Genomic DNA, 144,179 nt, shown 5'->3' on the forward strand with positions numbered 1-144,179 from the left:
GATCTCTGGAAATGATACCATAGCGTTAGATTACAAGGACTTTGAAACCAGCCGTGTTGGATTCAAAATTCAACTTCACCATCTACTGGCTACACAAGCATTGTGAAGCTAACCCTTGCTTTCCTTTATTTTCTTTCAGTTTTCTTTTATAAAATAGGAATAATATGAACCTACCTTATAAGATTGTTACCATAATCAACAAAGATTTAACCATCTTTGCATTTATATAACAAAAACTACTTAGTTATGATGAATTATCTTTTTAATCAAATGATAAATTCTGCTGTTAATATTTCATTCAGAAAACCAATGTCAATATTCATAACAACCTACCACAAATTCAATGACTTTACAGAACTCTATTCTTTCACAGTTCAGGAGGGTAAAAATCTGAAGTAAAGATTTTGGCTTTGTCATACTCCCTCCAAAAATTCTAGAAGAGATTCTATTCCTTGCCTCTTCCAGCTTCTGGTGGTGGGAGGTATTCCTTGGCTTGTGGTTGCATCACTGTAATCTCTATATCTGTCTTCCCGTGGTGCCTCAACTCTAGGTCTCAAATATTTCTCTTCCTTTCTCTCATAAGGATTTAGGGACCACTAAAGTAATCCAAGATGATCTCACATCAAGATCCTTAACTGAATTACACCTGCAAAGGTCTTTTTTCCAAATGAGGTCACATGGACAGTTTCTGGGTAGAAGTATCTTTTGAGAGGTCACTACAATATTCATAATCAAGATTGTAACTCTGTTTATTTGAATAATATTTCTCAGGTTTTGATTTCAAAAATGTGCTTACTTTAAAAACATGAGTTATTTTTTCTTTCACTCTTTGGAACAGTTTAAATAACATTTACATGAACTGTTATTAAAGAGAATCCTTTTATGAAATGACTTATGCATTTTATTATTTTTTAAAGAATCTTTTGCACAATCTTTTCTATTCTTTTTTTTTTTTTTGCATAAATCTTACACAGGCCATTTCGTCTGCTAAATTTTTGTTAAATTACATTTTCTAGGAAATTTTCCAGTTTGGTCAAATTATTTGAATGTATATATACTGATTAAGCAAAATAGTTTATTTTAATATTTTATTTTTTTATTCTTTTCTGGTTGTCTATGTCTCTCTTATCCTTTCATATTTTATCTGGAAATAATTCTTATAAAATTTATTGGATAAACTATTTTATATGTTTTTTTTTTTCCCTCCAAAAGTTCTACCCATACTACCCTTTACAGCATGAAGGGCATATATATAGATCTTGATGACAATCACTATTCCAATAAAAGTCAGAATCTGAAGTGAGGGCACTAAAGGGTCTTCAAGCATAGCATTTACTGATTTTAGTCTTTTTTTTTTCAAAACAGTGGATATTGGGGTCCAAATGATTAGTATCACTTCGGAGACAGTATCAGTAATTCCTGAAAATTCTGGTTATTTCCCTTTCCACAACATTCATTCATCATGACAATGAACTGGAAGTCCTGTTGGAAGTGAGAGAAGAAAAACCTAAAATACATATTTCTTAGCTATGGTTTAGAGCAGCTTAGTTCTGAAAAATGAGAAACAAGTAACATTCTATTGTAGATAAAGAAAACGAGATGATCAACAGATCGACAGTGTTTTTTATGTTTTATTTGTTCACTTTTAATTATAAAAATCTAGTAAGACCTTAGTAAGTTACCAATATAATTCCGTACTTGAGACATCATGATGATCCCTACCAGTTAAGTCATTTTTTTATCACTTAGTCTCTGTAGACCTTTTGAGTATCATGCTCACCATGGCTCAGGTGTTTAAGAAAAGACGTTTGACTTCTGCTACTTGGAATCTAATTCTCTTAAATATGTGAATTTATAAAGGTGTGCCTAAATAATTTTTTAAATAAGGTGAACCAGTGATTTTATGTCCCTCATTTAAGGAAAATACTTCATGGTCTTTATACAGGATATTAAAATTAATATAATGAAGATATGATGTAAAATGGTATGTCCAACTTGCTTATTGCAACCACTTAATGGAAAAAGAAAATGGATTGTGTTTAAAATGAATTATTTACTAATGAACCACAGAATGCCAGTTATTTAGCCATTATAAATGAGACAGTGCTCCCTTATAAAATATATATCATCAGCAAACTAAATCCTAAATACACCCATTAAAGAGCAGTTATACAAGAAGTCAGATGTTCAAATAATCTATGTGAACCTTAATATTGCACTTCATTTAGATCAATAATCAGAAATATGGATTCAAATTTTAAGTACTGACACTGATATTAATATTTCTACCGAAATTGCCTTAAAATGTATACATGTTGCATAGCAGTAACCCAAAAGAGCAAATGTTATCCATAGAAATACTGCTACAATTAATTCAGGCAGCCACTAAAGCTAAAAAGGCTAAAGCTTTAATAATGGCATTTACTCATTGGAGGATAAAACTAGCCATAATTTTTCTTTACAAACTGAATTTTAGAAAACAAGAGTCTGAGTTCAAACCTGAATACTGTCACTTACTGTGTAACTTTGGGCATATTGGTTACGCTTCAGACACCTCACTTTTTTCATGTATAAAACAGGTATGTGTATGTTATTTATTTCATATTGTGTATGTGAGAATTAAATGAGTTAATACATGAAAGTAGTTACAACATTGCTTAGTGTATAATAAGCTCGCAATACATGTTACTTATTTTATTAGGCGGTAGTACCAATAAGAATAGTAGTAAGCTGCATCTATTGTTTTCACACCTTAGAATTTCTCTATGAACGGAAACATCTGTAATACCCGCAGTGAGAAAAATCCCACTAACAAATTCATGCCCTGAAGCTGAGTTTCTGCTAAACAGGTAGGCTACTCCGGTGAATCTGAGGAACTTATGAATCATTTCTTTTAAATTTAAAATATAATAGACCTGTCAAGCTGGACTGAAAAAGTTTACATTTCCTTTTCAAAATTTCAACTTCTCTCCAAGCAATAAACTCACTGGAAACAAACAAATTCTTCACAAATCTATTCAAGCTAAAAAGTGTGTTTGCGTATATAAGCGACACAGAAAGAAGAAGAGATAAAGATAGAGTGAGACGATAACCTAGAAAAAAACCAACAAAGAAAAAGAGACAAATAATATTCCCAAAATTAAATTCTTTGGAATATTTTAGCACGAGATGTATAACGTCTATGCTTATCTTCTTTAGGTTAGCATTAGCCCTCCTTCACTGTATTTACATAGTAGAAAAGATTTTATATAAATAAAATAAACATAAAACCATAAAACATCTTATGATTTTACTATCAAAACCTCATATGCTGAAAATATTATTCATTATTAGAAATTTTCATGTAATTACAAGCATGATACTCAAACTGATTTGCAGCAAATATTAAAAGAGATTAATGTGAGTTAAATTGTCCAGAAATAAAGGGAAAATTATGATCAAAGTTCATCAACCTGCCTGACACACAGCAGTTCAGTGATCCTTTGTTTGATCTACTTCATCATCATTTTTAAATACTTTTTAGGTTTGAGCATGTATACTCTACTCCCTGGGAAGTTCACTAAGAAGATATAAAGACACAAAATTCACCGTTTGTCTCTAACTATAATAGCACAATAACATCAAACAATTGCAAAAGCAAAAATCTTCATTGTCATTATATTCACTTTTTCTAACTTACTTTCCATTGACCACAGCTCTCTACACCCACTGAAATTCCCTTAGGTCAGACACTATTAATTTACCCCAAATTACTCTAACAGCAACCTGACTCTTCCCGTCCTAGTTATGAGTGTCAGAGAACTAGGAGTTTTTATTTGAATTCCTCCTGTTCACTCATCTTCCAAACATTACATCTTATAACAAGTTCCAGAAGAGGGAGGAGCATAAAATACTTGAAGAAATAATGGACAAAGTCTTACCCAAAAAAAGGTAATACAAAAAACAAACAAACAAACAAACAAACGAAGAAAAGGTCATAGAAAATGAAATAGCAGATTAACAATGGGGAAAATCAATGGCATCAAATCTTTAGAAAGATCTAAAATTGCTAAACATTTGGAGCACCTGGATGGCTTGGTCAGTTAAGCATCAGACTCTCCATTTTGGGTCAGGTCATGATCTCACGGTTTCATGAGTTCGAGCCCCACGTTGGGCTCTGCACCGACAGTGCAGAACCTGCTGGGGATTCTCCCTCTCTGCCTCTACCCTGTTCATGCTGTCTCTCTCTCTCTCTCTCTCAAAAATAAATAAACTTAAAATTGCTAAATATCTGGATAAATTAATGAAGATAAAAGGGAGACAACAAATATTATCAAAATTAGAAATGAAAGAGGGGACATAACTGCTGATTCTGTATATGTTATGAAATTAATATGGGAATATGCAGAACAATGTTATACTAATAAATAGAACAACCTGATGACAAATATAAATTACTCAGTAGATGGAAATTATAAAAATTGACAAAAAAGAATAAAAATCTGTATTACTTCATTTATTAGAAAAATGATACTTGTAATTGAAATTTTTCTCACAAAGGAAATTCTAGCCCCACATGTGTTTACTGGTTAGCTCTATCAACATTTAAGAAAGAAGATTGTATTAATCCTATAAAACTCTTTCAAAATTCAGAATAGAAACGAATACTTGTCAACTCATTCTGTGAAACCATTATTACTTTGATTCCAAAACCAGATTCAGACATCTGAAGCAAAAAATTTACATACCAATATACTTCCTGAACACAGACACAAGTAGAGATAAAATTTGTATCTAGCTATCTCCCCATTCTGTTAAAGATCATGAAATTCAAATTTGTAATGAACGTTTGTGTTTATACCAAATGACTTCTTGTTGATTCCAGAGACTGGGGGAGTTTTCAGGCCCTGAGACCTCAACCACCAGCAGGTGCCAGGTGCCACAAGAAAGAATTTAAGGCCAACTCAGGGTAAAGAGTAGTAGAAGAAGCTTTGTTGGAAAGCAAAAATGCAAAAGTACACACTCGGGAGAAGGGAGGGGTGCAGACACTCTGGGAATCTGAGTTGCCCAGGGTAGATATGGGATTCTGATTCTTCTAGTCAGTTATAATCAAGCGGTAAAATGTTTATGTAGGGATTTGGAAATAAGCGGGGACTTCCAAGAACTCTGTATATTACTACATATGCTCTATGACAGTCACTATGCGCCAGCGCATCTCTTTTTCTCTTGAGGGTAGATCTACTGGGAGTGCTGTAGCGCCCCCTACCAAGTGGAGAGATAGTATTGCGCATGCTTGTAGCAGTTGGGCAACCTTGTAAGTTCTGGCAATAAGCATTCTGTTATTCAACAGATGTCAGGTTAGTTCTTTGCTCCTTGGCCTTCATCCTCCAGTTACCCAACATTTCCCTATTCTAACACTCATTCTGAAGTTTTATATGTATATTCCTTTTTTAGTGATTATATTTAGAGATTATATTTTATTTATTTTTTTTTGCCTCATAATTATTTATTTAAAATTCTCTAAATTGTATTGACTTTATCATGAATTGAACTATGTCTTTTATGTTATCAGTTACATATCCCCAAAAGAGTCTCTCATTTCTAAATATGAATGAGTAATTGATGATTTTTAGTTACGGGTTGCTTTTTGAGCCTGATGTTACTAGAACTGAATGGTGGTATTAAACTATTTTCTAAGAAAAGAATTCCTAATATTATTTTGCAATTCATATCAAAATATTTCAATATTTAAATGAATAATAAAACATTTAAAAACCAGTTTATGGATAAAAGTCACTTGATATTAGTAACAATAATATCAAGTTATCTAATTACAAATATTGAATAGATGTCAGACTTACCCAGAAGAAAAACCCAATACAGATAGCATGCATTTGGTATATTTATTTCCTCTGAGAAGTAGGAAAAAAAATCCCAATAAAATCATTTTTTGTTATATCTGTGTGCTGATAAACCATGTGTAAGAATGAAGCTATAGGGACAAATATATAGGGACCGATGCAATTTTAATTTTCTGAACTTTGAACGTTTGGACTGTCCTATTAAGGACTTAGTTCGAATGTATTTTCTAGAATAATAAATATAAGCATAATGAGCAAAACTTTCTACCTTGAACAACTCTTAACAACACCTTGGCAACATTGTAAACTTCCAACATATGGTTCATTTACATGAAAAGCATCTTGGCAGAAAGTTTTTAAATATCTAAGCCTCAAAGATGATGAAAAGACAAACATCCTAGCCCACGAGGTGATTAATACCATTGTAGACAACCATGATTGATTGCCCAGAACACGTTCTTCTGTCAAATTTCTCCTGGTAAAAACTCAGCGTAAATGAAACTCTTTTTTAGCTGTTTTGAATATTTTAACAGCTTCATTTCCTTAGGTAAAATGATTAGTGCATTATAATTAGCATATATCCTTGGGTTGACTATCATGAAAATAAAGTTAGTGCACACTTGCAGAATGTAAATTACTATAATTTAATCCTATTTTGTTTCTTTTATTTAGTACTTTACAGATGTATTCTTATGTTGAAAAGTAGAAGACAATGTAAACGCTAGCAAATGCACAGATTCACCCATTTTTTTAATATAATTTTTTTTGTGAAATTGGCTTACATACAACACCCAGTGCTCATCCCAACAAGTGCCCTACTCAATGCCCATCACCACTTTCCCCTCTCACCCAATCCCCATCAACCCACAGTTTGTTCTCTGTATTTAAGAGTCTCTTACGGTTTTTCTCCCTCTCTGTTTGAAACTATTTTTTTTCCTTCCCTTCCCTTCTCTTCCCCCATGGTCTTCTGTTAAGTTTCTCAAGATCCACACATGAGTGAAAACATATGATATCTGTTTTTCTCTGACTGACTCATTTCACTTAGCATAATACCTTCCAGTTCCATCCAGGTTGCTGCAAATGACCAGATTTCATTCTTTCTCATTGCCAAATAGTATTCCCTTGTATATATAAACCACATCTTTTTTATCCATTCATCAGTTGATGGACATTTGGGTGCTTTCCATAATTTGGCTATTGTTGAAAGTGCTGCTATAAACATAGGGGTACATGTGCCCCTGTGCATCAGCACTCCTGTATCCCTTGGGTAAATTCTTAGCAGTGCTATTGCTGGGTCATAGGGTAGTTCTGTTTTTAGTATTTTGAGGAACCTCCACACCATTATCCAGAGCGGTTGCACCAGTTTGCATTCCCACCAACAGTGCAAGAGGGTTCCTGTTTCTCCACATCCTCGCCAACATCTATAGTCTCCTGATTTGTTCATTTTAGCCACTCTGACCAGTGTGAGGTGGAATCTCACTGTGGCTTTGATTTATATTTCCCTAATGATGAGTAACGTTGAGCATTGTTTCATGTGTCTATTGGCCATCTGGATGTGTTCTTTGGAAAAGTGTCTATTCATGTCTTATACCCATTTCTTCACTGGATTACTTGTTTTTTGGGTGTGGAGTTTGGTAAATTCTTTATAGATTTTGGATACTAGCCCTTTATCCGATATGTCGTTTGCAAGTATCTTTTCCAATTCCGGCAGTTACCTTTTAGTTTTGTTGATTGTTTCCTTTGCAGGGCAGAAGATTTATCTTGATGAGGTCCCAACAGTTCGTTTTTGCTTTTAATTCCCTTGCCTTTAGAGATGTGTCAAGAAAGAAATTGTTGCGACTGAGGTCAAAGTGTATTTTTCTTGCTTTCTCCTCTAGGGTTTTGATGGTTTCCCTTCTCACATTTATGTCTTTCATCCATGTTGAGTTTATTTTTTGTGTATGGTGTAAGACAGTGGTCTAGTTTCATTTTTCTACATGTTGCTGTCCAGTTCTTCCAGCACCCTTTGCTAAACAGACTATCTTTTTTCCAATGGATACTCTTTCCTGCTTTGTCAAAAATTAGTTGGCCATACATTTGTGGGTCCAATTCTGGGTTCTCTATTCTATTCCATTGATCTTGGTGTCTGTTTTTGTGCCAATACCATACTGTCTTGAAGATTAAAGCTTTGTAGTAGAGGCTAAAGTCTGGGATTGTGATGACTCCCACTTTGATTTTCTTCTTCAGTCATACTTTGGCTATTCAGGGTCTTTTGTGGTTCCATACAAATTTTAGGATTATTTGTTCTAGCTTTGAGAAGAAGGCCAGTGCAATTTTTATTGGGATTGCATTGAATGTGTAGATTTCTTTGGGTAGTATGGACATTTTAACAATATTTATTCTTCCTATCCATGAGCATGGAATGTTTTTTTCATTTCTTTTTGTTGTCTTCAATTTCCTTCATAAGTTTTCTATATTTTTCGGCATACAGATTGTTTACGTCTTTGGTTAGGTTTATTCCTAGGTATTTTCTTGTTCTTGGTGCAATTGTAAATGGGATCAGTTTCTTTATTTCTCTTTCTGTTGCTTAATTATTGGTGTATAAAAATGCAATGGATTTCTGTACATTAATTTTGTACCCTGTGACTTCGCCGAATTCATGAATCAGTTCTAGCAGTGTTTTGGTGGAGTCTTTTGGGTTTTCCACATATAGTATCATGTCGTCTGCAAAAAGTAAAAGTTTGACTTCTTCTTTGCCAATTTTGATGCCTTTTATTTCATTCTGTTTTCTGATTGCTGATGCTAGGATTTCCAACACTATGTTAAACAATAGTGGTGAGAGTGGACATCCTTGTCAAGTTCCTGATCTCAGGGGGGAAAATCTCAGTTTTTCCCCATTGAGGATGATATTAGCTGTGGGCTTTTCAAATATGGCTTTTATAATGTTTAAGTATGTCCCTTGTCTCCCAACATTCTTGAGGGTTTTTATTAAGAAAGGATGCTGTATTGTGTCAAATGTTTTTTCTGCATCTATTGACAGGATCACATGGCTCTTATCCTTTTATTAATGTGATGTACCACACTGATAGGTTTGCAAATATTGAACCAGCCCTGAAGCCCAGGAATGAATCCCACTTTATCATAGTGAATAATTCTTTGTATATGTTTTTAAATTTCATTTGCTAGTGTATCTTGTTGAGAATTTTTGCATCCATGTTCATAGGGATATTGGCCTGTAGTTCTCCTTTTCTGTAGGGTCTCTGTCTGGTTTCGGAATCAAAGTAATGCTGCCTTCATAGAATGAATCTGGAAGTTTTCCTTCCATTTCTATTTTTTTGGAACACCTTGAGGAGAGGCATTAACACTGCTTTAAATGTTTGGTAGAATTCCCCAGAGAAGCCATCTGGTCCAGGACTCTTGTTTGTTAGGAGATTATTGAAAACTGATTCAATTTCTTTACTAGTTATGGGTGTGTTCAAATTTTTATTTCTTCCCATTTGAGTTTTGGTAGTGTATGGGTGTTTAGGAATTTGTCCATTTCTTCCAGGTTGTTCAATTTGTTGGCATATAATTTTTCATAGTATTCCCTGATAATTGCTTGCATTTCTGCAGGATTGGTTGTAATAAATCCATTTTCATTCATGATTTTATTGACTTGGCTCCTCTCTCTTTTCTTTTTGAGAAGCCTGGCTAGAGGTTTATCAATTTTGTTTATTTTTTCAAAAAACCAACTCTTGGTTCTGTTTTTTTGGATTCTATATTGTTTATTCCTGCTTTATTATTTCTCTTCTTCTGCTGGATTTGGGGTTTCTTTGCTGTTCTTCATCTAGTTCCTTTAGGTGTGCTGTTAGATTTTGTATTTGGGATTTTTCTTGTTTCTTGAGATAAGCCTGGATGGCAATGCATTTTCCTCTTAGGACTGCCTTTACTGCATCTCAAAGGGTTTGGATTGTTGTGTTTTCATTTTCATTTGTTTCCATATGTTTTTTAATATCTTCTTTAATTGCCTATCTATCTTTGAATTCTTTAATAGGATGTTCTTTAACCTCCATGCATTTGGAGGTTTTCCAAACATTTTTCTGTGATGATTTCAAGTTTCATAGCATTGTGATCTGAAAGTGTACATGGTATAATCTCAGTTCTTTTATATTTATTGAGGGATGTTTTGTGACCCAGTGTGTGATCTATCTTGGAGAATGTTCCATGTGCACTCAAGAAGAAAGTATATTCTGTTGCTTTGGCATGCAGAGTTCTATATATATTTGTCAAGTCCATCTGATCCAATGTATCATTCAGGGCCCTTGTTTCTTTATTAATTTTCTGTCTAGATGATCTTTCCATTGTTGTAAGTGGAGTATTAAAGTCCCCTGCAATTACCACATTCTTGCCAATAAGATTGCTTATGTTTGTGATTGATTGTGTTATATATTTGGGTGCTCCTGAATTCGATGCATAGACATTTATAATTTGCTCTTCTTGATGGATAGACCTCGTAATTATTACATAATGTCCTTCTTCATCTCTTGTTACAGTCTTTAGTTTAAAATCTAGTTTTTCTGATATAAGTATGGCACAGATTCACCCATAAAAATCTTAAAAAATCTATGTGTTCTAACTAAAATATTTCTCAATCCTGGTTAGAAATTACTAAGTACCATTGACAAATAAATTCCTGATATCTGTATGACGTAGTAATTTAATTTTCAGCATATTTTAATTTTCTGAACATTAATTATGTATTTATGTATGGCATTGAATATATCACATCTTTCAGTTATATCTGTAAAACTACATTTGTTTCAATTTTATAATGCTAAAAACAATTATTTTATTATATCTGCTAACAATATTTTCTGGTTTTTTTTCAAAAATAATTCAAATAGCTCTCAAATTATCTATCTTGTCCTTAGTATCAATCTATGCCTGTATTTATATCTATTTATCTCAAACACATGAAGACTAATATCTAAACGTCTAAAAATGGATTTATTTAATCTTTAAAAGATTAAAAAGATAAAAAAAATGTATATGAATATACATTCTGCCAGTGGAAACCACCCCACATATAATATAACTTCTCCATGTAAAATGTTATACTAGAAGATGAAGAGAGAATGAATATTAAATCAGTTTTGCATCCTTTTTCCTCTAACATACTGGTGGTAACAATAGTCACGTAAACAGATAAAATAATATGTCATGACTTGCATGGCTTTGGGTAAGAGATAAGCCACTGTAACAACAACGGCAACAACAACAAAAAAACAAATACACAAGCTTAAACCAGATTCATCTACTTATTTCTTATAACATTTCAGAGACAAGCAATCAAAGAAGATAAAGAAGTTGTGTTTTCTTCAGTGTATGGCTTTCATCTCTGATTCCCAGTTGGCTATTCTGGTTGCCGTGATTTGCAATTTCAGGGTTTGTAGAAAATAACAAATAAGCAGAACAAGAATAATATATAAATATTTAGTTGTGACTCAAGTTCACAGATTAGCCCAAAATCCACTTAAAATTTCCTTGTAAATCTTATGTCAAGTAAAAACTGTTCATTTGTACAGTGGAACTCCAAGAAACCCAACCAAAGTGAACTTTGGGAAGCTTAAAACCTGAGTAAATTTGCTGCTACACAATACAGGTGTACAGTGGATAGATTTCAAGGTCTTCCAAAATAGAAGGACTTCTATGAACAAACCAGACTTTCCTGAAATCCCAGAAGCTCTATATTGTGTGTGGAAGAACCATACGACTGGAGTAAAGACAAAAATGACATTCACCTGCCCGAAGCAATCTAAAGCCAAAGTAGATGATGTCAAACTGATGGGCCTATAATCTCTCTCTGCCTTCCAGAAAAAACAAACAAGCAAACTTAATTGTCTGTGGAAAATATAACATTATCCAGATTCAACACAAATTTCATATGTGCAAATTCAATAAAACTTATGAGGCATATTAAAATACACGGCCAAATTAATAAAAAATAAAAGTTAAACAGAAAATAGAAACATAACTAAAATTGGCTCAGATATTAGTGTAATTAGGCATATCCTTTAAAATGACTATAACAATATGATCAAAAAACGGAGAAAATGACAACTTTTATTTCAATAGACCAGTTATATTTATATCTATTGTTATATCAGGCTTTTTAGTGTTAATTATGTAATTATATTTATTTAATTTTATAATATTGCACATGTAATAAATAATTTTAGTTTCATTTCTATACACAAATGGATTCAGTGTCCATCAAAAAGAGTTTTCAATACCTAGTTACACATCTCCTGAATTATTTCTTTTTATTCACTATGCATTTGGTTGTATTTTAAAGCCACGCATATTTTTAAAGAAAGTTTCATGTTTGTTAAATCCCCTGAATCATTTTAAGAATGGATAATCATTATGTTTTCTTAACATGAGAAGAAAAGTTTCATCCAACTTAACTCACAGCTAGAGCAAATCTTGGGCATTAGGAACTAGTCAGAATGCTGTCTAAAGAATGGCCAAAGACCAGTGTGTCTGAACAAAGTTTGTGAACATTTAGTGCATGCTATAAGTGTATTTCATGGATTGTAATCCAGGTGGACATGGAGGTGGATTAAAAGAGCTATGTATACATGTGTATAATAATTTTGCAGTTACCAGTTCTATATGGGGGACTGAATGTCAGTCAGTAAGGAAATGCTTCCACACTGTCTTGAATAAAACTGTCTTAGGCCATATTTTTGTTTATATTGCTTGGTTTACAGTTTTAATAGCTTTTATTTTCAACACTGTCAATAAATTTTACATTGTAAATGACATTAATTAAAATCAATTTCCAATAAAAAAGAGCGGTACATAACTAGGCGTATGGTGTCCTTATCCTTCCCACTGAATTTGAATTAAATAGAAAAGTAAAATCTTTTATTTCATAAAAGATAATAAAAATTTTTAAGTCAGTTGTCAAAGATATAGAAAAGTCAACATTTCTGTCTGTCTTTGTCTGTCATTATGCTTGCAAGGTATGAGACGGGAGAAAGAAATGATCTATAATAATGACAGAGCATGTAGTCTTAACTTTCAGTACATACATAAAATTCCATTTAATAATCATCATTTAAGAAGAATATGTGGACACTAATACTTTCATGGGATTAGTGCTCATTGTTTCATCAGATTCAGGAATAGTTATAACTCCCAAATGTTTAAAACATCTCTCTCTAGAATTCCATTTGTGTAATAGGAGGATATATTAACTTAGGCCTCTTCTGAAACAAAGCTAGTGCAACATGTTTGCATCAGAAATACAGTTGGGACAGAGGTGGAATGCATACAAGAGTGATTCTGAAATGTGCTGAACTTTCTACAAATTCAGATATATAGTTATGAGCAGATAAGGCCTCTAACAGGAAGCCAGATATAACTGTGTTGTGCTTTTCTAGTCCTTGCTTAATGGATCACTGAATGTGACAACGGGGTGCCCAGTGCAGTGCTAATTGGATGTGATGTTCTCAGTGGTGCATTGACATTTTTGGGAAAAGGTGTCTAATAAAGGTGTCTGTCTTAGACTTGGGACACACTGCTCAGAAAGACACATGATTTCGGAGTCTGTTCTTTTCTAACATAATAAATGTTTGATTTGCATTTTGTGTGTGTATGTTAGGCACCCAGGATTGTTTGATAAACTTTTTTCTTCTGCTTTTCTATTTTTTCCTGTAGTTTATTTAATGCTTTTATTAAAACCAAAACAGAAATTAGGACAAGGACATCTCCTCTGCCAATTCCTTTTGGAAAAAAATTATTATCCTTTAAATTGCTTCTAGAAGGCCTGACTGAACAGGGAGGTAAGTTCATGAATGACTGATTAATGTGGAAGCTGGTACTCTGGAGAACATATTGTAATACCAAGCAGATCGGAAAATGTGTGCTGAATTATTGTTATGGTAATTACCCTCCACTGAATTTATCTTGGTGTTAAAAAGTAATAATAAAAATCTTGAATAGGTAGAATAATTACAGTTAACTGCTGTAATTAATAAATTAATTTTAGAAAATGATTCATATCAGGAATGAATTATAATGACTGAAATTTAAAACCTCTGTGCTTACACTGTCTACCAAAGTTTTAACAAATTGTGTTTAAATTATTATTAAGAAGAATATTTTTCTGGCTTAACTTTCTATGTATCTTAGTTTTGATTCTTCTGTCTACCCAATTTTAATGTGTAATCAATGTCTTCATATTATAAGGATGTGCGAACCAAATACACTTTTAGGAACAGTTACCTTCATTCAAGGGATAATTGTGATTTACTATATGTCCCCAGACATATATATGTCAATGAAAACACATGCACACACAAAACTGCTTCCATAGATGGATTTGATTGCTTATCACTAAGGCTTATAAAAACTTCATGAAAAATGTTCTAACTATAGTTTAATACTAATCTGTATTCTTATTATCCCAAATTCTATGATGATATTGGACAAAATTCTTAAACTAAGAAGGCATTATAGTCAATGGCTTTTGAGTCAAAAATTTATTTAAGAATATTTTTATAACTTTTATGTAAATTGACTTAAACATTCATTTGTACATATTTCTTTTTTTTAATTTTTGTAATGTTTATTTTATTTTTGAGAGAAAGAGAGCACAAGCAGGGCAGGGGCAGAGAGAGAGACACACACAGAATCCAAAGCAGGGTCCAGGCTGTGAGTTGTCAACACAGAGCCCAAACTGGGCTCAAACTCATGAACTGCAAGATAATGACCTGAGCCAAAGTTGGACGCTTAACCAACTGAGCCACCCAGGTGCCCCTGTACATATATCTTAAAATTTCACTAAGTTCTATGGGAATTTTAGTTGGACAACTACTAAGAAGGCCATGAGATACAATAGATGCTGCACTGATGAGGAAAGAGAAGGTTTCTGTTCTGCATCTACCATTTCATTTCTCAATCATCATTGTGCTTCTATAAAATCTATCAAAATACATTTGCATAAATTTTTGTTATGTTATAATTAAAACAAATATAATAATTTGGAACAGATATTTTATTTTTTTATGTTTATTTATTTTTTTGAAAGAGAGAGAGAGAGTGTGCACGCACAAGTGGGGGAGGGGCAGAGAGAAGGAGAGACAGAATCCCAAGCAGGCTCCGTGCCATAAACCCAGAGCTCAATGCAGGGCTTGAACTTGCAAACCACCAGATCATGACCTGAGCTGAGATCAAGGGTTGGATGTTTAACCCACTGAGCCACAAAGGGGCCCCGGAAACAGATATTTTAAAAATATTAAAGTGTATTAAAATTTTAAGCAACATTATATTATTATAATCACACATTTCTAAATTTAACATGGGAAACAGATACCACCTCAAAAACAGTGGAAAGAGCATATACTGAAGAAACTCCAAGTACTGTTTCAGTGAAATTTTAATGCAGTAAATAATGATCCCATTATTTATTTCCATGGCCAGAGTGTCTGGATTATCAACACAACTTTTCTCCCTTCTACCCCTCCTCTGTTTTTTTCCCCTTTTGTTGTATTTGTTCTTCCATTCACTTTATTTTTTCTTGCCCATTACAATTCCAACACTATAGTGTGTTCTGTTGTTCACTGCAGGGATCTGACAAGTTTATGTATCTGGGAATAACGAATGCTGAACTGAAAATGGAACTATGCTAAATACCAGTTTAATTTTCATTTAAAACCATGCCCTTCCCCTAGCCTTTAAGAAAGACAAGTCTCTCTCTTTTCTTGATGATGTATTTTTAAAATTAGACTTGAAAATGAAAGTAAAATTAGAAAAAAGCTTACAGTGAAGAGTATCAAACGAAAAACTAACAACCATATAATTAGTGAGTGGACCTTAATTTAACACAGCTTCAGGTATTTTATTTACTTACATTCATTCCTAAAAATGGATGGGTACTACATATCCAGAGTATTAAAGGAAGGTAGAGAAAGTGAAATGAGCCCTATTTAAGAAGATTTCAGTTGATATTAACCTAATTGTTTATTTCATAACAGTCGTGAATTAATGTAACCCTATTCTTGGTTTTCACTCTCTTGTGTACATAATGTATAGTGGCACTACATACTAAATATAGACAGATTTAGGCACCTACGTCTGCGATAGAGGCATAGAGACTAACTATCCTCACTGCTAAATTCAAGAGCGTGCACTATTCGCTCTTTGTTTTATTGAAGATATTGCTGGACAAATAGCCAACCTTTCTAGCTTTTGTTTATACTGAGTAAATGCCTAAGATTCTGGATTCACACTAAAGCAAATGCTGACAGTGGTGAGTCAACTTCACATCATATTTCTCCAGGGCTAATTTTACTGTTGGTGCTTTTCCTTTCTGAACATAAAAGGTTTATCATCATCAAAACATACTTTTCTGATTCATGCTAAACTTGTCAACTGTCATATACCTGAGTTTATAATAGCTATTTTATCCAAAGACACTTGGAAAATTATTTTTTTGCATTTCATATTTCCTGTCTTCTACTTTTAACTGATCTTTTTGCCCCAAAATTCAAATAAGTTACTGTGTATTCCATTTGGGAGTCCAGAAAAGTTGAACATCATATTTTTAAAGATACTTTATATAGACAAATTTGTCAAATAACATTAAAATAGAGAGGGTCATTTATAGTGAGCCTACTGCTTGACAATTGACAAAATTTCCTGATTTGTCTAGTGGCTTTAAATAGAAGATGCTACCTTTCTGAGTGCATACACACCCAAACAAATGAAGGCACCTGGGAAGACAGAGTAGTGTAGTTATAATTGTAAGCAATCTAGAAAATTATCAGTCTGACATTATTCTCCTTCCATTCCAGAATGTACTATATTTGAAAATAGAATCTTGAGACATACTTTGTCTGTTTGCCAATGAAAGATTTATGCAATTTGATCATTTCAGCTTCCATGCCCAGTAATAGGAGTGTGTGTTGTGGGGGGGGGCAATACTCTCCGTCTTTGTTTAATTTTGTCATAACAGAATTTTGTCTTGTCCTCCTACTTATAATCTCAACTCCTCCTTCAAAAAAAGTGGGATGTACGATATGACAGTTTAAATTCAGAGAAAAGGCCTGGGACATGTTCACTTGGAAAGGGGGAACTATGTATTAAAAAAGACAATGTGTCTGCCCTTTGTTCTGTCTTTCAGTTTCTCTTATCTACTTTTGGGGACTGGTTGACCACAGTACCTCTCTGGCAGTCTCTTGCAGTTTCTTCTCCTATGTGACTAGCTAGACAGTGATAAAATCCTCAGAAATTTTGTTGTAATGGAAACACAAATAATACTTGCTTCCGTTAAAAAAAATTAACCAAATAATTTATTAGCTTAGATAACCAAAAAGTAGTGGCTTCAGATACAGCAAGTCCAAAGTTCCAGTGATGTTCTAAGGGGTCTGTCACTGATACATTTCCTCTTTGTTTCCTAGATTGCCACTCTCAGTTTGGTTGACTAATCCATCAAAAAGAGAAAGATTTTTCTAAAAAATGTGGTAAAAGGTCTCTAGTGAAATGCTGGTCTAACTTTCATCCATTCCTAAAACACTTAGATTGGGTGTTGGGCTACTGTGGTTGACCATGCCTAGATGTGATGTTCACCAGTTCTAGAGGTCATACAGAGCAGCCTTGGCCATATCCAATATGGTAACTAGTACAAATAAATGATTAGTGAAGCATCCAATTGTATCATTTAATTATTTCTGTGTAATAAAGCATTTGAACACTTAGTATCATAAAAAGCAAGTGTTTGTCATTATTTACAAAGCTATGGATATTTAGGATGATTATACTAATATAAGCTGGATTCAGCTGACCTTAACTATGCTTATTCTTATGTCTGCACTTATCTGTTAGATTGATTGGGTCTGAGTCATGTAAAATGGCCTTGGGTGTTAGGACGTGGCTCTGCTCGATGTTGTATCTTATCTTCCAGCAGTCTGAATTTGTTCTCATGGCAGAAGCTGGTGTTTAAAGTTTGAGAGTGGGACACACACGAGACTCTTGATATCTAGGTTTAGAACTGGCTTGTCAGATCTATTGCATTCTATTGGCCAGGCCTGCCTAGATTCAAGATTGGAGAAATACACTTTGCCTTTTGATGGGAGGAGCTGCGAAGTCACAGTGTAAAAGTTGGATGGTGGAATTGCTGGAAAAATGGGAATGTTAGAGCAATTAATCTTAATATCAATAAAGGGAAAAAAGTAATGCTTGGTAGGCAAAATAAGTTTAAAAGTATCTATATTGGGGCATCTGGGTGGCTCAGTTAATCATCTGACTCTTAATTTTGGCTCAGATCATGATCTCATGGTTTCATTTATGAGTTTGAGCCCCACATGGAGCTCTCTGCTGTCAGCTCAGAGCCTGCTTCAGATCCTCTGACTCCCTTTCTCTCTGCCCCTCCCCCACTGCACTGCGCTAATGACATGGAAACTGCTTGGGAGTCTGTCTCTCCTTCTGTCTACCCCTCCCCCACTTGTGTGTGCATACTGGTTCGCTCTCAAAATCAATAAATAAACTTAAAAAAAAGATTCTTAATTTAGAAAAATAATTATAAAAAGCACTAATTTAGGAAATAGAATTTGTTTCAATATATCATTGTGTTACATGAACACAATAAACAGTGTCATATTTAATTATGTACGAACAGAGGAAGTACTGAGTATCAGTGTAGTTACAAATGGGTTTTAGCTTTTAGGATCTTGTGTTATGCATGTTTTACTACTTTAAAATGATGTTAAGAAAATCCATGAAGGAGTTCATTAGAAGAGGGTGATACTTTAAGGACCATGATGTTGATAATTCCGACTTCTGCTTCAAATCTTTCTAAGGAATAATATATTTTATCTACGCCAATATCCAAAAGAACAAAAGAAAATGCTTAATAACTTTAATTATTTAATGCTTGCTTTGTATGTCTGATCCAACAAATAAACTGTTGTTTGCAGTAACTTCATTTAGCTTAACATCCCAACTGAATGTGTTAATGACATTTTCCCTACTGAAGAAGATATTAATTAGTAAAATTTAAGAAAGAAATATCACTGGAGGAAACCTTTTGTTTTTCCTTATTAGACACCGTAATATAATCCAAACAGACCACCAGTTTCTTTACAGAGCACCAAAAGTGAAAATTGATTTCTTGGATGATTGCTTATTACTAGCATGCTAGGTGGTGTACAAAAACAGATGACCTAAATCTCTCCTTGGACAAATGGAAGCTCTTATCCTAACAGCAAAGAGTACCATAAGTAAGCCATTTTATAGAGCCTTTAATTCACTCTATATCCATATTATTCTATAAATTAGAGGGGTAATTTACTTTGTGGAATAAGTTTGCTCGCCCAAAGATTCAGGCACATAAATTTATTCAATTATGTTTACTATTTCAATTGAGGCATAAATGGCCTATTATATTAAAAGTAAAGACAACCCATACTTTCTCTCCAAAAACTTAAATTCCCTTATTCATGAAGCCCAAAATGTAATAAAGAGTAATTAAAAGAGAAAAAAATGCAAGAAAAACTGATTCAAAAATTTAAATAATGATGAAATTAAAAAGTTACTAATTATTTATTATGTAATTTATTTCTTGTCTGTATGGGTGTATTTTATATTCTGAGTAATTTGGTATCCTGAAAATATTTATTTTCTTAAATATGTCTGGTAATTCAGACATCACTACCATGTTTCTAAACACCTTCTGATACAGAAAAGAGATGCAAAATTCTACACAAGAGGGCAATATTTTTTTTAAGTTTATTTATTTATTTTGAGAGAGCATACGCAAGGGAAGGGCAGAGAGTGGGGGAGAGAGAATCCCAAGCAGGCCCAGCACTGTCAGAGCAGAGCCTAACCAAGGCTGGATCTCATGAACTGTGAGATCATGATCTCAGCCGAAATCAAATGTTGAGCACTTAACCCACTGAGCTACCCAGATGCCCCAAGAATGATATGCTTTGCATCTATTTTTATGGATAGTTTAGGTAAACATATTTGCTTGTATGTTTTATGGGGAAAATTTTATTAACTCAAATCTACCTGTGATATATCATATGTAGATGGAACCTAAAGACACATTACATGGTAGGTTGAAATTACTATTGCAAGATTTAAAAAAAAAAAAAAGAAATGCATTCATTCTTTGCAGCTACTAAATTACCACTCAGTATACTTGATAAGAAATGCCTTGTATTGAGCTCCCTCAGCTTTCTGTACTCTCATTCTTCCAGTTGATTAACAAGTTAGCATCAACTCAAACCTTTGCCGGATTCACTATGTTATAACACCCAGTACAGTGTTTAGGAGTATAGGAACTTTTATGATTTTAGTTTTGATTAAAATCTGTAAATGCATCATGAAATATTGCTGTTTGGGGATAGGACGAACTTTTAGTTACTTCTGGCCAGGAAAAATGCATGTTAGTTGCTTCTAAAGGTATCTTTTGATTAGTTTATTTAAAACTATTTATTACAAATAACCATTGGATAAGCATGCTTTATCTGAAGTTTAGTTAAAGTTAATTTTATTTTAAAACCAGTTTAGTGCTCCTAAATATCCATATATTCTATTTTGAAATAATTAAAGTGAAATGTGTTTATCATTTCTCATGCAAGTTTAAGCAAAAAAAAAAAATTTAATGTTTATTTATTTTTGAGAGAGAGAGACAGAGACAGAGTGCAAGCAGGGGAGGAGCAGAGAGAGAGGGAGACACAGAATCCAAAGCAGGCTCCAGGCTCCAGGCTCCAAGCTGTGAGCACAGAGCCTGATGCGGGGCTCGAACTCACTTACTGTGAGATCATGACCTGAGTCGAAGTCAGATGCTTAACTGACTGAGCCACCCAGGTGCCCCGAGCAAAATTTTAATTGTACTTGATTTTACCATTGTTAAGATGATCAGGTTTTCTCATCATATATAGACATAATATCATGTTCATTTTTTGAATAAAAAGAAGAAAAAGAGAACAAAGGAGGAGGAAGATAAAAGGGAGGGAGAGGAGACCAGAGAAGATAGTAGGGAGGAGAAAGAGGAGAAAGAACAGCAACAAGGAATTAAGATGACTTAAAAGACATCACTTGGCTATCACTACATCTAACACTAAGTCTACACATGACAGGGGCGCCTGGGTGGCTCAGTCAGTTAAGTGTCCAATTCTTGATTTCACCTCGGTCATGATCTCATGGTTCCTGAGATCTGACCCCACAACAAGCTCTGGGCCGGTTCTGTTGGCATGGAGGCTGTTTGGGATTCTCTCTCTCTTTCTCTCTCTGCCCCTTCTCAGCTTACTCTCTCTCTCTCTCTCTCTCTCTCTCTCTCTCTCTCTCTGTCTGTCTCTCTGTCTCTGTCTCTCTCTCTCTCTCTCTCTGCCTCAAAATAAATAAAACTTTAAAAAACAAAAAAATAGGGGCACTTGGGTGGCTTAGTTGGTTAAGCATCCAACTTCTGCTTAGGTCATGATCTGGTTCACTAGTTCAAGCCCTGCTTTCAGCTTTGTGCTGACAGCTCAGAGCCTGGAGCCTGCTTTGGATTTTGTGTTTCCGTCTCTCTCTGACCCTACCCTGCTCATGCTCTATCTCTCTCTCTCAAAAATAAACATTAAAAAATTTAAAAATAAATAAATCTACACATGACATTAAGTTAATATTGAGAATTTAGAGAATTTTTTAGTATAAAAGATTATTCAGGATTCTCATATCAATGAGCTATTTTGATATATTAGGTTTTCTTTGTGTTTTCTTTTTAATCCAGTGAATATTTACTTCATCTTGTGTATACACACTTTGCTTTTAGTGAGTCAGTTTATGCATGTGTATGCAATGGAAATGGAAAAGCTAGTCTGTTATTAGGCTAAGTTATCTCCAACACTATGTCCTATAGCTCAATTTGGCTGTATTATATTCAAATGAGTTTCATACTTTTTTCCCTTCACTTCACTTGTCATAAGTGCAATATAAAGTTATGCTATATGTCACTAGAGAGATAACATGATATCAATTTTTGTAGCACCTGTATAAAATATTGTATTTATATATATTATGTGAAGGTGGAAAGATAATACATATATATGTATAATTATATTGATATCTGGATATTTTTATTATGTATGAGGAAATCAGACCATTCTGACATTTGTGATAATGGTCAAAATAATTGAAATGCCAATTCTCTGAGATTATTTCACATATATAGATATAGTTTCCGTCCTATGCAACTTTTCGTTTTACAAACTAATAAAGACAGGCTACCTGATGTGCAGACTTAATCTGGAATTAAAACTTGTCACTTTGCAAAATAATAAGAAAGGTAATTTGGGTCCATGAAACATTACCAATATTCATCTTATCTTACATTGTCACAATTTCATGGTATCTCACATCCTTGAGATTTTTGGGAGAAAGCTTCTACCAAAGTATATTTTAATCAGAAGTAAAGTTTTTATTTTTTCTTCCTTTGAGCTCTTGAAGTATGATATCTGAACTCTATTTTTGCCAAGTGTAGCAAAACATGCAGCTCATTAGGTTATCTGGACCGAAGCAAAACTGCAAATGCAACAAATTGAACAACAACAAAAATATTAATTATCTACAGAAATTTTAAGTTTCTATTAGGAGATCTTTCCATCAAACTTCTGGTTTGTGCATTGCCGACTTTCATCAACAGCAATTATGAGCATCCGTCCCACCATCACACCACAGAACCTAGGGAAGAAGATCTTTTCAGGTCATTCGTGCTGTGCAATAATTCACTCTTTACATTATAACTGCAGAGGAGATTGGAAAATGTGGGGCTAAATCTAACCAGACTCAAAAACTGACCGTAAAATTGATTTTTAAGTAGTACCAATTTAAACTCCCATGTGTAGATTTTTGAGAATGGTTTAACAGACATATCTGAAATCTAAAGTTGTTCTTTGTAAAGTTAGAATGTTTTACAAATTTGTGAAAAGTTTTATCAAAATATACAAAGTCTGAATTGTTAGTATACTTGTGGGGCACACACCAAATGTAAACCTGTACATATAACTTCTGATAAAGCAAGGCTTGTTTTGATCTGAGAGTTGGATTCTCCTATGGTATGATGAATAATATATAAAATCTGCACAACTAAAAAAGAATATGTGGTACTTTATTATTTTCAGGGTTTTGGCAGATAATTTCTATTATGATATGGATTATACATATCTCAAGGAGAAGTGAGATCTCTGCCTACTGACTGTTGCTCATAGTTTTTCACCTAGTTTTCTGCTTTCCCAAAAGCAGCTATCAATGCATACTTATGTCTGAATACTTATATCCATGTTATTTCTGTAAATGAAATAAGCTTACCTCCTTGCTGACCAAGAAGGCCTGAAAGTTCCCCACATCTTGACTAAACTTAAGATAAGCTTCTTTCTAACTATAGGTCCCTGACCTTCCTTTTCTTGGAGGATTTACTTTAGAAAGCTTGCAATTGTAGATTCTTTTCCTGGTTCTTTGAGAATGAAATCTTCTATAAGATTGTCTCTATCAAGGCCCTGGGATCCAAAATGCAATTATTAAAAGATATATTACTTCTATCTCTGATTCTTTGTGGGAGGGTAGGAGCCTAACTCAATAGATTAGCAAATACAATGACCTAATCACATTGACCGCCCTTCCTCCAATGTCCTCCAGTACTCTTCCATTTGTTCACCTCAGTATTTAAAAATCTCCCTGCTCTTTTGTTTCAGTGGAGTTGGGTTTAATCTCTCTCCCCTATTGCAATAGTCTTGACTCCTATTGTGATAGTCTTGAATAAAATATTCCTTGCCACATTTAACAAGTGTCGAGTGCAATTTCTCTTTTATAGTTCTCTGGTTGAATTCTTAACCTACATAATCCATGTGCATTATAAAAGAGTTATTTTATTCCATTAAGTTGTAGGGTATTTTATTAAATAGCAATCGTAGCTAGAAAACTCTTCTACAAAAATTACTACTGCAGCCTTTAGTTGAAATGAAATATAAATCCAAAAAACATGGGGAACAATTCCATTTCAATGAAAGTAATTAGAAAAGGAAAAGGTAAGATTGAAAAATTTAAATTGACCTTATTTACATAATACCATCATCGTTTTCCCCATTAACTTTTAACTACATGAACCTAGCATCATTCATCACTGAACGAAGAAACTTTTCACTTTCTCTTGGTCAGCCATTGGGCTGATGATTACTGCTATAGAACATTACTGTCCAAAAAGATCAGAACTATCCCAATCATCTATCACAGTAAGTTTATTTATTTTGCGAAGGGGAGGGGCAGAAAGAGAGGGAGAGAGACAGAGAGACAGAGAGAGAGAGAGAGAGACAGAGACAGAGAGAGACAGAGAATCCCAAACAGCTTCAGGCTCAGTGCAGGGCTCAGTCTCAAGAACTGTGAGATCATGACCTGAGCCGAGATCAAGCGCTGGAAGCTAAACTGACTGTGCCATCCAGGAGCCCCCTCTGTCACAACTATTAATGTGAGCTGACCCTCAGTCGCTACTTGGTTTCCCTGTCACCCCAGTCATAATCTCACTTTCTCAATCAGAATTTCAAACTCCTCCACTCTCTCCAAGTTTTCCCTTTTCAATTCTCTTCTACTTCTCAGAGTAAATAGAAGCCATACAACCACCATAGTATGTGTTCATCTGTTACTTCATTTCTCTAGTCGCAGTGAAAGAGATGTCATCCCCCTGTCTTTGACCAGTTGCTTTAGCTATACTCTAAATTCCAACTCCCCCCACCTTCTCTGTGGGAGCTGACTGTAACCGGGAGACAGTCAATAGCAGATATCAAGATACTTATAGATAATGTGTCACTAAAGGTAATGGATTTTCTTCCCTCTCATATTGCTTAACCTCATCAGCATTTGAAAGTGTGTATCTGAACTACCACTCTGACTTCTCAGACTTTTACACATTTGGCTACTTTTGTTCACTCTAAGGCTCTTATTTTACCACCATGTTTACTCTATCCACCCTCATGGCTTTGATTACCAATTGTATGCCTGTATCTCCTAAAGCTACATTTTCAGAAAGACTCCTGTTCAAAGCACCAGAAATCTATAACCAATTGTCTACTGAATTTATGCACTTTGATGTCTTATAGGCAAGTGAAGAACTGAAGAAGGAGAAGCTTCTAACATTAGCAAAGAAATGACTAGAAAACAAAGAACAAGAAGGAAAAGTATTAAAATGGCATACAGGACCTGTTAGGATAGAAGTTCCCTAAATGAGAATGAACTGCAGTGCCAAACCAATAAAGGAAATAAAGTAAACATGATATGTAATATGTCAAAGAACAAATTTGGAATGATAGAAAAGAAGGATGGAGGTCAATTCCCAGAAAGTATTACTCAAGGAAGTTGATCTAGGACATCTATGGTGCTATTAAATACAGGAAGGATGATAGGGGGATCATCTTGTAGGAAAAGCAATAAAAATAGGTTGTCTTGGGGCTGCTGGGTGGTTTAGTCGGTTAAGCGTCCCACTTCGGCTCAGGTCATGATCTCACCCCACATGAGTTCGAACCCCACATCAGTCTCTGTGCTGACAACTCAGAGCTTGGAGCCTGCTTTAGATTCTGTGTCTCCCTCTCTCTCCCTCTCTGCCCCTCCCCTGCTCATGCTCTGTCTCTCTCTCTCAAAAACAAATAGACATTAAAAAAAATTTTTTAAATACAAAAAATAAGTTGTCTTATGAAATGTTATATATTATATTACCCTTAATAAATGGAAGAAATCTATACTAAACTTTGGAATATATTAACTCATTAATGCTAACATAGTTATATTAAGTAATAACTCTTATTATCCTCATTTTTTAGTAATGTATTGGTGAACAAGGTGCTATACTATGCCCACGTTCATGAAGGTAATAAAAACCAAAGCTGGGTTTTAAACCCAGACATTCTGACTCCAGATTCCATCCTTCAGTGTATATTTAAAACTTTATATTTAAAGTTAAAACTGTATATTTAAAACAGTTTTAAAACTTCAAGCATATTCCATGTGCATACCACTTCGCTTCAGCATAAAAAAATGAGGGAGCGTGACTGAGATCAAATAAAAAGTCAAAGCAAGGTAAAAAGACAGGACACTAGAGAAAAAAAGAAAGAAAAGAGGAACAAAGAAAGAAGTAAACCAACTCTTTATTTGGGAGATCACATAAAATGTAAATACTTATTAGTTTTGTCTGAGGCAATTTCCACCTTCTCCAGAAACAATATGCTGTTATACAAGAAAAGCTTGAGTTCAGGCTTCAGGCTACTTTGTGTTCAGACTACTGTGTGAATTCTGCCTTCACAGAAGACAAGCTGAACTAACTAAGCCATGTTCCTTAGACTCCATGATATTCAGGAGGAGGATGAAAGAGAAGCCTTATGGAATTCATCCAGCATATGGTCTGGCAGTAGGAATTTAGTAAGAGTATGCTTTCTTTTCTACCTTGCAAACCATTCTCTACCCAAATTCATTTATTCCTGAACCTTCCTTCAGTTTCCCCAACTGACTCAGGCTGCACCACTGAACCAATCCTCATGATTTTGCTGTGGCTCTTCCTGTGCTGGAATGCAGGGAAGTCTCAGAGAATATTTTGGTTCACTTCAAATATGGATGCAGCCTAACAAATAAATATAAACTCATTGGGTATGAAATACTGCTGAAGAAGACAGTGAAAAAATGTTTAGTAGTGCTTCTCACAGTGACAAAAAGAAAGTTTATTAACTTGCTCAGGCCATGAGAATACTATTCAGTAAATCATTTCATAATTGTATTAAGTTGTATCCAATAATGCTATCCATCAAAGGACAGGTACATTTCTCTCTTTCTTCCTCTTTCTTTCTTTCTTTCTTTCTTTCTTTCTTTCTTTCTTTCTTTCTTTCATTCTTTCTTTAAGTCTGGGATGCTTAGCTAACTTCAGAGCCTGATTTATTTAAATCTGATTGAACTGAAGGCTAAGATTTCTTACCATATTATTCCATATCCAATTCTGCCTTCTTTTTTCAAAAAAAAAAAAATTTAAATGCAGAGAACACCAAAGCTAAATAGAGAGACAGAGTAAAGCAACTGTTCTATGATAAATGAAGTAGGTTATTACTAATATGATAAAAGTTAAAAAATCTTAAAGAGTTCTCTACAGGTGCTAATTTTACTACTTGAGTGAAATTAATAAGACTCTCTATAAAACAGCAGGAGATCCTTAGATTACACGAGTAATCAGCAAGAAAATTTATTGTGGTTTCATGAAGCATAAAATGTTTGTGTAATATATGCAAAAGTGGTACTTTATTCTCTGCAGTGAACAATTCTCTGTCCTTATAATAGAAAAATATTTAATAGTTTGACACCTCTTGAGCCATAGTTTTTAAAAGTTGTTCAAGTGTGATTAATTTCACTCAATACAAAATAACAGTGCAGCAATGCTGAGTCATGTAAAACTACTGGAGTCTTTTATACGTGAGTATAACTACATATACAAGGGAAAATGTAAATGGATATCTGGATTTTCTCTTTGAGATACAATCCAGAGTACACAGTTAGGTTCCAGAAAACGTGCATTTAGTAAGTATATTGAAAAAATGAACAGAAAAGTAACTGGAAAAAAATCAATCTGAAACTTGGGAAGAAACTGGTATCTAGAATATACTATTTTTAAGGAGGATTAAAGCACATAATAACTAAATGATGTTAGACTATGAGCTCTAGATTATATATTTTACCTTCAACTGAATTTAATCAAGTGCTAAATTGTACTTTGTTTCATATTGTTGGAAAAAATGTTATATATATTGAATAGGGCCTTTTTTTTCTCCCACATTTTCCTTGATTCAATGCATTTAGTATGCATAAATGTTCCTTGAATTTCATATGCTTAGGCTTTTGGTCTGGATGTCTTTGGAGAGGATCCTGTGCAAACACTGGCCCAGTCAATTAATTGGTCCAGTTCACTTCAATGTTTAGGAAATACGGCATGGTGATTTTTGCTATTAGATCCTCTTCTTTATGAAAACAACCAAGATCCTTCAAGAAAGATTTCAGTGTAAATAAACAGTATACAAGTGGGTACCAACATTGGGAATCCAATCTGGGACTCTTGCAGCTATAGTTTTAGAATAATTCTTAAGAATATAAAAAAAAAACAGAGAATATGGATGGATAAGGACAAAACATGGTCATGCAAAATTTCCAAACTTTTTTTTTTTAAATCAAAGTACTTACTCTATACATACTGAAGGGCATATATACAGATAACTGCTAAGAACATACTACATATCAAGCACTTTGTAAGACATTTTCATAGTAACGTACAAAATTAAAACAATGACAACTGCATGAAGTAGTTATGGTTACTAGTCCCATTTTATAGAAAAGGAAACTGAAGAACAACGAATCAATTTGCCCAGGATACTTTTTTGGTATAGTCAGAATTTAAACCAGGAGTGTAGTGGCTTTAAACCCTGGTCTCTTAACCAATACAATATACTGCTTTTTGTATAGTGCAGCTGAAATGGATGCTGATTTCACTTAAAACATGTCTTGTGAGACAGTTATGTTCCTATATCTATTTGTGACTTATTTTGAAACTTATCAGATTTCTTTTTCCCTCCTTATTGCAAAATATTTGTTTTGTCTCTCCATGTCTCTCCAAGTGTCCCACTCTGATGCCCAAATAAAATATACATGGTTACATAGATTTTTTAATCTAAATTCTTAAATTATGTTAAAATTAGATATATTCAGTTAAACCAGGAAGAAAATATACCTAAATGAGAGAACAGAGGTATGAGTCATATAAGAGCAAGTCATGACAATCAAATGGTAATGTATTCTGGACTCAACTTCAAAATACTTCTGATGAGGGGTGCCTGGGTAGCTCAAATGGTTAAGCGCCCAACTCTTGATTTCAGCTCAGGTCATGATCTCATGGTTCATGAGATTGAGCCCCACATCAGAATCCAAGGGAGCCTGCTTGGGATTCTCTCTGTCTCCCTCTCTCTCTGCCCCTCCCCCTCCTGCACTCTCTCTTTCTCAAAATAAATAAATAAACTTTACAAAATGCTTCTGATGAAAAAAGATAAAATAAAATGAAAATTTGCCCTAATAACCTATTAATCATTTATGTAAAACATGCTTCTCTGAGTTAACCTTTTATCTTTTTAACATGCATTGTAGGGCAGCTAACTACTAAATAATAGTTCACTATTAGATATTCACAATAAAAAAAAGATATTCACAATATAGATACGCCATGTCTGTTTTCAATAATCAAGAAAATTTTTGTGTCCAACTTCTTTGTATAAAGTTGATTTATTATTATTCATAAATATAGGCTTTGAACTTATGAATATTTGCACTTTGGGAACATTTAACATTCATTGATTTGAGACATTAAATGTAATTTTCTGCACTTGCTATTTTAATTAAGTGACTGAAAATATCAATATAAAATAGTTGAGAATTTGAAGTTTGGCTGATTAGAGCTAAGTCAAAAAAAAAAAAATGAAACAGTGCAAACTCTAACACAATCCTCTAATTTAACTGTTTTCTCTAAAGTAATTTTTCATTTCTATATTAGCGACATAGCTACCAGAATTTTTTATATTGATGGATAAAAGTAGATATTTTTCTATGATCAGTGGTTTATCTTATTGAGACTAAACTTAAAGATAGCCACTAAGCTTATAATAGCATAAATATATATACCAATATTGACATCCATCCTTTGTTCAGTCAGACTGTAACAATTATCTTCATCTATTTTCTTTCAGTTCAGTTGAAGTCCATAATATTTCGGAGCTAATTTGCTACTCAGTCTGGACCCTCATAGTGAATTACGTCTGCCTATCAACTTTGCAATTACAGACCCACAATTTTATCAACCCACCTATGAATGAATGTACTCTCAAGGTACTAATTCTTATATCAATGCATGTATTCAAAATGGGACATAATTCAAGCATGGTAAATAAGTATTTTTGTTCATAGCACTCCCTTCTGTCATATGACTCCATTCCAAGGACGTATTTCTGAGTCAGAAAGAAACTTAGAATAAAAATAGAAAAGATGTAAATATTATTAGGAATATTACACAAATTTTATAATTACTTAGTTATCAATATAAATTTTCCTAATCTTTTACCAAATAAAACTAACTGTGTGACTTTTCAGGTTCTATGAATTGTCCCTGGTGCTGAAATGCAGAGGTGAAATATGTAAAATCCCTGCTCTTGTAGTGTTTACATTCTCATAGGGAAGCCAAATTACATATAAATGCACCCTAAGTGAGGTAAAGGTGCAGTAGATAATTTAGATTGAGTGGTAAGGGATGGTTTCTCTGAGGACACTTCCATTAATCAGAGAACTAAATGTGGGAGTGGGAATTGTCATGTAAATATCAGCAGGAACAGGGTTCCTGGCAGAAGAATTAGCAATAACAAATGCCTTGAAGTGGAAATGAGGACTAGGGAGAAGGAAAGAAGAACTAAATGAAAGAGTGAGGAGGAAAAGTTGGGGAAATACATGGGAGCCAGACCATATAGTCCCATTAGCCATGTTAGACTTTTGAAGTTGATTTCAAGTGATCAGAATTCATTGAAGAGTTGTAAATAAGGGTGTGATGATATGATATGATTTAAATGTATAAAATATGCTGACTGGTATGTTGACAAATCATTGTGTGGGAGCAGTGTAGAAGAGGGAGTACTGGAAGGGTGGTTATTACTGTAGTCTAAGTGAGAGACTATTGTGGTTTGAACCAGAAGGGGAAGGTGTTGAGAAGTAACAAGGTTATTAGGCTAACCCAATAGGACTTGCTGGTATAAAGGATGTAGAGTATGATTAAAAGGATGAATCAATCATAAATATTAGGATTTTGGCCTTAGCAATCAGGTGAATAGTTGTGACATTTAATAAGATGGTAAAGAGACAGAGAAGCAGATCTGAAAGGAAAACCAAATGTTCTGTTTTATCTTATTAACTTTCATATATTTATTAAAAATCAAAATGGAAATGACGAGTAGGTAGTTGAATGCATGAGTTCATCTTTACATTAGGGTCTTGAGATAAAATGTGGATGTCATCAGCATATAGAATTTTTCTGAAGATATGAGGCTTGATAAAATTACCTAGGGCACAAATAAAGAGAGAGAGGAGATATTAAAAGCATTTTGCTAAAGGCAGGAAAATAATGAATGTTGCACATCCAGACACCCGATGGATTTGAGTGGACAGTGAAGATAAATGTGAAAATATAAGATGCCATTAACAAAAAAAGAGAATGTGAGAGCAATAAAATATTTAGAAGACATAGGTAGAATTTGGGATTGAATGAATAAGTTGTATATGTGTTTCTTTAATTCTTGATTTCAATAAACAACAAAACATGATAGTAGTGTTATCCCAAAGATAATTAAGAAGAGAAAGCTATATATAAACATTTTGGGAGTATCTATAGATTTGGAATTCATCTTTCTGATATGAGTAAATTCCAGAGCATGAATACTCCCCCAAAGGTGAAAATTGAATTTTTCTTTTTATTTGTAGGTTTTACATTTCTGTTGCTTTTGCTATGATAGGAGTTGAAGGGCATTCTCACAGAGAATAGCAGGACCCTCAGGTTGAATTGCTAAATAACTGAAGCTATAGTCCCCATAATGTTGTTTAGCATTTATAACTACAAAAGTTCACACTAGGAATGGCCAAAAGAATAAGAAGTGATATTCAAACTGGCTTAATTTTATATTGTTATGTTCCTACATCATTTATATATCTATATTATAAACAATAAGAGTTTAGGAGAATAAAAACAAAATCAAAACAAATCAAAACCATACAAACAAACCACAAAACTTTGGAGAATCCCTTTGGAAATGATAATATCTTACAAATATTTTACTTTAAAGTATTTCCTTCATCTCACTATTGATAGCTACACTTACATGATGCTATGTTATGTGACATTCACAGATTCTGGAAACTGGGACATGGATCTCTTTGGGAGAACATTATTCAGTCCACCATAGTGATCATTAGCCATAGTTTGGAACTTAGGACTCTTCTTGAGATGAGAATCATTCGACTACTCTTGATATAGTATAAAACTGAAGCTTTATATAAATACAAATGAAATCTATATCATTCCATAATCTTTTAACTGGATTAAAATATCCTGTGATTATAAATTGATCTTGGCAATAATGTCATCAAAGCTACCATTTGGAAATTCTCAGGTAATTCAAATGTATTTCAAGATAGTGTGAAAATATTTCATAATGGTAAATCAATATTGAAAATTCATGAAGGTTAAGGAGTATTTTCACAAATTTATCACAAATCCAAAAGATTTTCAAAGGAGACATAGATCTTACTTTACTTTTATTCTCTTAGAAGCCAGAATCTAGAATACATATAATCATATGAAAATTAACACTTGAGATAGAAGAAAAAGTATGTGTGTGAATTGATAATGCAAGTTTACTTATTAAAGATTGAATTTCATCTTCAGATGTCTGTGAAATAAGTGACAAGAAAGGATATACTTTTTTGAAAGAGAAGTTATTTAAAACAACCATTAATAAATGCAATCTTTTTAAATGGAAGCCATTCATGAGTCATTCTAGTAATACTATTGGTGAAAAACATCATTCTTCTGGCTGTTAGAAACCAAACTTCACCTCCAAATGAAAATGCTCCTAAAAATTTCACTACAGCCCAATTCTGACTTACTATGGGAATGGTAGATTCACCGTTCAAGATCATCTGAAGAAAATAAAGTGTGGAAGAGGATCTGACGACATAGAGATGAGCCAAATTGCAATGCAAATATGATGTAAAATTAGTAAAAAGGTTTCTTAAGATTGCTCAGCATTACATCATACATAATACTGGAGAAAAACTTCAAACTGTACGAGGAAACTTTATTGTCAATATCATCCTTAACATACAGTTACACTCTGAATTTTGAGCATACTTAACTGAATGGATTTATGCTCCTCAGTGATGTGTAGCAGTGCTATCAGGCAGGTGGGTCTGATTCTGGGCTTCCTCAAACCCAGCAACTGGAACAGTTGACAAAATCTAGCCTTGGGGGACACTTTATGGATCTATGGTTGCCTCTGGAAAACTCTGAGTCAAAAAGCCTATGAACTGATGTCATTAAGATATGAATGTAATATTTTCATCACCAAGGGATGAAATCTTTCTCTGGAATTGCTTGTGTTTGCTAAGAGAGTATTTCTCTTATTTTCCTTAGACCAGTACTCCAAAATGTCAAGGAAAAGAGCAAATTAAAACTCACTGCTGAAAATGAGCATTGTATATACCTTTAAACTATTTATTGTTCTGTGATGTGGATACATATGCTTCTGGAAAAAATGGTCTTACAAATCAATGAGTAAAAAAAATAATTTATGGGTTTTTTTTTTTTTTTAGAGAGAGAGAGAGAGAGAGAGATTACAAGCAAGGGAGAGAAGCAGAGAGAGAGAGAGAGAGAGAGCCTGAGACAGGGCTAAATTCCATGACCCTGGTATCATGACATGAGCCAAAATCAAGAGTCAGACATTCAACCAACTGAGCCACTCAGGCACCCCTGGAAAAATGGTCTTACAAATCAGTGTAAGTAAAAAAAAAAAAATAACTTATGGGATTCTTGAATGATTCCTAGCAGGCTTGCAGGGGGCATTTATAACAGAGAAGTTAGAAGAAGCTGTTTTCATGTTTTCTGGTTTAGAGTAGACAAGGCTGTATCAGATCCCAAAATCCCATGGGCCAATTTATAAAACCTCTTGGAAGATAGACTTTGCTGTCTTGTTTGTCATGTGTAACAAGATGCTGGGCTACACCTTGCATATCCATGTCACCATATTTGATGCAGCATGTCCTGCTATGAGAGAAGAAATGAAGACTTCGACATCAGACAAGAGACCTTAGTAGAGCAGAGATGAAAGCAAAGGTTCTGGTTGGTTCCGTTTTGAAGGATATCATTATATCTAGGAATAAATTGTATGATTTTTGGTCTCTGACCCTCAGGGGAATAATTATAACCCATAAGCATTTTGCATTGTTTTGCATTAGTAAGAGGGACCTTACAAATATTGAAATTGAAGATCCATAATTCACGTATATGCCTCTCCTGATTCATGTTTCTGTTGTTCCTATTTCTCCTATATGTCATGTAAGCAGCACTAAGACTAGTGCATAATTACATGTTTTGTTCATAAACATTACTCTAAAAGGGCATGGACTATATGTTATCCTTGACCACCTTCATAAAAATGGCCTATTAATAGAACTATAATGCTAAATAAAGTTAAACAAAAGTAGTAGTCCTCCATTTTCATCTATTATACAAGGACATGTAAAATTTGACCAGTATGAATAAATATTTTGCAAGTCTAGTTTTTTTGCTCTATACAATTTGTACTTTTTTAAAATGTTGACTTACCTTAAAAGCAATTTAAGTGAAAATCCTCTGTGATTACAATTTTAACAAACACACATATGAATGTAATTATTGTTATTATATAAAATTTATATTCTTAATGCCAATAAAATAATTATTATATAATTTTAATTTTAAAATATATACCTTTGAGACCAGGATGGCTAAAACCATCCTAAGTACACAATAATTGAATACACTAAAAAGATGACTTACCTTAATAAAAATTAGAAATTGCAATTCCCATTCATGTCTATGGGCCCTCATACATCTTCAACAAAGCTAATCATTTTAATAAATATTATGACATGATATTACTCCATTTTAAAGTCTTACTTTTTCCTGATTGTTTTCTATTAATGTGCAGTGCTGAGTCCTAAATAAAAGCATAAGTTTTTTGTTTTTTTTTTCTGATAAATGTTACCACTCTTTACCTTATAGAGGGCAAATTTTACTTTCCATTCTCTTTCATGTAGATTTGTTTTCCATAATCAATCATACTTTAATGTTTGCCAATATTGTTACTTCTAAACAAATGGCTAAGGATGTGGATTTTGTTTATACTAGTTATGCATTAGATGATTACAAAGAAACTTGAACAGCATTTTAATATAAAGGTATCCCTTGCTTTTTGAAAGTTCCAAAGTTCCTGCTACACCAGTTTGGAATTTTTGCTTTTACGGGGTTGGGGGGCGGGGTGGGGAGAAGAAATCAAAGTACAGTTCAGTTCAGCACTTGGTTTGCAGTGAGCCAAGCAGGGAGAGTGGAACCACCAAGGTCTCTCCCTGGGAACTACACTCAGCATCTCACATCAAGTTGTCATAGCTTTGAACTCTGTCTGTGAGTATCTGTGCTTTATCTTGATTTATTTTGTGCATCCATTAACAAGATGGTGCTAACATATCAGAGAAACCTGAAAGACGTTACTCTTTGGGTCTGGGACTGCTCAAAAACTTTCCGTATAATTAATTGTAATTGCTTCTTTGCTTTACAACATTTTGGCTATGAAAGGTTTGATAAGAGTGCTCTACTTTTGGATGACAAGGGAAACCTGTATATCTAAAATATTAAAGTGCATTATTATCCTATATACAATTTATTTTCTACAGATAGAAGTAGTGTGCAACATTTGGAAATGCCCAACATCATAAAAGGAAACATTCTAGATAAAACTACTTAAGATTAATTTCACATGCATAGGATTTCCCAATTAGAACTTTCACATTAGCATTGCATTTTAAACAGTTAATCTTGTAATGAGACATCCCCAGCAATGAGAAGTAAGTTGCAGGACCGAACATGGCTCTAAGGCCTGTATCTGGGAAGGATGACATTTGGTATTTTAAAAACTATTTCATTTGGAAAAGAAAGTGCTACACTGCCACCTTCTGACAGTGACTTTCTCTCTGATCAGAAAAATTTCTGGTCTCAATGGGGTATATATTGCTTATCCATTTGGTATCATTAATCTTTTTAGGCATAAAAGATTAGAATATTTTATATTTGCCTTTAAAAAATTATCTGCACTGTTATGCATATGCAAAAATAATTTAATCTTAATGTATGTAAATTATGCAAAATAATAACAGAGTAAACAACCATGTACCCACCATCCAAAGTAAGAATTAAATATTATCAACAATGTTGATGCTTGTATGCATCTCCCCGATCCTAAATTTAAAATTTAACTCTAAGAATACATCTGTTTTTTTTAACAGATGCCATTAGAGTGACCTTCATGCATGTAATATTTTTGTGGCCTATTTACTTAGCATTTCCATGGTTCTCTGTCACTCCTGACCTCTGTCTCTGTCACTCTGTCATTCCTGACATGCATGTGGTTGAAAATGCCTGTTTACATAGATAGATTACCCTTCTGTCTTTTTGTTTAAGTTATTTTTTTATTTATTTTGAGAAAGAGAGAGAGAGCAAGCAGGGGAAGAACGGAAAGAGGGGGAGACAGACAATCCCAAGCAGGCTCCTAGCTGTCAGCATAAGGCCTGATGTGGGGCTTGAACCCACTAACCATGAAATTATAACCTGAGCCAAGATCAAGAGTTGGACATTTAACCGACTGAGCCATCCAGGTGCCCCTACCCTTCTTCTTTTTTTTTTTTTTTAAGATTTTACTATGATGGGGGAAAATGCTTCATTTATTTAACAAAGATTTATTGGACACTTACTATGTGTCAGTCTTAATAGGAAATAGAACAGATGTAATGGACAATAAGATGGAATAATTGGTTGCCCACTAGACAAGTTTTATACGGAACTCTGGGACAAGGAAACAATTAAAATCCAGTTAGATAAGTGCCATAGTTAAACTAATACAAAGTTCCTTTTCTCAATCTGCCTGTTTTTCAAGAACCCGAGGGTAGCACAGACACTGACAGAAGACCTGGCCAGCATAGAATCTTAATTAAATAATGGATTGGTTCAGGACACTGCCATCAGGTCAGTAATGTGATTGAACCCAGGATTTTAAATCAAATGTCCTCTGATGAATTCCTTTTTCTCACAGTTCACTTAGTAAAGTAATAGATGTCCTGTAATACCCAATACTGTTCCTCTAGAAAAATTGGCAAATGCTATTGGCTATAAGAGTCATAAAAAAGAAATACTTAAAAGAGATGTACAGTTGACACTTGAACAACACAGGTTTGAACTGTGTGGGTCCACTTACGTGTGGTTTTTAAAACTAAATACAAGACGGTATTGTAAATGTATTTCCTCTTTTTTATGAATTTCTGAATAACACTTTCTTTTTCTCTAGCTTAACTTTACTATAAGAATACAGTATATAATATAACATACAAAATACATGTGAATGGACTGTTTATGTTATCAGTAAGGCTTCTGGTCAAGAGTAAGGTATTACTAATTATTTTGAGGGGAGTTGACAATTATACATGGATTTTCAACTACATGAGAGGTCAGTACCACAAACCCCTCCATTATTCAAGGATCAATCAATTGTAGATGAAAATGATATTAGCTTCCTTCCATAAGAAAAAAACTCTAAAAGTTAAGATGATATAATTTGCTTATAAATGTCTAGGACAAAAATGGTAGTCATTTTATTGTTCATTGTAATTTTCTTTAGAATTTTAAAACAATAAAGTCAAATTATAAGTTCATTTACATAATCAAAATTGTTTTCAAAGTAAAAAGATTTTAATATGAAAATTATTTGAAATAACTTATTTTTACTGTTTGGAATTTCTTATTAATAAGAAACTACATTTAAAAATGTCTGATTTAGGGGTGCCTGGGTGGCTCAGTCAGTTAAGCCTCCGACTTCAGCTCAGGTCATGATTTTGCAGTTTGTGGGTTCGAGCCCCGCATCGGGCTCTGTGCAGACAGCTCAGAGCCTGGAGCCTGCTTCAGATTCTGTGTCTCCCTCTCTCCATGACCCTCCCTTGCTCACACTCTGTCTCTGTCTCTCTCTAAAAAGTAAATAAACATTAAAAAAATTTAAAAAAAAAGTCTGATTTAACTGGTGACCATAACTCATACAATGTGGTAAGAAAATTAAGTTTCTGTAATTTTTGTAGGTAAGTATGTAAAATGGGTTAAGTGTGGAAATGACTACAAATCCTCTTTTCATTTTGTGCTTTTGCTCTACAGAAGTTTTAAAAGTTATATACAGATATTTCCTGATGTCTCATTGTCTTAGGTAGGAAAATGAAAAATCAACAGTTATTTTTATGGCTTTCCATGAGAAAAGGCTCATCACACTTCATTGGAAAGGTACTGAACATATCTCATAGTTTTCTAAACCATCTTATAACTTGTCCTTGGATAAGGCCCATCCTATGAGAGCTGTTCCACCATGATTTCCTGGTGGAAATGTCCTGGTTAGTTTCTAAGGAAAATTTCACTTTTCTTTTTTCATCCAAATGATTTTTTTTATTTAAACATCTCCAAACAACATAATCCTTAACTGTTCTTAATCTTTAGCAATCCTGGACTTAGACCATATAAATATCAGGTGCTTTTTTTCCCCAAGGGAATTGTTATCACATCTGGATGTTATATGATATTATTTTCACGAAATCTATTGTCTAAACAATAATTGGATCACCTTCATTAATGTACATTAAACATCATTTTTAATTGTTTAAGCAACAAAATTAAATAATATCTCACACAAATATGATTATTCTATATTCATCTTCATTCCGTTTAAAAGTACAATTTCTGGGGTGCGTGGGTGGCTCAGTCGGTTAAGTGTCCGACTCTAGATTAAGTCTCCAACTCTAGATTTAGCCTCAGGTCATGATCTCACAGTTCATTATTTTGAGCCTGGCTGAGATACACCCTGCTTGGGATTCTCTCTCTCCCTCCTGCCCGTTCCTTGCTCACATGTGCACGCCTTTTCTCTCTCTCTCTCTCTCTCTCTCTCTTTCTCTCTTGCATGCATGGGCATGCATGTGCGCATGCTCTCCCTTTCAAAATAAATAAACTCAAAAAAAGCACAATTCTTTAATTTACAATAAACTCACTTGGAATTCTGTTTCTCCTTCTACGTTGTTTTTCGTTGCCCTTTATTACTTGTCATCTGTTTCATCCCCCTAAACTTCAGTGGAACTTATAAAATCATGTCATTTTTAAAGACTAGACCAAGCACAAGGAAGGCATTTATATTTGAATTATTTAGTGCTTGAAATATTTTTCAGGGAAGATAATAGCAGGTATTGCTTCTTCCAGACAATTAGTAATCTCTATTTGAAAGACAAGTCTGCACCAAGGTGCGTATTGCCAGTTTACTTATTGTGGTATTTGGACAGATTACTGACAGGACACCAAACAGTCTATGCACTCAGACATCAGAGAGAAAATGAGAGCATGATTTACTCTGTATGGATACATGATTGTTAGTTCCTGTGTTTACGAATATATAATTTAGTACAGAAAACTTGGCTGGAGTAAAAGTTTAATAAAACGGTTTGGGAAAGAAAATTTCCCCCATACTTGATCTAAGACATTTACAGAGACTGAAATGAAAGCAACTTTGAAATATTATCAAGTCTCTCATTTTCCTTTTACTCAAACAGGATTAGCATTGCACAAGGTTAAATTATGCACCTAACCACATGGTGAATTTTGTTTTACCATGAATTAAATTGCAAGTGCCTCACCTTGCAATATGAGAATTGTTTTCCTTCAAGTCCTAAAGGTTTTTCAATCGTCAGTAGTTCCTTATTAAAATGCAAATACTCTGAGGATTGGAGAGCCCTTAACTCAAAAGTATTTAATACTTTAGGAAGCAGAAGGGCGTGATGACCTCTGAGAGTAAGTTACTGATGTCAGGGTTGCAGAAGGCAGTGATGGAGAAGCAGGAGGTGTTTTGGGGAAGACCAGGGCAGCCACTTGAAATTGTCAATATTGCCTCTCTACAGCTTAAATACGTTATATTCTTGATGTATTTAATCATTTCTGTTTAATCTATCTTTTCTTTTATATATCGGGATGTTGTTTTCCTCTCATTTTCCACAAGGTTCAGGAGGGAGCAAAATCAGACCAATCAAATTTAACCCTCTGTCAGTCTGAGCTAGAGGTGATAGCCTACAGACCACTGTTCTGATCAGAGTCTGTAGATGAATAGAATCTTATATACTTTCCAAAGAATTTCCTTCAGTGACATGTTGATTTGTTACAAGCATACGATTAAGAAATGTTAAATGCTTAAGTTTTAGTACATCTATTGTTTCTATTTCATACCATAACATTTTGGCCAATGTACCTGTAGAAGACGAGATTTATTTTAAGTTTATTATCAAAGTTCAGGGAGTTTATGAGCCAAAACTATAACATAGTTGTTGAAATATTTCTTATTCATCATAATAAGGCATCATTAGGCACCATGTAGGTACTACTTTGTTACAGTGTAAGACAAGAGCCATTGAAAATCATAGTTAAAACTGTTTTGATATATCGTTTGTGAAGATCTCTTTAAAAAATGAGTGGATTAGCTAATGAATCCTGAATTATGCTGGAGGATTGAAATATGTCTGGATATGCTGAGTCTTTGATACAGAAGTAACAACAAACCAAAATCAAACTGTCAAACAGAAAGTATATTTGCTGGCTCCTTTAACTTCAAGATGAAGAGAAGGAATTTTTCAGGTCTTGCTTAATGAAGGTATCTACTTATTTTTAATGAAGTAGAAATCTACTCATGTTAGCAAGTGAAATCTATTTATTTTAGCAAGAATTCCATTTCACCCCTCACTACATTCCATACTGTCAGCTTCCTACTAATCCTAGATATTCCTCTGAGTATCTACAGTGGTTCCCAGCTTCCCATCTGTATATCACACAAGAAAATGTTAGCTCCTTGTAGCTATTTCAGGAGAGAGAAGAAATTTTATATCCATTGTTTCTCCAGAAAACTGCCCACATATCTTATTGATGCAAATGGACTCAAATGCTCATTTTTGAAAATATCATTTTATTCAAGAAAATGCATGTGGTTGATATAGGCATCTGGGCTGATGACTGTAGCAATGGAGGGGGGATGGATTTCTCTCACTAGGGTGTGAAAATTAGATTATTAGTGTGACTGATGAACACAGTGAAAGGAATGCTGGGAAGACAACCACATTGTCACATTTAACTTATCCTAAATATGGCTTGAGGCTCCTCATTATTTTTGTTACTATTACATGACTTAAAAAATATGAACAAGAGTTCATAAGGAGATTATAGTCACAGATACCTAATTCATATTAACATAATGGCACATAGAGACAGAATGAGTACTTTTCCACACAGATGTACATAACCCTGCAATACACACACACACACACACACACACACACACACACAGGTATACACAAAAGCTATATGAAGACCATGATGTATATCTATGTGTGCTTTAAGTTGTATGCATGTATGAATATCAGAACCCTTAGAGTTTAGCTAAAACGTTTTACACTGATATTTAATATAATGACCCCCTCAAACCCTTTTTTAAACTTTTGAAATATAAGCTCTTGTACAATGTTTATGGCATATAATATGCTTATACAAAGTAAAATTCTTCGTCAATACCTGTTTTGAAAGAGCAACAATTCTCATTCTTGAAGTATTATCAAACCAATAGAATTTTTTTACAATAAAAACAAATTGTTTTTTTTAAATAGCGTTTTAAACATTTGAGAATGTCTTAAAGATAAATTCCTAAGTGATTCCTGTAAAATGAATATGCTATTCTACAACCTAGTTTAGCAAACTTTTAGCAAAAAGGCAGATAATAAGTATTTTCCACTGGACATGCCATATGGTCACTGTTGATGTTATAGTACAAAACAAAGTGATAACCAATATGCATATGAATGAACTTGTCTATGGTTTAATAAAACTTTATTTCCAAAATAGGCAGTAGGCCAGATTTGGTCTGTAGGTGGCAGTTTGCCTACCCCTGTTATGTGAAATCATTTATTTATTCAAATTAAAAGAATTAAATTTAGATATATTGCTCATTCATTTTAAAATTATATATATATATTATATATATAATATAATTATATATAATTATTATTATATAATTATTAATAATTATTATTATTATATATAATTATATAATTATATATATTATATATATAATATAATTATATTATATATATATCTCATATATTATATATATATATCAAGGTGGTTTTCTAGGAAGAATAAGTTTATTGCATCTAATGGTGGTCAAAATATAATTTATAGATGTCAATCTGAGAGATACATAAATTCATTCTTGTAAATATGCTTAGTCTCATCTAATTCTTTTCAGACCAACTTTTCCTGTTATCTTGCGATCACAAAGATAGATTTTCTCACAAACTACAGTTACTATTATTTAATAAGAATTGTGTGTATTTCTATTTCATAAATAATTTCACTCATTTCTGAATAATTAATTATATAGCAAAACCTAACTGATTTCTGAATGTTTGGAAATTTTGATTAAAAATTATTTTTAGGTATTATGTTTAGATATAAGCATTATAAGGAAACCAAATAGTCTAAGCAAACAAACTGAGTAATGCCAATGGAAACATCTATAAAAACTCTACTAATACAAATAACGGGCAACCCTTTTTTTCTTTCCCCCTTTAGCGAAGCTGTGAATGTACAAAGTGGCCACTCCAGGAATTAGCAAACATATGACCATGGCAGCAATTGCAGGGACAATATCCAACCATCTATGGTAAAGTTACTTATCTGATTTTTTTTAATCACTGAGAATTTAGAAGCATTACTCATCAGAGTTTGTTTATTTATGTATTTATTTTATTTTATTTGAGGGAGAGAGAGAGAGAGAGAGAGAGAGAGAGAGAGAGAATCTTAAGCAGACTCCACATTCAGCACAGAGACTGATATGTGCTCAATCTCACGACCCTGGGACTTGAACTGAAATCAAGAGTTGAATGCTCAAACGACTGGGCCACCCGCAAAAAAGAAGAGTAGGGTGAATAGTTTAGGGCTGGCTAGTGTGAATAATTTCAGTGGGCTTTGGGCCATAGAAGTGGTCAGTAGTTTTCTGGCACATGGGCCTTGGATGAATAAAGTGGGGAATATTGCCTCCCGGGGTGAGCGGCCACATGGAGGATGTATGCCTGGATTGGTTAGTTTGCATATCAGACATGCTCCTGGCTGGGCTCTTTGCCATCTTGAAGAATTGGTTAGCCCTGGGAGGTGCAGTCTTTAAGCTGTCAAAACATGAAAATATACAAAAAATAAATACAATTTATTTGCTGAATGTGTTAATAAATTAGCAAAAGAAGTACCATTTCTACTCAGTCCACATCTCTGCTTGGGCTAACACCTGTGTAGGTTGCAAATCCTGGAGCTTTCTACCGATTCATGAAATACATCAAGACTGAAGAGGGAAGGGATGCAAATGTGGGGCTTCCTCTTGCTCTCTACCTACAGCTTCTGTTTGGGCCAGGTAGGGGGTGTAAGTGGCTCTCTTCCACTTGCTTGCCTGGCCTTCTGCTCCTCCTCGTATGTGTGGGAGAGGGAACACAGGAAGGTAAGAGTATGGATCAGCGTGAAGTGTGAGGGTCAGGTTCCCTCCACCCAACTTTCCACTGGCTGAAGTCCACTGTGAAGGGACCTATTAAAATGCCTTAAGGATTTTGGCATGTGAATGTCAAATTCAGCTATATTGTCTGTACTAATGCAGTAGCTGATTATGTTTTGTAATTCTATATTTATTCATATTATCCTGAAATTAGACACGATTTCTGGGATGGGGAAAAATTAATTCTTACTTAGGGTGAGAACCACGTCATTTTCCCTTGCCCTAAACTTCCCAGCTCTGGGGTGATGTGATGAGTGCCAGATGGACAGCGTTGCACATATGTGAGTCATACCACAGGAAGGGAACCTTGAAAGTGAATCTGAGAGATTATAAAGATATAGCTGCTTGCTCTACCACCACTTCTGAGCAGGGAACAGAAGCCTTTGCTTCTTGTTATAAACAAATTGTCCTCTGGAAGACAAGGGAAAGGAATCCTGGTATATTACCTTTTGGAATGTAAATAAATGCCTTTAGAAGGAAGACAAGAGGAGCTCCTCAAAGCTTATAATCCCTAGAACAACTTGTTTATGGATCTGGGTCTACTCCAGATACCTTTTCCTGATAGTCTCTCACTATCTCTTTAGGAATGTCCAAAGCTTGTGCTGTGACCTAGGTCCCAGTAAAATGTTCTGAACACCCCGTCTATGCAGAGACATAAAAATATTCACTTTCTGACAATAGTGCCCCATTGGGAAGTACCCTGATCTTTTCAAAGATAATTTGGCAAAGGAAGGGGCAGTCACTAATGTTCTCATAGTTGTTTTGCCAGGAAATCTTCTTCCCAAGTTCATAGAAGAAATGGTCATAACTTAGTTTCTGACCTAGCTTGGAACCATGGTCCTCACTTGTTGAAATGCAATGCTTTATAACATCTCACACATGGTGTTATCTGATATTTACAGAGCATTAGTGCCAGGCACTGTTCTAGATGCTGGAGAAGCAGCTGTCAACAAAACATAAAACAAACAAAAACAAACAAAAACCAAACCAAAGGAAACAAAAACTTAACTTTATGGAGCTTGCAGTATGATACGATGCAACATATGTCAGTAATTTATTTCTAATCATAAAGCACAGGTTTCCTAAATGATATAATGCTTTTTGTGTTTTTATATTTTTAAAGATTTTTTAAAAAATTTTTAGTGTTAATTTATTTTTGAGAGAGAGAGACACACACACACAGAGTGCCAGAGGGGGAAAGGCAGAGAGAGAGGGAGACACAGAATACAAAGCAGGCTCTAGGCTCTGAGCTGTCAGCACAGAGCCCAATGCGGGGCTCAAACTCACTACAGTGAGATCATGACCTGAGCCAAAGTCAGACGCTTAACCGACTGAGCCACCTAGGTGGCCCTATATTTTTTTAGATATATTGGTGTGACTCTCCCTAAAAGGCCACTGTTTTCACTTTATATTCTAACATTTTTGGAACGGTGGATAAAAGGGTGGCATTAAGCCTACTTTGCCAGAAAATATGTATAAACTGAGTGATTTGTGTCATGGCTAGAAACGTTTTAAGGGCTGATGGTCTTGTCATCTCAAATCTGGGATCTGGGCACTTCTTTGCTCTTTTTCAAAAGTGGCTAACTTTTTTTTTAAAGCAATATGGTCTAGATAACTTAATAGTTTTTGTTTAATGGTAGTGATTAATTTATTAAATATATTTTCATTTTTTCTCTTTTATAACATCCTTTTGAGACCTAAATTTCTATTTAAGTTTCAAGATTTATGATTTAAAAATTTATGATTTGGGATTATATTTATGATTTTTTCTAGGTAGAGAACAGGAAAAGTAGAGGTTTAAGGGATTATTCCAACAGCTCTGATGTAGAAATGTTGTTACTTATAAAGGAATGGTTATCAAAATAACATATCTAGATTATGTTCAACATTATTTGAATGTATTGACATTTTTGAAATACACAAAACTTCTTTGTTCCATTAAATGGAAACTTAACATGACAGATTAACTATTTTACACATTTAATTTTTTTCAATAAATGTAATCACCAAGATTTCCTCAAAGCCCTTGGATATAAAACATGCTTTTCTTAAAGAAGCCAATCAATAATTTACCTCTTATCATATCTAAGAGCAGGTTTTATGGAAACAATAAAATATTTTCAACTAAAACCAGGTACTTGTTTAATAACCCAAATCAGTCTAAATAAATGCAATGGTTTCTCAATAAGGGTTATTCACCTTCAGCCACCTAAACATAGGCAGATAAATGGTGAGGCTTTAAAGAAATACAGCACATTTTGTTAACTCTCACTGTCAATAATATGCAGCATTCAAAGTATACAAAGTGCAAGAGGTAAGATATGACATAAACTTTAATTCAGTATACCTATTGTTTTTAAAATTATTTGAAATCATATTATTGAGTGATATATTTTCATTGTTTACAAAATTTTAATAGCAAAAGTAAAAGTCATAAACTAAAGAAGAAATAACCTATCAGCAGTAGTCTATGTGCAGACAGCCACTTCTAGTAGAGCTAAAGGAATATGCTCTACAGCTAAGATCTCTAATAGTTATTGATGACCTGGAGATAATTGCTGGGAAGTTTTCCTGTCAGCTTTGTTTTCTGTGATCAAATTCATTTAAAAGAGCACATTTATGCAGAATGCTTTCTTTGTTTTGATACAACCTGACTAGTTATGAAGCTGTTTCCAAAGCTTGTCAAAAGCAAATTTAGTGGGCTACCTTTCTTGGTGGAAAAGGAATCAAAGCAGAATTAACAACAGGAAGAAATCTGTCCTTTGATTAATGCAAAGTTATGTGCAATTTACTTTGTAGTTCTGAATTCAGCTGAAAACCGGTAGAAAAAAATGATATAATACCCCACATTTGTGAAAAATTACAAACAGCACTTTAATGTTGGATTCAGCATTAAACTTCCTGATAAAAAATAAGAAAATGCGATATTTTAGAAGAAGTGGGGGCGGTGGTGGCATAGGGGAATGGTAAAAAGCATCTTTAAAAGCATCCCCAAAGTTTGTCTTAGTCACAAATCCAAAGGGCCCAAGCACATACTGCCAGTGAAGTGTCAGGGTGGCCCAACACAGAGGCACACATCCAGGAAATTAGGTTTTCTTTCTTTTGTGAAGTCTGGAATCAGTGATTGTGCTCAATAAGATGGAAAAGACCATAATATTATAGTTTAATCATCTTCCATTGAATAAGATGAGTCACAGATTTGTACATGAAATCTCCTCTACACCCAAATGTGATATAGATAATGGCTAACATTCCCATTTTCCTGTGCCTGTTTGAACCCACTTCTAAAAAATAATTGGATCATTTTGCTAAGAAGAAAAGTAGAACTGTCCTAAGTCTCATGAGGAATTAAAAAACAAATATATTTCAGGGTATATATTTTGAGATTCATGACTTTCATTTTTAGGCAGAAAGGAAAATTATATACTGTAGGAATTTTAGTTATACAAAGAAAACTGAAAATAATTCTTTCATTTTTCTGTTCAATATACTCTTATATTCTTTCTTTATAATGTCCCTATGTGATGTGATAAGAATCATAGGAATGGAGTTTAAATTAAAGGTATTCATTTTTAAATTGTAAAGTCACAGAAGAAATAAACCAGATTAACTTTTTTTTAATTTTAATTTGTTATTTAACATGTGTGTTATGCACACACATACACTTATACACACTTAGGAGAAATTAGCCATTGATCTAGCTCTGGATCTAATGTTTACAAGTCTTCATCAAATGATTTTAGTAACATAGACCTCCAGTTCTATAGCATTTTTTAAATGTTTTATTTATTTATTTTGAGAGAAAGAGAGAGAGAGAGTGAGCACCAGCAGAGGAGAGGGGTAGAAGGAGAGAGAGAGAATCTTAAGCAGGCTCTATGCTTAGCGTGGAGCCCGAAGCAAGTCTTAATTGCATGACTGCGAGATCAGGACCTGAGCCAAAATCAAGAGTCAGATGCTTAGCCAACTGAACCACCCAGGAACCTTCAGCTCTATAGCATTTTTAAAAATAAAGTTTGGGGTGCCTGGGTGGCTCAGTTGGTTGAGTGTCCCACTTTGGCTCAGGTCATGATCTCACAGTGCATGAGAAACAACAGATATTGATGAAGATGTGGAGAAAGGGGACCCCTCTTACCCCACTGGTGGGAATTCAAAGTGGTACAGCCATTCTGGAAAACAGCATGGAGTTTCCTCATAAAGCTAAAAATAGAACTATTCTAGTGCAATTGCTCTATTAGGTATTTACCCAAAGGATATAAGAATGATTTGAAGGGGCACATGCTCCCAATGTTTATGTCAGCATTATCAACAATAACCAAATTATGGTAAGAGCCCAAATATGCATTGACTGATGAATGGATAAAGAAATGTATATATATATATATATATATATATATATATATATATATATATCACCATTCTCTCTCTCTCTCTCTCTCTCTCTCTCTCTCTCTCTCTCTCTCTATATATATATATATATATATATATATATATATATATATATTATTCAGCCATAAAAAAGAATGAAATCTTGCAATGATGTGGATGGAGATACAGTGTATTATGCTAAGTGAAATAAGTCAGTCAAAGAAACACAAATACCATATGATTTCACTCATATGTGGAATTTAAGAAAGGAAATAGATGAACATTGGGGAAAGGGGAAAAAAAGAAAGGGAGGCAAACATAAGAGACTCTTAACTATAGAGAACAAGCAGAGGGTTGCTTGAGGGGAGGTGGGCAGGAGATGGGGTAAATGGGCGATGGGTATTAAGGAGGGCATCTATTGTGACGAGCAATCAGTGTTATATATAAGCGATGAATCACTAAATTCTACTCCTAAAACCAATATTACACTACATATTAACTAACTAGAATTTAAATAAAAATTCAAATAAACAAATAAATCAATAAACAAGAAAAATAGTTTGAAAAAACAAAATAAAATAAAATGAGGCTTAATATACTAATTCAAGCTCATCCAGGAAATTGCTAAAGATTACATAGTTATTATATGTAACATTGTGTTTCAACTGTACTTCAATTTAAAAATGCTTTAAAATTACATAATTATGCTTCTAATTCATGCTCTGCCCTGTTGTTACTAGATAATAAAGCTGCTGTATCATTTGTATCACATGAAGGGGATGAATCCTCTAAAGCAATAGCCCTGACTCAAAATACCCACCCTTAGTGAGGCGGAAGGCTAGGGTACTGCAGAACTATGAAGATGGCTCTTTGTAGCTCAGCATAAAGAAGTCACACAGCTTTGTGTTGAGGAAGAGGCAGTATGTTGGGAGAGCCAGTGTGAAAGTTACAGTGCAACATTCCAAGGTCACTGCCTTTTCTCTCATGGCTGGTCACTGTTCCCTCATGGTAGAAACCCTGTCCCCTTGCATTTCAAATCTTAACAAGTACCGTGGTAGCTGAAGAATTCGGAAAAAAATAAAGTGGCATTTCCTCCTTCTTTACTTGAGGAAATGATCTTAAGGCAAGGAAGTCGCAACCAGACTCTAAACAATAACCGTAACAGCTACAAGTTGGCCAAGTCTAATACTATCCTCAAATACAGCATCAAGCAGTTTATAAGCATATGTAAATTATTCCTTAGGCTAACCATATGGAATAGACATTACTTTATTTCACTGATTCATAGTGTGATTTTACATGCTAATGTCTCAGAATTTGGGATGCTTCTTAGATTGTATGGAATATTGTAACTGCTGATTTTTTTCTTTCATTTTTAGTAGTAAAATAAATGTAATCCTAGACCATGAAAGATAGTATTTTTCCACATTTAAGACTGAAGAAACAGAGCCATAGAGGCTTACCCACTATCACATAGATAGGATTCTTATTCAGGACTGAATGGCTGTACATCTCTCCTTTTAACTGATACAATGTTCTACATACCATATTCCCAGTTCTCTTGGATGCAAGCCCACAGCACAGAATCTCATGACATTAAACAAGTTATGAGTCAAAATAAGAGAGGTTAAAAGCATGAGAGGAATTCAACCTGAGGGGGATTGTCAGATGCTAGTTTTGAACAATGAGAGGAATGTGAGCAGCTGCTAGGAGCTGAGAGTGGTCTCCACCAACAACCAGCAAGGAGATGAGAACCTCAGCTTTAAAGCCTCAAGGAATTAATAATAAAATAATCAATGTTGCTGAATGCTAACAACCTTAATAAGTTAGCAGATTCTTCCCCAGAGCTTCTAGGTAAGAATGTAGGCTGGCCATGAACACACAAGGAGTATGACCCTTGGTATGAGACTCTGTTCAGAGAACCCAGCTGATTTGCACCTAGACTTCTGACCTACAGGGACAGTGAGCTAACAAACAGGTATTGCTAATTAAGCTACTAAGTGTGGTAATTTATTTCCTAGTAGTAGAAAAATAATATGGATGTTGGGGAGTGTGAGAGAGATAGAGGTGGGGAAAGAGAAAGGAAAATACACAAGGGAATGATAGGAGGTTTGTTAAATGTCACAAGCAATTCTATGGCAGGACATTCTTTTGCTTATTGTTGTAACATTGTAGATAATGCTGGAACATGTGATGAACACATGTGATCACACATTTTCTCAGATCATCATAGTTTCTTCTTTCTTCTTCTGAGAAAATGCTAAAAGGAGGACTTCAATATATGAAAAAAAAAAACTATCATTTCTCATCACTATCTCAATAAGACTAAAAGCTATGTCAGTATGGTCCTATGCTTCATTCATTCTTTGAACTGTCTAGGGCTTTCTTTTGTGGATGATGGACTCACTGGGATAGTGAGTTGGTTGTACAAGCCTTATGCCAACAAGAGCATCCATATGCTGAATGTAATCATATTTGTCAGTTATCATGCCATGTAACTTATATAGATACACTCAATACCTCTTCTAAACAACTCTGTAGCATCATATTCCTTTTTTTATTTTCAAATATGGTCAAAAGGTGTGAACAATTTTCTGTTTAATTTTTAAAGCTGTGCTTCTTCTCTATGCTACTTTTAAACATCTCTCAGTCATGGACTGTCTCATTGTAGTACTGATTATGCGTCTCTCAAAAAATAAGCATATGACTTATATTGGAAATATCAGCACAATCAAGTGATATCATTTGAATATATTTGCCTTGATAATATGAATATTAAATGTGGGGAAAACTAACAAGTGTTTTTAAGATGCTCAAACTAAGTTATGAATTTCTTAAAAGTATTCTGTAAAGATATTTGTAAAATAGCACATTAAACATCTTTTAAAGGTCCAGTAAAAATTAGAATCCACCATGAAAAAGATTCAGAATCTATTGTCCCAATCATTTAAAATCCAACAGTGGTGCCTGGGTGGCTCAGTCAGTGAAGCATCTGACTCTTGATTTCAGTTCAGGTCATGATCTCACAGTTTGTGAGATGGAGCCCCGTGTTAGGCTGTGTGCTGACAGTGTGGAGCCTGCTTGGGATTCTCTTCCTCTCTCTTTACCCTTCCCCTACTCCCTCTCTCTCTCTAAAATAAATAAATACACTTAAAAAATAAAATCCATTAATTGGAACCACTGAAGGTTACTAGAACATATTCTCTATTGACAACAAAGGAGTGTAACAGAGTGGGTTGAACTAATATTATTTTGCAAAATATTTCTTGGGAATTAGCAACACATCTTCCTTTAGAACTAATTTAAAAAAATCATGTAAAGTAACTTTGTCACCCAGCAGAATTAAAATATTAATTAGTATTTAAACACTTGCATTTCTATAGTACTTAATAGTTTACAAAATTTTTCAAAGAGATTATGCAACTGTCATGTAACTGCATGATTGTAATACTAGGTCAATTTTATTTAAAAAATAAACAAGTGCATTATAAATTCCCACTTGGAATCTGGGAGATGAACTTCCATTCTATGAGATGTTATTGGGGAGTGAGAATCCATTTTCATCATATGGTACACCTCTGGCCCACCACCAAACTCACCACCACTGCCCTCCTCATATAGGTTTTGATTCTTTTCCTTTCAGCAGTCACCAACTGAAAGCTCTTTTTGTGATAATTACCTTTTAGGCCCTAGAATAATTTTATTCACACACTAAAGAACCAAAACTATCTGTTCTTCTTGTCAGGCAATAAATTTTGGAGTAGTGAAGTCCAGCATCCTGACTCAGCGTGGGTAAGCTCTGAGTTATACTTATACTCCAGAGTCTGAAAACATTTCTTAATGTTTCATGTGCACATGAATATTTGTCTTGAGTCAGCTTCTGGGAAACTTAACTTGTATAAATGCCAGTTGTGGTCCTAGACAGTGGATCCTAAAGAAAAGTTCTAAAGTGGGATCACTCACAAGCTACATGACAACATGGGCAGTGCTGTTAAGACTTTCACTTGTGGTGAAGTTGGATGGGATAGAGGTAGAAATGGATGTTCTGTCTCATACATCTCTAGCAGTTGAGATTATATGGAGGGGGGTAAGTGGTAATTATACAAAATAGTAATTATGAATAATATTTATGACAAATTGATATTTGCTGAATTCAACTGATAAATTGAAAAAAGAAAATGGCAACATCAGGCCATTCAAGTAGCAATTTAAAACACAGTATGAAAGTCAAAACACCTTTATAGAAGGAGATCCTCATTTCCCACAGCCCAAGAACAGATTATTCTGTTGACCAAGTCAAGGATTAATTATAAGAAGGAAGGACCTCAGAAAAGAATGACTTTGTGTCTTAAGTTTTCTGACATTTGGGATGGGGACGTTTAGAGGGATGTGCTTCAAAGCAATGGGTCTGTAGAGTTCCTCTCAACATTCCAGGTCTAGAGAATTGGCATGACTCCCCCTTGCTAGGAGATAACAGTGCCCTTCTCAACAAGTCTTAGTCTAACTCAGTAGAAGAGTTCTTGTTCCTACTAAAAGCCAAAAGGGATAAGTCACCAAAAGAGCTTCAGGATAAAGCTATTATGTACTAGTAGGAGCTATGGAATTATGCCTGGTATAGGACCTAGTCTTGTAGGAGCAGACTGTGAAGCTAAATAATGGAGGTTTTGTTTGATATGGGAACACTTATTCATGCCTCAGGATTTAACACCAAGGAAAAGGCACCTGGACCAGGTCTGCATATGTTCCTGGGATGCCTCTGTGAATCTTAGAAAAAAAAAAGATTGTTTATATTGTTTATAGTGGAGATGCCAAGTTTTCCTTGGCAGAATGTCACACAGGAAGGCATACAGAAGTGAGCTTGATAGAATATGTTGTATAAGACCCCAAATCACCACTACTTCCTCCTCTGATGATCATGGTCCTTGAGAGAACCAGAGGACACTATTTTCAACAGTGATAAAAGAATGCATTGTAGAGAAGCCCACTGGTAGCTGTTATTTTTCAGTCTGGTGCTGATGGTAAGAGATGCTGTTTACAACTGGGATCCTTAGTGTCAAAAAAGATGATAGGATGCTAGAAATGCAGAAACTAGGTGGCAATATTTAAAGACAAAAGTACAGTATATTTAATTACTATAATCTCCAACCAGTTCAAAGTGGCCAGTGGAAAAACTTTCCTACAAGGATCTTGGCAATGCTTAATGGACCAAGGTTTTCCTAAAGAAACTTAGGAATAGTTTCACTCACACAGCCTTGGCCATATCAGTATCTGTGGGCTCACAAATTGTGTGATTTAACAAGAGATCATTGATTGAATAAAGGGTGCTAATTTAAGACAAGAGAGGATCCACAATGGGCACCATACCATTGGATTCAATGGTATTACCATATACAGAAGATGTATCCTTTTAGAGTGCTAAAATGGGCTCATAAAGGTATAGCTAAGTCACCAGCCTGAAGATAAATCTGTGTATGAATGAGATCCTACCTTTTCAAATGTGGCAAATACCCCAAACCAACCACCTTAGGACCTATGTCATTGACACATGGGCTACATGGGCTGGAAACCAAGGAGTACAAGAAGGAGTGATAACTACTCACCATCACTTCCATTGATCTACATGGGGAATTTATGCTTCTAATTTTCATATATAGGTCTCCTAAGTCTAGAGATCCCAAGTCCCAGAGGAAGGATGTTTTCTTCAGGACATGTTATAAAAATCCCACCAAGCCAAAAACTCCAGCGGCCATTTTATTATATTGTGCTCCAAACTTTAGAAATCAGTGTGCAAAGAAAAGATTTGCTATACTGGCAGGAATAATTGACATTGATCCTTGTGAGGAGATAGGTTTGATGCCACATAAAGGGAAAAGGAAGAGATATTTTCAGAATTCAGAGATCTCAATGTATACTAGCCTGCCCAGTTTTAACTATAAATAAGTACTTACAGCAACCATAGCCTGACTAAAAAAAAAAAAAAGGTAATCAGGAGCTCAGATCCCTTAGAACTATGAAAGTCTAGATCATGCTACCAGACAAGTCATTTAGACCTTGAGGGAAAGGGTGATGTAGACTAGGTTCTAGAGCAAAGAGATGATGAACATAAGTGATATTAAGGACCATTTGTGAGACTCATCCCACTAATCTTTCCAGTGTATGCTTCTCTCAGAAAACCACCTTCTTGAAGACTCCATGACAACTAATTTGTGACCTAATTAATCAACATCATTGAATCTAAGCAAGGGAAGGGGATACTGTAGCAGACAATGTTATTGCTCAGTCTATCCAGATTCCTGAAATGCTTTTTTTGCTATCTTGGCCCCCTGTCCCCATTGTCCCTCTAATGGCCCTCTCTGTATCTCATGTGTGCTCTCACCTCCAAAAGCCAGCACCACAGGGCTCACTTTGCCAGTACTGGGAGATAGCGGGACCTGGAAATCCTCCTGTGGGCCATTATTTAACCAATATAAGAACTTGAAAGCCCAACCCCCTTGTGTCAGAACAGGACAATTCTGATTTATGCCTTACAGTTTAAGGTTTCCATTTAGCTATGTGGCTCTTTGTGATTTTACCTGTAGGAGATTGTTGCGATAATGAAGCACAGTGATTTGTTCCTCCCTGTATCGAAGCCCTTGGATAAATTCTACATATTTTTACTTTGGTTTGATTATGTAACTTGCTTTGTCCAATGGGATATTAGCAGATCTGATGCAGACAGGAGTGTGAAAGGTGCTTCTGCTTTGTGGATTGCACTCTCTTGTTCTTCATGAAGACCTGACAAATACTGCTGTATGAGTAAATCTGGGTTAGGCTGCTGAGGACACATGGCCAAAGCACCCCACCCACCCCCACCCAAGAGCCAGGCCCAACTGTCAGACATGTGAGTAAAACCCTTTTAGTCCAATCATATCAGAACTAACCTGTCAGTTGATGGAGCCTAACAAAGCAACCACTCAGCTGAGCCAAGCCCAAATTTCTAAACCCCCCAAACCATGAGCCAAAACATGACTTTCATTTTAAATTAGTAAAATTTGATGTGGTTTGTTTTACTGCAAATATTGATTGATTTACTACTCTTTTTCCATTAACCTGTCCTGTCCCACATTCCTTTGTGGTTTCTTATAGAAATACTTCCTGCATAAATCACTTACACAGGAATCTTTGTCTCAGGAGGTACTTCTGGGAAGCATGACCCAAGGCAATAATTTGCTAACTCACCACACTTTCTGAAGGAAAGATGGTATTAAACTTATATATCTACATTAAAAAATGGGCACATATTCCAGGTATTCTGAATTTGAAACGAGAAGTTATGCAGAACAAAGCATGGAGGGAATCAGCTGGATTTTCCAGACCTAGATTCTACTCCCTCTGTCTTCTGTGACTATTCATCTTCTTTTACCAAATTCATCTATGAGTAGATTGCAAATTAGGGGATTAGATCCCGTGTAGAGACTTGCCAATGGATTAGTAATTTCAAATATTTAAAACACATGATAATTTTAAACATTTAAATCACATTCTAATTATAGGTTAGACCGATTTTTTATTGTGTTCCCAAGTGCTGTATTCTACAACAGAAAAGGCAATCAGGAAAACAGGTAGTAAGATATTTGTTGTCACTTACATGACACACAACAGCCAAGTGTATGTTCCTTCCATTTGTCATTTGACAGAGGATTCTCAGAGCTCAAGGAAGAGTGAAAGGGCACCCACTATGGAGATGTCATCAATGAAGTTTGGTGGTGGAGGGGTGGGGGGTGTTAGTCATTTTACTAAGTTAAACACCACTGGGAATCTCGGATGATGACAGGAATCCATCAACATTTTTGGAGAAAAATATATTGCATCAACATGATTAATATAACCTCATATTGAGGGTGGGAGAGAAAAGTGTTGTAAAGTTTTTTACAATGAAAGACTATATTGAAAGGTAATTGATATTTAAAATCTCATTCATCTGTATTGTTCTTAGGTATACATTTCTGGAAGGGAGAAACTTTTTTTTTCATCCACTTTTTAATGGAGTTCAAACTCACACTCTCATGTTTCTTATTGACAGAGGTAGATTCTTTTGATGATATCCCATGAACCTAAGTGTATAAACACATAGAGAGGGGCAGGACATACTGGGCCACAACAGGATAAACTGCAAATGTAGCCACCCCCATTTGGAATCAGATTATTACCACTGTTTTTAACAGTACCAACCATAAGTCTATAAAAAATATGTATAATATCACAGTATAGGGAATTCAGTTATAAAATGAATTGGCTTTCAATTAGGCCTATACCCAGCCTGCATTCACAAATGTGTGATTGTAACGTCCAGACGTAAACTTCTCTAGGCTATAATACCGTTATTCAATCAAACAGTAATTTAGATGTTGCTATGAAGGTATATTGTAGATATGGTTAAAATCTACAATCAGTTGACTCTAGGGAAAGGAGGTTACCTTTGATAATATGGATGGACCTCATCCAATCAGCTGAAGGTCTTAAGAAATAAAATCAAGGTTTCTAGAAGGAAGAAGAAATTCTGTCTCAAGAGAATGGTAACAGTTCCTGCAAAAATGTTTCTAGCTTCCCATCCTAGTCTATAGATTTCTGACTAGCCAGTGCCCACAATCATGCAATCCAATTCTTTGGTTTCCCTCCATCTTTACATGTGTTTATACACATATATATGTACGTATATATGTTTTAAGTATATTAATATATGCGTATATGTATATATAATTATATCCATACATAGATGTATAAAGCCCCTATATACATATGTGTGTATATATGCACACACACACACACAGGTTTAAATTCTGTTTCTCTGGACAACTTTACTGGTAAAGATAGGTTGAAGTTCTTAGCATATTTTAGAAATGAAAGTTCTGGAAATAGAAGGAAGATTTTCATGGGCAACAAAATTTAGTGTCTCAAAAATTCTGGAGATGTTACTGCTTGTCACTAACCCTATTTGCTCCTAGTCCTCCAGAGTCAAATAATGACGATAGAACAGTATCCATCACTTGGAGATTTTTGGAATCACTTCCTAGAATTTCCAGCTAGTCACAGGACCCATAATCATCCATGCCAGTGTTTAACTCGGATAGATACCACTTCCGGGAAGAACCAAACTGTAGATGGACCTAGAGTGTTTTTGAATAGTGCAGGAGATCCCTCAGAACCCCCAGCAATTGAGTTTTGAAATTTTCCCCTAAATCTAGCAGTAATGCAAACCCATATTTATGTGATTAAATTTTTAAGTCAGTTATCACATTATAGTGAGGTGCTGATGTATAAAATTAGTATGCTGAAAATCCAGAGCAAATATTAAACTTGGATGTGGAGATTTGCAAGCATATTTGAACTAGAAACACATTTGGTGTGTGTGTGGAGGGGGGGTGTGTAGAAAGGATATGGTGATCTGATTAGTTTTGCAAGCAATAATTGGGCATGTTTACTAATTTTCAGAATGACTGTGTATTGAAAGAGAATTTTCTATGAATATTTCATGGTGTACATGGTTGAAGACTTCTAATCAAGAAAAATGACTGAATAGCAAAGACCTGGGAAGCTAGAAGTTTAAAGATGTCTACCCAGAGACATTTGCTTCCATTCCAGTAGAATGAATAAGGATAAAGACTTTCTCCGCCCCTCCCTGCAGAGGATTTTTTTACAGTGCAGAATGATTAAGTCGTTATGTGGGTTTCTAGGGAAAGGGGGAAGATGTGTCAACAGCACCTATATAAGCTCTTAGTCTCATAATTTTGGGGGTGTTCTAATGTAAGTAAACCAACTACGTGTGTGGGTGAGATAGGATCTTCATTCATGTAACTCTGTGGGGATTTGGAACATGGGGAACTGACACAAGACACCACTCTGTAAATAATAAACTGTTTCTCTGATCCAGAAGCTTTTTGCTCATGACCTCATTCAATCAATCAATCTCCCTCTTTCTTATTAAAGTATGGTGTGGGTATATGTACCTTTAAAATATATAATTCTCTCTATATACGTAACTATTAATTGATGATAATATTTTAGAATAAGATATTGCAAAAACATGGTCAGGATGTCCAAATGGATATTTGTTATAATGACTCTTGGCAAAAGTGAGAGTAGAATTTTTTTTTTAATTTTTTAATGTTTATTTTTGAGAGAGAGAGAGAGAGAGAGACAAAGCATGAGCGGGAAAGGGGCAGAGACGGGGGGGGGGGTGCACAGAATCTGAAGCAGGCTCCAGGCTCTGAGCTGTCAGCATAGAGCCCAACATGAGGCTCCAACCCATGAACTGTGAGATCATGACCTGAGCTGAAGTCGGCTGCTTAACTGACTGAGCCACCCAGGCTCCCCGAATATTTTTTAAACAATAATTGCATCTATTGAATTGGAAATTTAGTTAACACTAAAGATGGCAAAGTTTTAAACAAGGTTTTCTTTTTTACATTAGTCATTTTCATTTTAGGAAGAAAGATAGAATGGAAACTAATAATTGCAGTATAGTACAGAACACCCTAAATGCCATTAATAAAGCCTATATGAGTGCCATGATATAATGATATATGCTTTAAATATGTCTGACTTCTCTTTCTGTTTCTTTTCTCCTGCCTCTAGCCAGAGAATTTTTTAATTTTTTCATTTCTTTAATTTTTTGCTTATAGGGGTTCATATGATTAGATTGTGCACACTGGGATAATTCAGGATAATCTCCATGTTTTAAGGTCGGTGACCTTAATTACATCTGCAAAGTCCTCTTTACCAGGTAACATAACATTCACAAGTTCTGAGGATTAGGGCATGGGCATCACTGGGGACCATTCTGCCTATCACAGCCCACATACTGTATGTAAGTGTTTTAGTATCTTGGAGTCTTAACTTCCTCAGTTGTAAAATGGGCATACCAACATCTAACTCAAAGGAATGTTTTGAAAGTTAATCAGGTAATTGTAAAGCACAGACCACCTCTCCTCCAAAGAGTTCCTTTGAATTCTTTCTAGTTCAAATACTACTTTCTTCTTCCCGGGAGTGACCCAGGTTTTAATCTGACTTGCATATATATTTTAGAAAGTGGGGATGATAAAAGCGCTTCTCATAGAACTGAAATAAAATGGTCCCTTCACATTGCTCACTGTTTTTAGTCAGAACAGAGCCTAAAGAAATGTATAGTTAACATGTGTGCCAGAGCAAAATCCAGGTGACTCAGTCAAGCCTTTGGCAAGTAATGATTCAAAGTCAATCCAATACTGAATTATATGACAGGAGGTGACTGAGCTACTGATATTTTGTTTTGCTGATTAAAGAGGAATTCAAATGTTTTAGAGTCAAACGTGTAGGACAGTTCTGTTAATAAAGTCATTGATAAAAGGGACATTTGTTTATCTGTTGCAGCACTGCCTTAAATCTAGACTGATCCTCAGCACGTACTTGATAAAGATCAAACACCAGAGTTTCTTTGCACTGTCAGGAAACATAATTTAGCAATATGTCACTGCAAAATTCTTACATATGAAAAGCAAATATAAAGATTGCAAAAGTTCCTAATAGAGCAAGAAGTGGGATCAACTCTGTCAGAACAAGAAAAGAGAAAAACATAGCAAAAAATTTTACTTTGAATATGTATGTATATACTTTTAGATTTTGCAAAATACTTCAACAATTTTCTGTGAAGGTAAATACAAATTATTCCAAATTTATAATTCTCTAGGAGCTTACATGGTTTAACTGTAATTACATAGTTAGAAAATCACAGAAAAATATATACCTTTTCCCTTTTTAAAAATAAATCAATTTTATTTACTTAACGAGCATTAAGCATAGATGGAGAAAATAGTTTCATTATGTAACAGTTGAAACATTTTTGAGATTTTTATTATTTTCACACTATTTTATGATGTTTAACAGAAAGCAAAAAGGTTGAGCAGAAGCATTGGTAAATTTGCGATATATTAAATCCACCTGTACTTCTTTATTACAGAGCAAAGAATAGAGACTAGATAACATAATTTAGAATGATAAAACTAAAAACTCTACTGGGTAAATAAGAGGTCAGTCTGCTCCTTAATTCTGGGAAAGCAAGGGTTTTTTAAAATATGATTTTGAAAATGCAACTAAAAAAACTGACTATAGAAATTTCCTTCTTTTGCAGAAGCATGAGCACTAAAAGTACAAGGATGTGGAAAAGTAAATACATTATTTAATGGCAAATGACAACTGCCAAGGGGAAACAGAGTGATAGAGTTCAAACTTTTCAATTGATCTAATTCTTCAAATTTTGTTGAAAACTTGAATTGTATTTTCTGATACCATTTCACAGAGTGTGAAAAATTAATGTTCATAGTGTTATTTAATAAGGTTTGTTAAAATATGATGCAAGGTAGAGTATTTTTCTTATATTTTGCAATCCGGGATGAAGGGTCATTCACTGAGGTTTTATACATAACAATATCATTATTGGAGAGAGATTATTTAAATTAAAATAAATTCATTCTAAACTCACTGCTGTCCTTAACACAGTATGCAGTAGTTATAGCCAAAAATCTCTATTGAATTGTAAGGGGATATTAATAAAAAATACCTATTAAACTAAACGCAGTAAATTAGATTATCCATGCAGTATTCAAATGGCACAGTTGGACAGTGATAGTGATGTAAAGTAATACTCTTCTTTTGTTAAATGAGTGGAGAATAACAGAACTAATAACAACATACTGGCTGGACATGAAGGGGTGCTGTGCATACTTTCAATATGAAATCTTTCTATTACATGGAGAATATAAAATATTTTATTAAAAATTATGAAACTAACATAGAATAAGGACTACTGGCAACAACAGATGATAATAATTTATTATTTAATATGTATAATAATATATATTATTTGTATATTTATATATATTTATTTTTTAATATAGACTAAGGACTACTGGTGACAATAGATGATAATAATTTATCATTTAAAACTATGTACAATTATGTTTGTAGTGTTATCAGTTAGTTAGGCGGCTAATGAGGCTCCACAATCAGATGCCCCCAAAGCTTAAAGAAAATAGGATTGTTTTATAGAAGTTAAACCTTGGCACATCAAAGAAGACATATGTAGTCTGTTATTAAATATAGATATATATAAAATATATATTACTACCAGAGCAACAAGAATTGAGAGAATCTCTAAAATTTTATTTTATTACAATCTGGATGTGTTTTCAAATTAGAACATGTATTTCATTTTATTTTCCTTTTCCTTTTCTTTTTTATTTATTTTGTCCAAAAAAAAGATATTTCTAAAGCTTTGAGTTTTCTTATAATTCTAGTAGCTTAAAACTGAAAAGACAGTATTAACTTAGCTGAACATAGACTGCATCAGTAATATGGAGCCTTATTCAGCAATGGTAGCTTACAAAAAAGGACACTATAGCAGTTAGACCTCAATATTCTGGGGGGTGGGGGGGTGGGGCATGGTGGGGAGAAGACACCAGAAGAAATAGACTCAAATATCTGGTCCATCTAATATTTATTTCTCAGTACAGATTAATAACTTGAATTCTGGTTCATACATGCCTGCTTTTTGTCAGTTTAGTCAAAGTGAATCCAAGAATTGGATTCTAGTAAAACTGGGCCCCAGACAAGATTTGGTTTCTATCCAGGCAAGCTGACATTTTTGGCCTGGACTGTGGCAAATTTCCCAAACAACAAATCCCTCCTCCAGACATGAACTTGATGAATTACCTGTATTCAAATTCCTGCCTGTTTTTTGTCTGTTTACTTAAAAATGGTGAAAATCAGTTAATTAATGAATAATTACTGAGGACCTACATGCACAAGGCAGGTACTTAAGCTTATGGGGGAATAAATTGTAATAGAAGCTATTAGCACTGGCAAACAAACAAACAAAAACAAATCTGCAATTCAGTAGCAGAAATAATAGTATAAAAACAAAGAGAACATTAAATCCTAGAGATGACCTACAAGCATAAGAAATGTCATTAAACAGGCAAAAAATATGTTAAGTTATGTGATTTTTAGATCACATAATTTAGATGGCTTACAATGGCTTCAAGGGGCAATAAATACATTAAAGAAGAAGGAGGAAAACAGAGCATGGAACAGTCATTCTGGTGAGAAAAACAGTGCAAGCAAAGGGATAGAATTTTTTAATTTCAGCGGAGCATGTGGGTGACAGTCAGTTAAGTGTTGGACTTTGGCTCAGGTCATGGTCATGCACTTTGAGAGTTCAAGCCCCATAATGGGTTCTGTGCTGACAGGGCAGAGCCTGCTTCAGATTTATGCCTCCTTCTCTCTGCCCTCACTTGCTCACATTATCTCTCTCAAAAATAAACATATAAACATTTTTTAAAAATTGAAAACTAAAGAATTTTTAATTTTAGAATTAAATTGGTACATCCTGGAGGACAAAGCCTAATTTCAAAGTATACATATTTTTAAGCCCGTAATTGAAAATAATGATAATAGAGGATGTGGTAAAATTAAGTATTCAAAGATAGTTTCTATTGAGGTGAGAATTAATTGAAACCATGTGTATGGAATCTAAACTGGTATAATGATATATTCTTGGTACATGTGTTTCATCTGCTGATTTGATTCTACTAAGTGAAATGTCCACATCAGAAGAACCACCATCTTACTCACCTAGCCTGAAAATAAAAGGCAATATTTATCCCAGAATTAGAGTAAATGAACTCTAACTTGCTTGTCCCCTGAGAAAAATACTTTATATAATTTTTAATATTATAGAGCTCCAAAATATTTGTTTCTAATTTTTTTGTAAAGGAGAATATAAAAATGTTTTACAAAATCATGCCTTACACTGTCACCTATCTTTTCCTCTTAAGTAATGTTTATTAATAAATCATTCCTGAGAATGAATATAGCTGGAAGTATGTCTCATTTTGAAATACATGCAGCAAATGAAAACAAATTCCTGAACAGAATAATTCTGCCCCAAATTATAAACATATAAATAAATGTTTAATACATATGCAAAAAAATGTGTTAAAATTCTCACAGTACATATATAAGAAGCTGTTATTGAAAATATGTCCTGACGTCATCTCATGAAAGACTGAGAAATTTGGGTATAGATACTTAAGAGATTCTTACCTAATTTAGCAATTCAATAATATTTGTTCAGCTTTACTGAGGCATCATTAACAAATAAAATTGCAGTATATTTAAATGTTTGTTGATTTATTTATTTATTTTTGAAAAATAGAGACAGAGCATGAGCAGAGGAGGGGCAGAGAGAGAAGGAGGGGGAGAATCCCAAGCAGTCTCAGTGCTGTTAGTGTAGAGCCCGATATGGGGCTCAAACTCATGAACCATGAAATCATGGCCTGAGCCAAAATCAAGAGTCAGAATGCTTAACTGACTAAGGCACCCAGCTTCCCCCAAATTACAGTATAGTTAAAGTGTACAATGTGATGATTTGATATAAGTATAAATTGTAGATTTTTGGGACTGGATTTCTACCATTGAGTTAATTAATATAACCATCCCCTCACATATTTATCTTTTTTATTTGTTTGTTTGTGTTTGGTGAGAACACAAATTCTAATCTCTTAGCAAATTCAAATTGTATAATACAGTATTATCAACTATAGTCATCATGTTATATATTAGATCCTAAGACTTTATTAATCTTCTAACTGAAAGTGTAAACTTTTATCAAACTCTACCTACTTCCCATTACACTAAGCCCCTGGTAATGACCATTCTATTCAACGATTTATTTATTTTTTTTAATTCCACGTGTAAGTGATATCACATGGTATTTGTCCTACCCTGTCAGGCTTCTTTCACTTGGCATGATGTCCTCCAGTTTCATCCATGTTTTTACAAATTGTAAGATTTCCTTTTTCTTTTTTTTAAGGCTGAATGATTATTTTATATTTTTTTACATTTTTTTTTCACATTTTCTTTATTCATCTTCTAAGGTTTTTTTAATTAATTAATTAATTTATTTTGAGAGAGAGAGAGATAGAGCATGAGTGAGGGAGGGGGAATGAGACAGAGAGACACAGAATCTGAAGCAGGCTCCATGCTCTGACCTGTCAGCACAGAGCCTGACATGGCACTTAAACTCAAGAGCCGTGAGATCATGACCCGAGCTGAAGTCAGATGCTTAACTAACTGAGCCACCCAGTTGCCCCTCTTTATTCATCCTCAATGGACAGTTAGGTTGTTTCCATTTCAGACCTTGGCTATTGTGAATAATGCTGCAATGAAAATGGGAATATGTATCTCTCTTTGTTACCCTGTTTTTGTTTCTTTGGGATATATGCCCAGAAGTGGGATTGCTGAGTCACATGGTGGTCCAATTTTTAATTTTGAGGAACCTCCACACTGTTTTTATAGTAGCCATATCAGCTTACATGCCCACCAACAGTGTACAGGGTCCCTTTTTCTCCACATCCTCACCAGCATTTGTTATTTCTTGTCATTTTGAGTAAGCCATCCTAATAGGTGTGAGGTGATATCTTATTGTGGTTTTGATTTGTATTTTCATGATGATTAGTGATGTTGCGGGCCTTTTAATGTGCCTGTTGGCCATTTGGATGTTGTCTTTAGAAAATATCTATTCATGTCTTTTGCTTGTTTCTTGATTGGGTTATTTGTTTTTTGGCTATTGAGTTGTATGAGTTCCTTATATATTTTGAATTTTAACTCCTTATAGCTATGTGGTTTATAAATATTTTCTCCCATTTTGTGTGTTGTGTTTTCAGTTTTTGATGGTTTCCTCTGCTGAAAAGAAGCTTTTTAGTTTTATATAGTCCCAGTTATTTATTTTTTACTTTTGTTGATTTTATTTTGGTGTCAAATCTAAAAAGTAATTTTTGTTGATCTAAAAAGCCAAAACCAATGTCAGGGAGTTTACCCCCTATGTTTTCATCTAGAAGCGTTATGGTTTTTGGGTCTTTAATCCCTTATGAGTTGATTTTTGTGTATGGCACACTATAAGGGTCTAGTTTCATTATTTTACAAGAGAATATCCAGCTTTCCCAACAATACTTATTAAAGAGACTATATATTCCGCATTGTATATTCTTGGTTCCTTTGCTGAAAATTAATTAATCATATATGCATGGATTTATTTCTAGGCTCCCTATTCTGTACCATTGATTTATGTGTATGTCTTTATACCAATGTCATACTACTTTGATTATTATAGCTTTGTGATACAGCTTGAAATCAAGAGCCTCCAACTATGTTTTCTTACTCAAGATTTCTTTGACTATTTGAGGTCTTTATTGGTCCCATACAAAGTTTAGGATTTTTTTTTTCTCTTTCTATGAGAAGTGCCATTGGGATTTTGATAGAGATTGCATTGATTATGGATCACTTTGAGTAGTATGGGTATTTTGACAATATTAATTCTTCCAATCCATTTGTACAACAGATATTTCCATCTGTGTCTTCAATTTCTTTTGTCAGTGTTTTATATTTTACAGTGAACAGATTTTTTATCTTCTTGGTTAAATTTATTACTTTATTCTTTTTTATTCTATTGTCAATAAAATTATATTTTTTCTGATAGTTCATTATTAGTATATATAAATACAACTGATTTTTGTATTAATTTTGAATCCTGCAACTGTACTGAATTTATTTAGTAGTTCTTTTTTTTTTTTTAAGATTTTTAAGTTTTTATTTTTTTAAGTAATCTCTACACCCAACATGGGGCTTGAACTCAACAATCCTGAGATCAAGAGTCACATGCTCTTCTGAATGAGCCAGCCAGGTACCCCTGAATTTATTTATTAGTTCTAACAGGTTTTTTTTATTTGTTCGTTTGTTTTGGCGGAGACTTCAGGGTTTTCTATATATAAGTTTATATTATCTAAACAGAGGCAATTTTACCTCTTCCTTTCCAGTTTGAATATCTTTTATTTTCCTTTCTATGTGGAAAAAACCTGCCAAGAGTGGGCATCCTTATCTTATTCTTGATCTTAGCAGAAAAGCTTTCAGTTTTTCATGGTTAAGTATATTAGCTGTGAACTCGTCATATGTGGACTTTATTATGTTTAGGTGCATTCATTCTATATTCATTTTATTAAGAGTTTTTACCAGGTATCAATGTTGGGTTTTGTCTGATGCTTTTCTCCATTTCTCTTAGTATAGTGCATCATAAAACCTACAAGTGTCCCAAAGGGAAGGATTGCTATCGGCACCTAGATGCAGACTGATGGGAAGCTGGATCCTCAGACAGCAGCTGAGAAATTATGAAGTCAAACACCTTCCAGGGGCAAACTGGGAGATAGGCATTTTTACCTTCTCCCTCTGCACTGAGCCTGGGTCCATAGTTGTGGGGGGTGTTTTTCCATACCCATTTACAAACTGTTTTTTTGTTTGCTATCATTCCAAGGGATCATGAATTCAAGCCCCATTGGCCATACCAACTAACTAATTTGGGGGCCTCTGCCTTGGGTGGCAGATATAGAAGTTGAGGCACTAGATATTTGGACAAGCTTCTTTCAGGGAGATGCTGGCAACTTGGTTTTATTGTTGGAGTGAGCTGGAGGGAAAAGGTGGAGGAAATGCCCACCTGCTCTTTTAAGCTCTGAGGAGGGTCAGTACCTAAATGCATGCTAAATGCCTGTACCCTCAGGCAGCAGTTAGTAAAGGAGACAATGAAACCCCTTCCAAGGAAGGGTTAAGAGATAGGGGTTTTCAACTGTTCCCACTGTGCTGAGTCCTGGAGAATAGCAGGGGTAAGTGCTTTCTTAGCCATCAACAACTGCTTCTTTTGCTATAGTCCTTTGGGACTTGTGAACATGAGCCTTTGGTGGCTATGAGAGGTAGGTGGTTTGAAGCTCCATTGCTCAGGTAGCAGCTTGAAAAGCTGGGGTGTCAGATGAGGTCCAAGCCTTTTGCTCTGCAGGAGAAGCTGTGAGTTGTGTGGAGAAGTGCTGGGGGTGGAGTTTATGGAGAGATGTGTTTTGATGTGGGTATTTTCTCAGTTATCTGAGATGTGGGAGTCAAACTAGTTTCTGGATTTCTCTCAGAGGGAATTGCTTCACGTGTTGCTGTGTTTTTGGTGTGTCCAAGGAGGAGGGAAATTTGGGAGACTTCCATGTTTCCATCTTAGTCTGAAGTCAGAAATTTTAAAACCAAAATTTGGTGTTAGATGTGCTCATTACTACTGGGATGTCATTGCTCCTAAGCTCTTTCACCAGACAAAGCTTTATTCATCTATTAAGCTGTCAATGATAATTGACTAAATGCTGCCAACTGTGGTGAGAAGGGCACTCTCCTAATTGCAGGTGGAAGTCTGCAATTCAATAATCTTTTTCAAAGATGGTCACCCAACCTCTTTCTGGACATTCTCAAAAATGAGAAGTTCACTGCTTTGCAAATTGAATTTCTAAATCTAATCTGAGCTTTAAAATTGAGCACTTATCTTTATAGTGTTTCTTTTTTGTTTTGTTTTTAATCTGTAATGTAGAACAAATCAACACTCTTTTTTAACAAATCTTCTCATCTAAAGATTAACATTTTCATTAGAGTTTCTTCTACCATTTCTCAACGTGTCATTCATTCTACCATCTCAGCTACTTCACTTCAGGCACAGACTAATTTGTCAGCATTACCTTTTAAAGCATAGAAAACGATTTAGGTGATTCAAATCAAAGCTAAATGATTTATTCAGGTGATGTACATCAGCGAGTGCTTAAAAACCAGCTGACTGAAGTAAGTTCAGGGTTTTTATGGGATAGGTGATGTTGAGCATGCCAACTTTGTGGATTTAGTTTGTGAGGAATGAGAAGCTAAGAGAAAAATTACCAGGTGTACTCACAACTGCAAAGAAAAGATCTTTCCCCACCCCCCAACCCCCCAGCCCCCCCCCCCCCCCCACCCCACCCCCCCCACCCCCCCACGCCGTTCCTGAAACCAGCCAAGGCGTGCCCGGTTATAGTCTGATATAAAGGCTGGGACCAATCAAGTTCTGCTGAATGGTTTAAAATAAAGGCGGGAACCAATTAAGTTCTGCTGAGCGTTCAAATTTAAATGTTAACCAACAACAGCTCTGTAACCTCTAAAAAAGGTCCCTAACTTGTTTATGCGGGGCTATAAAAGAAGCTGTACGATCCTTACTCGGGGCCTCTTAGCACCACCGGCAACGAATGCGCAGAGGACCGGGTTCGAACCTGCAATAAACGACCCTTGCCGCTTGGCTTTGATTCTGGACTCTGGTGGTTTGTTTTGGGGGGGTCTCTCGAATCGGGGCATATCAAGGAACAGGCATGAGGCTAGGCAGTGGGTAGTAGTGTCTGCATGAAGTTCCTCAGGGCCCACAGAGATCATGCTGCCTGTGTTGGTTGATTCCTATATAATCAGTGGGCATGGTCCTTGATGACAGTGAGTCCAAGAGAAGTGAACATACTGTCACAACAACCATCATATCAGTATTTTCTTAGAACTATTTTCACAAGACTTGTGGTTTTTCCAGCTAGTCAAATTTATGGGACAGGAGAGGTAGATCATAATAAAGAAAGAAAATCAGGCAAAGGTAGGGGGCAAAGGGGAAAATGGAAGCCCTCTATCACATCTGTGTTAGTATTTTTAGTAAAATGTCAAAACTGTGATTTGATAAAGAATGGGTGTCACTTACCTTTTCTTTAGTCTCTTATTAATGCCGAGACTGCATTTTTTCACATTATTTAAATGAGAGCTTATCCTAAGTTTATGATCATCACATATGCTTAACTATTTTCCATATACACATCTGCCTTTTTTGGAAATATACTAAGTCTGCCAGACCTGCTTATTGCTATACCTATAGTCCCCATTGTATGTTTTATTAAATTAAATATCATTGCCTGATAAGGAATATCACCTAATTCCAATTTCTTGGTTGGACTACCACTAACAACCTGTTCCTCTACCCTTCAATAATATTTTGACTATAAGAAGAGCCTTTGACAGTGTAGTTGCACTTTGATCACTTTTGATCACTGCACTTTCTGCCACTTTCTTATGTTGGCAAGGAATTTATTTTTTAATGTAAATTAATGATATTGTTCATTTTTAGTTGTTAAATTAATCTCAGAACGTTTGCCTATTAAGCCTGTCAAATAGAAGTTTCTATTCATGATTCTGAATGAATGTGTAAGCATTCAGGTGTCCATGTATTCTGGGTTACCTGGTATCATCCTGATTTATGTCTATTGGCTTAGGCTAATTATAAAGAGTGCCTCCTTTTATTCTCAAAAAAAAAAAAAAAAGTCCCAGTTTGAATGATAAGTTATATGTTCACACATAAATAACTTAGAATAGGTAATGGCATTATCAGTTCAAATGCAGTAGGACAGAGTCAAGAGGTAGAGGACATGATATAAAAATCATTATAAGTGTCAGATCTATATCTGGCCATTAAATCAGAAGAGACTATTACATGCCCTCTCAAGTTGGTCCATGATTCTTAGTATTAATTGCCATAGCTAATTCGATTATGCAACAAACATCCCACATAATTAAAATTATTCAGATGGCTATACTGAAATATTGTATAAATGTGACCTGAGCCTTATTCTAATCAATTTATTATGTGAACTAAGAACTGTGTTATTTTCCACAGGTTTCTTCTCAGAACCTAAACAAAAGTTAGAATTATAAATTATATGAGTGGGCAGATAACGAAAGTAGTTACAGCATAGAAATCCTGTTCTCTGAAACACAGAAATGAAACTTTAATAAGAAATTACTCTGTATATAAACCTGCAGCAAAGATATAAACATCATATCAACTTCTATTGGATTCACCATCTTCAAAGTCCATGGCCACTTTTCTATAATAACCACTACTGGCAACACAATCTCTATAGACCTTGAAGAACTTCATGCAGACATCATCATACAATGCCTAACCTCATACTTGTTCCCTATACTTTTCACTTCCAGTCCCAGGACTTATCTAAAGTGTTCAGGCATGAGACATCTTGAGACCTGCTTCATACGCATCTATGTAGAACTTAAAACTCTGATAAAACTAATGCCAGGCATGTTAAAGCTTCAAAAGAGTGTTTCTGACATGGAGAAGAAGGACTGAATGGTTTTATTTGTTTGTTAGTTTTCTTTTTATTATTTTATTATTGTTATTTTTTTTCTTCCAGGATTTTATTTAAATTCAAGTTAGTTAACATACAGTATGACTTTGGTTCCAGAAGTAGAATTTAGTGATTCATCACGTACATACAACACCCGGTGCTCATCACAACTAAGTGTCCTCTTTAAAACCCATCACCCATTTAGTGCGTCCCCCACCAACCTCCCCTCCAGCAGCCCTCAATTTATTCTCTATACTTGAGAGTCTCTTATGGTTTGCCTCCCTCTCTGTTTTTATTTTATTTTGCTTTTCTTTCCCTTCCCCTATGCTCATCTGTTTTGTTTCTTAAATTCCACATAGGGGTGAAATCATATGGTATTTAAAGGACAAAGTGTTTACAGGGCTTTACCAGGAGGGGACTTATGAAAGATTCAAGAATAGAGGAAATGTGCTTATGGATTTATAGCCAATTTGGGCGCAATCTCCATTTTATCAAGGTGGAGAAAAATAGTTAGAGGTTAACTCATGTTTAAGAGGGGGTGGGAAGAAAAATCTATGGAGTACAAGGACATAGGCCACGAAGAAAAATTCTCAGTTCTTCAGTGTCTAGTCCTTCAGTATCTCTTACAATATGCTATTCTAAAAATAAAAAGTGAAACAGATGAATAGCTCCAATTTAGAAAGAAGAGACAGAGGTATCTGTGGACAGATATAAGAGTAGGAAATCCTGGATCCAGGGAGGATGAGTAGTGTGTCCTGGAGGTCAAAGAAAGAGAATGAGGTTGGCGATATGGCTGGAGAAAGACTGGTGGGTGGGGGATGATTAAAATTGGGTATGGTAGAAAAGTCTCATCATCCTGTAAAATATTAGGAAAAATCAACTTGCTCATTGTTTGTGAACATGGTTATGTTTGAAAAAGAGATGAAATATAAGAATCGAATCCTTCAAGTTTGGTGAGAATAGAAAGTGGTTATAGAAGGTGAAGGATTTACAAATGAGAAGATGGACAACTAAAAACAGGAGAATTCCACACTTTTCTCCAGTCTTCATTCTTAATGAACTGGGAAGATTGTCATGCTTAGGGGGCTCATGAGAAACAAGATTGGTGGACTCCATGCTTTCATACAACATGTATTAATTTTCATTTGTTGTTTTGAGAAATTAAGCTCAGCAGCCTAAAACAACATGCATTTATTATATCACAATTCTATGGAACTGAAATCCACTAGGTCTGTTTGGGTACATAGCTTATGGTCCCATGAAGCTAAAATTAAGATATTGACCAGTTTGGGCACTTATCTGAACTCAATGAGAGAATCCACTTCCAGACTTATTCAGATTGTTGACAAAATTCAGTTCCCTATGCTTATAGGACCCAGATGCCTATTTCCTTGCTGGATGTTGGCCATGGGTTGTTTTCAGCTTCTAAATGTCACCTTCAATTCTCGATTTATGGCCCTCTTTTTCTATCTTCAAAGCTAATAACGATCCATCATGTCCTTCTCACACTTTTGTTCTCTCTGACCTTCCTTCTGTCTCATCCTCCTGCTTATCTTTTCTGTTGGATTACTTCTACCTCTAGCTGCAGAAATTTCTCTGCTTTTAAGGGCTTACTTGGTTAGACTGGACCCACTCATATAATTCAGGATAAAACCTATTTTTGGTCTGTAACATTAATTGTATCTGCAAAATCACTTTTGTCATTTATTACAACATATTCACAGGATTCAGGGATTAGGGCATGAACATTTGTGGAGGAGCTATTATTTGCTCTATCACAATCTACATACTTAATGTCCTCTATAATGCATTTTCTATGCTACAGCTCATAAACATAATTCAGATGTTCTTAAAAATGTAAGATTCTGGATAATGGGCAGAATTTATTTTTGCAAAATCCCTAGAATCAGAAGGCTAATGCCAAATAAAGTGTAATACCCATAATATATGGCCTTTTTATATCAGAAATTGAGCCACGTCATGTAAAATAAATGATCTATATCTATCTTTTTGAACCCCTGAGATACTCAGAACTTTTTTCTGCATGTTTTTGAATCATCTTCCTCTCACTCCCCCTGCTGGCTCTTCCTAATGTTTACCACTCTCCCAAGTCTTTCACTGATTCTATTGTTCTGGATCATTAGTAGAATGACTCTGTCCTCCAATTCACAAAGAGAAGAAAGGCATGTGCTGCCCACACAAAAAAATTAAACAATATGCTTAGAGTTGATATACTCATCAGTATTATATCTTTACAAACCTCTGTGGTAGGCACTGGACAGACCCACTGAAGACCAAATGGCCCAGTAAGAAACAGAACACAGGAGCACATCACTGTGGCATAGCAAGAACTGCCTTATGTTAGACCAGTACTGCTCCATAGAACTTTCTGCAATGCTGAGAATGTCCTATCTATTGCCAAGTGGTCCACCAACCAATTATAACTATTGAGTACTTGAAATGCAATTAGTCAAATAGAGGAGATAAATCTTTAATTTAATTTAGTTTTAATCTATTTGAATGTTAATTAGCCACATGTGGCTTGTGGCTAGAGCCTACTGTATTGGAGAGTGCTGTGTTAGAAGATGAAGGTTTCAGTCCCAGCTTCCATCTTTCCCCTGACTTCTCAGCCCTGAATTCCTCTGGCTTGAAAGGTATTTCACTGCTCAGATTGCATTGACTACCAAACTTAAATGTACTGCCATATGGAGGTTTTGGGAAGCTGCGTCAATTCATGTCCGTTATTTCCTAGCTACATCCTTTACTCTGTTTCTTGATATGCTGGTAAACTAACTAGAAAGAAACCATAAGCAGAGTTGGAGTCATTAATCTATTCAGCTTTGGACTCAAAGCCATCAGTTGTTATTTGACCTACTGTCTCCTAAGCAAACAATTAAAATATGGATTAATTTCTATTTGAGAACCGGTCTTTTGTTTATCTGAATGTATTTAAATTTTTACCTTTTCTGAAGTTTCCTAGATACAGATATTTTTGCTGGGTTTATTGGTTAGAGCTGAGTTACAAGTTCCAGAAAAACAAAGTTGGTAATGGGAACGTCAGCCAAGTTTTAACTCTAGCCACCTAGCTATAAAGTTCGGTGTGCATTACATTACGCTCCTCTTCAAAAAGGTTCTTTATTCTGTGTGGAGTAATTCCACCTTTCTAACAGATGTATGCATGATGCATCTCTGTGCATTACCGACTTCTAAGAATGAATCACAGTAATGCAACCCTTCACTTCTTCCCAGCACAGAGATACTACTTTTGGTTATGATGGCATTCTATATGGGATTTGACAAACTTCAAATAATTTAATGAGGCAATATTCCCACTCTGGGAGTGTAGGACTCATGAGGAAAAAAAATAAGTCTTGCATTAGTGTTATATACAATGTATATGAGCAAGCATTACTAATATAAGTCATCTTAAATATGTATGGCTTTATTTTGGTGCTGTTATTCATATTCCAAAACTTATTCTCCAGTCTGTGTTTCTTCTCTCCTTTGAAAAAAATTAAAATAACTGATCTGCCCGCTGAGACAATAAGGAGGTGTGCTACAAATGTAGACAACTCTGCCTTGGTGTATGGCTTCGAATTTCCTGAGGGTACTATTTTTCCTGATAGGATGAAATGAAGGTTTTGTGTTTCAGTCAATCTTTTGTTATCTTTCCGATTTCTCTCAATTACTCTACACCTAGTGTGTTAATGGTCATGATGGGCATTATGGAAGATCATCCTTGAGAATTTATGGTGAAAATACAACCATACAGAGTGCACAGCTACTACAGGAAGATAATACTTTTTTTTTTAACCTAACCTGCCTAGCTTAAAGCCATCCTATTGAATTGCCTTTAATATAATTGGTTTAAAAAAAGGGAAGGCAAAGGAGGTACAGGGAGAGGTATTGTTAAAGAAGAGCAATAAAGGGAAATACATGACAATAGAAATATTCCTTTCATAATCTTTCCTTTCACAATTTCTTTGTTGCGCTCTTGTTAAAAAAAAAAAAAAGAAAAGGAAAGAAAATGCCTACAGAAAATCCAAATGAAACTCATACATTTCTAGTTTCAAGATAATGGCACCAAATGTTTAGCTTTTTGAACTTTATATCAAGAGAATTTCTGATATTAAGGGCCTAGTAACATTATTTGAAATCCAAAAAATAAAAAGTAGCCTAAATTGAAATATAGAATAAATGTGCTAATATTACCAAAGGAATTTTCATTTCATCAGACAAGTCATCAAACTTTCAGCCCTGAGTCTGAAACACCTTAGCAACTGCACTACGAACAGCACTCCGCAGACTTCTCCAGTTCTCTACTTACAAGAGAGATTAACTAGAATTAGTTACATTTTCTTTCCCTGAATTTTTGTACTTTTGTATTAATGAATTGATGACAGCCTTTTCATCGGATATTCTCTGATATTGTCCACTCTAAGTTACGATAACGGAAAATTTAAATAATTTTATTTTAAAATAGAAATTAATTTGAATCAAGGAGCTAAAACTGTAACCCCAATTTAGTTGCTAAGTAACACACCATGTTGAAAACTGCTTCTTGATTCTGAGTGTCAAATTAACTCTCCTTCCCCACCGCCTTTTTTTTTTTTTTTTTTTTGAGATGAGGTAGAGGGAGAGAGAGAGAAGAAGAGAGAATCCTAAGCAGGCCCCACACCCAGCACATGCCCTATGCGGGGCTCGGTCTCATGACATTGAAATCATGACCTAAGCCTAAATCAAGAGTCCAACCTAGCCACCCAGGTGCCCCATAAATTAACTGTCTTAAATGTCATTTCAGAGAAGTCCTTTGTTCACACCTTATCTAAAGTAGCTGCCATTATTCTCTATCTCAATTTTTGTTCATTTTCTTTAGAACTCTCATTATATAATTATAATTATCTTATTAATGGCCTATTTGACCATTCTGTGGTCTTCTCTGTATTTCTGTTCGAGAGATGCAAGGACCTGTCTTGTTAACCTTTGAATTTTTAGTTCTTAGAACAACACCTGACACAGAGTAAGCACTAGGTAAAGATGTATGGAAGGTAGTATTATGCACATATTAATTATTATTAATTATATTGCTACTTATAAATTATGTATTATTGCTATATCTTTAAGGCTGTTAGACATAATGTCTAAGATCACTTTGAGTTAAAACTGATTATAAAGCAGTAACTAAAAACTCCTAAGGATTAATTTAAATGGCAATTAATAAGTCACTCTTTAATTCACTTAAGTCAATGTAGTTTTTTCTTAAAATCATCTTTTACATATATATTTTTTAAATGCTGACTCTTTGGTATGAAAGATGAATGACAAGCAATTTAATTATACTGGTCTCACTTATGAGTGTCTCCCAGAAGCTTATGAAACAATAAACAAAATAATGTCATTTGTCTATTAATTATTCTAATTATGTGGAAAATATTTAAGAGGAAATCAGCTACTTGTTAAAGACAATCTTGTCTACAAGCTTATTAAGTATAGTTAAATGTCAGACTTAAGAAAAATCTTTTCTTGAGATAACATTTGGCTTGAAATGGTAATAGTGTGCTTACTTCATTAACTTGAAACTACTGAAAACACGAATGATAAGTGAATATACTCCAAATTCTACCTGTAGAGATCACCACTAATGGCATTTTTGGTGTGTCTTCTTGCAGTCTTTTTTTTTTATCTATATATTAAAGTGCACTATATAAAATTGCTAATATAATTTAATTTTCAATACACAATGCAACCTAATTTTAAAAAATTAATTTACTTTGAGTGAGAGAGAGTATGTGTGTATGTGAACTCATGCAAGCAAACAGGGGAGGGGCAGAGAGAGGGGGAGAGAGAATCTCAAGCAGGCTCTACACTTAGCATGGAGCACGATGCAGGGCTCGATGTTCCATGATCTTGGGTTCGTGACCTGACCCAAAATCAAGAGTCAGAAGCTCAACCGATCCAGCCACCCAGGTGCCCCTATTTCATAATTATTTCTATATATGAAGTTCTGTAGCTTGTATTTTTAAATTAATATAAATTTTAATATATATATTATATATGATTATACTATAGCACATTTAACAAATTCCTTATTATATGCATATGTCATTTTTAATTTTTTTGTTATATACAACATTGAAGAGTCTTCCTTTGTGCCTAAGTCTTCAACTGAGTTGTTGATGAATATCTTAGTTCATTTTGAAAGTGTGTTACCGCTTCAAATAAAGAGGGGAGATGAACATTTTTAAGTCTCTTTGTATATATATTCCCAAAACATTTCCCAGAAATGCTGTACTAATCTACCCTTTTAGTACCAATTTAAGGTTGCCTACTGCCTATGTTTAAAATTGAAAACCTAGGGACATGTGAGTAGCTCAGTCAGTTAAACGTTTAACTCTCAGTTTCAGCTCAGGTCATGATCTCATGGTTTCGTGAGTTCAAGCCCCATGTGGAGCTCTGTGCTAACAGTATGGAGCCTGCTTGAGGTTCTCTCTCTCCCCCTCTCTGCCCTTCTTCTGCTCTCATGCTGTTTCTGTCTCTCAAAATAAATAAATAAATCTAAAAAATTAATAAAAAGTAAAATTGAAAATCTGTGTTAATTTGATAAATTAATGGTAAAATATAGAATCAATTTAATTCTAATTATTGGTACAGTTAAATGTTTTATACATTTACTAGCCATTCCTCTTAATACACATTTTAAAATTTATGTCCTATTAGCTTTCAATTTCATCTTTCTGCTGTAGTGCTTTTACCCTCTATTTTATATGATCTTAATATGTCATACTACAGAAAACAATTTAGTTTTCTTTTTAATTGTATTGGAAAAGTCAAAATTTGGAGATTTTCATTTTTATTTTATGCTTCTACTGGTCCACAACTTTTATTTGACACCCTTGAAACCAAAATTCAGAATTTTATCCAAATTTAGGAAGAAATAAATGTTTTTAACTATACATTATGTATCATTCCCTTTGCAACACCACACAATTGAACACATTAAAATTTTTGAAGTAAAAAATATGAATGTTCACACAACAGCCTCACATATGTACATGTCAGTCCCCCAAATGAGTTTTGGTATCATCTAAACAAACAAAGAAAACTAATAAGCTTTAGATGTGCATAACTTTTTGAATTGTGCAATGAGAATAAGCAATTATGGACCTATGTTGCTCCATGAATTTTCAATTCATACTTTGCATAAAATAGTCTCATGTTACTAATGACCTTAGAAATGTATAATATGGATACATGTGTTTCATTAAAGTGTTGTGATAATTATGTTCTTGAGAGAATTCCTATAAGAATAGATATTATATATATCTATATTATATGATTTAATATTATACAGATATCTATATCTATATTATATTATATATGTATATATATCTATATTAAAATTATTCAAATATTGTTATCAGTGAAATTTGGTTAGTAGTTGAGGAAGACAATGCCCTTTTTCTGTTTCTGACATTGTCATTTACAAATATTTACAAATTGGAGACATTTGGTGAGGATCATTTTTGTGTGCAAAAGTTAAGGAATAGTTTTGTTGCCTCTACTCTTTATAATTTATCTTCCCTCTTTGCCTCCTCACCTAACTCCTTGTTTTCCTTACTTTAATTAAATATAAGGTTTTTCCTGACCCATTGACCCGTTACATTTATGCAACAGCAATTTATCAAATGTTTTCATTTCTATGCCTGTCATCATTCTAATTATTGCTTATGTAGAAATAGACATAACAGGGAACTTTTCTCCTTTGTGGATTTTACATTGTAGAAAGGAAGGGGAAATAAGTACATAAATGTAAGTCAGTGATACAAACTGCAGGGTAAGGGGATAGAGAATGATGGAGGTGGACATGATTCCAGAGTCCTCAGAGAAGGTCTCTCTGAGCAGATGAATTTGATGTTTGGAGAGATTAAGAAATAAGACACGTGTGTCTGAAGTAAGTGAGAAGGAGTGGTAAAAAATGATTCCTGAGAACGAATCTAAGGTCAGATCATGTTAGATATTACAACACCTATCTGTTCATATGTATGCCTGTGGCTAGCTATTGGTTGCTCAGTAAACACTTGCTAAAGAAATGAATGTATTTCAAATAATACCAAGTTGATAGAGATGAATAATATAGTTTCTCTTTTCTTAAAAACAATAAGAGAAATGTTCAAAGAGAAAATGCAAAGAAAAGATTTTGGCATGCCTGATATGTAAGCCACACATTTTAGATGGGGATGTTTGAGACAGAAAATGTTTGTGGGATGCCAGCTTGAAAATTCCTAGCATTTCGATAAACAATAAAAAGAAGGACCTATCAAACTCACAAAATAAAAGGTAGAAGAAAATAGGCTCTAATAATAAGTGAGGTTATTTATTCAAATCAAGTCAAGATTTACCATTTAAACAAAATATCACAAATTAAGTGAGTTTTTATTTTAATGTAATCAAGAGCTGGAAATCTCTAAGTTTTAATTTTCAATGTACCTGTAAAAAACTGGGAACTTAGGTCAAATGAACATAAATTAGGGATAATGAAGCTCTTTAATTCCAACAGTAATTAATTAGCGCGTTCTTAATGATTTTTATTTTTGAATTCTCTCGGGAATAAGTGCTATCTGCTGAAAGAATAACATAATATCAAGGTACATAAGTCAATAAATCAAATTTCCCTCATGAATGGAATATGCATCGATGTACTATTGAGAATTGCAGGCTAGAGTGAATTTCTCTTCTAGGCCTTATTCTCCAGAGCAAATTATTCATATTTAGATTGTTGTTTGAATGGGTTGTGTGACTTTGAATTCAGTATCCGGGGCTCCCTGCAGAATTTCCTTAGCAAACATCACAGCTGTTAGGAAATCTGTCACATGGAAGCTTGATCTATGTGTTGTTTTCCAAACTTCCAACACATTGCTTTTTCTGCCTCCAGTCATTCCTGAAAATGAGAGTACATATTTGGTGGAAAAAGAAAGACCTTCTGGTCTGGAGTAGGTCACTTAATCTCTCCAACTAGGATTGCATACTTTTGAAATATAGGGATCAGAAGAGATGATTTAAATTACATTTCTATGGGCGCCTGGATGGCTCAGTCAGTTGAGTGTCAGACTTCGGCTCAGGTCACGATCTCATGGTTTGTGGCTTTGAGCCCATTGTCGAGCTCTGTGCTGATAGCTCAGAGCCTGGAGCCAGCTTTGGATTCTGTCTCTTTCTCTCTCTTTCTCTCTCTCTCTCTTCCCCTTCCCCATTTGTGTGCATGCTTGTGTGTGTGTGTGTATGTGTGTGCGTGCTCTCTCTCTCTCAAAAATAAGTGAACATTAAAAAATATCTTTAAAAAATTAAAAAAAAACTTTAAACTACATTTCCTAATCTAAGATTATATATTTTCCTGAAATTCAAATTAATTGATGACATTAGCAGTTACTTTGTCCTGGAAGTCTGTTAAATATTTTTTCCATTTTTACTGTATCAATAGTGCAAACATTTTATTATATCTAAACACAAAATATAACTAATTAAGGAAACTGTTTGTCCAAATCATACGTAAAGAGTATTTGCATTACATTTTTGTATATGCAGTTGTATACATTTCCAGTTCACTTTACTGTGTATCCGTAGTTTGAAACCAGGAAGTTCATCTTTACTTTGGGGTATTTTCTATAATAAACATCATAATGATTATTAGTCAAGATTTTTAAAATCTTTTACCTTCAATATTCTTGTAAATAAGCCAAAGAAGAGGGATATGGAAAGCATTTGGGTATACGGTATATGTCCATGTTTATATAAAAAAAATCCAACTAAAGTCAGGGTACTTTAGTGTAATTTCCTTACCTGTCAAATTCAAATATTCTTCTGTAACTACTTTCTTCAAAATCACACAAAGATACTTTCCCACCTCCCTAAAAATTACCAAATTCAGAGAGCTCTAAGGTCTTATTACCTCCCAAAGGCTGTCAAAAACAAAAACAAAAACCAGTGGGGGAAAAGTTAATATTTTGCCCGGGAAGATGCCAGTAAAGAAAGGTTTACTACACATAATTCTATCACTTTTCCAACCCTTCCCTTAAACAAGATGAGATGAAATTTTAGGCAATCCAATGAAAATGGAAAGAGGGCCTGGTGGATCAATTTTAAAGTTTTTTTTCTACTTTCTTCATAGTCAATTATCAGCATAATGGGGTTGTCATTTTTTCTTTTTTCTATAAAAAATGTATGAATAGGAAATATCTTTAAACTTCTCTATTTTACCTCATCATCCATTAGCACCAGGGAGCAGCATATTAATTTGAAAGTCTATTCATACATTTTCCTTATATTTCCTGAGATTCTAAGTTTTATCATCCCACTCTTATGATCTTCTATAGTTATAACTAATACAAAGTAGATGTTGAAAAAATCAAAACCCCAGAAAGCCTATAGGTTATTCATCAAATACAATATGTCTCCTAAAAATAAAGGCTAGCAGGGAATTGTGCAAATTCCATCATTTCCTGATTTTTCTGATAGTAACTCACTTTAGAATTTGGAATGAATCTTCACAGTAGTGAAAGAAGCAAAATTCAACTAAAGAGTTTATTGGTTGTAGCAAGCCAATGATATTTAAAATCTTAAATATTAAATTTACATAAATATTGTTTAAAAAAAAGGTTTCATTGGGGGGAAAAGGACAGTTTGTGAGGTATACTATGTGTTAGTTTGGTGTACTGAGACTGTCTTCTCCGCTTGGCGGTTACATATTCTTACTCTCCTTTAGGGGTTGCCTAGAGTTTACAACACTTAATCTCAATTTATCAAGTTCAAATATAGTCTAGTTTTCTATCATGCATAGAAAACTGTCCCAGACTTAGTGTTTAAAAACAGCAATTATATTTTTCAAATTTTGTGGATTTTCTGCTTGGTTCTGCTTGTCCCACTGGGGCTCATTAATGCAGCTTCACTCAGCTGGCACACAGGCAGTGGTGGGAGTTTCATGCTGTCCAGGCCTCACATGTCTAAAGCCTTGCTGCTTGCTATCTGTTGGGGTGCCTCAGTTTTCCTCAATGTGGCCTCTCATTGGCTGACAGAATTGACAGGGTTTCTTTGCAGCCTGATGATCTCAGAGCTCTGGAAAGTGAGAAATGGAACTCAAGAACTCAAAGTCTGGGGTATGCACTCATACAAAGTAATTTCCATGACGTTCATTGGTCAAAGCAAGTCTTAATGCCAGATTGATTTTTGTTATAGCATTTAGCCTATCTTGACAAATATGACATAACTCAGAGTTCAGTACTACCAAATAAAAACATTGGCTACTAAATGGAAAGGAAAAGGTCAAAAGAAACTGATGGCACAGGAGAGCCTTGTTAGCCAAACGTTTGGAAAAACTCTAGTGTGCAATAACTTGGAAGAAGATAGATTACATGTCTACCAGCTCAGGGGAAAATGTGTGAAAAGTACCATAATAGTAGTGTGTGTTGGTTATGACTAGCTGATTTTAATAACGTGTCATCAGAAATAAATAAACTCAGAAAAAGGATTAGCTGGTTTGCAAGCAAAAATAAATAGAATTGAGACAGTTGGGGCCCTGAAAGATTTAAAAAGCTGCCAGTTTCTATCCCCAGAAAGTATGAAATGAAAGTTTAAAGTCTTTGAACCGCAGAGTCTATTAAAACTAAGTGTTACTGCAAAGATCAGATGAAGAGAGTGGCCTTTCCACTAAGCTGGATCTCACGGTAGACTTCATTAAGTTAAAAGAGATTCTTAGAGATGAAAATCAAAGACATAAATCAGGCTTGAGAATTATGTTCAGAAGACACTATGGGTGTGGCTACTGGCACATAGGGCTAACTAGAAGTAAAGAAAGATGGGAACTGTACTACTTTAAAAGGAATTCACTTCTAAAGATACCATAGGCCTTGGCTTGTTTTATTTTATTTATTTTATATTTTATTTTATTTTATTTTATTTTATTTTATTTTATTTTATTTTATTTTATTTTATTTTATTTTATTTTAATTTTATTTTATTTTATATTTTTATTCGAGAGAGAAAGAAAACGGGGGACAGAGGCAAAGGGAGAGAGAGAGAGGATCCCAAAGCACACTCCACACTCAGCGTTCAACAACATGGAGCTGGACATGAGGCTCAATCCCACAAACCTGGGATCATGACCTGAGCCGAAATCAAAAGTCGGACGATAAACTAACTGAGCCACCCAGGTCTCTCAGGCCTAGGTTTAAAATGAAAAACAAAATCAAAATTTTGCCTGTTGTTTATTCATGCCTGCTATAGGTTGAATTGTATCCACCTAAAATTCATATCCTAATCCCCAGTACCTCAAAATGTGATCTTATCTGGAAATAAGATCATTGCAGAGGTAATTAGGTAAGATGAGGTCATACTGGAATACAATAGGCTCTTATAAAACACCAATAAGACGTATTCTTGGGGCTCCTGGGTGGCTTAGTCAGTTAAGCATCTGACTCTTGATTTCAGCTCAGATCATGACCTCATGGTTCTTGTGATCATGCTGCACATTAGGTTCTGCAGTGACAATACAGAACCTGCTTGGGATTCTCTTTCTCTCTCTTCCCCTCCCCTTCATGTTTATGCTCTCTCTCTCTCTCTCCTTCAAAGGTGAACAGATAATTTAAAAAAAAAGACTCGTGTTTTTATAAAAAGGGGAAATTTAGAAACAGAGATACACACAAAGGGAAATGCCATGGCAGATGCGGTAGACACTAACAAGCCAAAGAATACCACAGATTGCCAGCAAGCCACAAAAAAACTAGAAGAGAGAAGTAAAACAGATTCTCCCTCACCTGACATCAACCCTGACAACACCTATATCTCAGACTTCAAGACTTCATAATAGTAAGAAGATAAATTTTTGTTATTCAGGATACTCAGTTTTTGGTACTCAGTTACAGCACCCCCATAACAAAGTAATGCAATGACTTTGAATATCCCTACCTCCTTCACACACATGCACACACACAAAACAAAAATAACCAAAAAACAAAACAAAACAGCAAAAACAAACAAACAAACAAACAAAAAACCCAACAACCTTTCCATTCCTCATAAATTTAAATTTGATCAAGGATCTCCAGTTAGTTTCACATGTAGGAAGCATTCATAATTTTGACCCAAAGGAGTTACCAAATTGTTATGAACAAATAATTGTTGTATATCAAATCTCTCTCCTACTGAAAGCAAATTTATATTTTTTTAAATGAAAAGAAAAAAAATGTGGTTTTCTTCTTGTGGTAAGAACTCTTAGGGTTTACTCTCTTAACAGCTTTAAAATATACCATACAATAAGGTTGACTGTAGTTATCATGTTGTTATGCCCAGAATTCGCAATCCCCAAAGACCACCAGGGAGCCGAGTCCGATGCAAAAGCAAAGAGCCTTTATTCAAGCTAGCTCGAGCTCAATCCCCTACCTGCACGATGCAGCAGTGAGATGCCGGACAGAGCCAGCAAGTTTCAAAAGCACAAAGGTTTTATAGGGGTCTGGGGGCAGTTGGTGAGGTAATGGCTGTGGCCTTAGCCGATTGGCTAGGGAAGGGTCATGGCCTCAGCCGATTGGCTGGGGAAGGGTTGGAGTCCCGTTACCCAGGTTGCCGGGCATGTTTTGATCGGGAAGTTTGAACAGGTGAGAGGGAGGTTACTCAAGGGGAGGAGGCGTGGTCTGAGGTTTCTGCGGTTTTCCGGGAAAGGGGGCCATGTCGGGGACATAGCCACTCAAGATGGAGGACACAGAACACGATGGAGTCGGCCGGTGTAGGTCCACTCTTTCAATGTTGTATATTACACCCCTAGTACTTATTTAACTTATAACTGAAACTTTGTACTTTTTGACCACCTTAGTCCAATTTTTATTAGTGTAACCCTATCACTATCTGACTGATTTTACAGTGGAGGAGATAATTTGTCTTTTTAGTTCACAAGTTGCCAAAGGACTATATAAGGAAAGACGTCCATCATCCAGAACTCTTGGGCTTTTTGCTGTATACAGTGATTTGTTTGGGCTTGGATCCTCTCTGTTGAGGAGATGTAAGGGAAAATGTAAACCTGATTTTGGTGAACAAAACACTGGATTTTTCAGAGACTGCTTCTGTTCTCCGATATTTTTATTTCCTTATTCTTACTAGGTACCACTAGACCATATTTTTTCATCTTTACTTGCAATACAGTATTTAATGAAATGTTAATGGAAGTCATCCACTTCCAGACTTGACCCATGAAAATATCCCTTATGTGGCTTTGTTTCTCTTTCTCCACCTACATATTGAGTAGAGAGGATTTTGAGGACATGTGTGACCAATCTCCCTGGTATGCCTGGAAATGTTCCAGGATCAACAATAAAATTATGTGACCCAGGAATCCCTTTCAGTCTCAAGCAAACCAGGAGAATTGGTCACCCAACAGAGGATACTAAGAAGAGTGTAACCAAAATAAGAAAATAGAAACTCTGAAAGACTATAAAAGGGTGGGCTTTTTACTAATCCACCTTGGACTGTAAAGTGATAAAACAAATAAACTTTTGTTAAGTCCTGAAATCTAAGGGTTGTTTTTAACAGGTTACATTACTTTAATATGTTGCATATCTCCACTTATCAATGCTTTACAGTTTTCTACCTTTCAATGTGCCAGCTCTATTTTCACTTTTTTTTCATAATTGCATACTATAATTTTCAGTGTTCTTTGTGTATATTTAAGTCTGTTGTGAAAGTCAAAAGTGGATTGGGTTCATTGAAATAAGTTTAAAAAGAGAGTCTAGTTTATATTAAGCATAAAGGAATTGAATATAGGGAATTAAGTACTTACACATTGTTGGAAAAACCGAAGAAGGACAGGGAATTTACCCCTGGAAATAACTCCGACAAGAATTCTACCATGGGTGTGCTGTCAATCCTGTCACTGGGTTCTCCAGTGGAGCCTTGTAGGTCTGTGTCAGGAGTTAACACTGCACAAGCTATTAGAACTGAACCAACAAGAATGGACACCCGAAGTTTGGTCCCAATATTAGGGAATCAGATTAAGGCTGTTGCTACTGATACTCTTTGCTAGCCCTGCCAGCAGAGTGATGCTAGGTATGTTTCTTTGTTGACCATATAAAAAGTGGTTTGTTTTTGATTTTGTTGATTGTTTCCTTCGCTGTGCAGAATCTTTTTATCTTGATGAAGTCACAACTCGCTCATTTTTGCTTTTATTTCCCTTGCCTCCGAAGACTGTCTAGTAAGAAGTTGCAATGGCTGGGGTCAAGGAGGTTTCTGCTTTTGTTCTCCTCTAGGAGTATGATGGTTTCTTGTCTCACATTTAGGTCTTTCATTCATTTTGAATCTGTTTTTTCATATGGTGTAAGAAAGTGGTCCAATTTCATTCAAGATTTCAAGTTCTTTTTGCGATCTGTTACCTAGCATACCTAAAACTTAGCATCTCCACAACTAACTTTTACTTGACATGGATTTATTTATCTCTAAATAAATTTCCTTGAAATGCAATAATTCAGCTTTACCTACAATCAGATTTATTAAGAGATTATTTCCATTTCCAGATCTTTGTCATTATTGCTACATCACTCGATGCAATAACATCAAAAAGAGATGCTCATCTGACACCAGATCAAAGTCAAAGATTATTTTCTGGCAAAGAAAATAATGTAAGCAATTTCTCACTGAGAAAATCATATGCCATGGAAAAAATATTAGAAACTTTTGTAAATATCATATAATATAATGCAGAGAATGAAACACACTAGTTACATAGTACTTCAGAAAGCAAGTACAGTATAGTACCTCAATTATCATAAAGCATAGAAGCCACAAAATACCTGCAAAATTATATAATCATGAGACATATTTCAAATCTTAACAAAGAAGTTCACAGAATTTCTTAAAACAGTCACTTTTTTCTCCAACTACAGTTTTTTCAATGGTAAAAATCTAAACTAAATAGGAATACAGCATGGACAGGGCACCTACCAGACTAGACAAGAATTTGGTCATCATCTGTTCCATTGCCATAACATTAGGCAAGGCATTCAAATTTCCTGAGACTAATCTGTCTCTTTTTTGAATAAGAGAATCAAATGTGCTAATTTCTAATCTTTTTTAGATTCAACTTTCTGTTACTCTACTTCAGATTGAGTCTGAACTCTTGCAGTTTCTTATTTTTTTATTTTTTATTTAAAAACAATTTTTTAATGTTTTTATTTATTTAGTTTTTTGAGATAGAGAGAGACAGAGCATGAGAAAGGGAGGAGCAGAGAGAGAGGGAGACACAGAATCCAAAGCAGGCTCCAGGCTCTGGACTGTCAGCACAGAGCCCAACTTGGGGTTCAAACTTACGGAGTGTGAGATCATGACCTGAGCGGAAGTCAGATGCCCAACCGACTGAGCCACCCAGGTGCCCCTGAACTCTTGCAGTTTTTTAAAAGCTCCTACTTAACATATCTAACTTTTTAAATTAAAAAAAAAATCTTTGGTCATAAAATTCACATTGGATCTTATCCTGCATTGACCCAAAATTATGTTTAAGCTTTCCTAAATAAAATTACTAGTTCAGAACACTATCTCTGTTTCTCTGCTTCCCAAATCACTGTGTAGAAAGACATCATAATTCTCTGAGATAAAATTAGTGCTAGTTTTGCATTTAAAAATTTAAAACCTCAAATGTATTTTTCATTTCTCTCGTACCTTGAAGTTATCTATACAATGCTCTTTAGTAATGATCTAGGTACGTGGGTTTGTGTCTCCAGGGCTCATGCTCTTGCCTGAGCTCACAGAAAAGGAAATCTGCCAACATTTGGAAGCAGTGCTAAGGGGGGCTACTCCTTACTCTTTCTTCTCACTCCTTCTCCCTCACCAAAGTGGGAGTGATTAAGCTATCAAAATAAATTAACATTTTGAAGAGCACCTTGTAGGCAAGACATGTTCTCTTATCTCTTCTCTCCCCAACTTTTGATTTAGGGTCTGAGCTTCCTATAGGTCATTAGTTTTGGTATCTGCTTCCTTTGTGCTAAGCACCCCAGGCAGGTCTTGTCTTTATAAACAGGTCTTCTTTATCCAATTTCTTTGGTTGTAAATCAAATACACAACACCTGCTTGGGCCCTTAGCTATATTCTAATAGCGTGTGTGAGTAAAACAAAATGCCATCTGTCATCTGCAAATTTGGAGAATTATTGGACCTTTGTCTACAACTATTAATAAAGATAATCTTTTCATCCACTGAGAATCCTATCTACCCTCCATTGGTTAGTACCAAGAAGGAAGATAACTCTACTTCTACCTTTAACAAACTATAGTGTTCTATTTTTGATCCTAGAGCATTTTAAGCCTCTGAGGTACTTCTGGTTTCCAAAAGAAGTACGTTTTCTATAGCACTTTTTACATTTGCAATAAACCTTCTGTTTAATGACTTCATATTGAATAATATTTCTCTGCTCTGAGAAGTACCACTGCAGAGATATGAATGCACATTGTTATACATTAATGGATATTTTAAACATCATCCAATATTTCAATTACTCATAAATACAAAATATATTTCTCTTTAATTTTTTAAAGGAAGATGATTTTTAAATATCAGAGGAAGTGGGGCTTTTAAGAAAAGCATAATAAATTCTACACTAGTGAAATGTGAACTCTACCATTCAGCACAAGGACCAGTACCATGAAGGCACTGAATTATACAGCCGAACAAGGTCCAGAGAGTGAATCACACTATCAAAGAGTGACCTCATTCCAAAAATCCATTTCTAAAAAACTAAAGATTATCTTTCCAAAACCTGATTTTAAGAGAGCATTGAAATCCTTTAGAAAATATTTCACAATAAAAGAGATTAAAGTCCATCAAAATGGGAAGAAATCATTCAATGGTCATTTTTAAAGTGACAAATAGTTTTATTTTTTTATATCTAAAGGCTTTAAAAATTATTTCTATTTTTCTTTTTTTTTCCATTTTTTAAAGTTTATTTGTTTTTAGAGAGACAGAGAGAGCAAGCAGGGGAGGGACAGAGAGAGAGACGGAGAGAGAGAGAAGCACAAGCAGGCTCTGCACTGTCAGGACAGCCCGATGAGGGCTCCAACTCACGAAATGCGAGACCATGACCCGAGCCAAAACCAAGAAGAGTCAGACATTCAACCAACTGAGCCACCCAGGTGCCCCAAAAGTTATTTGTATTTTTCAATCACATTCCATATTTTCAAAAACTTTTATCATAAATCTAGATGACATTTACCTCACAATATCAACAAAACAGTGAGAATAAGGGTAGTATTCTAAAATTCAAAAATCAAGATGCAAAGAAAGATTTATATCTTTGATTTATAATGTATAAATACTGGTCTCTAAGCTCTTAATATATTCAGTAAGAACAATTTCTAAGATACTTATGATGGCAGAAAATTTTAATGCCCACTTATGAGGCCCTCAACCTTTCTATCTAAAAGAAATACATTTTTTTTCAGAAATATATTTATTTCTCACATGACTGAGGGGTAGATGATTTCCAATCCCAACTCTAAAGAGATCCTAATTCGCCTGGGCCAGTTATAATGAAAATTATGACATTTTTCTTTGCCTGTGATTGGCTTGGGGTAGACACAGGACCCAGTTCTGGCCAGTAAGACTCAAAGACTCAAAGGCTTTGAGGCTTCTGGGAGATTTTCTTGTGAAGATTGCTGTGAGGTGATGTTGTAAAGTACTATAGCCATTTTGCAACCATGAGGAAAGCTAGCCCAGGGGCAAAGCCAAAAAGATGCCTGATCAGAGAAATGTTCATTATCTGGATACTACATATAATGTCATCAACCTTACCACCTCCCATACTTCAAGACTTACAGTTATATGAAAAATATAAATATTAAATATCATTGGTGTCTGTTACTTGGGATTGAAGATATAATACCTGAAAGGCTGAGAATATAGCTGGAAGGAAGGAAACTGTTTCAGCAAGGAAACAGTTTAAGATTCAGCAGTAATGTGTAAGTAATGGATCATTTAAAACTCAAAAAGATAAGAAATGAGTAAAATAAATTCTTAAAAATATGACACAGTAAGTATTTATCAAGCAATATTACTAGTGTAATTTCACTCTGAAGGCACCTGAGTGGCTCAGTTGCTTGAGAGTCCGGGTCTTGATTTTGGCTCAGGTCATAATCTCACAGGATGAGATCAAGCCTTGAATTGGGTTCCATGTTGGGTTTGGAACCTACTTAAGATGCATTCTTTCCCTCTCCCTCTGCCCCCCCTTTTAAAAAACAACAACAAAAAACTAACAAACAAAAAAACAAAACAAAACAAGTAATTTCACTTGGATATCTTCAATAGAAGAATTTTTTTTTTTAAGACAGTGGTCAGGGGCATCTGGGTGGCTCAGGTCATGATTTCATGGTTCATGGGGTCAAGAACCTCATGCGGTTCTCAGCTGTTAGCACAAAGCCTGCTTTGGATCCTCTGTCTCCCTCTCTCTGCCCTTCCCCTGCTCATGCTCTCTCTCTCTCTCTCTCTCTCTCTCTCTCTCTCTCTTAAAAATAAATAAACATTAAAAACAAAAGACAATGGTCAGGTTATCTCATTTTCTGTTACAAGAAAATGTATAAAGACCATTGTATTACAGGAGGCCTGGGTGGCTCAGTCAGTTAAGCCTCTGATTCTTGATATTGGCTCAGGTCATGATCTCACAGTTTGTGAGACTGGACCCCATGTTAGGCTCTGTGCTGTCAGCACTGTCAGCTTGAGATTCTCTCTCTCTCTCTCTCTCTCTCTCTCTCTAAGTAAATTTAAAAAAATTAAAGACAGTTGTATCTTAGTCATGTTCATTTGACAGTGTCTTAACTAAATAAAGGTTTACTAAGAATACATTATCTAATCCATTAAAAATGTCTAGATAAATGATAGCTATGATTCAGAATTTTGAAATCCAGACATAATTCTTTAAAAAATTTTTATGAATGTTTAAATCAGGCATTAAGTTTTATTCATTCATTCATTTATTCATTTCTCATCAATATCATTCATGCACTTATTTTGTAAGTATTCACTGATGATCTGTGTTGTAAGACTCAGAATATGAGATATATTGGATATACTGGAAAATATGAAAAAATCTTTACTTTCTTAAAGATCATCATCTAGAGGGGGAAAAGGTATCAGATGATTCATATGATTAACCAATTAATTACTTTTTTTAATTCTAGGAAGCACTAAGACATAGGTTGGGATTCTAAGGAAATGGATGATAAGAATATCTGGCTTAATCTGTGGTGATTAGGGAAGTTGCCCATGAGCAATGGTCAAGAGAAAAGGATGGCTAACAGTGACAACAGTTTTTTTCCAGGGGAGAAATATTGTATCACATTATTCATAATATCCAGAACATGGTGGTAATAAAAAGCAGACCAAACTGTTGTTTGGCTTTATTATTATTTTAAAATCTTAATATTTTCTACAGTTAATACATACTCCTTATTGCCTATGGCATGGATGGGTTTTTATTATTGTCCTGTCCATGAGGAAGAGACTCATAAAGTGACATCTTCAGAGACCTCTAAACCATGTGAATTAAGGAAATACCAGGATCCATGTCATTTGTCTATCATATTGAAGGGGCTCAGTTTAAAACCTATGCATGAATTTTAAATGTGGATATTGAGACTATTCAATTTCTTATATTCTGTTTTCCCCTAGCAGTCCTGTCCAGTCCCTGCTCCACCATCCCACCCTTTTTCAGGTTGACATAAGGTCATTTTGCAATATGACAATGATGGATATTGAGAGGACACATGCACATATCGCACTTATCTGCTCTGTTTTCAGGTCAAGACACACACACACACACACACACACACACACAAACACACACTTTTTTTTTTTTTAATGTTTATTTACTTGTGAAAGAGAGAGAGCAGGGGAGGGACAGAGAGAGAGGGAGACAGAACCCCAAGCAGGCTCTGAGCTGACAGCTTAGAGCCCAATGTGGGGCTCAAACCCATGAACCATAACATCATGACCTGAGTCAAAGTCAGACGCTTAACCAAATGAGCCACCCAGGCACCCCACACACACTGTCTTTTGAAGAAATGTTTAGAGATATTACATTAGAGGGATTTCAGTTCATTCTAGTTTAGAAACTTCTTTTAGATAAAGTTTTGTTTGTTGGACTGGTCCATTTACTGAAAAGCATCATAACTACAGAGATGGGTGAATGACTGACAACTTCAGTTTTATTAAAATCTTGAATTAGGATTATATTCTGCAGCAATATTCTAATTTTTCAGACATCTTGCATTGTCATTCTTGACTTTGACCAAATTTTCTGTATAATATATATTGTTTTTAAGCTAATGGTAGTTTTCTCATATTTAAAAATAAAATGTTTTTGTTTAAAATATTATTTTCCTACTTTGTTGAGGTAACTTTTAGAGCTGCATCACTTCCACATTTTTAAATTCTGCCAAATTATAGTTTTAAATATCCACAAATTGGTATCCACATTTTATTAAAAAATACATAGTGGTCAATTGTGCTTATGGTCAGAAACATTAATATTGATGGCAAAAATATGAGACTAATATTTTATATATATGAAATAAAGATTGCCTTCTTAAGAATCTAATATTAATACATATTAATATAAATAATTTCAAACATTTAGATGTATATATGCAATCAAAAGGAAAAGTAATCATTTTTAAACTGAACAAGAAAATCGGTTTTGTTATTTAAAAAATCTTCATGCAAAATGAATTTTAGTTCTATTTTTAGCCTTTTATAATTAGGAGATAATTTAATCAGTACAAATAAGTCATACTATTAGTGTCAATCTCATTGCATATTTGGAAAAAAATGGAGTTAATTATAGAGACGTGCTAAATGGAATAGAAATATGTAAGAGTTTTGAGAACGTTAAAATTTCTTTAGATGCTAGGAATCTATTTTAACATGCATGTTTTTAAAGATCAACTATGTTTTACTAGGGTGGAAAAGGAACACTGAACCACCTTTAGATAAATTTTATATCCTAAATATAATTTTTAAGTCTTTGCGCTTTAAATATTTGCTAATAAATTGCATATCTTATACAGTGACTGAACTTCTTTTTTTTTAATATTTTAATGTTTATTTATTTTTGAGAGAGACAGAGTGTGAGCAGGCAAGAGGCAGAGAGAGAGAGCGAGGCACAGAATCCAAAGCAGGTTCCAGGCTCTGAGCTGTCAGCACAGACCCCCATGCCAGGCTAGAACCCACGAAATGTGAGATCATGACCTGAGCCAAAGTCGGACGCTTAACCGACTGAGCCACTCAGGCACCCCTACCCCCATGAACTTCTTCTAAATCAAATGTCTCAACATAAGCACTACTGACATTTTGGACTAGATAATTCTTTGTCATAGGAGACTTTCCTGTGCATTATAAGATGTTTAACAATATCTGGATTCCTTCCCCAGGTGCCAGGAGAACTGCCACTTCCCAGGTGTGACAACAAAAACTGTCTATAGACGTTAACAAATGTCCTTTGGTTGAGAACCACTACTCAAAATGTGATGGGGAAACATAAGAAGAGAGGGGGAACAAAAAGTACATGCTCTAACAGGAGAACGACTCTAAGTCCTAATTAGAAACAACAGTTATGGGGTGCCTGGGTGGCTCAGTTGGTTGAACGTCCAACTTCTGCTCAGGTCATAATCTTGCAATTCATGGTTCGTGCCCCGCGTCAGGCTCTGTGCTGACAGCCCAGAGCCTGGAGCCTGCTTCCGATTCTGTGTCTCCCTCTCTCTCTGCCGCTCCCCTGCTCATGCTCTGTCTGTCTCTGTCCCTTAACAATAAATAAATGTTAAAAAAAATAGAAACAACTGTTAGCAACGAATATTTTAGATTGTGTTCTTTTTGTTTTTCAGGCAATGTACAAGTCTCCATAATGAGTATCATAGAAGAAAATCAAACAGAATGTTTTTTTCAAAAGCTAGGATGAGAAGAGTCCTAAGGAAACGTCTCACTTAGGGCATGAGGGCAGAATATTGTATAGGGTTTTAGCAGAAGGTTCAAATTTCAGCCAAAATTCAGCCAGTTTGGGAAATAGAGGTATTACCTTCCAAGTAGCATTCATTGTTTGGACAAGCTGAATTTTATCCAGAGGAATGATGAGAGATAGTTAGGGACCAAATGTCAGAAGCAAATGTGGGTAGAGAGGAATGGCTGCAGGGGATAAAGACATGAGAGGGCCAGAGCAGAAAGCTCTCAACCCTTCAATGTCTTCCCAATGTGTACTTAATACAGTGCAAAATGCAGTCTCGATGACTGTAGTGAATTTCATTGGTAGTGAACTCTGGATTCTTTTCTGGTAATATTGATAGTTTTCTAACTCTGGATTCTTTTCTGGTAATATTGATAGTTTTCTAACTCTGGATTCTTTTCTGGTAATATTGATAGTTTTCCTCTGGCCCTATAATCTCTTCATATTTCGTTCTCCTGTCTGTATTGATAGATCTGCTAAATATAAAGTAGGAATTTGTTTTGAAGGGAATGTGTTTTCAATTTGTATGAAGATGGTAATGCACTAGTAAGGTTTACTGAATACCCAGATGAGATTGATTTTCATTAATTCAAAATTCTGTAATATTCATGACAAGAGGAACCATGTTTTTATGGTTCACAATATTTTATATCACTAGACTGTTTCATGAATGAGTGAATGAATAAAAATATCAGAGGATAGACCTATTTGCTAGGTTTTCCCACTCTGGGCCATCGAATTCTGCCTCTTATTTCCAGATAGATTAAAGCTAGCCAAGTTGTAGATATTAATATATATATATGTATATATATATACATATATATATATACATATATATATATATATATAACAAAATCTGAGAGTTCTTTAAACTTAGAATTTCATCAAGATGACAAAAATATTGCTAACAACAACTGTATCCTCAGTATCCCGTCAGGACTGTACATTATTCAAGTCATGCACAGTAGATTGAGAGGGATTTGACTACTATATTTTTTAGGCAATATGATTTAATAACTTTGAGAATAATTTCATGACTCAACCATTTACCAGGATTTTTGTTTGTTTCTCTATGGTATGTTTCCTTTTTTTTTTAAGTGAGATTCTATATTCCACCATAGGATTGTTTTGAGCATCAAATAAGATAATTCAAGTAAAATATTTAGTTCACTGCTTACCACATTGCCAATATTTATTCAAATATTAACAAATGTTTACTAAGGGTTCAATTTGCTAGGACTTTACTCTGCATCCTGAAGAACAGAAAACAACCATTAATCATTGTTGTCAACACTTGATCATAATCAAAACTGCAGTTTTGGGGCACCTGGGTGGCTCAGTTGGTTAAGCTTCTGACTTCGGCTCAGGTCATGATCTCATGGTTCCTGAGTTTGAGCCCTCTGTCGGGCTCTTTGCTGACAGCTCAGAGCCTGCAGCCTGCTTTGGATTCTGTGTCCCCCTCTCTCTGCCCCTTCCCCACTGGTACTCTGTCTCTCTCTCTCAAAAGTAAATAAACATTAAAAAAATTTAAAAAATCCCCGCACTTTCCTTGCTTCAAATTCTGTGACCTCTCTCCTGCAACCCCACAGTGCTCTAGTTCCTCACTGTCTGTACTGTTTGGTTTCTTTTGTCTCTACCCGAGGTTCTTACAATATTCTTAGTCTTTAAAACTTAAATGCTAGATAAGCAGTCACTTTATCAACTCAAACTCTGTTCTGATTTTCATGGAAGGCTTTGCATCAAACAGCTTGTGTTATGAAAACACTTCTTGCCTTCCGGGATGACTAATCAGAAATGTTTGCACAATGCTGCACTTCTCACTGTCTGTACCTCCTCTCACACCCAGCTGGGCAGCCCCCGAACAATACCAATCCCTACTCTGGCAGCAGGTCAGGATGTTGTTACTCGGGTATTTTATTTGTCACTCCATGTGGCTGCACTGGAATCTCCAAGGCCTTTTCATGTCAGCCTAACTATGATGAAGAGAACCCATCTTCCCTACATTATATTACCCAGGCCTCTACGAATAAGGGCAGGAAGAAGGAAAAGAAATTATAAAACTTAGAACAGGTCACCATAGTTCTTGGTACATAAATAGATTCATTGATAAGCATAGTAGGACTACTTATGATCATGAAGAATAGTACTGACCACGATAGACTCCACCAAAAGTCTGCTAGAACTGATACATGAATTCAGCAAAGTTGCAGGATACAAAATCAATGTGCAGAAATCAGTTGCATTCTTATACACTAACAATGAAGCAACAGAAAGACAAATGAAGAAACTGATCCCATTCACAATTGCACCAAGAAGCATAAAATACCTAGGAATAAATCTAACCAAAGATGTAAAAGATCTGTATGCTGAAAACTATAGAAAGCTTATGCAGGTAATTGAAGAAGATATAAAGAAATGGAAAGACATTCCCTGCTCATGGATTGGAAGAATAAATATTGTCAAAATGTCAATACTACCCAAAGCTATCTACACATTCAATGCAATCCCAATCAAAATTGCACCAGCATTCTTCTCGAAACTAGAACAAGCAATCCTAAAATTCATATGGAACCACAAAAGGCCCCGAATAGCCAAAGTAATTTTGAAGAAGAAGACCAAAGCAGGAGGCATCAAAATCCCAGACTTTAGCCTCTACTACAAAGCTGTCATCATCAAGACAGCATGGTATTGGCATAAAAACAGACACATAGACCAATGGAATAGAATAGAAACCCCAGAACTAGACCCACAAACGTATGGCCAGCTAATCTTTGACAAAGCAGGAAAGAACATCCAATGGAAAAAAGACAGTCTCTTTAACAAATGGTGCTGGGAGAACTGGACAGCAACATGCAGAAGGTTGAAACTAGACCACTTTCTCACACCATTCACAAAAATAAACTCAAAATGGATAAAGGACCTGAATGTGAGACAGGAAACCATCAAAACCTTAGAGGAGAAAGCAGGAAAAGACCTCTCTGACCTCAGCTGTAGCAATCTCTTACTCGGCACATCCCCAAAGGCAAGGGAATTAAAAGCAAAAGTGAATTACTGGGACCTTATGAAGATAAAAAGCTTCTGCACAGCAAAGGAAACAACCAACAAAACTAAAAGGCAACCAACGGAATGGGAAAAGATATTTGCAAATGACACATCGGACAAAGGGCTAGTATCCAAAATCTATAAAGAGCTCATCAAACTCCACACCCGAAAAACAAATAACCCAGTGAAGAAATGGGCAGAAAACATGAATAGACACTTCTCTAAAGAAGACATCTGGATGGCCAACAGGCACATGAAAAGATGTTCAACGTCGCTCCTTATCAGGGAAATACAAATCAAAACCACACTCAGATACCACCTCACGCCAGTCAGAGTGGCCAAAATGAAGAAATCAGGAGACTATAGATGCTGGAGAGGATGTGGAGAAACGGGAACCCTCTTGCACTGTTGGTGGGAATGCAAATTGGTGCAGCCGCTCTGGAAAGCAGTGTGGAGGTTCCTCAGAAAATTAAAAATAGACCTACCCTATGACCCAGCAATAGCACTGCTAGGAATTTATCCAAGGGATACAGGAGTACTGATGCATAGGGGCACCTGTACCCCAATGTTTATAGCGGCACTCTCAACAATAGCCAAATTATGGAAAGAGCCTAAATGTCCATCAACTGATGAATGGATAAAGAAATTGTGGTTTATATACACAATGGAATACTACGTGGCAATGAGAAAAAATGAAATATGGCCTTTTGTAGCAACATGGATGGAACTGGAGAGTGTGATGCTAAGTGAAATAAGCCATACAGAGAAAGACAGATACCATATGGTTTCACTCTTATGTGGATCCTGAGAAACATAACAGAAACCCATGGGGGAGGGGAAGGAAAAAAAAAAAAAAAAAAAGAGGTTAGAGTGGGAGAGAGCCAAAGCATAAGAGACTGTTAAAAACTGAGAACAAACTGAGGGTTGATGGGGGGTGGGAGGGAGGGCAGGGTGGGTGATGGGTATTGAGGAGGGCACCTTTTGGGATGAGCACTGGGTGTTGTATGGAAACCAATTTGACAGTAAATTTCATATATTAAAAAAAAAAAAAAAAAAAAAAAGAATAGTACTGACCAGGTTCAGAAGGACTGAAATCAATTTTGGAGGGTACATAGAGCCCAACATATGTTTTATGTGAGGCAAAATGAGCTATATTGTCATAGATTCAACTGAAAAGTAGGGGAATCATGGAAATTGTAACATAAACAACACACAAACAAGCATCAAACTGATTTTCAAATGCTTCCTTGTATGTTCTATTGATTTTTCATTATTATGACCTTATTCTTAAACCTCCTTGGTTGTGATCCTAATTTTCTACTCAATCTTTGTTTAGATCCCACTGGGATAGTGATATAGTGTGATTATTCAGAAAGGCACAGGAAAGAGGAGATTAAGACTCCCTGCTAATGAGAACAAGGGAAGGAAAGAGAAATGTGCCAATCTAAGTGTTCTACCTGTAAATTGAACTGCCAGACAAGAGGAAATAAATAATGCTTCAGCACAAAGCTCTTTTTTTGGTGAAAAAAAAAAGGTCTAAAAATAAATACAAAGCAAAACAAATGGAATCGATCAACTTCAGGGACTCAGTATAAATATATCATATTATATCTTTAACAATAATATTATAAATGTTAAATTATCTTCAGATTATTATTTTATATAGTTATAAACAGTATTATTTGCTGAAAATGTAATAACTTTTATAAGAAACTAAATATAATATACTTCAGATAGACATGTATTAGTTTCATTTTAATTATGATATTTAACTTACTATATTGTCTGTAGGAGGGTAATTGAAATACAGTATTATTTATATTTACATGTGAAATATTACAAATGTATAATAATTTATTATTACAAATAATGAGTTATCCTGATAATATGAGGCTTTTGATGAATAATGAAAATAAACAATGGCATTTTTATATATGCACATAAATGTGCAAAAAATATATGCGTATGTATCTTGCTAAATCATCCATGTGATAACCTTTGTATTTATTTTTGTTTAAACTTTTAACCTTTGTTTATTTTATTTGATCCTATTTAAAATATCTCTAACACAACAGTACAATATAAATAGCTACATTTTAAAAGTGGATTTTATTATAAGCAATATAGATATTTTTAAATCTTGCAACTATTCAGATATAAATAAAAACCATATTTTTAAATGTTGCTTATATTGACAAATTCTATTCCATTTGGTTTCTCAATTTACAATGGGTATTATGTATGTATTAATTGAATCCAACTGTACAGATGTATTACTCAGTTTTCATTTCCTTTCAAAATTGTTTTCATTGGCATTAATCTGATATTTAAGAAAAGTTTAAATTCCTTTAGCCACTTTCTTTGAATAGGTTACTAAGTTAATAGACATGAACAGGATTTGAGTTGTACTGGACACAGAGAGCTAAGAAATATACTTTAATGATATATTAATTGCACACATCTGAGTGGACCAGACAATTTCACTGCTGCTTGTGCAGCAGTATGACATGGTTGCTAAGGATGATGACTCTGGAATCAAATGGCTATAGGTTTGAAACCACTGTGGAGCATCCTATATAGGTGAACTTGGCCAATTTATTTAGTATCTCAAAGACTTAGATTCTCTACCTGTACTGCTCACAATAATATTTACTCTATATGGAAGTTATTAGACTGGCATAAAACGAGACTGGAGTGGTTGCATGGGAGGGTGAATTATGGCATCATAGACTTTTAGGACTGGGTAAATATATTGTATATAACTCCTTTCATGAATATATTTTCCTTAAATGTCTCTCTGACAGGCATTATAAGTTGTCTAACATATAGAGTACTGACTTGTTTCCTCATGTCAATTTCTGAATCATGGGCTTCTATAAATCTACATGTAAAATAACAAATATATATTACTTTTTTTTAAATGGAAAAACTAGGGGCGCCTGGGTGGCTCAGTCAGTTAAGTCCAACTTTGGCTCAGGTTATGATCTTGCGTTTAGTGGTTCAAGCCTCGCGTCGGGCTCTGTGCTGACAGCTTGGGGCCTGGAGCCTGCTTCAGATTCTGTGTCTCCCTCTCTCTCTCTGCCCCTCATGTTCTGTCTCTCTGTCTCACAAGAATGAATAAATGTTAAAAATTTGTTTAAATAAAAAATAGTAAAACGGAAAAACTAAATTAAAAAATGTTTAAACTAGATTTTAGTGTTATACGTATCCACAACCCTTTGAATCTATTTATCAATTCATCAAATTGATATTTTCTGTTAATTTGGGAAAGGTAGAAAGGTTTTTGTTTATGATATGTTGAAAACACAGTAAAACTGCATGCTTTTAATGTAATTTGACATTTATAAGTGTATATATATATATCTTTAGCATGTTAATACTCTTCTCATACTTACTATATTTTTTTGTAAAGAAATAAAATTATACAAATATGTTTAATGTTATCTTATCCCCTTTACCCTTCTCAGAGGTCACCATTGTCCTGAGTTGAAGCCATACTTCCATTCATTTTTTCTATAATTACTATATTTAAAATAGCATATATTATTATTATTATTACTAACATATATATTATTATTTGGGGATATTTTAATATTTAATACATGTTATCTTAATTTATGCATCTTTTTGTAATTAATATTATTTAATTCATCACTATTCTTTCCAGATCTATGTTGACAGATACACAGATACAAATATTTCAACTCTTATAAATTATTCCATTGTATGATTCAATTATAATTTTGTATCCATTCCCATATTGGTGGTCATTTGGGTTGTTTCTAACTTGTATATACTGTCAACAATACTGCAGTGATACATTTTCTTCATGACCTAAATTTTCTCTAGAATATATATGTTTTTATTGTATATATGTATACATACACAGACACACAAATGTAATAATATTTAATGCATGCAGAATTGTTTGTTAAGGACAGACATATTTTCATCTTTATAGTTATTTCTAATTTCTTTTTCAAATTGATTGTACAAATTCACAGCCCACATGTATAAAAGTTTCATATTCTCACTCACACTTCCTACTTGTTGTTTTTAACTGCGTTTTGCCTTCAAACCTTCAGGTAGGTCCCTACCTGAAAATTGTTTTTCAAGTTTTCTTCTATAAAATCAAGCTATTCTTAGCTGTAGAAATTGTCTGTAATTAAAGTGATAAACTAAACTCAAATTACTTAACTTTCCCATTTAATAACAAGGGAAAAGGCAATACAAATAAACAACATCAAAATTATATTTTGAACTATCTAAATCTCTATTTATACATCATGAAGACTCTTCTAAGGTGTATTGGCTTGCTGCATATTCAACCAGTCAACTAACAATATTTATTGAGGGGCACCTGGGTGGCTCAGTCAGTGAAATGTACAACTTCAGCTTAGGTCATGATCTCATGGTTAGTGAGTTCGAGCCCAGCATTGGGCTCTGTGCTGATAGCTTGGAGCCTGGAGTCTGCTTCAGATTCTGTGTCTACCTCTCTCTGCCACTCCCCTGCTCATGTTCTCTCTCTCTCTCTGTCAAAGAATAAATAAACATTAAAAAAATTTTTAAAAATTTCTTGAGAACTCTTAATTTTGTTCCAAAATTTTGGTGGTGTATGGGAAAAGAAAAAGTTCCTGGTCCTTATTCTTAATATGATGTAGTTAGTCTAGTATCTGAAATAGTGAACTGTAAACTAAGCAGCTATGTATGGAAAGAGTGGAAAGCCAGTCTGTGCTTAGCAATATTTTAGAATCTACGATCCTTAGGAGGAAAATAAATTTTAAAAAAGTATATCATACAATTAAGTCTGAAATTAAGTACTGTAAGTTCAATTCCTGATTCTACCAACTCCTAGGTGTGTAACCTTGGGCAAATTCCTTAACCTCTCTGTGCTTTACTTTCTGCATCTGTAAAATTGGTATGCTTTGTGTAACTATTACAAAAAACTGAATGAGTTAATACATGGAATGTATTGACAATGGCATCTCACACATAGTAAGTGCTATAAAATGCTATTACAGAATTTTTTAGTAAAATATTAACTAGCTTAAGAAATCACTCTATTTCAGAGTTTAATAGCTCCCTCTTCATCTGTAACTTCACTACAACCCACTGTCCAGTAGATCTTCTAAAAATATAACTCCAGTAACTACTGACCACCACCTCTATCTTAGCCACCCATCATCACGGAACTGGTTAAAATTTCTTATTTCTTCTCATTGCACTTTGAATAAAAATTCAAACTCTTGTGACCTAGAGACCCTCTGTGATCAGGACTTTGACTACCTTCTCAAACTCACTACCTCTTCAGTCTTTAGCTCACAGGTTCCAGTGGGTCTCTTGTCATTTGAAGGCCTTTCAGGCTTCTGAGGCCATGCCCTGGCTACTCCTTCAGCTTTTTTCCTGGATGTACACTTGGTTTGTTCCCTCACAGTCTTAAGGACTCAGATCAAATGCTACTCCTGCAGAAAGACTTCTCCTGATCAACCTACTTAAGGTACCCCCACTCCCTTGCCTTATTAGGTATCCTTAATGTATAGTCTGTTAATATAATACACTTTAGTAAACATTGTATGTATCAATTCTAACTTATAGATATATTCTTATATTTATTTATAGATAAATATTTATACCCAGGAAACATTAGCTGAAAATTGCACTAAAAATTGCATATTAAGATCTATTAATATGCCCACAGCTATTTCAACAGGCCCAGGAGTGAATGAACACTGTATAATTTTTTTTAAAAAACAGAAATAAAAGGGAGCACCTGGCTGGCTCAGTGATCTTGGTGTTGTAATTTCAAATCCCATGGTGCATGTAAAGATTACTTAAAAATAAAATCTTAAAAAAAAAAAAAAAGAATAGTACCCAAAGCACATTATCTCATTCGCTGCAGAATTTCTTTGGCAAAATTTAATGTCTCCTACAATATAGAGACAGGTTGCTTGGTGTTTTCTAAAGGTTATCAATTATGTCAAACAAGATTTCCAGATGTCTTTATTATACATTTTACAGATTCTAATAGCACAATAAGTCAGTAACACAGTTATAAGCTCATTTTTCAGTTTGATTTTGAGCATCTGATTTTTCTATAATTAAATTTTTAATTCCAGACATGTTATATTTATTTCTTCCAAAAATCATTCTTTATTCCTATACATATAAAAATTTGACATATACATATAAAATTATTATACAGTGAGATGTCATGTTTCCTTTAAAATATATAAACTAACTGTAGATTTTTAACACTGAAGTTTCTATTTTTCTTATAATGAGGCTATTATATAAGTATCTAAATAATTCACAGACCTTTTTTTCAAAGAAACAAGGCCCAGATTGTACATTCTATGAACCTGATGAATTTATAGTCCTCTAAGGGCTCATCATTTTATTCATAATTGATTATGGACTATCATATGGAATTACCCTGGAATTTCAAAGAGATGCTTAAGAAACTGGCAACTTATTAGCTCAGACTCCATAGGTTGTGGAACTACATCTTAAAGACTATTAATACCCCAGTTATTTGGGTTTATGGTATATTAAGTTTTAATTTACTTTAAAGTAAAACAACAAGAAAGCAAAACATTTATTTTAATTACAAAAGAGCTAAATTGTATTTGTATTCATTTTCTATCATTTTAAGGCCAAAAGAATCTTTCATGAGGAAAATATTCAAATTACCATAAACTTACATATTTTGTTTATAGCTATAAATTAAATATCAACTACAAGCAAACTGCATTTTAAACATTAATTAAAAATTGCAGACTTATGGAGGATGGCAGAAAGGGCTCCAAGTTAATTTAGCTGTTTTAATTCAATCTGACTGACTTAATTATGCTGCTATACTTGGTTGAAACAGAAAATTTTTTTCTTTCTTTTGATGAATTTAAAATATATGAAACTTCACTATTTTTTCCTGAAATAATGGCACAATTCAAAGTAGGTTTTAAATATTATTGACATGTTATGTAAAAATGCAGAATCATGATGTAATTCATCTGTTAAATGTCACCATATATTCATTTAATTTATATTTATTTTTTTATTTTTTTATTTTTTTAACATTTATTTATTTTTGAGACAGAGAGAGACAGAGCAGGAACGGGGGAGGGGCAGAGAGAGAGGGAGACACAGAATTGGAAGCAGGCTCCAGGCTCTGGGCCATCAGCCCAGAGCCTGACGCGGGGCTCGAACTCACGGACCGCAAGATTGTGACCTGAGCCAAAGTCGGACGCTCAACCGACTGAGCCACCCAGGCGCCCCCATTTAATTTATATTTATAAACAATTTTCTCCAGGTTGTAAATTAAGGATTCTTGTGGCTCACAGAAGGTCTATGCTAAGACACAATGAATGAAAAATAGTAATGTTTGCATCAAATTTTTATTTTCCAAATTTGGACAAGATTTTGTTCATGTTCTTTTCTGTTTTATTTGTTGGCCACATTGAGAGGCTCTACACAGAAACCTATTTTATCTTGGGTTAGACCAAGAGGATGGTCAAGCATTTTAGGTTGCTTATTCCCATCTTTTCTTACCCTTCCAAAAACCAAGTTTCATTACTTTGCCCACCAGTGATACTTAGTTTCCAATAATTCAGGTCTCAGAGGCAAAATATCCAAGATTGCTAATGCTGACCCATGCTTGTGTGTCAATTATGGGTTGCAGGCAAGAATTATTTTACCATATTAATTGTTGTTGATAACTTTTCTGGTTCAGAGCGTAAGTTGGTGGAAAAAATAGCTAACATTTGGTAGTGTCAAGCTTAACTGCAAACTCCACCACAGGCAGTGCCTGGGCTTACAATTTATTTTATTTATTTAGTTATTTATTTTTTCAATATATGAAATTTGTTGTCAAATTGGTTTCCATACAACACCCAGTGCTCATCCCAACAGGTGCCCTCCTCAATACCCATCACCCACCCTCTCCTCCCTCCCACCCCCCATCAGCCCCCAGTTTGTTCTCAGTTTTTAAGAGTCTCTTATGCTTTGGCTCTCTCCCACTCTAACCTCTTTTTTTTTTCCTTCCCCTCCCCCATGGGTTCCTGTTAAGTTTCTCGGGATCCACATAAGAGTGAAAACATATGGTATCTGTCTTTCTCTGCAAGGCTTATTTCACTTAGCATCACACTCTCCAGTTCCATCCACGTTGCTACAGAGGGCCATATTTCATTCTTTCTCATTGCCACGTAGTACTCCATTGTGTATATAAACCACAATTTCTTTATCCATTCATCAGTTGATGGACATTTAGTCTCTTTCCATAATTTGGCTATTGTTGAGAGTGCTGCTATAAACATTGGGGTACAAGTGTCCCTATGCATCAGCACTCCTGTATCCCTTGGGTAAATTCCTAGCAGTGCTATTTCTGGGTCATAGGGTAGGTCTATTTTTAATTTTTTGAGGAACCTCCACACTGTTTTCCAGAGCGGCTGCATCAGTTTGCATTCTGGGCTTACAATTTAGAGATCTGCATTGAAATCAGATCAGTTCTAACTTTTAATGAATATCACATCTTTATAACACAACACAGGACAGTCAATTTGTAATTAGGACTTGCACGTAGTGAATTTTGGTCACCAGGATCATCATACGTTAGAATGATTACAATCATAGAGCCTTAAAGATGGAAGAAAATGTAAAAATTTTTCCTCATGGGGAGAAAACATAAATTTCACCACAGCGAATGTTCCTGATTGATATAGCTTGTTAGCAGCAGATGAGAATAAAAACTTGACTTAGTTGACACTGAGGCCGAGGAACCCAAGACAATGTCAGCAACTTAAAAAATGACACTCATGTATAAGGCCTTAATAACAGTTAATCATAAATGTTGATTCCATCTTTCTTACATGAATGTCTCTAATCAGATGACTGTAACCACATTCTCCTTTCCTGGCTTTGACATATCCATAAGTTATTTACTCATCAGATAAGCCCGGCCATGAATCTGATGAGAAGTGCCATAAAAGCACCATTAATTCACACTACACATTCCTCTTCTCTTTCACACCCATTGTCATTATCCTCCCACGACATTTAAACTAATTCTAATTGATGGATTCCATCAGCAAATTAAAAAACAATACTCTCTAGACTTCAGTGATGAAAAACATACAGAGGAAAACAATATGTTCTTTGGAAATGGAGCACTTTGTTATCTTTATGGTGCAGAGTGAAAGACAAATTAAGGGAAGAACGCTGTGCAAGCCTTTTTTATTGCTTTTATGATAATAAGAAGATAGTCCTTATTCGTTCTGATTGGGTGGTACAAATACATTGTCCTGCTACAATGTATTGATTTGGTTAAAAATCAGTGGATGCCTGATTGAAAACTTACAGGTGTTTCCTTCTGATAGTTTACATTTGCAATTTAAATTGCATTTATAAGCTTAAAAGCTCATCCACAACTACTGTGTTCACCTCTCTAAAGAACAACTTACATTTCATGAAGTAATTTCTTTATTAGCATTCAGTTGTAATTCATACAATAATCTTTTTTGATAAGGAGGTAGGTGCCATTTATTGTGAAGAAGGGTAGAATGAGCAACTGATTACAAAGTAGTATTTACTGGAGACAAGGGAGAAATTACAACAATATTTTCCATGTTCTTAAATTTTGAAATGAAAATCAAACCTTTCCATTGTGATATTTAGGGTGTAAATAAAAGCAATCCTTGTTTCTATGTAAGCTTCCCTTTGTGTTACTTCCCTGTCTGAAATTAAGATTTAAGGTGTAATTTCAGCAGAATTACTCAAGAAATCCATTTATAAAGATGATTCCTTGCAAAACACAAAAAATATCCAAGTATTTCCAGATAGTCTCTCAAGCCCGAGATGGCATTGGATGTTAAAGCAACTTCCACTCTTCTTGAACCAAGCTGCCACAGTGACTTTTTACTGAAACCATCTTTAATCTACCTCCGTAATCCTTCTCTAACACTGGAGATATTTCTACTGAATGCTGAAAAGTACTTCTCATGGTTGCTTCAAGTTCTAGCATTGGTTGGAAAACACCATTGTAAGACTAAAGGATGTATCTTTAAACTCTATGTTGTTGCCCAGAGTTGGATGTCTATGAATTATCACTAATATCTTCTCATCAGTAGTAGAGATATAATAATATGATAATTTAATAATGAGATAATAATGATACATAAACAGTGCAACCTTTATATCTTTCTTTGGAGGTGCTTTCACCAAGAGAGCAGAAATTTTCTTCCCAAGATAATTCAAAATAATCCTAATCTCTTTAATCTCTGGTTATTTTGTTGGTTGTATAGTATCCGTATTTCAACTGAAGAACAAAACCCTGCATCCTCTTTCTAAAGCCATTGATTTTTGTTTGAAAAAAGAAGTTCAGGGTGGCAACCAGCAATCCTCAAAGTTTCTTCCATTTTTATGCCAGAGACGTGCACATTTTAACTTGAATGGCAGGATTCTGTAGCTATTGATAGAAATTGTAAATATGAAGCAGGGGTGAGCAAAGAGTGCAAAAATTATTTTCTAAGTTTTTGCTTATCTTTGCTTATATAAAGAAGTTGAGTTATCACTACAGGTGGGATCATAATTTGTTTATGGTTGGCAAGTGGTAACACTTCTTAATTGTAATCCTCATCAACCTCAATTTCCATCTCTCATATTCATTATGAGGCTTTTAGATCAGAAGCATTCCTTTCTGGGGCACCTGGGTGGCTCAGTCGGTTAAGCACCCAGGTCTTTTTTTTCTTAAGTTTATTTATTTTTTAGAGAGAGATAGAGAGAGACAGAGAGACAGAGAGAGAGAGAGCACACAAGCAGGGAAGGAGCACAGAGAGGCAGAGACACAGAATTTGAAGCAGGCTCCAGGTTCTGAGCTATCAGCACAGAGCCTGACACAGATCTCGAGCTCACCAGCAGTGAGATCATGACCTAAGCCAAAGTCCTAACTGACTGAGCCACCCAGGTGCCCCAAGCACCCAGCTCTTGATCTCATTTCAGGCCATTATCTCATGGTTCATGAGATTGAACCCCATCCCTGCCTTGGGCTCTGTGCTGACAATGTAGCACCTGCATGGGATTCTCTGAATCTCTCTCTGCCCTTCTCCATGTGTGCACACATGCACACATGCATGTGTGTGCTCTCTCTCAAAATAAATAAATAAACTGAAAAAAAAAAAAGCAATCCTATCTACCTCAAGCATGTGTTACTACCAAATGTCACTTTATGATGCCTGTTTCTGTGAAACATTTCATAGTAAAAATCAACCTGAATGTTGCAGTTTACTAGAATCTTCAAAGATCCAGATCACTCATGCTTTATGGGGGAGTTACCAGACTTTCCAAGTTCACATTCAAAGGTATGGCAAAATATAATCAAGATACTTTGTTAAATTATAGATCATCAGAAAATAGTGATATAAATACTATCTATTTGAGTATTCTCATTTAGATCACTTCCCTCTAAAGTGAGATCTTGTTTCCTGTATCCCTCTTGAGGGCTTGGATTATTTAAAAATCACTGTTTTATCACTGGTACTCCCAGATAAGAAAAAAACAGCCCAATGAGATGAAATTTCTGACAATGAAAATATGGAGACCAGTAGTTAATTTTTAAACCTACAACAAATTATTTAAAAATTGCACTCATTGTGAAGAGATCTGGTGTTTACTTCTTTACATAAGTTCCCATAAAGTGTCATGTCATAAGAGAAGAGAGTGACGTAAATGTTCAAGTTATTTTGAGGAGAATTAAAGCACGAATGAAATCATGAGACAAGGCAGAGAGCACACATTTCCATTCCTGATTCAGCCCACACTACAAATAATAGAGCAGTGCTTATCTTTTGATTTCTGAATGGAGTTTTACTGGCCACAAATAGCCTAGAATAAGAAGTTAGATAGGTGACAGGCTAAATCCCAGAAACTGAACTGACACAGCTCCAACAATCAACTTCCATCAATCAGTGACCCCAACCTATTCATAAAGAATGTAATACTTTCAGTTTCAACAGTCTTATGGACCTGAGACCCTCAAGCTTTATGCAACATGTATTAAACGTCTTACCTTTAGGTAGTCTTTGTTCCAACTTGGTTGTTATATAGGAAACTAAATTCTTTTAAAAATCAAGGGGAATCACAAAGTAGTCAAAGGATAGCTATTAACAACCCAAGTCTGCACCAAATAGTTTACAATTGTGAGAATTACCAGCAGCCATTCAAGAAATTTGAAAGAATGCCAGTGGGTTGCTAATTCAGAGGCACAAGTGTCATTTTTTGATAAAATGTTTCACAAGATCATAGAGGGTTTTAAAACTTCCAAGTTGCCCAGGCATTGAGACTTCAGCTCGAGTGTATCAAAGGCTGAAACAGCAGAGCTCGGAGCCTGGCAGTGAGAAAAGTTGGTAGTTTCAAGTTACAACTGAGATTAAAAACTACAAATGTGCGATTTAATTTTAGTAGCATATTAATATTTTACAAAGGCTCTCTAGCACTATTTTTTAAAGATAAATTCCAATAAGTGAAGGCCCTTCCCTGTCTTCTTCATCTTAGAATTCCAAGACCACTCATGACCACTGTGACACCAAACAGCATTTTTTTTTTCCCTTGGAATAGCACAGCAGGTCAGACAAACTCTAGGGCAGAAATCTGTTTCCACTGGTTTCCCCTGCTGAGGAGAGTAAGTGTAGGGCACAGACAGAACGATAGGAATGCAACCCATGCCTCATCCCCACCAGTCAGCCTAAGGAAAGAATCACTAAGAGATACAATGAAGGCCGTGGCGCCAGGCTTTGTCAATGCCCTTGGACTCCATCTCCAACAGACTCAGAGCATCACTTATATAAAAACATACAAGAGATGAGAAAGGGAGAACTCAAAAGTATGCATTAAGTATTATTCCTTTTGGGAAAAGTTATTAATATAATTGGAGGACGTTATGTGTTATTGAAAAACAAACGTGGAATATTTAAACTTCATCGTATAACATACAATGTGGGTTGGCTGATTGCTTCCGTATTTTAGCTTATTCTTATATAAACAAAGTGACTTAAAAATAAATCATGTTTCTCTAGATACTTAAGTAAATATGTTAATTCTTATAAATTTTTTGAGAACTACTGTGTGCTTAGTATATTTCTTACAAATATTGAATCATTCCAGGGCTCATTCCTAGGATTTCTCTTTCTACAGTGTCTTCTTCTCTGTCCTTCTATTACACATTTGGCTCTTGTTCATCATCCTGTTTCTTATGACCTTGACATTTTGTAGTTGGAACACTCTGCCACCAGATCTTGGCTGGTTCCTTGCTATTCAGTTCTTGACCCAACCTTCATCTAATAAGCATGAGTCACAGTGACTGGACCTGGTGATAAAACAGTGAATGAAGGCTAACTTTTGTCCTTGAGGGGCATATGATCTATAATCTGTATGGTTGAGTTTTGAGTTAGAGAAGTGTTTAGACAATAAAATATATCTCAAAATGGTGTTCTTTGAGAAAGAATAAAAGATTACTTACACAATTAAATAAATATTATATCCTACTAAGAACAAGTTATCCTTAACATGCTTTATCTTACAGCTCCATATCACAAGTGAATGAGAGAGCGAGAAAGAGAGAGAGAATAAGAGATTGAGTGGGGGCTGGGGGGAGTAAGGATCTTATTTCCATTATAAATGTCATGCAGCCTCAAGTTGCCCTGGAAAATATGAAATATTTTGAAACATGCTCTGTTGTGAAACTAGGCAAAGGTAAGCAGGAGATATCCGGAGCCAAAAACTATGAAATATTCCAAGATTTGAGTTGATAGTATTAATTAGTATTTTAGTCAACCAAAGAAAATTTTCATTTTAACTTAACTAATTCCCAGCCTTGTTAATTAACAGACTCTACTACTAGAACATTCATTTTCACGTGGATTGTGTTACAATGTGTATTGTGTGTGTGTGTGTGTGTGTGTGTGTGTGTGATTGTGTGTACACTAATGTAGGAAAGTTTTGGCAAGTAGAGTGAAGGATATAAAATATATGTGTATATAAAATAACATATATTTATCTCATGGCACGAAGACCACATTTGCAATACCACCAATATCCAATTCATAGCATAGTTTCTGGTTAATAAATAGCTGTTAAATGTGTAAATAAGTAATAGCTGAGAAATTCAAATTTATACATAACATTTGATGTATTTCATATTTCAAAATGCACTGGCTTTACATTGGTTTCAAATACAAAGCAAAAATGTATTAAAGAAGCCACATATTAAAAAAGATGTCTCTTAAAGACCTATATAGGTAAGGAGGAAAGGTATTTACTATAAATAGTGATGATAAGGTAATTGTTATGAGTAGATAGATAGATAGATAGATGTGGGTGTAAATATAGGTATGGCAGTTTTGGAATACAAATAGATATGAATAAAGAAGAGCAAATGATATATCAGCACAACCATTAGATATGAAGAAAGAGAGAGAGGGAGAGAGAGAGAGAGAGAGAGAGGGAAAGCACACACTCCATGATTGTAAGAATATTTAATTCTTGTGTACATAAATGTCTCATTTCATAATTTGATCATTTGATCTCAGGATTTTTAGAAAACAAAACTATTAGGGCAGACTTCTGCTTCCGGAAAGATGGAGCAGATATATTTTTTGATACTTCTCCTGCTAAGAACAGCTACAAGCCATGAATAATATATATAAAAGAAATATTAAAATAAATCAATAAAAATCTATAAGATTAAAAGAAGAATGGAGATCTACTAGAGACCTCTTGATCCATGAAACAACATAGTTATGACTCTCTGGGTTTTATTTTTGCCTTAAATATTCCAGACTTTGAGCACAAGAAGGCAGAAACTCAGAAACACCAATAGGAGTAGACCAAAAAAAAAAAACAAGAACAAAAAAACAAAAACCAAACTAAACATGCAACCACCATATGTCCTAACAATTGTATTCTTAGGCATGTATCCCAGAAAAATTAAAAGTTGTTTTTACAAAGAAAAACTAGATACAAGTATTTATATCAACTTAATCTGCAATAGACAAAACTTGAAACAGTTCTGGTGTTTTCCAATGGGTGAATAAACTGTGCTAGATCCATACCAAGGAATAATACTCTACCAAAAGAAAAAAGAATGAAGAATGAACTATTGATACATCCAAAACCTAGTTGAATTTCGAGAATTGTGCTAGTGAAGGAGCTAAAGCAAAAAGTTACATACTGTATGGTTCAATTCATAGAACATTCTTCAAGTGACATTTTTGAAATAAGTACAAATTAGTAATTGACAGAGACATGGGGGCTATGATGGAGGGAAGGAAGTGGGTATGCTTTAAAATTATAACGAGAGATTATTGTTTCAAGGAAAATGTTTTTGTCTTCACTGAATGTGTCAATATCCTAGTTGTGACACTGCACTATAGTTTTGCAACATGGTACCACCTAGGTAACAAACTGGACAAAGTCAGTTTCTCTGTATGAAATCTCTGGGATTTTTCTGTATTATTTCTTACCATTGCATGTGAATTTACAATTATCTCAAAATGAAAAGATTAATCAAAAGCAAGTTTAAAAATATCAATGGTTAATTTAATGTGCAAACTTGACTGAGTCTCAAGGTGCTCAGACATTTGACCAAACATTATTCTGGGTATTTCTGTGTGTCTTGGGATGAAATTAACATTTGAATAGATAGACTGAGTAAAGCAAATTTCAGTCCGTAATGTGAGTGGGCCTCATTCAAACAACTGAAGAACTAATAGAGGAAAAAAGCTGAGTAAGAGGAAATTCCCCCCTGCCTGACCACATTTGCAATACCACCAATATCCAATTCATAGCATAGTTTCTGGTTCCCATGAATCTTAATAAATAGCTGTTAAATGTGTAAATAAGTAATAGCTGAGAAATTTTCTGGCCTTGGGTGTGGGATTGAAACATCAAGTCTTCTTGGATGGAAAGCCTATTGGTGTTCAGACTGAAACTACACATTGGTTCTCCCAGGTCTCCAGTTGGCTTACTGAAGGTCTTAGGACTTCTCAGCCTCCATAATTGTATGAACTATCATTATTATATACATATTAATATCAGTTTCATTTGTCTGGAGAACCCTAATATAAAAAATATTAGGAGACTATTTCAAGTACATAACTTAGGTGTGGAAAAGAATTCTGTGTATCATATTTTGTTGACTCTTACATAGAAAAAAAGGAGAAATTAGAACATTCTCTTTAGTTTAAATATTGCACATGTGTGTGTATAAAACTTAGTGACAAATGTTGGCCGTATGGAAGTAGAGGCAGGTAACAAAAAGTGGGACAATTTCAATTAAAATACACACCTATAGAAACTTAATACACAAAAAGGGCAGTTGATCTTTCTTAAATAAATGCCTGTGTTCATTACCTATTCAGATCAGCATGTGGTAATTTTTATTTGTCAGTGAAAATCAATCAACCTGCACTTAAAAAAAAAAGGTAGACTATTTTGGGTCATCAGTATGATTCAAGTGGTATTCTATTTTAGAAAAGTCATTTCTTTTTAAAGATGTTTTTAATATTCATGATTTGAACATTTAATTATGGTTGGTATTAAATAAAAAGAATGAGAGCACATTTTGACTTGCAAAGTTTGTAATTCACTAAGAATTCATTAGGCCATCCTCAGCAGCTTAGGAGTCAATCTTCAGTTTTTTGAAATTCAGGAAAAGCATATTCAGCTATAGATAAATCTAATTGTAAAACTTTATGGAAGTTTTTTTTGTTTTTTTTTTTTTTTTTTTCAGTAAGACGATACTATAAACTACAGCTGTACCAAAATAAGCCCAATTTCCACTTTGGCTCTGTTTTTATTCCTTATGGAAAATTTAAATCAAACCTTCACACATAATTTCCATATTAATCATAAGATGCCCAACTCAGATTGTCTCAAAACATATTAGTTCAAGATAAAAGGGATTTCAAAGTTACAGAGATTCTACTTCAAACCTAACACCACTATCTACCATGGCCATCATCACCACAGTAACACAATTACTCTTCACTTTGCGTGTCTATAACATGCCAGACCATTTATATGTAGTATTTTATTTTACCCTTATAATAATTCAGAGATGAAGCTATAGCTGGTTTCATTTTACAGATATGGAATCAGGTTCAAATTTGTTGTGCCTGGACAGTTGCCTAAACTTTCGTTGTTTTCATTTCCTCACTAATAAAATAGGGAAAACTATACCTACCTCACTGTCTTATGAATTTGAAGCAAGATATAAATGTGATATATTAAATTCAGTGCCTTAAATAATGTGATCATTAGATAATGTGATAACCTTTCCATTTTCATGAAAATCCTATCCAGGTTTACATCATTTACAGAAATAAGTCAGGATCTGCTTATAAAACCTGGAAAGGAGTTGGAGCATCCAAGATGAAGCAGGTCAAAGTTAAATGTTTACAGATATAGATTATTTGACTGAATCATCTTCACATGCAACAATATTTCTTATTTTTTTAAGGATATGTAGGAAATAAGTTTTCCATTCAGGACTTTACAGGCAGAGGAAGTTTGTTTCTTATGGTATACCATCTGTAAGGAGTGGTTAACAAGAAATGGCATTGTGCCTTTCACATTTGTCAAATTAAAAATAAAGTTAAAGTTTTGAATTCTTATTAAGATAAAATAAAATTTTTAAGCTTCCTAAGATTCAAATCAAAAGGCTTTTCATGCTTTAACATTCAGAGCAGCACTAAATGACTCCCTTGGGCTTATTGCTAATTTTAAAGCTATTAGACATAAGGGCTGGATTTCAAGGGAGGTATGGTACTGAATTCATTCTTTTTCCTTTCCAGAGGGAAACCCATGAGGCTTCAAGATTTAAAGTCAGTCAGCTCAACAGACCATGACAAGACTTGAATCTTCTTGATAAATACAAAAACACATTAAGAAGCTGTTTGATGGGGCTGTGTCGGGAATGGCTTTGAGCGAAACTTTGATTATCTAAGACATCTAATTCCTAAACAAATAAAAATATCTTTTATGTATCTCAATATTTTGAAATATTGTATTATAAAGATAGCTTAGGAACATGGTGAAAGATATTTTCAGAGTCATGTAGCCATATCTTTAATTACTGGTATTCTGTATAACACTATGTATCACTATCTAATGATCTGATGTTATGCAAATTTTGGTATCATTATTTTTCTACAAGATTGGATAACCAATATGTGACTTTTGATCTTAACAAATAATTTAAATAACTTTTCTATAATATCATATAATTATGCTTACAAAATCACACATGATGTATTATGGATGAGGCAACACACATTTTGAGGCAACACACATTTTGCTGTAAATTCTTATTAATATAATAGAAGTCACAGTAATTTGAAATAAAAATTAATATCTCTACCCAAAGATAATTAATAAGATTTTTTTACTTATAATAATTAATTTTGTATGTCTTTCAAAGTACAGTTATTTCAGTTCAGATAAAATGGCCAAAAAGGCAGTTTAATCACATAATTAAGTAAAGAATGGGGTTTGTGAATCAAGCAACACGAGCTAACAAGAATCTAAACTATTTTGTGACCCTCCTCCCCATCTTGCCTCTCTGGAGATTTCAGATAACGTCTGTCTGCTAAATTTGTACTGGAGATCCTCACAATCAGATGACATAAGGAATAGTCTAAGTAATGTGAATTATCTTTGTCACCACAGATTCTATCTGCTTCTAGAACATATAGACACTAGAATAGACTGATCATGGCAAATTCAGCTATGGAATGGCCAAAAAAACAAAGAAACCAAAAACCTTCCACACAGAAATAAAACCATACTGAAACCAAAATAAAACTGAAAAAGAAAGTAACATTCGATTTTGAAAAACTATTGAGCATTTCCTCTTAGGTAGTCATTGCGTTTACAAGGCCACCAGAGTGCTACTGGCTCCATTATCTTAATTTTCTCATAGCAATGATTCATTCACATTTCCTTGTTCAATCCTCTTAGATGAATGGCATGAACCAGAGAGATGCCCTGAAGTGTGATTAGGAAAACTTTAGCCCACAAAACATAGACATTTCTTGAAGGATTGAACTCATGTCTTCTGGTCTCCTTAATATCAGGTTCCAAAGAACCTTCATAACTGGCCAAATATTACCATTCTACAAAGTTAATTAAGCTATTATATACTGCAAGACCTTAAAAGGACTCTTTATGGTTTCAACCCTCAAAGTCCTCTGTATTTAATAACAAATTTTAAGAACATTGGGTGCACGGAAATTCCCATTTAATTCTGACAAGTGATACACTTCATTCTAGGTTCGTGCCAGATAAAAGGCAGATCACAATAAGAAATGTTTTTCTTTCAGAGGAAAATACTTCTTATGCTAGGCAATATCTTGTTGGTGAGCCTTTATTTTCGTTACTTCTTTTTTTTTTTAATTTTTAAATGTTTATTTTTGAGAGGTAGAGACAGAGCAAGAGCAGGGGAGGGGCAGAAAAAGGGAGAGACAGAGATTCTGAAGCAGGCTCCAGGCTCTGAGGTGTCAGCACAGAGCCCGACATGGGGCTTGAACCCACCAACTGCGAGATCATGACCTGAGCAGAAGTCAAGCCGCTCAACTGAGCCACTCAGGTGTCCCTATTTTCTTTACTTCTAAATAGGAAATTTAGAAGCTTTTGTTTCCTGATAATTTGTATAATATTCTTTCATTTAATTGTTCTTTGTCCTTTAGTAGATGTTTTGCACCTGTTGGGCTTATAATGTTCTTTGTCTCCCATAATCTCTCTTGACTTTCCTTTTTTACTTTCAAAATAAAGAATAGGTATAAAAGATATATATTTTTTGAGCTAAAAATAAAAAGGTGACCATGGGCTTTTTTTTTCTTTTCTTAGTAAGTGACTTTGTACTAAAAAAAGTTCTTGCTTACCAAAAAGATTGGAAATTATATTTCAAATGAACAAAATTTTCAGAACAGAGCAAACATGAACTTGATTTTTTTCCTAATAATACAGGGTAGAGTAAACATCAAGTCTTTCCCATAGCATGTAGTGATGATAATGAAACACGGAATAAGATTTAGCAAAAGTAATCTCTACTCTCTCTATATAAGTATCCATAATTAAAGTAAAAAAAATCAACTATTCCAGGCTATGTGATCCTAATTTATACAACTAAAGGTGATATCTCTAAAATTTACATTTTTGAGGTACTTGAAAAATAAACAGCATTGTTTCATGAATGTACATACATATATTTTAGTTGATCCAATTGACATAGTTTCATAAGTTCTGACTGCTACACTGGACTCCACTGTAAGCATATATCATCATTCATTTACCCATTCAACTGTTGATAAACACCTACATGGTTGCCACATCTTTACTACCACAGTGTTATGTTTCCATGAGCATATGCCAGGGATATTCCCGGTACTAAATTTATTAGGTACCACAGAATGGCTTCCTAGAATGGCCACCCTAGTTAGACTTCCCCAAAGGGCAGATTTGTGCACACATATACACACTTAGCATGCAAGTTTCGATCTTACATACAGTTGGATATTTACTCAATATGATATTTTCTTTGCATTTTGATCTTTAATACAGTATTTCTTATAGATTTAAAAAAACCCAAAGTGAAGGAAAAAGCTATGAGGCTAAAGAGAAAACATGCAAAAGGGAAAGGGTTTCTTGAACAAAAGAATGCTCATATATTAAAAATTTTTACCACCTAATGTTAGTAAAATAAGTATTTACAAATTGAAACTAATATCTAGCTATTTTCCCAAGCTGACAAACCTTTTTTCTCACTAACGCTTGTACGATATCTCAAATGTTATGAAAGAAAATTTTAGGAAATTAATCTTGAGAATTTTATGAAAATAGTCCACTTTTTCAGGTATGCTGTATTCCAGTTGGCTGTACTTAAATGTTATGAAACACTTGGAAAAAAAAAAGCTTTATTCATGAGCAAATACTTAAGTTTTTAGTATATGAAGATTAAAATAATAACTGTCTGCTTTATTTTGAAATATGTTGATACCTTAGAAGATAGAGAAGTCTTGCAAATATGCCCTACTCAGAAGTCACACATTATCAATGACCACATAGAAGGAAATAACATACATGGCCTGCCTCAGATTAATTTGAATAATCTAGGTGAATTGATCCTAAAAGTCAAACTTTAATATATTTTTCTTTTCAAAGTATTAATTAATCTCTCCTTTTTGAAACATGTCTCAAATATATGCTGCATTTTCCATGCCCAACCAAGAAGGCTGGCTCAAACAATGGCATATTTCAATATAATAATCATGATAATAATAATAATACCATACCACAGGCATATTGATAATATAATGAGAGGTGCTTATATTGAATGTTTAGTGCATGCCTGGAACTATATATAGATAACTCCATTCAGTCTTCAGAACACCATGAAATAGGAATTCTTATCACCATCAACAGAATAAGAAACAAACGGAGAAGTGGAGTAATTTGATGAATGTCTTATTGTTTATAAGAAGCAGAGCCAGGAGAGTATGATTCCCTCAACTCAGCTTTTTTCAATATACTGTATATTTAATTCAGAAAAAAAATCTTGTGATGGTAAATTTTATGAGTCAACTTGGCTGGATCATTGTGCCCATATATGTGATCAAATGTTATTCTAGATGTTTTTGAGAGAATGTTTTTTGGGTGAGACTAACTTTTAAATTAGTGGACTTTAAGTACAGCCGATTACCTTCCATAATGTGGGTGGGCCTCATCCAATAAACTGAAGACCTGAATGGACAAAAGACTAACTTCTCCAAGAGAGAATTCTCCACCAGCCTTCAAACTTGAACTACATCAGTTCTTCCCTGGGCCTGCTGGCCTACTCTGCAAATTTTGGGCTTGCCAGTCTTCATAATCATGTTAGCCATTGCTTGAAATAAATCTCCCTTTCAATCTCTCCTCCTCTGTCTCTTTCTTTCCCCCCGCCCCCTCTCCACACACACACACACACACACACACACACACACACACACACTCATCCTATTTGTTCTGTTCCTCTGGAGAACTCTGATACAAGTGCTAAAAGCTGTAAATGTGTTTGTGAATCCCAAGTATGATTATTTTATTAATGTTTTTGTTTTCCTATTTTCTTCCCACATTCTCCTTCTTCTCCTTTCTCTCTCTCCCTTTTTTTGGTAAAAAAAAACATGATTTTGTAATGGAAAGTAACCTAATGCTTTTTTCTTCATAATCTCTATATGTGTTTTTCATTATTACATTTGTTTTTTAGTCTAGGTATTTCTTACCAGAAATCCAGACTAAGACTTTATTTTCAACTGTCCTTAGGTCAGAACAGATTTGTTTTTATCACCTCAAAAGGATTCTAAATCTTCGTTTATCCTTTAATAATACCTCAGGATAGGTAATATTTATACCCTAATTTTACATGGTATTATCTTACCCTCTAATTGAACCAATTATTGTTTCAGACTCTTTTTTTAAGTTTATTTTATTTATTTTGAGAGAGAGAGAGAGACAAAATGAGAACAAACAAGGAGAGACAGAGAGAAATGGAGAAACAGAGAATCCCAAGTAGGCTCCACACTACCAGTGCAGAGCCTGACACAGAGTTCAATCCCAGGAACTGTGAGATCATGACTTGAGCCAAAATCAAGGGTCGGATGCTTAATGAAATGAGCCACCCAGGCTCCCCTGTTTCAGTCTCTTTTTAATCTTCAGTAAAATATTTACCTCTAGTTCTGACATTCTTTTTTAAACCTATGTTTTTAAGTTACTTTTGCATCAGGAACTTGATCTAACTACAAATTTCTGATATGCAGTTCCTTCTGTCTCAAATGAAAACTTCCTATCTGTCTTATCTATTCTTAATTACAGAATTCAAGTTGTGGGCAGGAAGTCTTCAATAAACTTGTTCTACAATAACAAAGTACAAGATTATTTTATATTGACACAGCCAGCTCTTCCACCTGAGAAATCTTAGGTCTTCTCTATATTTTGATCAAGGTCCCTGACATCAGCCAAAAAGGGGGATAGTAATTTCTGATTTTTTTTCCCATGGGTAGGTGCTTTGTCTCACTAGGGTGGTTAACAGTGAATAAAACTAAAGAAAGATCTTGAATATTTCCTACAAATCTACTCTCCTAAATAAAATGTATATCTTAGGTATTATTACAGAGAGAGTTTTTATATCTATATTTGTTCACATTTTATATGATGCATGAACATTTCAAAACAATATCATCACCTGTAAATTTTAAACTCTCAAGATAAAAAGCTAAATAAAAAGGGATGAGGACACTTTTTAGGAAACTATTTTGATTAGATCAAGCCATAACCAAAACACGTTTTCAGGTTTATTTTTAATAAACAATTTCAGCCTCCTAGCTAATCAGAATATCTGTCATCCATGGCAGGTGACAGATATCTTGGATGACAGACATTCCTAGCTCAAGCCATTATGAAGAAGTGGCCATCAGAAGAACTGATGAAAGAGGGGTCAGGTGTCTTTAAGTCCTCTAAGGAAAAGCTATTTCTTCTTTATCTGGGATCTTCAACACTTGACATAATCTGTAAATATATTTCAAGGCATGACTCAAAACTTTCTCATTCTTCATGCCTGCTTCACAAGACTTTCCATATCTACTTTGTTCTAGATACTGTGCTCAGTTGAGAAATTAATCAAAGACCCAATCTAAAATCAACTCAAAACCTTTAATATATTTGCTAATCACACTTTCTTTGGACCATCAAAGATAATGAGGTAACTGAGCTTATAATAGAACTTACTTATTTCCAAAAGAATGGAAAGTTTCAGAATCACTAGACCAAATCCTTCATTTTCCAAACAATGAAACAGACACAGGATAGCTTAGCTTAGGTTATACTTTTAAATTTGGAAGGTCAATATTAGAGACTATTTTCTTATGCTTGTATGTCTTTATGCTTTCACTTTAATTACTATCCTTCCATAATATGAAATATCTTATTGGGAAAACAGAAGACTTTATAACTTATTTTTTCTGCAGATAACTAGGAGCTGATTTTTTTCCTGAAATAGAAAATTGTTCCACAGTTTTATAACTCTGTTAAAGTTAATAATTAAAATTTCTTAAAAACAAAATTGAATATTTGCCAATTCAAGTTCTGATTATGTTAATTTAAATTATGAATGCATTTTTGAGTGTTATCATGTATTTTTAAGACCTTCTGAAAGTGATACTACGGATTTAGAGAAAAGATAAGTGCACTTCAAATGGTAATGCATTCCACATTTTTAATGTAGTCCTTTAACTCAATATGTTTATCTTTAATTTCTTTACAATCCTTTAGAAATGATCTCTATGATGTGTTAGAGATAAATGTCTGTATTTTAATTGCTTACATGCTTCAAAACTGTATTTTCCTATATTTCAAAAGCATTTCCTTCATTTCCTTTTTAAGTTCCTAACATAAGGACACCTTGTACATGTAATTAAAAGAATGGAAAGTACCCACATTTATTTACATTCTAAGAACATTAAATTGAATAAATGGTACATCTAGTTTATATGTGACCTTTGGAAAAATTCATAATGCAGCAACGTGATCAAGAAGAAGGACTGTACTTCAACCTGATGTGATTCTCAAAATATATAATACATTCAATGTATGAATAATTTACTTAAATGAAAATTGGTATTCTCTCTTTCTGTATAATTTTTAGTCCTCTAGTTACAATCATAATAGCCTTGGCCTCACAAGCTGTCAGTTTAGAAAAATTCAGTCTTTGCCTGATAGATTCTTGACACTTTATTGAGTTGCAGAGTTTGGAAGTTAGCAGGCATGCTCAGAAGGGTTAGGGGAGAGGCATAGACACACAGAGACAGTATAGATACAGAGGAAACAAAGATTTACAGAAAAGGAAAACACATATTTTCAAAAATGGAAAAATGGGAATAAGGGAAGAGAGAAAAAATCAAGTTCACCTTGGCCTGATGGCAGCATGTGAGAAGAAATAATGACCACTGTCTATGGAATTTTTACTTACTTTGGTTTTAAGTACTTTCCATGCTAGAAGCCATTTAATTCAGAGCAATTCTAAAATACAGGCATATTTATTTATATTTTTTACATAACAAATTGGATGCACAAAGAAATTACATAAAGTGCACAAAATCACAAGTACTTATTTGGTGGAATAAAGAATTCTTAGTGGAGAAATTAGAAATCAAATACAGACACCTTTAAAAAGAAGTAATGTGCAATTGACATATAACATATTAGTGTCAGGTGCACAACATAATAATTCAATATATTTGTATATATTGCAAAATGATTACCACGATAAGCTAATGCAGATATCTGACTTGAATTTACACTTTTAAGTAAGTCACCAAGAAAAAGAAGATTTTAGAAAAAATTGTATGGTATTAGAAATATAATCCCCTCTGTACTTTTACAAAATTATTGAGAAAATTAAAGTTAATTTAAAAGGACTTTTTGGTAGTTTTATTTTAATGTTATAGCATGCCAATACTGTATCACACAGTAGTTCATCTTTATAAGGATTACATATACACATATTAGTTTATGCATTTTATTTAGTCAATAATGACAATGCATATCTCTACCCATGATTTTTCAATTGCACTTCTTTTTCCACAAGAAAATTTTTATAAGAAGGAAATAGACATTTACTATAGCAATAGAATAGAATTTATTAATTATATCAACCAATCTCTCTCTCTCTCTCTCTCTCTCTCTCTCACACACACACACACACACACACACACGTGTACACATACACATGCACACACACACACAATAAAGACTGTCCTAATTGGGATTGAAAATCTTTAAAAATTGCATGAGAATGGATTTAATATATTTTCTTTGCTAAAGTGTGAATTTTATCTATCACATTTACTGCATCTATTGTGTTGTATAATTTGTTAGGGACTAATTTATTGTTTCTAGTCCTGTAGTTGCAAAAGCAGCTTTTTATAAGAGAACCCAATTAATGAGGCAATTGGACATATTATAATACACACCTTTTGTTTTTGATTGTGACAGAAATAAATTATATATTGCTATTCATAGGAGTAAATAGAGTAAAAATTATATTTTAGTAGGTTTAACCATAAACAATCTGATTAATTTCACTTACATACCAAATATACTATGGAAATTACAAACATTTGGAGTCATTAAAATACGAAGAGAAGATGTTTTTGTTTATGCTTACATGTATGTGTGTTATATATGAACATATACATATATGTAGATTTGTGCATATATATTACCAGCTTGTGTTATCAGCTACCTATATTTGGAAGCTATTCTCACAATTTTCAATATGGAACTGGAGACTGAAGTATGAAATTTAGTTTTCCCATCATAGTAGGTATTATAACAGAAATAAAAATGACAAAACAAAACATAGCCCTTGGGATTTCTTTTTCTGTTAGAGTACTCAATGCACACTTTATTTTTATTGCTTTTTCTTTTTTTTTTTTAATTTTTAATGTTTAATTTTGAGAGAAAAAGAGACAGAGCATGAGTGGGAGGGGGCAGAGAGAGTGAGGGAGACACAGAATCCGAAGCAAGCTCCAGGCTCTGAGCCATCAGCACAGAGCCCGACGTGGGCTTTGAACTCATGAACGACCAGATCATGATCTGAGCCAAAGTTGGAAGCTTAACTGACAGAGCCTCCCAGGTGTCCCTTTCCTTTCCTAACCTCCTTTACTTGATGATGAAAATTTTATTTTTATCAGATAGCCATTATAAGCCAATGAAGGCATATTCTTGATTGTTTATCTCTTATAGAGATTGTAATTTATTAATTTTAATATTTGTTTTGTTTTTCAGCTTGATACAGATTTATCCTTCCTTAGTCATTGGATAGCATCATGGCGTGCAGGCAATCTCCTTATTGGGAGAGAGGCTGTTAGGTGGGGAGCCCAGCATCCTGAGCAACTTTTTCCTCTCTCTGTTGCATAATTTTATAGCAAGGAAAGATGTTTAAGCTGCTTTTTCAGGTTATAATGCAGTGTAAAAAAATATAAACGTGGATAGATTTCGTTTCCAAAAGAGTGAATTGAAGTTCCCTCTTATTTCAGTAAGTTTATTGGCTAAGTATATAATGGGAAAATGTCGTGCGTGTAAAGAAAAAAAAAAAAGGCCTGTGCTTCCTGTCATTCACACCAATTTCTTCCATATATAAAACCAAAATGACTGGGTGAGTTGACACATTCATCAAACAATTAATTCATATCAATAAAAAATACAAAAATTAAGTGGTGAAAATAAATATTTCATATTGCTTGGGTAAAGAGATGAAAGAAGAGAACATTTTACTACTTAATTTTAAAATAACTTTCCCTAAATTAAAGAAATTGTGAACTCTCAGAGTCAGATCACACACCTACTTATATACATATACACGCAAACCCTCACTCATGTATGCACATCAAATATATGTCCCTTAGGTAATAATAAATACTTTACTCACATGTCCCATGGAAACTTCAAGAAAACAAAAAGACTTTCTTTATAAGTATTCCTGAGGTTTAGTAGGAACAGGTTACTACTTCATCAGTCTGCAGTTAAAGACACCCAACCACCAAAATATTGTTTCAATTTACAACCACAGTTTAGGTTTATTTGTCACAGATACAGACGATATAAGAAATTGAACAATAAATAATGCTTGTCTACTCCCTAAATTATCTCTATTTTGCTAGAATTGCTAAATTAATGTCCCAGTATATTACACTATTATGAAAATGACCCAAAGTATACCTGGTGCTCTAATTTCAATATTTTCTTATGTATTCGACTGACAATTTTGGTTTTGATTCCATGGGCATATTTTAAAGGTATTTTTATCTGTTCTGTGTGGTACAATCTATCATTACACAGATATATTATGCAAATAAAATACAGCCTATGAATTACAGATCAATCTTCTTATTCAGCTTTGAAAAAAAGAAAATCTTTGGCCACGCTAGTAACAAAAGAGCAACAGATTAGTGGGCCAGATATATCAATGGTTTTCTGGAAAACTGAAAGTAAGTAGGATTATATTGACAGATAAAGGAAACAGATAAAAGGACATCTGGAGAAAACTGCCAAGAAAGCTGTTGCCAATTGTCTAGGTTGAGTTCCAGGGAGATAGGAAAAGGGAGGTTGTTGAGAGAATCAAAATAAGCTATGACAACACAGTCAAAATATTGGAACATTGAGAAAACAGCTGGAACAAGTCTCGCAATTGCCTAAAACATATTCCATAGGCACTGGGAGATGTAACAGGGAAAGGGAGAAAATAAGAAAGATAAGGAAAAAAAAACATGTTCCTGGGCAAAAAAAAAAAAAAAGGCCAGAATCTTCAGAGTGAAAGGATTTCTACAGAGGAGTATCCATAATAAACAAACAAACAAAAAAAACCCTGCCAACACCTTGATCCACCCTGGTGAAAGTTTAGAAGTCAATTCATACAGAAAGAGGGGGAAGAGGGGAGGAGGAGGAGAAGAAGAAGAAAGGGAAGGGGAAGAGAAAGGGGAAGAGGTGGGGGAGGGAGAGAGAAGGGGGAAAAAGGAGAAAGTTGTTACTTAACAAGAAATGAAATGAGATTGGTATTATATTGGATTGGCAAGGTACAAAAGACAATAAAGCTATGCCTCAGATTTCAGAGGAAAGAAGATTCTGAATTAGAAACTCTATAGCTGTTCAAAGTTGTAATCTAATACGATTTCAAAATAAATAATGAGAGAAAGAAACAATTCAACAAAAGTAAGAAAATAAATAAGGATTGATTTTCTTAGAGTATTCTCAGTATAATAAAATTAGATACAGTATACCAAAAGTAAGAGATTAGACAGAGGAAATCCTAGAAATACAATTACAGATTTTGCAATTTTAAATTATGATATAATCTTTTTAAAATCATAATTAAAACAAGAAGTCAAAGAATTTTATGAGAAATATATTAAAAATAAGTTATAATTCATTTAAATTGTTATAGAATTGAAAATTAAACTATATTAATGATATGAAGTTCTAGGTTATATTTTGTCAAAGAAAGATGATTAGATATTACACAGAAGAGAATTCTTAAATGTAGTCTTGGTCTGGTTATGAAATAATCTGAAGAATTGCTTTATTCTAATCAATTTATAAAATATAAATAATGAGACTTTATTTGCCCTATATACTTGAAACAGACTTCCAAGTAGCACAGATTTGGTGGCATACGATCACATTTCCTTTACTTCAGAGTTCATAATAGTATCGACACTGTCATAGTCTAAATATGGTTAATAAATTTTCAGCACTTATAGTGATCAATATTAACATAACATTAAAAAGTAGTATTTTATAGAAACAAACAAAATACAATAAAACTTTGTTAAATAAAAACAATAGTGTAACTGACAGAAATCAGTGGATGTGTTGGTTAATGGATTAAAAATGAGAGATCTAGAACCTCTCCTGAAGTTAATTTATGTAACAACTGAAATAAATAAAAATAATATAACTGACCATTCTGAGAGGTCCTATCTAGGCTACTTACTCCATGCCTTCATAACACCGCCTATAGCAATATTAGGATGAACCCCACAGAAATTCTCTATCTTTCTAAGTGTTCCCATTTCCTTAACATCAACATCTGCTATAGATTGAATTTTTGTGAATCCAAAAAATCGAAATGTTGAAACCTAACCTCCAATGTGTTGGAATTTGGATGTAGGGACTTTAGGAGGTGATTAGGTCATGAGGTCAAAATCCTTACAAAAGAGGCCATAAGGACAATACATTATGATTCACATCTCTGGGAATCTCTGTCAAAACAGAATCCAAGACTCCCAAGTAATCTCTTGTTATCCAGATATATGATTTTGAAAACTCCTTAGATTAATCCCATATCCTCCTAACCAAAATCAGATTTTTCCATCATGCTTATTTAAACTCATAGTCAACAAAATACCCTATATCACAAAACTATTTTCAGTGTTGACTTCGTTTCTTTGCTCTAAATAAAGCTAGCTACGCCATGGGAATATTTTCTAACATTGAAGTCTTTCCTCCCCACGCACAATTTGGATTTCATTTTTCATTACTATAATTACTCTAATTCTTCACTCAATGAATTTACCAATCTTCAAGGTGGCGATTCCATACTTCTCCACCTTGATTTATAACACCATCATGGACACATTTAGCTGATAAACTTTCTCCTTATTTCACTGAAGAAGTAGAAAAACTTACAAGAGGATTGAACAATAACTACCCCAGTCTATCTGAATCATCTAAAAATACTGAAAATCTTGGATTCATCATTGACTCTTAACTGTCTCATAACTTAATTTAAATCTATGAGTAAATTATCATCTCCATCTGCAAAACAGATCCTGATTTAAAATCTTTTATAAGAACAGTATAGCATGGCATAAAAAAAACTTGGACAAAGACATTACATTAAAGGTAAGCTATAGCAGAATTATTTTCATAAACTTAGATACAAAAATCTTAAACAAAATATAACATAAGCAGGTAAAATGTAGCAATATATATACAGGATGTTATATGATGAATAAATTCATTTAAAGAATACAAAGATGGTTTAACATAGTAAAATTGAACAATATAATCCATAACACTAACAGAAAAAAAAGAAAGAATAATATGATAAAATTGGTAAATGTATAATTGTCTTTGAGAAAATTCATAACCTATTAAAAATTAAAAAAATAATTCTCCCAAAGCAGAAATAGATGTGAAATTTCTTTTCTGTTTTTTGACAATGTGAAATTTCTTAATCTGACAATCTCATAAGGAGTATTAGAACAGATCTCAATAAACATTATGCTTAATAGTGAGATAACAATCAACGTCCTTTTATTATTAAACTGGAAGCTAGGAACAATAAAATAAAACCATTATCAGCTACTTAGGAATTAATCTAACAAAAATGTTCAAGACTTGTACATTAAAAATTACAGAGTATTGTGATAAATTTAAGGTATATACTTAAGGCTATGACTTGTTCAAGACCCAATATTGAATATCTATATCTATATCTATATCTCCAATGTTGAATATATATATCTATATCTCCAATATATAATGTCTTAAACCATTATATATATATGTATATATATTTATACACACACACACATATATATACATATATATATGTCCAACTGAATGAAATTTTAATCCAAATCTTTTATGTGTGTGTGAGTGTGTGTGTGTGTGTGTGTGTGTGTGTGTGTGTATAATATAACTTAAATTGACAGTCTGGTTATTCAATCTATTTGGACATAAAAAGCATCAAAATGGACAAAACACTCTTAAAAATTGGCAGAACTTACACAATAAGATATAAACTTATTTTGAAGCTATATAATCAACATGGTATGGTATTTTGGGAAAGATACACAAATGGAACTGCCAGGCACAATACAGAAACAGTCCTAAAAACTACATGGTTTTGTGATTTATTGCAAAACTGACAATACAGTCCAATGGGTCAAAAATTAAGTTTTCAATGAATCATTCCTCATCAATTGGGTGTCCATACAGGAAAACAACAACAACAACAGCAACAACAAAGACTCTTCATTATATCATAGACAGCAATGAGTTTCAGATATATTGTAGTTCTAAATGTTAAATAAATAAATAAAGTCGTAAAACTTGTAGAAGAAATCATGCAGTATTTATTCCTGATCTTGAAGTGAGCTTGAACAAGCCATAAAAACACAACCAATAGAACCACCCAATGGAAAAATCAGCAAAAGAATTGAACTATCAATTCACTAAAAAGGAAATACAGATGGCTTATAAAATTGAAAAAGCACAGAACTGTGTTAGTCATTAGGGACATACAAATTAAAACACATTAGGTTACTACTGTCTACCCAGATGAATAAGTTAACAAAAAAGACAGTACCAAGTATGGGTGAGGATACAGAGCAATTAGAATGCCCCGGTACTGCAGGTAGGAATGAATTTGTACAAATATTTTGGAAAATGTTTGTAAATATTTACTAAAGTTAAAATATGCATACCTTAAGATCCAGACATTTACTCTTAGGATATAAACAGCAAAAATGTGTACATGCATTCGCCCAAAAGCATTTACAACAATAATCACAGTGGAATTCTTCATAATAACCCTAAATAGGAAGCAATCCAAATACCCACTAGCAGTAAAACTGATAAATTGAATGCAGCATATTCACACAAAAGTACAATATAAAGCCACCAAAATGAAGTGCACAAAACACTTCCAACTACAAGTGGAAAGCAGGTATGACTCTCACAAACAATGAGCAAAAAGAAGATAGAAACATATCATTCCACATATACAAAGTTAAAAACAGACCAATTTATTCTGTATTGTTAAAAGTCAGATGTTGATTCACCTTCAGAGGAGTAGTTATTGAAAGGGAGAGCAAAAGGAGTGAAGGGATGATGGCAACATCTCGTTTCTTATATGGACCTTACTTCCACAATACAGTCACTTTGTAAAAAATCACGGAAAGGCACATGTATGACTTTTACAGTTTTCTGTATTTATACTACTTTTTAATTTAAAAAAAAAAACAGCTAAGAGTGCCTGGGTGGCTCAATCAGTTAAGCCTCCAATTTTTGGCTCAGGTCATGAGCTCAGGGTTTATGGGTTTGAGCCCTACATCAGGCTCTGTGCTGACAGTTCAGAGCCTGGAGCCTGCCTTGGATTCTGTGTCTCCCTCTCTGTCTGCCCCTCCCCTGATCACACACACTCTCTTCTCTCAAAAATAAATTAAACATTAAATAAATTAAACATTAAATAAATTAAACATTAAAAAATATTTAAAAAAACAGCCAATGAACAACTTCAATAACAACAAAAGATCCCTAACTACCATTTCTTGCCACTTCCACTGCTGCCATTCTACCCTCAGACATTATTATTTTGTCTCTGGAAAACTGCAAAAATTCACACACACACACACACACACACACACACACACACACACAACTGTTCCCATTTATTCTCAAGGAAGCTGCCAGAACAAACTTTCTACAACAGAAGTCACATTTCTATATAAAATCCTTCAGTGGCTTTCCATTTCAGTCAAAGTAAAATCCATAGTCCATTCCATGGTTTACAAGATTCTGAATAATTTGGCCTCTGCTTTATTCTTCAACTCGACACTGCCACTCTCCTCATTGATTATGCTGTCCCAGCCACACTGGCTTACCTGCTTTCCCCCAAACATAGCAAAGGAGTTTCCATAGATGTTCCCTGTCTAGAATATTCATCCACAGACAGCTACTTCCTCATTTCATTGTTTCTTCGAATTATTCATGCAAATGGAAGTCTTCACTTACCTTCCTGCTAAAAGAATAAGACACTGCCCAACCTTGTATGCTTATACACTGCTTTGTTTTTATAGTGTTCACCAGTGTCTCATATATTATATATTAAATGGTTAATTTTTTATCACCTGTAGAACTTTTCATTAGAGCAGAATATTTATTTTTTTCACAAGTGAGTCCCCCAAATTTAGAATTGTTCCTGGCACATTTTGCCTCAATATTTATATGTCAAAGCCCTGTCATTGTAATGGTATTTGGAAGTGGGGCCTTTGGAAAGTAATTACATTTAGATTAATTTGGATCCTCTAATGTTGAAAATGAGTGGTGAGCAGGAACATGCTTGCCTGGACCTGATCTGAGTTTCTTACCATTAAGGGTGATGCTACCTTTAAGTTTTGGATCTTTAAGAGAGCTTCCTCTTGTTGAAAGGCCTTGAATTCCAATTTGTGTTTACCTGCCTTGCAAGACTAAGAAAAGATTTGTTCAAGTTTCACCTTCTTGGCTATATCCTCTAGACACTCTTAGAAAAAATATTGAACTAAGTATTGAGTTCTTATTCTAGATTCTCCTCTTGCATTTTAGCTTCATAATTTGTCATTACTCTATTCGGTTTTCACATGTCTTCAAACCTATCTTTAAACAAACATGTTGTCCAAATATTCTAGTTGTTCTTGGTGGAAGGGGTCCTTCATCATTGTCCAACCTGCCAGTAGCAGAAGCAGGAGTTTTGACTTTTTCTTTTTTTCTAAAACATTATCCTCTTCTGAGATCATTATAATTTGTCTGTTTATTGTGTTTATTGTTTAATGTCTATATTTTCTATTGGGATGAAATCTATTTCCCCAGAAAATTTTTATCTCTTGTTTATTGATTAATCCTTGTTGCTTAAAATAATGTCTGACATATAGTACTGATCATTTACTTACTATTAGTCCAATAAAGAAAATCTAATAAATTAAAAAGTAGAAAAGTTTAGACAGCAATTTCTGTTTTTGTTTTTTAGTACATTTGATATGTTTCTGGATAAAAACCACTACAAGTTAGAATGCATAAAATAAATATCACTCAACATAGTACCTAATATATGGTAGACAATCAATACATGTTCTTAAATAAAGAATAAGCAGATTTTCAAAGAAGGAGAAACATCCTTCTTTAGGTAGTACATAGCTGTGTGGTAAGTAGTCCATGTGAAAAAGTATTAGAAATGATATAAGCTATGATTTTGGATTTAAAAGCATCATTAGTTTATTTTTTTGCTTTCAAACAGACATAAAATAAATTACTCAGTTTAGAAACTGAGTGATTTGAAACATATTCTAACAATCCTCCCTTGTGCAAAAGACTTTAGCACTTCTTTTATTATATTTTCCTTAAAAGGCAGTTGCCTTCACAAATCTAGAAGAATTTCATCAGTGATATATCTTATAATATCTCAAATTCCACAGAGGCAATACTAAACAAATGGAAACTTTTCAACCAGATTTCTTGAATTGTAATTTCAAACAGCCTGCAGTTTGTGACTCTGTCAAGTTCCAAGATGATACGACCGATCAAAGTTTGAGAAAATCTACACTGTAAGCATTTCTGCTTAGACTCAGTTCTGTTAAAAAGCACTCCAAAACCAAAGAAGAGTTTTCTCTTTCTTGTCTCCTGGACAAGGACAAATGAATACCGAGGATTCCGCTTATGCAAACAAACAAGCAGTGAAATGAGCGTGAGCACAGGCCTAACCTCAGATGGATCTTCCACAAGAGAATGAGGAGAAACACACCTGCCATTTAACACGCAATAAATATTTTTCATGTGACTACTTTAACCAGGTGCTGTTCGTAAAGCTGGGTATTAAAAAGGAACTAAAGCAAATCAAAGTAAATCTCTAACCTCCTAATTTCACATTCCAGTTTGGGGAGGAGGGTGATAACAGGAGAGAAAGATGGTTATAAGTTAGTACATTATGGAGAATAATAAATGGTTATGTGTACAAAAGGGGAAAAAGTGGCAAGGAGATAGGTTATATTGATGGAGGGTTGGCAATTTAAAGAGGGTCTGTGGAGAAGTTCTTAGGGAGTAGTTGACACCAGAGAAAAGGAAATATCCGGGTTGGCATGGAACAAGACCATGTAGATATTTAAAGACAAATTACTGCAATGAGACCAGATTTGAAGCCATTGAAGGATTTGAGGTAAAGTAGTATCATAAGTTTATATCAGTACATAATGAGGAATTGTGTATAGACAAAAAAAAGGGTAAGGGAACAAATAGGAAGATACTGCAAAAATTTGGGTAAAAGAGAATTGTGGCTTCTACCAGGGTAGTAGAAGTAAAGATAGTAGGAATTTTTCTGATCCTGGGTATTTTTCAAATATAAGGCAGAGAAAATTTGATGTAGTGTGTAAGAGAAAGAGTAGAGTGAAGTAAGATTCTCAGAACCGAAACCTAAATAGCTAGAAGGAAAAAGTGGCCAATAACAGAAATTGGTAAAACTTGCAAGAGTGAGTTTTTTCAGAAAATGAGAGCTCAGTTTGGGACATATTAAGTTTAAGATCTCTATTAATCATCCCAGTGAAGATTCTGAGACAGCCGTTGGGTATATGAGACCAGTGGAAGCCAGAGATGAGGTCTGGAGACAGATACACATTTGGGAGTTATTAGCACATAAAGAACTTATGGGGTGTAAAGCCATGAGAATCAAAGACATCATGAAAGGATTTATTGTAAAATGAAATCACAGAGATACACTGGCTAGACACTGAGACAATATAAAGTTGTCTATATAAACATATATAAACATATATGTCAATATAAAATAAAAATCCCATTCCTGGGATATGAGGATGAAACAGAACAATGGACTAAGAGGAAGCTGCTAGAGAAACTGGTATCCTAGGAGTGAAGACAGCATTTCAACTGTTTAGTGTGGTTGCTCAGTCAAGCAAAATGAACAGGGAGATATAACCATTGGTGACCTTGACAAAAGTAGATTTCCTGGAATTGGAGATATGACAGCCTGCCTTATATAGGTTCATGTGAAAATGGAGGAAGGAGAATGGAGACAGGCAGTATAGAAACACTTTCAAAAGATTTTTCTGTAAAGACACGGAGAAAAACTGGTGCAATACCTAAGAAGGGAAGCAGGATTGAGAGACTATCATTTCCCCAAGATAAAAGCATGTTGGTATATTTATGAAGAAATTGTAATAGTAAACAAACAAATATCAACGAGGCAGGAAAAGAGGAAAGACGGGAAAGACTTTGGTTTGACTTGAGCCATATGTCTATAAAAGCAAAGAAAAAGGAACATAAGACAAAAATGGAAGGGTAGAAATTTCATTCATAGCAAGAGGATAAAAGGCAGACTACTCAAAAGCGTATGCAGTTAGATGAGTCGATTTTTCTGTGGAATTTGTGGAAGTTTCCTTCTAATTACTTTGGATTTTGCAGTAAAATAAGGAACAAGGTCATCAGTGAAGAATAACAGCAGGGGCAGATGTGTTAGAGATTTGAGGAGAGAGAAGAAGAAGGTGAGATTAAAATCATTGGGAGACCAATTTGACAAATTTCATATATTAAAAAAAAAAATCATTGGGAGAGGGAGAGGAAAAGTTGAATGTTTGAAAATATAATATTTGTATGCAGAATTAAGGAGTCAAGGCTGTTGGTCATAGATTTAACATAAGATTTATTTTATGTAAATGTAATGTATGTTACATACATTATTGCATGTTTTTTCTTCCTGTACAATTTAGCTGCAAAATTGTATGCATAGAGTAGATCCAGATGTGGATTTTTCAAATGCCCTGGTGTAGCTAAGTGGCCCAGAATTTTATTTTTTAAAAAAAATTTTTTTAATGTTTTATTTATTTTTGAGACAGGGAGAGACAGAGCATGAACAGGGGAGGGTCAGAGAGAGGGAGACACAGAATCTGAAACAGGCTCCAGGCTCTGAGCTGTCAGCACAGAGCCCAACATGGGGTTCGAACCCACAAACCACGAGATCATGACCTGAGCCGAAGTCGGACGCTTAACCGACTGAGCCACCCAGGCGCCCCAGTGGCCCAGAATTTTAAAGGTCTGCTCTCTTTTCTATGATTTCTCTTCTCACCCAGTTTGGAGAAATGGATCTACTCTTAATACTAGGAAACCTGACGTTTAACCATACAAAGATCTTCCAAATTAATTGGTTTATGCCCTAAGTCATCTCTAGGCCTAGGTTTAAAAGTAAAAAATCAGACTCTTTAAATAAACTTTTAAGTTAAAGAATAGTTTTAGAAAAATTGTGACCAGCCTGTAGAGAATTCCGATATACTCCCCAATTGCTTTCCCATGTTGTTAAAATTCATCACAACTAATCAGGTGACACTGGTACATTTTTATGAACTAAATACCATAAAATTTTCAGATTTCTTTAGTTTTTACCAAATATATTTTTCTGTTCCAAGATCTCATCCAGGACAATACATTTTATCTAGTCACCTTATTTCCTCTTAGTTGTGACCGTTTTAGATTTTCCTTATTTTTGACGACCTTTTCAGTTTTAAGAACACTGTTAAGGCATTTTGTAGAAAGTCCTTCAAGTGGAATATGTCTGATTTTTTCTATTGTTTATTTGTCTATTTGTTTATCATTATAGGAGAGAGACCATAGAGCTAATGTACCATATCAACAGTACATACTATCAACAAGTTATCACTGTGGATGTTAATCTTGAATGCCTGGATAAGTAGGATTTATTAGATTCCTTCTCTGTAAAGTTACTCTTTTTTCTTTGTTTTCATACAGTAATCTTTAAAAGGAAGTCACTCTGCCTGGTCCTCATGTAAGGAGTGAGGACTTATGCTAACCATCTTTTGTTAGAATATCTATATAAATATTATTCTGCACAGATTTACCTGTTCACTCCCATTTATTTACTTATTCAGCCACTTATTTATTTATATTAAATTCATGGATATTTATTTAACAGCTTGGGTTATAATAGATAGAATACTGTGCCATTTATTTTGTTGCCCCCATTGTCTCAGCTTTGGTCATTGGGAGCACTTTCAGTTGGTTCCTGTGTCCTGTTGACATATACCTATCACTGTGGGTTTTGAAAACTTCTGTTGCATTTTTCTTTTTTAAACACTTTCTCATTTTCTTGTACTAAAAAATCTTCCATGAATGTTTTCTATATTTCTCAATTCAACCCTAGACCTAGCTATCTCTTCAAGCTCTGAAAATCCAGACATTCTAAATTGAAAAATATTTTTAAAATGTTTGCTATCTTAATATTCTTCTCTAAGGCAACAAATGCTTTGCTTTCTACATGAAACTGCAGTGAAACAGAAATATAGGCTATTATATAACAAAACATAATCCCAACACTAAAAGTAAGAAAAATAGTAGGAGTACTTTGCATCTGTATAGACCCTCATAACTAAACAGTAATAAGTGCCTAACAATTATTAATTCATTTAATTCTGAGAACAACCCTACAGGATAATGTGATGCGTTCTCTGTTTAATGTCTTATCTCATGTAATGCTCACAACAAAACACCACGAGGTATTAGTTTTTATTGTCCTCAATTGGGAGATGGGAAAACTGAATCCAAGACTCATGTGTCTAGTAATTTCAAGATACAATTCTGGGACTTGAATTCATATTTCTTAGATTTTCAAATACAAATCCTCAATTACTACAAGTATTGTCTATTTGGCTATATTGGTGATGGAAAAGAAAAATCAAATTTTCTTCATTATTTCAAAATAATGGAATTGGATGTGATTTATGTAAAGGTTCTTCTAAATTCTAAAGTTTTTTCTAAATTCTTGTAAATTTCAAAGGTCTTCTAAATTGAAAATGATGTGGTTCAATGATTTTCCCAGTTTCCCTGGTTATATTAGATATCTTTGTCTCTGTATTCCTTTTATAACCTATATTATGTGCTTAACAAAGGATTTATCACATCAAACCAAATTATTTCTTAACATATCTCTCCTTGGGTGTTTTATTTACCTATTCAACCAAGCCCAACTTTTTATATGTATTGCAGAGAAGGTACAATTTTTACTCAATGATTAATTAGTTTTAGATTAATGATTAAATAAATAAAGGAGTGGGACATCAATGTTAATATTTGAGTTTTGATAGACAAGACACTCACCAAGTCATTTTTATTTTTTTGTTATTTTTATTTTTTTAAATATGAAGTTTATTGTCAAACTGGTTTCCATACAACACCCAGTGCTCATCCCAACAGGTGCCCTCCTCAATACCCATCACTCACCCTTCCCTCCTTTCCACCCCCCATCAACCCTCAGTTCTCAGTTTTTTAAGAGTCTCTTATGTTTTGGCTCCCTCCCTCTCTAACCTCTTTTTTTTTTCCTTCCCCTCCCCCATGGTCTTCTGTTAAGTTTCTCAGGATCCACATAAGAGTGAAAACATATGGTATCTGTCTTTCTCTGTATGGCTTATTTCACTTAGCATAACACTCTCCAGTTCCATCCATGTTGCTACAAAGAGCCATATTTCATTCTTTCTCCTTGCCAAGTAGTACTCCATTGTGTATATAAACCACAATTTCTTTATCCATTCATCAGTTGAAGGACATTTATGCTCTTTCCATAATTTGGCTATTGTTGAGAGTGCTGCTATAAACATTGGGGTACAAGTGCCCCTATGCATCAGGACTCCTGTATCCCTTCACCAATTCATTTTTAAAAGTATTGAAGAGAATTAAATATAATTACTTACAGTGTTTCTCAGATAGTGATGAAATTTATACTATTATTCTATTATTCTTAAAACTAGATATTTAAAAAACTTAAATATCATAGAAGAGGCAGAAATTTTTAGGAAAGTAAAAAGCAACAGCTATTTCTCTGATTTTGTTTATTAAAAGTATCTATAAGATGCAATACTAAGGGGAAAAACAAATATTACTTTCTAAGCAATAGAAATTTACATAGAGTAATTGATTTGAATTTCAATCCAATTTTACTAAAATATTTTCAGTATAATTTATGACTGCTTCATTTTCAAATACTTATTGTATTTTTAAAGGTAGATTGGTAAAGATCAGTCCAATTCTCTGTTTAACTTATCTAATGCCTGAGGTTTAATTGAGTTTATCCATCAAAGTCACATTTCATTTAGGGAATGGATGTCAGACTACAGCAGTTAGCAATGATGATGGAAAGGACTTTAAATTAACTAACAATAGTAACTTAAAGTAGAAATTAAAGTCTATATTCATTCTCTTCTTTGAACTTTAATTCAAATAAAAAATAGTTGAATGCTGAGCAATGCTCAAATATTAGTTAAAACTAGTATTTTATAAAGTGAAGGCATATGATAGAAAGAAGTTTAAGCCTAATAAATGTCATTTTAAGCCTAGCATGCCATTTATAGCATTGTGTCAATAATGAGATAAAAATTTTATGTCAGTAGTTCTATAAATTACTTATGTAAAATTCAATATGTTTTGGTTTGGGTATTTAACGTACTCATTAATGGTGATATAACTCTCAATATAATCAAGATACAAAATTATTTCCTTTGATAGTTAAGACAAAAGTTACTTAAAGAATGGAAGAACAAAAAGAAGAAAAATATACACATTGTCTATATTTTCCGGGTAATTACCATTGTCCATGGATGGTATGTGGTTATTTCCCCAGTTCTAGAGGGGAGAGTTGAAACGAACGTATTTAGCAAATGGCAGAATTGCTGCATCGGTTGCATGAGTTATGGAGTATGGACTATGATGGTAAGAAAAGCCAAGTAAAAGCCTCTACCTATCAAAACAGTAAGTCAAAAGCAATATTACATCCCTAGAGACATAACAGAGAACTGTGTCACTGTCTAGGGCTTGGCAAATGCAGCTGTATTACTTTCTTCATATGCCCATTCAACTTGCTTATTTGGCCTTTGAAGAAGACAGAAGTATTTGGAGAAGGGCAATGGATTATCATAAACTTAGCAATGTGATAGCAGCTATTGTTCTGGATCAGTGTTCTGGATATTCTAGATATGTGTGTGTATGTGTGTCTGTATGCATGTGCTTAATCCAGTATACACCTCTTGATCTGGCCAAACTATTTTTTTCTATATCTATTAATAAAGATTTTCTGAAATTGTTTTTTGTTTTGTTTTGTTTTCAGCCACCATAACCAATAATACATCTTCACAATCCTACTTTAAGCCCATCTCAACTCCCCACCTTCGTGTCATAATTTAGTGTGCAAAGAGTTGATCACTTTTCCCTTCTACAAGACGTCAAACTGGTCTATTACCTTAATGGTTTCATGCAACTGGATCTGGTGAGCAGGGAGCAGCAAGTACTTCAGACACTTTGGTAAGATGTATGTAAGCCAATTTGTAGAAAATAAATCCCATAAAAAATCCCCCCCCAAAAAATTTGTCCATGAAATTTCTAGGGGTTCAGTGTTCTGGGGCATGTTAATATAATCTAAAGTAAAGGAAAAGTTACTTCACCTGGCCCCTGCTAGAACTAAAAATGGAGCATAATAGTTAACAGCCATTAAAAAAATTTTTTTAAGGTTTATTTATTATTGAGAGACAGAGAGAGTCAGAGCAGGAGCATGGGAGATGCAGAAAGAGGGGGAGACACAGAATCTGAAGCAGGCTCCAGGCTCTGAGCTGTCAGCACAGAGCCCAACATGGGGTTCGAACCCACAAACCACGAGATCATGACCTGAGCTGAAGTCAGATGATTAACCAACTGAGCCACCCAGGAGCCCCAGTTATCACCCATTTTTAGAATTTGGAGGCCGCATATATCCCAGCCAGGTGTGCTACTCTGATCTAATTACTTAGGAACCCAAAGGCTGCAATTTTTAGTGGGGCCCAAAACAAGAAAAGGGTTTTCAATAAATTTAAAATGTCATAAAAGGGGCGCCTGGGTGGCTCAGTCGGTTAAGCGTCCGACTTCGGCTCAGGTCACCATCTCGCGGTCCGCAAGTTCGAGCCCCGCGTCGGGCTCTGGGCTGATGGCTCAGAGCCTGGAGCCTGCTTCCGATTCTGTGTTTCCCTCTCTCTCTGCCCCTCCCCCGTTCATGCTGTGTCTCCCTCTGTCTCAAAAATAAATAAACATTAAAAAAAAATGTCATAAAAGCTGATCAATGTCTGATTGATAACTGGTTCTTCTAGATATGCTTTCACCACCTGAGTTGATGGCTATAAAACTGTAGTCCCACTTCATGGTGATTGTAGTAGCCTGAAGGACAGACAGTAGTGAAGAGAAATCTTGTCAACAGATGGAAACTGTAATGTACTTGATTGCTCATTTTACTGAAAATGGCAAGTGGAGATGTAGGCCCCCTGATTCATTAACTGTGGCCAATGCTTTGGCAGGATGATGGGGGACTTGGAAGAACACAGATAATTAGATAATTGGAGACAAGTTAGCAGAAGGAATAGATACGCAAATAGGCCTTTTCAAAAGGACCCTGAGTGTAAAAATATTTTTTTTTCTCATACTAATGCCCACTAAAGAGTAGCAGATGAAGATCTCAATAAAGTGGACAAGATGGATTGTTTGGTAGATTTCCATCAGCCTCTTTCTCCAACCACCTTTTTTCTTAATCAGTGAATTCATGGACAAACCCATAGGCAAGGAAACACAATCAGTCTGGGTGCTGAATTCAAAGGGAAAATAGACTGGCCAGTGAAAGAAGAAAGTTTTATCATGGAATGGATAGCAAATTTTTTTTACTGAGTTGCCTGACCACCTGAAGAAATGGCTTGAAAATTGTAAAAACTAAGATTGTAATAATTATAAATATTTCTTGTTTATTTTGATGTGAATATATTTAAGAATGATTTAATCAAATTTCCTATGTTTTTTTCTTTCTATTCACAACTTACCTAGCATTAACAAAAGACAAATTAATAACATTTCCGTATTTACTTTACAACACACTAAAGCCAAATGTGACTGTGCTAGAAGAGAAATAAACAGCCCAAGATGGATAAAGGGACTTTGTAATTCTTTTGGTGGAGATTGGCATGTTTTTGACTGTACATAGGGTATTTGTATCATGTAAGGTGAACTTTGCCATTATTTTTATTTGGAAATTAATTATGATTAAAAGTGATGTGTATGTATGAACCATGTTGGCTTTGTTTCAACATAGATAAGTTGCAAGAATTTTTGAAAAATCACTCTTCCTGTACGGCCCCAGGTTAGAGTTGGTCACAAGGGACATAAGATTTGGAAGGTAGAATTGAAGAAATACTTTTATGTTCTGAGGTTGAGTGTAGGGCAGACGTTGCTGTCGTTCATACACTTGACTTCCAATGGCAGCCAGACCACAGCTCCTTCTGCTCCCACCCACCTTGTTCTTGAACTTCTCCAAATCCTACCCTTTCTCCAAACTCTCTATCTACATAAATGTGTTCACATGTCATCAAGTTAACCACGGGTCAATCACCTAATATATTTTTATCATTTTCTTTTACTGAATCATCATACACTTTAATAATGATATTGTCATTTGCAGTTAATGTAAAAACTTCAAACTCTTTATACTTAGGTTGTTACTATTCACCTATCACTTTATACTTTTATTTTTACATTCTTTAAATATTGACTTTCTTATGTTTTCCAGAAATTTCAAGGAGAACATTCAATGATATATTATCTGAGACTCACGAGGCTGAGAATGCCTTTCAATTACTTTTGACTATAAATTCAATGGGCTCCTTCTAGATAGCTTGAGCTCCAACCTCTTCCCTCCACACTTTGCTAATATTGTGTCCATTGTGTCCTGATGTTTAATGTCACAGAAAGCTTGTCTGATTTCTTTCTTTTGTAAACCTTTCATTTATATTTAAATTTTGTTAGATTTTTTTCTTTATTGTTGAAATTAAATACATTTTCCAGATTAGATTTAAACATAATATGATTTTTTGTATTTTTGTTTTTTCTTTGAATTTTATCTTTATTTGGTTGTGTGTATGTATGTATATTAAATTCAATTCAATTATACTTGTATTATAATTACATGCAATTCATTACATATTCCATATTACATATACAGGTCTGTACCTAATATAATTTTTAGTTTAGGAATGTTTTTGCCTATATCTTGAGTTACTATTTATGTTCTTATTACTGTGATTTTCTATTAATTTCTATTTTTATTATTTTAGCTTTCTCTTTATTCATAACTCTAATTTTTATTGAATATCTCTTCTTTGACCTCATATTTTTTTTAATGTTTATTTATTTTTGAGAGAGAGAGAGAGAGACAGAGCATGAGCAGGGAGGGCCAGAGAGGGAGGGAGACACAAAATCTGAAGCAGGCTCCAGGCTCTGAGCTGTCAGCACAGAGTCTGATGCAGGGATCGGACTCAGAAACTGTGAGATCGTGACCTGAGCCAAAGTCTGATACTTTACTGACTGAGCCTCCCAGGTGGCCCAAATTCATCTTTTATAGTCATTCTCTTTTCATCCCTTTCTCATTCTCTCACATTTTTAAAAATTCTCATTTATTTTCCAAATCATTGATTATTTTGGAAAGATTAATTCTGCTTAATCGTGCTCAAAGTAAATTTTAATGATGAGTTTAAATCTTGAGTTTCTTTATGATCCCATCTTACGTCAGTCACTTATGTTTCCAAATCTAAATTTATCTCTATGCATTATTTCCTTATGGCTTCCCTTTCTTTGCCAACAGAGGTTCTAAAGTTTTGTAATTCTTTTGGATGTTCAACTTGTCCCTTTAAATGTCCTTAATTCTTTTAGTATATTAACATATTCATAATTTGAAATGATACGTGGTTTATATTTTTCTCAAAAGACACTCAATATTTCTCTCAAAAGTGGGGGAAGAGAGGTTAGGTCTTATCTTTTTAAAACAAACAAAAAAATTAATTATTTATTTTTTGAGAGAGAGAGGGAGAGAGAGACAGAGCACAAGCAGGGGAGGGGCAGAGACAGAGGGAGACACAGAATCCGAAGCAGGCACCAGGCTCTGAGCTGTCAGCACAGAGCCCAAAGCAGGGACGGTTTCAAAGTTGCAGACAAGATCATGACCTGAGCCAAAATCGGACACTTAACCGACTGAGCCACCCAGGTGCCCAGAGGATAGGTCTTATCTATGACTTGATAGACTTTCTTTTTTTCCAAAAGCATTCGTCTGCTGTCACCCCTTTCTTCAACAACTATTTCTCACAGGGAAGCAAATCAAGAGAAATCACAGGGTAGTGGTTACTCATGACATTCAGATCTATACTCCCCAACTCTTAGGACTCTTACAAGGTTTTCTGTGTGAATATGTTTTACAGTTTCTGCAGAGCTGGTAGCTGCTACTCCATATTGTTCCTCATCATTTGCTCTTTGGTTTTCTAAGCATGTCTTAATGTTTAACTGCCAAGGAAAAGCAAACATCTCAGAAGTACTTTCTTTGATAGCATGATTTTTATTTTCCTTTAGAATGACAAGAACATTCTCCATGACACACATTTGACAAGACATGATGCCTGAAGTGTAACATCCCTCTCACAGGCACTTTAATGTTGTCCACTTTGTCCTCCCAGATCTAGTTTTGATGAGGAAACTGACATATATAACCCATTGTTTAATTTTTGATGGTTGGTTATCAATCACATTTAATTGATGTCCAGGTCTCCTTCAGTATCTTCTGCTTTAACAATGTGGTGATCCTGCTGAACTAGAAAGATTACTTATAATTTTCAAACAAAAATATTTCTGTACACAAAGATCAGCAGTCTCACTCTTCACTGCCTCTCATGCTTGTCTGTATTCATCACTTCTTGGTAGACTGTTCATCGCTGGGGATATCCTTGAATGTCCTGGAACTATCCAAGGATGCAGCTGTATCTTTGCTTTTTTTGTTTTTTTAGGTGGCAAGAATTATACTGTTAGCCTGCTATATAAAGGGAGATGAACAAATTAACGTATAAATTTGGTTCTAGCTGGCTCAGGAGATGGTATCCCAGTTACTTTTTTTTTTTTTTTTTTAATGTAACTCAACTATTGAAACCAATTAAATTGAGTAAAAATTTTCTAGCTTTCTTTGGTGTAATACAAGAACACTTTTCAATTGATTTTCATCCTTTTCTGATTTTCTAAATTTAATTCCTGTAACATATTTTTAAATGGCATGCATTATTGTAGGTAAAAAAAAAAAAATCTCCAGGCAGAGAAGTTGTGCTGCTTTCTTCTTACAGATAAACCTGTGGCAATCCTTTCAGATTTCAATGTAGTCCATTGCTGACAATATGATAGTATTCTATGCTAAATACATTATGCAATTGTTTTCTTGAAATCTTCCTTCTTACCTTTGTCAGCCTCATCCCCTAGTCATCCTATTCACTCAAAAAATTGGTAATTATTGGCTAATTGTCTTAAAGAATGAATGTAGCAGGGGAGCCTGAGTGGCTCAGTCGGATTAAGTGTCCAACTTCGGCTCAGGTCATGATCTCCTAGTTCGTGGGTTCGAGCCTTGTGTCAGGCTCTATGCTGACAGCTCAGAGCCTGCAACCTGCTTCGGATTGTGTCTCCAGCTCTCTCTGCCCTTCCCCTGCTTGTGCTCTGTCTCTCTGTCTCTAAAATAAATAAACATTAAAAAATTAAAAAAAAAGAAGGAATGTAGCAATTACAAGAGCAAATGGCTTATGAATATCATCTTGGCTTTTGTGTTTCAAATGTCTTAAGCTCAGAAAAATGATTAATATAGTAATTAAGATATAAGTTCATTACACACAATAGAGACCCACCCTCATAGGAGATCAACTAAAATAGAAACTTATTTCTTTTTCATAAGAAAGTCCAAGCTTAGGGGCACTGAGTGGCTCAGTCAGTTAAGCATCCAACTTTGGCTCAGGTCATGATCTCGCGGTTTGTGGGTTTGAGATCCGTGTTGGGCACTGTGCTTGTCAGCAACTGTCAGAAACTGGAGCCTGCTTCGGATTCTGGGTCTCCCTCTCTTTCTACCCCTCCCCTATTCATGCTCTGTCTCTCTCTCTTTCTCAAAAGTAAAGAAACATTGAAATAAATAAATAAGTACAGATTTAATATATTATATTTTAATATATTTTATTTATATATTATAAATAAATAAATAAAAACATTAAAAAACAAATTAAGAAAAAAGAAAGTCCAAGCTTATATGGTACATGGTTCTGCTTTCCAAAAGCATCAATTTTCAAGATCTTTCTATCTTATTGTATGTCATTCCTTATTTATGCCCGCTAAGACAGGTGACCACCACAGCTGTCAATAAGAACGCAGGAAGGAGAAAAACTAAATGAGTAGAAACCATAGCCATTTACTTTAAGGCAAAACAAGGAGGTGAACACAGCACTTTTTCTCATATCTCATTGGCACAGAAAAGTAAGTTTGCTTGGCCAGATTTTGGAAGTGCAAAATTATTGTCAGTAATAAAATATTCTAGACAGGCCAACTGCCATGTTCAGGAAAATGTCTTGATAAGAAGCTTGAGATAGAAGGGAATTGGCTGCTGAGGTTGGAGTAGTAGTGAGAAAAAGACTTTGAGGAAGTAACTATGTCAATGGCATGACCAGTGAAAAGGGATCTGGGGAATGGAAAGAAAAGAAAAGCTGAAAGGAATTCACTGAGCCACAGAAAAGATAAAAAGTTTTTCTTTTATCACAAGAATATCAAATATTCAACATGAAATAGTTTGTGTTCCTGTAATAATTCATTGCTTCTAACTCCTTTACAATTTTGAACAACCTCACAAAACCCCGTGTGAGAATTCAAAGAAAGGACCTGAGACTGTATTTGGGTTGACATTGAAATACACATAAAGCAGCAGCTGCAAGATGCATGAGTGGAGACAAGAACGCAGAAAGATCAAGAAGTGATTGAAAAAATACAAAACATGACAGTTTGAGGAATATGTACCATTTATAGCAAGGACATTAGGATTTTCTATAGAAAAGGGCAAGGGATGAAAATTCAAGTCTATCTTAACCTAGATCTTAAGGGATGGG

General features: G+C 34.4%; 2 long non-coding RNA genes across 2 annotated transcripts; both read left to right on the top strand.

The window, feature by feature from the left end:
- Positions 1–2,755: 2,755 nt before the first annotated feature.
- LOC109249262 (uncharacterized) lies at positions 2,756–115,196 on the top strand. The gene is made up of 6 exons (XR_002072519.2): positions 2,756–2,849; positions 13,524–13,648; positions 29,600–29,738; positions 33,273–33,443; positions 42,382–42,472; positions 113,664–115,196. It is a non-coding gene; the product is annotated as an uncharacterized LOC109249262 (long non-coding RNA).
- A 4,105-nt stretch (positions 115,197–119,301) lies between these two features.
- On the top strand, positions 119,302–122,917 carry LOC109246995 (uncharacterized). The gene is made up of 2 exons (XR_002071528.1): positions 119,302–119,411; positions 122,689–122,917. It is a non-coding gene; the product is annotated as an uncharacterized LOC109246995 (long non-coding RNA).
- The last annotated feature ends 21,262 nt before the right edge of the window (positions 122,918–144,179 follow it).

The sequence above is a fragment of the Panthera pardus genome, unplaced genomic scaffold, assembly GCF_024362965.1.
Source record: "Panthera pardus isolate Hobbes unplaced genomic scaffold, ASM2436296v1 HiC_scaffold_13, whole genome shotgun sequence".
Lineage (NCBI taxonomy): Eukaryota > Metazoa > Chordata > Mammalia > Carnivora > Felidae > Panthera > Panthera pardus.